General features: G+C 37.7%; 1 long non-coding RNA gene across 1 annotated transcript; it reads left to right on the forward strand.

The window, feature by feature from the left end:
- The first annotated feature begins 3,258 nt into the window (after positions 1 to 3,258).
- Positions 3,259 to 96,686, forward strand: LOC128851521 (uncharacterized). Its single transcript, XR_008448888.1, has 5 exons — positions 3,259 to 3,421; positions 7,871 to 7,955; positions 93,986 to 94,155; positions 95,028 to 95,122; positions 96,278 to 96,686. It is a non-coding gene; the product is annotated as an uncharacterized LOC128851521 (long non-coding RNA).
- Positions 96,687 to 144,179: the final 47,493 nt, after the last annotated feature.

The raw sequence follows: 144,179 nt of genomic DNA on the forward strand, positions 1-144,179 counted from the left end.
CAAAAAAGCATTGAATTAAAGGAAAACTAGGAATATACTTTCTTTCCGACCATGTGCCCTGTTTCTGACATGACATCAACATGTAATTTGCAATCTTCCAGAGCTATATTCCTGACGACTGTGGACAAAATTTGAGATTATGAGCTTTTTATCAATTACCATATTACACATATGAATAGCTAGATTTAAATTAGCATACTGTCATTGAAATCACAAAGCTGTAATGATGAATATTCTTTGATGACCTTGCTCGATAGTTGAAGGAATGAAATGGTTTCAGTCCGCAAACATTTACACAAATTCTGGCATATGATACATGGAATTAATTTGTCAGTATTTAGAACAATTTTGTTTGCTAATACCATACAAAAGACGTGTTATACTTTCATTATATCCATACATGTATGTAAATTTTTCATCCACTTCGTAGCACAAAAGGACTGGGATATTGGGGCTCTATGCTACAGAAGAGGGAACGTTCTCCTGTCACTCAGTGGGGAAGTTCAGCAAGACTATCGGCCTGTTTTTTGAAGAAAATGATGCAAAATTTTAACCATGCTTTATAAACAGTAACTGAACTGAATTCAATGGATGTAAGCTATCTAGACTAAAAACACTTCCTTGAATTCTCTGGATAATAAGATTAAACTTAAGCACATTTTGATCCCAAAGACAGGAACAAAACACTTGACATTTCTTCATTGTTTCTTTTAATTTCTCTGAGCACTGTTATCTAATGTTTAAAGGCAGCATTGAGCATGAAGGTTTACACAGAGAACAAAGACCCCATTCTTGACACCAGGAACATGCATTAATGAAGTGAAAAAAAGAGACTAAATGATGAAACATCAACAAAAGTTTGGAGCAATGTGGAAGAAGGCATTGAATCAGATAAGATTTTTCATGCTCCTTTTTTTTCATGGTCCTTTTTTTTCATCTGTACAAACAGGGAATGGTGGTTGGGTGACTGGTGAACACAGAGAAGAGATGGTGTTACACTATCTTCTGCAAGTTGGTTCTTAATCATTGTTTTGAATTTTATAGTGTTCAAGAAGCAACATGCTGAGTATTTGCTGATTTATAACACCAGTATTAATCCTGTCAAGCTCATGAAGTCAGATCAATTTGACAGACATTGTATGAGTGGTTCAGAACTATAAATAATATATAGCATCTAGGTTAATAGTGTTCTGATTGTTTAATATGTTCAACTGTTATATATTCTAAAATTGGGTTTTTGAAGATTTTACTCTAAAAACTAAAGGGTTTCTGTCAGAATTTTTTATTAACAGATTCTTCTTGTCTTATTAAAATGAGAAACTAGCTTCCTCTCTCTTCTGGTTTGAGCCAAAGAAGAAACACTTTTCTAACTTTACAGCTAAGTCTTTTCTAGGTAACTTCATTTCAGAAAATTAACAAGTTTTTCAGACAACGTCTGCATCTAGAAGTGATAATGCTTAAAATGTATAGTTATCACCAAAGTAACGGGGCACTGGTATGCAGAAAGGCCATTGCTTATACTTATTTCTATAGAAGGCAAGGCCATTCTCAAGATGTAGAATGCAATAAGTCAAAAGAATGAAGAAAAGTTCGCACCTACAGGGAGGGGCAGACAGGGCAGGTAACCCCAAACTGACCATATTCTATCCCATGTATGCCAAACTCAGTATAAAACTCAGGGATCACAAGGGTCAAGCTCTCTTCTTCAATGGCTGACATCTAGTGAGGACCTCATCCATCCTTCTGCCACCTAATTCCTATCCATGCATGCATGAATCCAATTCCTGTATCCAGCTCCCATCTGCTTCTGGGTCCAGCCAGGGACCTTTCCCTGTGCCTCCCCTGTAGTGTCAGTGGTGACAAATCGGCGGGGAATTCAGTTTTGTATATTTGTATATATTTATTATTTTCTTACTATTGGTATTATTATTTTCCTTTTTATTATTTTCTTTTCATTAAAGCCATTTTAGTTTTAGTTTCCAACCCATAAGTCTGTGTCCCTCATTTCCTTTCGCTGTATGGGGCAGAATTGGGACCATGACTGCCCCCATTTAGCTGCCAACCAGGATGGGAGTGGGGGCTAAACTGTGTTACTTTTGATTTATTTTTTTTTAATATTACCTCTGTCAATTGCTTTACCCTTAACACTGCAGTGACATTCTCACGAAAGAATTCTGATTACTTCAGTTTGTTTTTTATTGCTTTGTTTAAGCCTGTTCACCAGTTTGTGGAAAATGTCAGATGTCTTTCCCAAATAGGTACATCAAGATGACTGCCACTGAGTCTGTTAGGAAGGAGTTAGTGCTGTTGCTTTCATCAATTGTATTGAGCCTTCCTAAATTCAGCTCAAAATCTTCCGCACTAAAACAGACTTTGAGAGTGCTAGAGAAAAGCGGGATGACAATACCCTGGCCACCACCTTTGGAGAGCTGGGGCTCATGTGTCAGTAGGTTTTAAATGGATGGTGTGATTTCCACAACTATGACGTGTTTTAAAGGTTAATGGTGTTAATCCCTACCAGGAGAACATTCCTGTTCCTTTGTTAATATGTTAAATTTAATTGCTTTTGTACTTGGCCATGTAATAGACAGTTTCAAAGGTACTGAACATTTGAATTTAAAAATAACGTAGTTAAACTGATTTCAAATTCTCAGCACCTAGACCAAATCAAGTAGTCAATGTTTGTATAAACATGACAAAATTCAGCCTACTGATGTACAAAGTTACTGTTTATTTCAGTAGGAGCTACATATATAAATCTGGGGGTGGAATATGTTTTACAAGGGCTTGGCTGGTGTGAATAAGACTCTTTATTACTCTTCTGGGTGTTAAATTGGAGAATTCAGTACTGTTTTTGCATGGGTATGAGATTTTGGTCAGTATTTCTCATGTGTGTGAGTCCAGGCCTCTATTTTAATTATTTCTAATTCAGTCTGGAGGTCCTGGCCCTGCAGCTTCTCAGCCCTTAGGTCCTAAGTGTTTTCTTGGAGAAGCCCAGCAGAACTGGGGCCAGCTTGGATCCTCACAGAGAAAGGTGCTAATTTAAAGCCTTTTGGGACAGACTTTAGTATTCAAGGTAGAGTTACAGAAGAGACTTAGTATAACTGCGTAAGTGAAGTAGGACAAAAGGAGAACTGTGCTGTAGAGAGTTCCTGAGAGATGTGGGAGGAGGGTTGTTATGAGAGGTGTAAGCTGGACTCTCCCCAGCTTGCAGGAAGTGTCTGGATCCCTCATGTGGGGGAACAGCTGTCACACGGCTGCTGCACCCGGCAAAATGATGAAACAGCTGTAGCCAGAGGTAACTGTAAGGATTTAGTTCAGCTGTGAGAAGGATGCAGAATTGCCCTTCTGGAGATGTGTAAGCTGCAAGCTGGCTGAATTGTGTTGCTCTGGAAACCGTCCTTTTAGTCTCTTTTCTCTAGTAAGTATAATTTCTCAATCATAGCATTACACTAATAATGTTTTGGGTTTTGATTGCCCTTTTTAAAGCCAAAAGAGGAAGGGGAAAGCAGAATTACGACTGATCACACATCCAAATAAGTCAACATACTTTTACCTGAATATATAACATGATATTAACAGTAGTAAGCACTGCACTAACCTTTATTTGAAGGACTAATTAAAATAATTGCAAATGCATGTGTATGATGGTATGGATGTCTATCCAGATTTTTAAAAATGTCTTCCATTTTGCCTTGAGGTTAAGATCCATGCAAAATCCACTCATGAGGCTTGAAAAACAGTGCAGTGAATGGTGGAACCCTGGGATATTTTAAGGGACGCTTCCAAATCCTGTTTAAGTAAAAATATGTTTATAAAACAAGCTGTTAAAAAGGGCATAAATTCTTGTTTTTAAAAGCAACTTTAAAATGTTGCTTTTAAAGTCTTTCACAGTTTCTTTTTTATTCTTACAAGAATAAAAAGCAATCTCTTTCTCTATGTCTTGTAGCTTTCACAGTGTTTTGATGTTTGAAACATGTTCTTGTAAGCAAAACGAGGCTAGTGGGTTGTCCTTTTTCCCACACAGAAAGCCACAGCAGTAGCATTAAAATTACAAAGCAATAATTATCAAAAACTGCATGTTTGTTTGGGTTTTTTACATTTGTTAAAGGGGATAAAGCTTTTGTTGAAAGCAAAGCAAAGAAATATTCTAGAATGGATAAATATCCACCAGAACATCTGTCCCTGAAGTGAATGAAGGTGGAAGACAAAGACAGTGGACTTGTACTGTTGGTAAAAATGGTTTATTGGTATTTAGAAGGGATGATATCTGGGTTTGCAGAGGGGAGAATCTTAGACAAAAGGAAAGCTCATATTGCTGGGTCAGAATCTCCAATTTTGGTGACAGATTGTGTGTGCGACAGATTAGTTCGAAGAGTCAGAAAGGCTTTATAGTACCTAGTAAAGAGGATACATTGGAGCAATCGCCAAATCACAGCATCAGATGTCTAATAGATCCAAGCACTGAGAGCCATGTAAGGTACAGCTGCCTTTGTAGCATTTTTTATTGCTGATGCCAAAAGTGTACAGAGTAATCAAGGTGTTTTGAAGATGTCCAGGAAGTGATAAAATGTGGTGAGATTGGTGTTAGTGAACTTGAGTGATAATTTTTTTCTGACTGGGGTTTATGGATAGTGATTGCAGCTTATTCTGTAAGAGTGAAACTGGAGGAAAGGCAGTTACTGATTCAGATCCACAGGCAGTTCAGGGTTACAGGATCCAGATTCTTGTGCACTACACCTCTGGCTAGTGAAAACTAAAGACGAGGGAGCTGTAGGCAGCTGTTATAGATTACTGAACCTCAGGGCAGAACCGGACAAAACAGCCCTTCAACATTGTTACCTAACACTTGAGACAAGAAATGTATGTTCTTGTAGATGACTCCTTTAGCATACTCCTTATGATGGTGGAGTTCCAGGCTGGCCCAAAGGGCCATGACTATCTCCATTTGTGGACAGAACTCCTAGACTTTACGTGCTGACTGCCTCCTTACTTATATAGAATTCACTGCACCTGATGGGGAAGGCCAAAACACGGGGAATCCCAACAGGAGATATTCATTTTGTTCAAGAAACTGAGGGGAATCTCTGGTAACACACTTATTAGAAAGACATTTTAGTATGCTGAAGTTTTACAACTCTTTTGACATTCAACTCTTTTATCTAAATATGTATGGGGTGATATCCTGAATGACATATTTGGCCACTGTAAATGATATGAGCACACAGTTCTTTGCAATGTGCATGCAGAGCTGATAAGTTGCATTTCTAGTTTCCTCTTCCTCCCTATTTTTTGTCTTTATAGATGTGGTACTGTAGAGATGATTTAACAAGAGGTCTTTTTTCAACTCAGACACTTCAAATTGTGTTTAACGATAAAAGAAAAGGAGAAGGCTGCTTTGTGTTTTCATGGCACACTGCAGTGTGCTGGAACATAGTCATTTCAAGGACAGGTAAACATGAAGGAATAAAGTGATTCTACTGATGCTTTGCCTCTGGTAACAGAGGTTTGCTTTTCCTGGTGTGCCTGGACCCAATATTTTGACTTTTTTTTTTTTTTCAATGCTTGAAATCTTAGGCAATTTAAAGCATAGATTTAACACTGATGTTTATTTATTTGTTTAGCTAAGTAAACCTTGTCATAAAATCTCTAGACTTCAAAAGACTATGTAGTAGTACTACTGTGTATATATATATCACTTAAAGCAATTCAGTTAAGGCAAATTATTGTGTCTAATCGCTATTTAGAAAGATATTACATGTTTTCATTGTTTAGGAAAAAATGCAATTTTTTTTGCATGGATCTACTATATCTATAATCTTATCAGATCTTCATTTTACTGGATATATACCTCTTGCCTTTTTTACTTGGATCATTGTGTCCCATAAATGACCTTGTCAACAGCTCTCCCTGTCATAACCTCAGCACTGTGCCTCACCCTGGAGCTTTCACGAAGTTCAAGAGAACTTGAATCCTAATAAAAAATTTATGACTTTGCAGCTGTGAGCATGCAGCACAGTTTGCAGTGGCACATGGCAGTTTTTCAAAGCCCAGGTCCTTGTTAGAAAAGCAGACTTTTCATCTTTGCCTCAGAACAAAAAATTACACATATATTTGTATACACACAGAAAGTATTCTCTGTTTCTTTGAGAGTCTCTTCTCCCACTGCAGGTGTCAAAGTTCTTATGCCAGGACCCCAGTGTTGCTGTTCTAGAAAGGCTGGGTGGGGTTCATTTAATCTAACAATAAAATCTTAAAGACATTCTAAATGTTTGTCTAAGATAAGTTGCACTGAAAGTACACATTTCTTTCCATTTCTCTATTGCAAAACATGAGATGATTAGTTTAAATTGATTCCTGACTTGTAGCTAAATGGAGAGGAATCCCAGGCTGTTTTCACAGTCCATTTTCTGAGCAGCTGCTTGTTTTAGTCAGTGTGGTGTTGTTTACCTTTCACTGCACCATTTGTGTTTTTCTGGCTCTTAATTATGGTTACACCAACCTGGGAAGCCTATGGGCATATATACCATAGGATAGGATAGGATAGGATAGGATAGGATAGGATAGGATAGGATAGGATAGGATAGGATAGGATAGGATAGGATAGGATAGGACAGGACCTTGAAGGTCATCTAGTTCCAACTCCCCATATATTTATGAAGCATTCTAGAGCTTACACCACCATAGAGCTTCATGCTGCTCTGTGTAGTGACACCTCACGTGACAAAAGCAGCACTGTTGCCTTAAAGCAGTCTTGCATCCAAGAGGGAAGGAAGTGAGCTGTGCCCAGATTTGGATTGCTACTGAGGATGCATTGCTTCCGATTTTGAAGCAGACTCTGCTGCCACCACCTCTGAGCTTTGTGCCCCAGGCACCATTACGCATTGTAGACCAGACCTGTATGCCCAGAAGCTATATTATTCTCCTGTTCCTTTGATCTTAACAAATCACAACTCAAAAGTAATTGGAAGCATTGAATCACACGTGATCTTAGAAAAATAACTCTGCAGTTCCTCATGTAGCATATTGCCACTGATTCCTCTGGACTTATTCCTGACATATGCTTTTGAAAACAGAATCTGTCTGCAGATGAGTCGGGGTGTAAATGAGGGCACTGCTATTGATCATATTTCTACTTCTCTTGCATATGCTGATTGATATTTTCTGGAAAAGTTTTTCTACCAAAACAAAATGTATTTGTGGCTTATTAGGCAACTACTGAAGAATCTGTTTGCCTTGTTGTTTTTTCCTTTTATAGGTCACATACCAGGCAGAAATATGTCTTCTAAAACATAACTGTCTGCTGTATATACGGTTACATTGTGGTTTCTTTGCTAAATAAAACTTCTTTGTTACTCTAGGATGGGGGTTTATTTGGGGGTAGGAATGGAAGGTGAACCTTGTTTTCACTGACTTTTAATATTGTACTTTAGTATATTTGTTATACATTGTATATACATTCTACTACTGCTGGAATTTGTTATCCTAATAGAATATTGACGATGTAGTCTAGAAAATTAATTGTGATTTTGCTTCTTTTCTTGTAATCTTGGATGCAAAGCATCATTCTAACTTCTGAAAAACACATCTCGTGCAAGCCATGGACATGGAAATTAAATTAGAATTGGAAATGAAAATGGAAATGGAAAGCATGTATGCCTCTGTTTTCATGGAACAATACTTTTTTTTCACAGACCACAATATTGGATCCTATCTGAGTAGAACAGGAAAGATCATTGACTTGATGAGCAACACTGGAATGTAGGGGTAAAAAAAAGCAGATGACAGCTTCCTATTAATCCACTGTGACAGAAGACTTATAACAAAGTAAACATTTAGAGCACCACTGAGAGACTAATCTTTCTTGTAGGATTGAAAACAAAATATGTGTCCTCTCTCTCTTCCCAATGACTGAAGAACCCCAAGGCGGATTTCTGAAATAAGGCATGATGAAGGTGAGTGTAATGGCTGAATGCTTCTAGGTTTTACACTTTTTGTTATGAAATATCCTTATTAATTACAAATTGGTATGGAAGTACATGAGTAACAATTCTTTCTTTTTTTATTTCGGAGGAGTGACATATTAATTCCCAAGGCTACCATGTTGTGATGGGAAACAAACATGAAAATTCATCTATAGATTACACAATTGGAAATGGCTAGCAGAAAGCAAAACATGTCTTGACCCAAACCGAAGCATATCAACTAGATATGTGACTGAATGTCAGAACATGAATTGTAAAACTACCATTTTCCTTTAATTTTGCAAGAAAATGTGAACTATTTAGAATTGAAAGAAGGGGGACCATCCTCAAAATTCCTAAGATCTTAAGTGTAGTGCAGTAAACAAAGGATTTGTTTCTTTGTCTCTTCCTGGAAGGCTCATTTTGGAATAAGTATGTCTGATACAATGCAGTAAAGTATATGAAAAAAAAATCAGGGTTTTTTTTTTTTCCCTTTTGCTAGAGCTTAGGCAGTTCTAAATTAATAAGCCTGATATCTTGGCTTTGAAGCAGACCGCATAATCATATAAAATATGATTCTACAGGACTCTGAAAATGAACATGAAAAAGTGATTACTTGTTTTTTACTGAAGGTATTTACAGTTGTTTTTCTTCCCTAGAGGCTGCAGGGGCAGTAGATGCAACACACTCCATGGGGAAACAGGATAAGACATCTATGCAAAGAGGTTTAGAGAACATCAGTTTCTGCACTGAAGCTTAGTGTATCCCCAGCAAGGAAAAGTAAGAGAAATGTGCACAGCACAATAGCACCTGCGCACCTTCACAACGCATAGGAGGTGTGGAAGACCACTCACTTTGGGTTGATTTGTATCTCCCATGCAGTGCCAGCATACACTGCTGGGAGAGACTTATCCAGCTCCATAACTTCACTCTGTGCCAAACAGATAAGTGACCAGTTAACCTTTCCATGGTGATGTGACAAGGTGCATTTTATTTCTCACCTGAAGAAAATTTGCTTGATACGGAATATCATATGGAGAGTTTGAGTATTTTTATAGACTAAGAGGCCTTTTAAACTCTTCAATTGGGTTTTGGGGTAGATCTTAGAAGCACAGAATCGTAGAATGGTATTGGTTGCAAGGGACATTTAAAGGTCATCTAGTCCAACAACCCTGCAATGAACAGAGACGACTTTGATTAGATTAGGTTGCTCAGAGTCCCATCCAACCTGACCTTGAATGTTTCCAGAGGAGGGGCATCTAACACCTTTTTAATATTATTTACTTAGAATTAAAAATTTCTGCTCACAGAGGCACCTCTTTCAAGAAGACATTAGAGCAAATATAAATGAGCATATTATTAGAGTAATTAAAGATTAAATTCAGTTTATATAAAAACTTAAGTTACTGAGCCAGTCCTTCTTTTCTAATAAAAAGGTTCTGAAGTATAAGGGGATTAAAAGAGAAAAGGCAGGAAAGCGGCATACCTGGATTATAAATTTCAGAGCAAGGTTTCTTTACTTTTCTCTCAGCTGATGCTAGAATTTCTCTCCAGCTTCTTAAATGTGTGGCATTTTTCTTTTATTTAGTTAAAATAAAAAATTCAGTGCCTGAATTATAGCTGCTGCTCTTTTTGATAGTGCATGAAGAGCAGAATATTATTCTCTGTTCCATAGTTTTGTTGACTCTGCAGTGCTGACAGTAGTAATAGGCTTTCTGTCTATCAGTAAAGCCAGGAAATGTGACAATGACTCTGAGGAAGAAGAAATGCTGAGCGTCAAATGTAATTCTTTTCAAAAGGTTATTTCCGCTGATGTGCCCTAAGGAATCTTTGGTTTATTTTTCATAGTTCTTTTTTTGGTCTGGAAGATAAACCTTAAAATTTGGATTTTAAACCAGAATGTATAGAAATTATATTATCTATATTATGATATATAGCAAACAGAAAGTATAGAAATCTAGGAACAATGTACTTGGGACATAAGAAGAGCCTCCATCAAGTTCCAAAGAGGATCAAAGTTAATCAGAGTAGCTTAGAAGCACTTGGTGAACCTCTACAATATTAGAGCACTACACATCCGTATCTAAGATTAACTGCCAGTAAAGATTATGTCTTCTATGGAATATGTGTTCTATACAGATTACGTATTTTATGTTGAAAGGTTCTTAGAAGGATATGATGGAATTGCTTTGGAAGATTACAAATATTTCATCCTGCTTTCACGTTGGAATTCATACATTAGTATTCCTGGTTTTCATTGAGTCTTTTCTTTTTTTCCTTTCTTATTTTTTTGAGTTTATAACCATGAGATCAGATGCAGGAGTAATACAGAAATGGATAACCCTGTGAAACCGAGAAAGAGGGTGAGTGAAAGCGTGCAAGGGACATGAGGCAGCGCTTGGATAGCAGAGGAAGAGTGGAGCTTTCCCAGGCGGTGAACCTGAAGAGGCAAGATTATAATCAACAAAGATTATAGAAAAAATAATATTTTCCATCCTTTCTTAAAAGAACTTTAAAAATGCAAATTATTGTAGTTGGATACAGATAAGCTTACACAAAAGGACAACAAGACAGGATGGATCAGTGTGGCAGGTTTAAACATGTGCTTTGGCTTGTGGGCAGCTCATTAAAGGGGAGCTGTAAAATAGGCCTGGAAGTGAATAAACACCCTCTCATGTGGTTCCATTCTGAGAAGCATCCTTGAAACCTGAGTGACCAGAGGAGGGTGTGTTCAAGAACACACCAGGGAACTGGAGTGCAGACAGGTTGTGGTGCCCCATTACATCTCCTGCATGAAGGCAGTGAAGGGTGGAATGGCCTACCAAAATATTGTGGAGAAAGGTGACAGGTTCATGTTGGTAGAACAAAATTTTTACATTACAGCAGCATTGCAAAGGAACACCAGAATGATGAGTCTACCCCATGGCTTGACAGAGAAAACTCATTGCCAGTTTTCAGGGTCTTGGCACACTATTAAGGTAGTGAGCTCAACTCTTCTGCACGGGGGATAGTCTCATGGTGTATTGGAAATAATACATCCGTTCAATGACACTGAAGAGATCTGAGGGGAGGGCATCCAGTTGTTCCCAGCTGGCAAGATTTCATTAGGGAGCTGTGAGGAGGCTCAAGCTGGGAAGTTTTATAGCAAATGGATGGCTCCAAAAAAATACAAATGAACAGGTGAAAAGCTATCGTGTTGAGCACAGTGATTGTCATCATCATAATGAGGTTTTAAATCTTTTTATATTGTGATCACTCTTCTATTTGCTGGTAAAACTCCAATAACAACATGACAATTCATGTTGTGTTTGCTGTTAAAGTATTAGATGACAATACTCTTCATCTGCTGATATGAAAGTCTGGAATAAAAGAAAAAAAACTCAGAGGAAATCTACCTTTCATGGTTTATGAGAACAAAAGTAGATTGATTTTTGTAGAGTCAAAGTCTCATATATTACTTAGCAAGGGTGATGCCTGCCATCTGTGCTGGGACAGAGTCAAAGGCTGTGGGGTTGGCAGAGCTAGCCTGGTCTAAATACCCTGTGATGGATGGTGGAAAGCACCCAATAATGGACCTGTGCTTGGACCATAGCATCCGTGAGCTACATATGTTTTGTGGGGCAGCCACCTGATGCTGCTTCCTTCTAGAAATTTCTGACAGAAAAGAGACAAACCTATCATTGTCACTTATAAAACTGCCTCACATCTTTTAGGGATCTCCAGATGAGAAACAGAGCAGTGAATTTACTTCACTTCATGAGTTCGTATTTACTCTTTCAGACTCATGCAAGGATTACCAGTTTATGGAGAGGATGCAATAGAACTAAAAAAATAACCCACAGAAAGCTTTAAAGTAGAGTTGGACTTCTGAAAATTAGGAATCAACAAACTGAAATGTCTTCCAAATGCTTTCTTTATGATACAGGTACATTTCTGATGAATTAGTACAGGGAAGTGCAGAGGCTCGTAAACCAAGCTACAATTACCATGTAGATTATCCAAACATATGGGAGGTATAAAACATCCCCCTAATAATATAAACAAAGAAAAGAATAGCAGGGTTTTCAGAGTGAAAAAAATTAATTTTCCACTATGAGTCACAACTCCAGAATTAATCTAGAGTTGTGAAGATGAAAACACTAACAAAAACTGTGACTTCTGTATGCTAAAGCTGTATTGTTATCACTAAATTTATGACAACAGAATTTTGAAAATAAGATTGTTGTGAAACTGAGTAGTGAATTTAAATGAGAGTATGACAGTTATGACTATGCAATGGGAATGGGATGGAAGAGACAAAAGGCAGTGTGAAGCTATCCAATTAGCAGCGTCTTTAGAACAGCAAGTCAGTGATAAGCTGACATTCCCCATGGTCTCAAAAAGAGTGATTGTTCATATCAGGAGTTATTTCTACATGATAAGCAACAAGCTCATTGCATCTATAGTTAAGAGGATCTGAAATTCATCAGCTGGGGGAGAGAAGGTAAATATTTTAAGGAGAACAATGCACATCTTTTTAACAATGTGTGGGTACTGGAAAAGGAGATTAAGTCATACTAAGGTACTTTTTTGTTAATGACAAAAGTGCAGGATTTTTTCTCATCAGAATTTCATCTGCCAATGGAAACAAGGAACTAAAGATGATGTTCTGAGCCTACTGAACTAAACTGAAACACTTCTAGTTATTTAATGGAAGTAAATTTTTTTCTTATTATTAATTTTATCATCAGAGAAGTATATTGAGAGAGAGGACAAGGCAGCGGTGGAAATAGTCCTGATCTGACCTGAAGCATGCAGTAATATGAAATGACACTACTTAGTGTGTATATTACGAGATGAGAAACCTTACTATATGGTTCATATAGTATTGCTTGCTAAGGTACATGGGTAGGTAGTAATAGCACTGCAAGCAATTTCAAGCAAAAAAAGGTAAAAAATAGCTTTTGGAGGGATTTTTTGAATACCTTTTTGGTGGGACAAATGGATAAATACAAAGAAAATTGAAATGTCTCATTCTAATGCCTCTGAGAGAGCTGTTTCTTACAATAATAGGCGATGAAAACTCATATAATTTAGGAGGTAGTAGGATTTGTTCTAATTTTACTTTCCTGCACTGAAATCCTCATTGTGGGCACAGTTCTACAGAAAGTCCTGACTCCAGCGTTAACCACGAACAAAAGTATTCTTTTATTCCTAAGTTCCAGGGTGAGGAGAGCAGCAGAAATCCTTGCCTGAATAAGATTACTTATTTACCATTCGAGGCCCAGATCATGGTAACTTTGGGTAATAATGACTGTGTCTAATATTTAAGTTGTTTTCTACATTAAACCAGTAAATCAACAGAGCACATGACTGTTTTGGAGTCCCTCGTCTGAGCTGCCCTTGTCTCCTATGCAACTTGGAGCTTTTGGAATGGAGTTTTCAAACCCAAAGAAAAAATGCTGCTACAGGGTGTAGCCTTGAGAGTTAATACAAGCCAGTCTCTCCTAATACATTTTTCATTATGCTACACAGTTTCACAACAGTGTGCTCTCTCTTTAGGCAATATTTAATGTAGAATGAGAAAAGTTTAAAGCCAATGGGAAGTCCGGACAGGATTACACTGTGGTTGTCAACATTACTCAACAGTCATCATCAGGCAGCCTTCACCCTTTCTCTTTCCATGTCAGTAGCAGGAAGAATTATATCCACGTAATGCTGTTTCAAAGGGAGATTTTCAAAGGGAAGCTCTGTCAGGAACAGACCCTGCTTCTTCCATTTGACCCAGATAAGAAATTTTTCTTTCTTTTATAAGTGCTGGGGAAAAAAAGCCCATAGCTGTTTCATTCCCCAGAGGCTGGTATAGGACTGTCCTGCTGTGATGTAACCTCTGCCTGTGAACCACGATAATTTTACTGGGTGTTTACGTCCTGGTATTGAGATTAAATACCCAATTCTTTCCCAGTCATTCCTCTTCCTAATTAGCTGAGGAAAAACTGATTACTCACAGATTCTGCACTACTCAAGCTAAATTCTGTTTATGCAAAGTAATGTAAAAGTAAGGTATAAGTAGCAGATCTAAGTAGGCAAAGAAAAGACTGCTGAAAAAACATAGCTTAGAGAAACTGTGTACTCTTAAGGCTGCTATAAATAACAGAGGCTGTAAAGGTCTTCTGCCAGGTCAGCTCTCTTTAGCTTGCATTTCAGCAAAGCCATTTCCACTGCTGCTCAGTTTAAACCTGTGAAGCTCCTCCAAAGGAGCCAGAGGTAGTGGATACAAAGCCCAAGGACAAATAAGAGCAATCTTTGTTTCCATTTTGTATTGAACTGGACCGAGCAGTCTGACATATTATGTGGTACAAAACAGTTCTGGGATGATTCATTCTGAAATTAAATTGGTTGAAGACAATCTTTTCCAGTATCTCCTAAAGGCAGAGAATGAACTTTTCCCTTAGCACACCCAGCACAGAAGTAAAGGTACTCTTTCCTTCAGATCATGCTGCTTCTTCTGAACTTTCTTTTTTTTCTTGCTGTTTCTTTTCCTTGTTTCTTTGATTTAAAAAATGTATATTATACATTGCATCTGACACAAATGGTTTATCTGTACCAGTGCCTGCATTCTGCCAATGAGTGTTGCTTTTATGCTGAAGGTATACAACAAAGTAAAGCTCTCAATATTGAATTCAGTAGCTGAACTCTTGTAATGATACAGAACTTCTCCTCTTGTCAGGGTGTAGTCTAGGGTCCCTTCAGATAAAAAAAATACCAGAGTCTGTCTTTAAAAAAAATGCAGATCAAATTTGGCATTTGAGGACACCAACGCCTGTCTCTGATATGTGCCTCTGTCTTTCAGTAGCAGAAACATTTATCACTGCTTGCTTTGCACTTCATGTTTTCTCACTGACAAGGATGTCCTATATTTCTACATCTACAGTGATTATTATGCAAGGCAGTATTATAAAATGACATGATTTTTTTGTGGAGGTGATTAGGGAAAGGATACACAGTCTGGTCCAGAGTCAATCTTGACTTCAATTCCACAAATTTTAAAACCAGTCTGGGTTATGGTCCAGAAGGCAGCCATAACAGGTATAAATATAATTTTTATTAACTCTTTTAGAACATGATGCAATTTAGCTACCATACTTATGTAGCTATCCATATTGAGAAAGATATTGAACATATTCTATCAATATTTAAGAAATATTTTTTTATTAAAATTAGGTATGATTCACAACCCACTGACATAATACTATGTTTAACAACCAGTTAGGCTTGGGGCTAGACTCTTCTCAGTGGTGCCCAGTGACAGGACAAGGGGCAACTGGTACAAACTAGAACACAGGAAGTTCAACCAAAACATGAGGAATAACTTCATTACTGTGAGGGTGACAGAGCACTGGAACAGGCTGCCTGGAGAGGTTGTGGATTTTCCTTCTCTGGAGATATTCAAAACCCACCTAGATACATTCCTGTGCAACGTACTCTGATTAAGTAAGGAGGAGTGGACTAGATGATCTGCAGAGGTCTCTCCCAAACCCTACCATTCTGTGATTCTGTGATTCAGCCAGCACTGTCTTCAGATTCACTTGAAATATCATATTAGATTTCTGTACAAAATGATAGTCACTTGGAGAGTCTCCCTAGAGTCCTTAACAGTGCTCTGACTTAGCCAATTAATATGGTGCAAATAACAAATTTTGTTAACTTCCCCCTGTCATCTGTTAAGGGGAACCCAGAAAAGAAAGATATTAAATCTGACGGTTTGTTTTCTTCTATCTGCCTCTTTCTAGTTCCAAGACAAAGTAAAACCAATTGCTATTTAAAGACTCACTGAAAGCATTCAATAAATTTCAAGATTAATTAATTTTGAAAATTTCATTTTAAAAATCAAAAATTCATTGATTTGTTCGTAACTTCTTATATCAAAGAAATCTTTCAAGTGATGATTGTTCTCATTCCTCATTTATAGCTCACTAACTAACATTAAAAACAAGATCTGGTTTTGGGTGGATGACCTATACAGTCCCTTCTAGCTTTTGGTATTTATACCTTTACTTCCCTAGAGAGTGCAAGTAGCTTTGTTTCTAATCTGTTTTTGAAATCAGACTTAGTAGTGAAAACTATTACAATACAACTGTCTTGGCAAAAGAATTTAAATAAGAATAAATAGCAGAAGTGAGCAAAATATTAAGACGTAAGTAGGTGTTTCCTTCAAATAAAAGAGAATAAGAAACAGAATAAATATTTCTGCAGCATGACCATATCACACAGCGGCAACTCAAATAAGACTGTCATGTTCCTCAGTCTTTACAGTGAAATGGAGATTTCAGTTCCCTCTTTCATAGTGTAACATCCTTGTATATTATTTGAAAATCAGCCCACTGCCTGAAATTCATAGCTTATCCACAAATAAGACATTATGAGTACAAAGAGCAGTGAATGTAAAAAACAGACTTTCAAGAAACATCAGACATTAACATTTTTCTTATTATTAACTCTGTTTCCGTTACCTCTGTTTCCTGTTTAATTTTTAGCTTCAGGTACTGCTAGGATTAAATTAAACCTCATACAACCTTTTTCTGGTCTTTATTTACTGGGTTACCAGTTTTGCAAATGGCTGTTTTAAAGTGGACTATTTCTCTGCTTGAGTCACCAGCAAAATTTAACCATAAAAATTTGGAAGAAATCTATGGTTTGTGCTAAAATTCTAGTGGGAGTAATGACAGGGTAATCAAGATAAGCTGCTGTATATATACATGTTTGTGTTTGTGGCCACCAACTTAAAAATATTTGAGCATCACAAAAATATCAACTACTATGGCTAATTCTCTTGAGAGACAAGAAAGATTTATATCCATCACTGCAGAAATAAGAAGTATGTGTATAAGAAGGGAAAATGGATAGTTGCCAAGGACTCCAATGAGGATCCATAGACAATTGGTAATTCACCTTATAACTTCTCAAGTGCCAGTCCAGAGTCTTTACCATAAGATGGTTAATCAAGTTCTTTCCATTCTCTTCAGTCTCACCATATTAGTGCTGTAGAGTAATAAACGACTTCTCAGTCGAGCAGTGGAATAGCTTATTCACTTTCCATTCTGCAGGCGAAAAATAAAAAGTCTGTAACATTTTTTCTCAAAGAATAGTATCAGAAAACTTCAAACAGTAAAATGACTATTCAGGATTCAACATCTCTATTCAACACATTCATGAATCATAGAATCACTGTGATGATCCCAAAGACCTTTGGGATATTCAAGTCTAACCAAACTTGCCCATTACTAAATCATATCCCTAAGGTCTTCATCTACCTGTCTTTTAAATACCTCCAGGGATGGTGACTCAACCAGCTCTCTGGGCAGCCTCTTACAGTGCCCGATAACCCTTTGGTGAAGAAATTTTTCCTAATGTCCAAAATAAACCTCTCCTGGCACAGCTTGAAGCCATTCACCTTGTCCTATCACCTATCACTTGGGAGAAGAGACCAACGCCCACCTTGTTACAACCTCCTTTCAGACACTTGTAGACCGTACCTCCTCAGCCTTCTTTTCTCTCAGCTAAACAACCCTAGTCCCCTCAGTCACTCCTCACAAGACTTGTTCTCCAGCGCCTTCACTAGGCTCTTTGCTCTTCTCTGGACACGCTCCAGCACCTCAACATCTTTCTTGTTGTGAGGGGCCCAAAACTGAATGCGGTATTCAAGGGATGGTCTCACCAATATCAAGTATAGGGGCAAAATCACTTCCCATGTCCTGCTGACCATGCAGCTTCTGATACAGGGAAAACAGAGTAGCTCTCCTTTCAGAAAAAAACGAACCACTGCTGCCATCTTATCTGTAATGGTTAAAATTATTCTAGACTCAAAGCAGCATAAAAAAAAATTAAAAAGAGGTTGAAAGTACCAGTATGAAATCAGAGAAGAAAAGTTAGGCAGACTTCAAGAATCTCGCAAAAGAAGATTTAGTTTTTAGTCAAACCAGAAAATCAATTAGAAACACTACTACAGAGCATGATTAAATACCTCAAAATCAGTGTTAGTGTTTGACTTATGGTTAGGCTAAAGATGCATAAAAATAGAGGAATAATTTGCCAAAATATCCTTTTGTGATTTCTAAGCATTGAGTTATTTATTTATAAGAGAAAATATGATACACCAGAAATATTATTAGAAGAGTTATTTGAAATTTGTCTAACCACATATTAAAAAGTTAACTGGCTTAACTAAACATCTTATCTAGAGTCTACAGAGAAATAGTAATCTCCAATGGATAATATGATTTAGTAATCTATTTCAAAACAGTATGAGTTCCTATGTGGAATTATTTCTTTCTCCCTGCATTTGTTGTAGAGGGATTCTTGCTAGACAATACTTACTGGACTACAATCCCATGAAAGAGGTTTGCTGTTTTTTCTCGGGAGAATATCAGTGTCTGAATGGGGATTTCTGTTTGGTCCAGGGTATCTTCTGATTTTCTAGCTTTTGACTTTTTGAGATGAGCTGTTAAGCAGAAGTGTAAGTTGGTAACCTATATAAGATTTTTTATGTCAAAAACTAAAAAATCTACAATCCATTTTATATGGCATTTTACATACTGAGAGCCACTGCAAAATTTCTCCTGTTACATCTCATTTGAATTGAAAGAAGAAAAAAAGTCAGAAATGTATGCTCAGAAATCCCTGATAATCTTCAGCTTTCACTTTTGCTATGGACATCCAATTTGTTAGAGTTGGGAAAGTAAGAGGGAAAAAAAAGGCTTTTTTGCATGTTTTTCTTGATAGTACCAAATATCACCTACCTACTAGAAGCTCACATCAGTTCATTTAAGTGATTAAATCATTATGTGACAATGAATATTTACAAAATGGTTGAAAAACATGGAAATTATTTAATTATTTAAGAAAAGTGTACAAAAGTAGAAGACTGATTTTATTGCTCTTACTATTGATTTTTTATTATTTACTTGAGTACACAACATTAAGTATAAGCACCTAGCCCAGTATCTGTAAAAACATATATTAAGAGACAATCCTTGCCACAAAAAAAATTAGTACTCAACAACACAGGAAAGGAACATTTACTAGCTTGCTTTGCGTAGTTTGTTATAGATGTATTTAATACACTTTAAGAAGATGCCTGATCCACCCATTTCAAAAGCACTGCCTTATTTTAGGAAATGCATACATAAATTTCATCACAAACTAGGTTGTCAGTAATCGTCTTTACGTGAGCTCTATTTCTGCTAATAGTTAAGATCCTATAGTATCCACATGTATGTCTGATAATGCTTTAATTTTATAATGTAATACTGCATAATATGGCGTAGATATAATCTAAATCTAAATCTCCCACAACATTCTTCTCTCTAAATTGGAGAGATATGGATTTGATGGGCAGACTGCTTGGCGGATAAGAAATTGGTTGGATGGTTGTATTCAGAGAATAGTGGTCAATGCCTCAAAGTCCAGATGGAGATCCGTGACAAGTGGTGTCCCTAAGGGGTCCGTACTGGGACCGGTGCTGTTTAATATCTTCACCAATGATATTGACAGCGAAATTGAGTGCACCCTCAGCAAGTTTTCAGATGACACCAAGCTGAGTGGTGCGGTTGCCACATTGGAAGGTTGGAATGTCATCCAGAAGGATCTGGACAAGCTGGAGAAGTGGGCCTCTGAGAACCTCATGAGGTTCAACAAGGCCAAGTGCAAGGTCCTATACCTGGGTCAGGGTAATCCCCGGTACCAATAGGGAATGGAGGATGCATTGTGTCGAGTTCTGGAATCCTCAACATAAGAAACACATGGAACTGTTGGGACGGGTCCAGAGGAAGGCTACAAAGATGATCAGAGGGCTGGAACACCTTCCATGTGAGGACAGGCTGAGAGAGTTAGGCATGTTCAGCCCGGAGAAGAGAAAGCTCAGAGGAAATCTTATAGTGACCTTCCAGTACCTGAAGGGGGCTACAAGAAAGCTGGGAGGGACTGTTTCAGAAGATTTGTAGTGATAGGACTAAGGGCAATGGGTATAATCTGGAAAGGGGTAGATTTAGACTAGACATAAGGAAGAATTTCTTCACCATGAAAGTGGTGAGGCACTGGCAGAGGTTGCCCAGGGAAGATGTGGATGCCCCATCCCTGGAGGTGTTCAAGGCCAGGTTGGATGGGACCTTGAGCAACCTCATCTAGTGGCAGGGATGTTGGAACTAGATGATCTTTAAGGCCTTTCCAACCCATGAAATTGAGCAGATCCATGTATTCATATGTAATACACTTTCAGTGTTCCTCAAATGTTCATGCACACATGCATAAATAGCTGTGAAGTATATATTCCATTTTATGGTATGGGAGTTAAATGACTGTGAAAAAGGTGACATGAATCTCCATCTTTTAAAGAAAATCTATGTTATTTCTGGGAGGAGAAGTTGAGGGTAATAATGATTAAAATCTAATAAACTCAATAGAAAGAAATGGAAATTTTACTTTTGAAAGAACATGGAATTATATACAGGTTGTTACAGAAAAACATGCTTGAACTAAATAAAATATTTCATGCTCCATTAAATGCACCAATATTTTACATGGGATCAGAGACATTTTCCTTGGTTGAAGGCAATCCAGAATGATTATGGTCTGTAAATACTAAGTTTGATCCAAAAGTTCTCTTCACAGCCTTGCATGTGGATCATTTCTGAAATACTTTATAAGCAAAATTACAGCTTCCCAATAAAAAAAATTTAAAATTAAAACTTATAATTTAAACTTTACAAAAACATTCCTTAGAAATATAGCAATTTTTCTTCATTAAAGTGGAGCAAATTTTTAGCAAATGCACAATTTGAAGATTTACTAGATGCCACATTTCATACAAAATGTTGTTTTAAACATTAATTCTTACAGCTAGATTTTGGCAAAGTTCAAGAAAACTAAAAACTGTTAGATAGTATATACATTTCTACCAAAAGAAAGTCAAAAGCAAAACTAATTTTTTGGTAGACTATGTACAAATACAATTTGGCAGGTAAGCTATTTGAGTTTTAATCGGCCAGTAATTATGCATTTACCTGGCTTGGTGGTTTTGGGAAAAGTTAAAAGCTTCCTAAGCAGGTATTTTTTCTTGATGAACCATTATACTCTACCAAGTGTGTAGTTAGGGAGTTGTAACACAAGTGAATTCTGGGCCCAGTTTTCAGTTTAAATCCCTGTCGTGTACAGATGCTAGATTCTTAATTGCTCTTCTGTTGTCCTCCTTCGTTCATTTTAGTTCACAGTGGGAAACAATTGTTCCCCAGCTCTAATCTTAGACACTGTGAGATGGTATCTTCTGTAAACAGAGAGATGACTTATCTAGTCTTCACCAAAACCATGCAGAAGCAGATAGTCCACTTGTTCTGGAAGAAGACAGGAAATAGACTAACCTCACCAATCTCCATATCATTATTTATTGCAAGGGGCTTAGGGTTATTTTTCTGCTCAATGTGTTTCTGCATAAGGATAGCTTCTCTAATTATGCAAAAGTTAATATTAATATTTACCAAAAAACCCAAAAGCAAAACAGATTGGCAAAGCCACTAAAATGTAGCACACTTCTGTTACATGGGGCTGACTTAGTGGACAACATTAGTAAACATGTGCAATGCAACTGGATAAAGGATCATATTTGCACACAATTTTTCTAGAAAGCCATTTAAAAGCACTCAAAGAAAAGATGTATCTTGTATTATTTATCAATATTATCCTAGCTTAGATGTCCTGCTGTATGTTATTTATAGCATATTTTCTAGGGTGTTTCAGCACATGCTGCTGACCATACTTGCAATGACCCTTGCATTCACTCCCAGCCAAGCATATTACCTTTTCTGTAATGAAATTTTTTATGAATTTGAACCTTTATGATTTCTGGAACTACAGCAGGGGTTTTGATTTGTTGTTTTTGTGGGGTTTTTTTCTCTTTTGCTTTCATCCAGTTACTCCATGTACCATCTTTCTTTCCATTAAGTACATTTAAGGGTCTGTTATCTGAAGGTTTAAAGAGGATTTCACTCATAACTGATAGGAAAAAGCCTCATTCTAGTCTAACTTACTGGCCTTTTCTTGTATTCATTGCAAGAATCAATTAATGCAAAAATAACAGAGAACAGTCTTAAATTTCATGGAGTAACAGAAGCATTATCAGGAAAGGACCCATGGAGGTCATATAGTCCAGGCTCCGGTTCAGAGAAGGACTAGCTGAAAGTTGCCTAAGGAAAGCAATTTTTTTTTCATGTATGACATTATGTACCTAAAGTTATTGTATAGAAATATAAATTAAAATGAAAAGTTTAGAACACTCTTAAAAGATGTGTCAAAATACTGAATGTTATATTTAGGTTAAGAGCAAAACTACTTCCTTCATCTGTGAAACTTCTTTTAAGAGCATAATCTTCTTTTAAGTTTTCTGAAAGAAAAAGTGGTCCTGAGAATAAAGTATTTCTCATTTCAGTATTATTAGAAGGCAATCTCAACTATTTAATATAAAATGCTAAATGTAATATAAAGCTACATATTACAATCTAGAATTTCTATTACAGGAAGAAAGTTTTGAAAGTGGAATTCAAACAAATGTTTTGAAAGAAATCAATTTCTATGGCAAAACTTTTAAAATCAATTTTTATTTTAAAAATGCAACTCTTCTTGAAGAAAAATTCTTCATTTTATAGTTTGTCTTGTCTAACAGACTTTCACTGACTGTCATTGACTGCTTGTGGAACAGAATTCATAGATAAGGAAAATCTGCCTCAAAACTGGGAACTCTACATTTAATGAGAAGCTATTTTAGTGCATGGGTGGCTCCTTTTTTAATTTTGTTCTTGATTTTTTTCAACAGCTTTCTACATAGATAGTCAGAAAAGGTAGAATATCTGCTTCCTTTCCCCGCATACACAGATATATTTGTCGTTCTTATTATAATATATTGTTCTTATACCAGGTGAATTCTTCCTACAATTTACTCAAGAATATATCAGCAATATACCAGAAGCAGTTAGTGAATTAATTCCTATTAATTGCCATAAGCATGGAATCTAGCCCTCGGGTAGGAATATGCTGAACCAAATCCTGGCTATAGAAGAACACAAATTTGAAAGACTCAAATCTTAAGTATGATACAGTTGATATTGATGCAGCTGGCCAAATATTTAGCCGTACTACTGTTTCAGTAAAGTTATGCATTCAGTGTTTTTGAAGTTCTCTTTTTATTTTATATACTGTAGATAATGGAGAATGTGTCTTGCAGAACTCATAATAGCGTACTGTGCACACCAAATGTAAAATAATGGTATCCATCCATTCATGCAGGTTTTACAGTACTAATCCTTTGCTGATTCAGTAGGGTAGTATAGGTGTAAAAATGAAAGGATATTTGAAGTCCCCGGTTGAATGTATGGAGTTCAAAAGGTAAGCACCATGTTTTCTAATCTATCGGAAACTTGGGTTGATGTGAGTTGATATTATGTCTGTCAAAACAAAGGTATTTTTTGCACAATGCATCTGCTACTCTTTGACAATTTTTAAAAATTTTAATGTAATTTTTTACATCTTTTTCTACTTTTGCTTTTACATGTGATGAAATAACAAGAAAGTTATTTACAGAGATAGTTGCACCAAAAATGAGACAAAAAAAGATGATATTTTACTTTCTAAAAGTTTTTAGAAATCCATATCTAATTATATTTGTTACCTGTCTATAAGATAAGGTTAAATATTTTCTGGTAATATAACCATAAATTTGTTTTCTGGTGTTTTTTTTTTTTAATCAAGAACTGAGAAGACGATATTACAGTCAATTGCAGTAAAATATGAGTATAGTCAAATTAATCTACAGAATAACAAAGCCAGCATTATGTAACTAAAACTATTATTCCTTTATATAGTATATGTCAAAAAAAGTACAAACCAAGATGCTTGGTGGAAAACTACACTGTGCTATTAATAACTAGGCAAAATTCCCAAAAGCTAAATGTGGAACAATGCATTCCCTTTATTGAAAATGAACTATAGTCCCAATTGCTAATTTTTACTGTATATATAAATATTTGCAGAATTTTATGGTTTTTTTTTTTTCTTTTTCCTTTGACTAAAAAGCTCCATCACTCTCCTGCAGGGTTTTCCTTCTGCTGCAGCTACAGATGTTCTTGCTTTCTAATGTGTGTATGGAAGGAAGGGAGGAAATAGTCTGCTAATGGTTATAGGAATGAAAAAAATACCACCTATCCCATACATTGCATGATAACATGAATCTCGACTAAAACATAGATGCACATTCTACTTTGTGAGAGCTTGGTATAATGCTGTCTAGCAACTGACCTTAAAGAACTCCATCAAAATGTTGTTGGTCATTTTCTGTCAGTATTTCTCTTTACCCTTATTGCGTAAGATGATAATTCTTGTGTGAATGTTCAAATCCTTCAGAATTACCTGATCATGAGAAAATATCATGAGAAGAGATGTTCCCCCGCAGTTTGTAGGTGTCAATGGCAATCCTGTGCTAAGGCTATTTCCATAGCCTACCTCTCCAGAGCCTTTCTTGGTCCAAGAGCTACTGCATCACCTTTAGGGTTTGTGTACTTCACCACCCAGAGAGTCGTCATGGCTGTCAGTGTCATTCTCAGCAGCAACCTAGCAGCTTACAGTTAATTTTACCTAAATGGAGCATGTAATTAGAAATGTTAATATACCCACAGTGTTAACACACTAATAATAAAATTAGAAATTCAGAGTTTCCAAGCTGTATTTATTTAAGATTTGCTTTGCCTTATAATTATTTTTTGTTAATCAGCAGCAAAAGATCCACACATTGTGAGTATTATGGCTGCCCTTTGTAGTCAGGAGTCATCTCAGCCAAAAGTCCACTCAAACCCCTGTGTTTCCCTCAAGATTATTTCCCTGCTTTTGTAAACTAGAACTTTCGTGAATCAGTACCTTAGCAATTAGCAGAAAAAAAATTGGCCTGGTTATCAGTGGGTCTTTATTATTTGATTCTCTATTAATAAAGCCATGTTTGAATCTTTTCCTTTGATTAGAGTCACTATAAGGGTGCTGTCTCCGGCCTCAAATTAGGCTTGAGCCAAGACTCTTCTAGGATAGAAACGCTGATAGAGTCTATTTTCCTTTTGTAGGATACCCTGTATGATATCTTTGACACAGTTTAGCGGGAAATGTGATGAAAACTAAGCAACAAATTTGAAGTTATAGCTGAGAAGGAAGAGAGAGAGACAAATGCCTATGGGATTATTTGATTAATCCTCATTTTAGGCAAACTGCATATAAAAGAGAATGTAGATTAAAAGTGAAAGAATATGTCTCTTCAGTGATCATCAATTAATGGATGCAATTGCAAACAGAAGCTATGAAATACGGGGGCAAAAAGAGCTCTACCTAATGTGTAAGGTTCTGTCAAGATGTCTGGAGGAGTTACTGTTCCTAGCCTTAACTTTGTGGGGCCTTTGCCTTTATGAAGACTTTGGAGTGCATTTCAGAGAGCTTATTCTCAAATGTATATCAAAGAAAGCATACAAAGCACAACCAATTTTGCAATCCAGAGAATTGTGTCAGCTTGCAGTTTGGGTTTTAATTTCAGTGTTCCCCTAAAATACCTCACAATCCTGTATTCACCCAGATCTTCATTAGGGAGATACTATCTGTGTCATGACCAGCTTCTTCACCAGGCTCAGAGACCTGAAGGATATTTATGTCACTGTTGCCTTATTAGCAAGGAGCAATTTAAAACCTAAGATTTAGGGATATATCAGGTAAAAGTGCCTGACAGTTGAGCTCAAATGGGTCTCAGTTGACTGGCAGTTACTAATAACATCCAGAAATGCTTTTTAATGGAGGCTGCAGGACAGCTGGGTCTTGGTCCACCAGCAGCCAGACCACTAGCTCTTTCCAAGCACCCACTGATTTTTGCCTGGTTTTCTTTTGCACAGAAATTATGGGTATATGAGTGGAAATGGTCAGTGTGATAGGAAACTGCTAAGGGACCTGCGCATTAACGTAGATGTAGCTGCCAAGCTATAGCTTTCCAGGGAATGGATGAGACCATCACCATCACTGTCTTGTAGAGCATTGCTCTAACCCACACGAAGCACAGCTCTTCTTTAAGGTACATGTGTACCTATGTAGCTGCATGGAGAGGATCTGGGTTAATCTATGGGGTCACCAGAAGGGTTACTACTATGATGCTTCATATTTGAAGCTTAATTGTGACTTTGCTGTCACGATGATTTTGAAAGATTACAGAATAACTTTATGTACATGAGCAGCTTTAGGATGCTATGAGAGCAGAAAATGTCCTGTGGTTTGAAGATATGATATATAAACATATCTGTGTGTACGTACATCTGTCACTAGATAACATTTATGTATTTAAGTATGACACAGATAGATGTTATATCATCACAGCTATTTACCTACAACAAAATAACATGGTCTTATGAATTCAATTATCTTATGTAATTGTTTTCTAGATCAAATATCGTTGGGCACTTCTGCTTGATCACTCTGAGAAGACCAGAAATTGTTCTTGCATGCATATCTATAGTTCCCACTGCTTTCTGTTAATGATACCACACACGGAAAGAGGGAGTCTCTGTTTACAGATTATTAGACTATCAGATTCAGCATTATTTTTTCAATAAAAAATAAACACTGAATTATAAAAGCTGAAAGTGAATTTAGATTTTTTGGTCTTTTAAGGAATTTAGAATCAGACTGCTTCCAGAAGGGAAGAATCTAAATATTTCCATTCCCATGTTTTGTGCTTGGGACTGTTTTGATCATGGACTGTCCTAAATGCTTATCACCTGCCGTTTCTTGAGCTACTGCTGCTGAAACTGTTTTGCATGAGAAAATATATAATGACATATCATTATCAATGCATCATCAATAAAAGGGTATTTCCAAAGTAGATATCAGAAAAAGAATCATAACTCAAACTTTTTAGCGATTCTTGCAAATACAGTGGTAATATCAATAGGAATAAAATGTAACCTAGGATGCACTGAATTGGTATGTAGGTTCCATATGACTTGGTTTGTAAAGTGTGTGTGGCCTAACACAAAGTTAATATAATTAACTCTTGATGTGCACAACAAGACATGAAAACATGGTTCTGTAACAAGCGACCATCCTCTCCTGTGCTGTGCATGTGTAAGGAGATGGGGGTAATAATATAATAATAATATATACACCTTTGTATTGTTTCTTTTTCTAGCTAGAGTCCCTTGATCTGTATTTGTTTTGCTTCTTCTGTGCCACACTTCTTGAGGACATAAAGTATATTTACCATCTGATAGACTATTATTTTATTGTCAGTTTTTTCATGGAAGGTTGTTAAAAGCTTATATGACCTTTATTATTCTTTGTATCTTTAAGAAGCTCAGAGAAGAATTGATATCTGAGCAAAGGGGAGGCAAGATTTGACATGGTAAATAATTTATTTTATGAGATCATCAGTTGTAACTAAAGAAAAGCCTGGCCACTTTCTGGTTCATAAAACCTCCCACTGTGCTGCTGGTCTGAAAGAGTAACTCTCATAAAAGATTTTTTTTCCTCTCTGCAGACATCGACTTATTCAATTAAGCAGCCCATCATGGCTACACCGCTATACTTTGAACACTGGCTAATTAAAAAGCTGAAAATTCAAACCTTTGTACCAGGCTTTTGAGGGTTATAAAGGTGAAAAAAGAAGCAAGTTTGGCTCACCCTTTCCCCTTCCCCTGATTTAGCTATGCAGTCTCCTAGGGCAGGAAGCATGAAGATGAGTACAATTAGTCTTTGAGCATTTGTGGCAGGTTAGATGCAGGTCAGGAATTACTGGGTGGAATTTCATGGCAAAAACGCTAGCTGTGCTGCTTTCCACAGGAAAGCAGATCATCATAAGATGCAAAAGCTACTGCAAATTTTGTGGTGGAAACTGTGGTACCCCTTCTCAAGACCAGAGTGATGAGAAACTTCTTCAGCTGTCCTTTCCCTCCCTTCCTCTTGTAACACTCAGCCCACACATTCATTTCTAATTTTAAATCTCAGCTGATGAAGGCTGTATAAATTTACAGTTATTGAATAGCATTTACAGATATTCAATAGTTTAGTCAGAAAATGTTTAACTGCCTTTCTCCCACTGCTGGCAAACAGTGACCTTTCAATTTTAAATTCAAATGATGCACAAAGAAGTGACTGCACAAGCAGGAACACTGTCAAAAAGCTACAGCTAACCCAGAGCTCAGTGTCTGAACAATTTAGTACCAATCAGTGGAGCCCAGTCCTGACATGGCAGGGTGCATATTTCTAAAATACAATGAATAATGAATGCTGGGTAGGGGTAGCAGAACATGGAAAGAACGCATTGATTTTTCTTGTAACTGAAATTTTTGCAACAAAACATTGCATTGTTAGCATAATTGCAAAGTTTTCTGAATGAAAGAAAAATGTTTAAGGCTTGTATTCTGGTTTATGAAAGGCAAGAACTGAATCTCTTTGGTCCCAACAGCAGTTTTATTGTAGGAAACAATTCCACCACCTTGTGCATGTGTGACGAAAAGTAATAAATGTATTCGTTGCTGAGAAGTAGGATGTCTTACTGCTCCCATCTTGCTGTCAAATGTCATTGTTTACATACTTATTTCTTCCTTAGGGATATGCCTCAGTAGCATGTCTTTTGGCTAATTAAGGCCTGAAATTCAACTTTGTAATCTGCAGCTTAAATCCATAAATGATAATCAGGGTGAAAATTGATGCCCCTTTGAATATCTCTCTGTCCCTCACAATGAGACCCATGCATTAACCTTCAAAGAGTTCTACAGTAAGTATCAGAGTGCCTTAAACACTTATGAGTGATCTCTCCTAACTTCATTAATGACTCTACTAATTACATAGTTAATAATGTCATCTTGAAAGCTGAAAAAAATAGATAATAAACCATAGTTCCTCTTTTCATAGTTTCATTGCTCTTTTTAGTTTCAATGTTAAGACATAGTAAGATAAAAAAAAATCTACTATATTCAAGTATATTTTGACCTTTGTGGAAGAAAGTGCTTTTATGGAAAATGAAAAAAAGATATTTGTGTTTCAGGCCATAATGCTGAGATTTATGCCTGTTCAGAAGCTCTTGTATAGGTTTATTTTCAGGATGTGTCATTAAAAATCACGGCAATGCCATCATCATCTTGGGAGAAGTATAATGCAAATGAAGAAGTGGCATTGAATTAAGCTTAGTACAGAATGGGCCAGACAAAGAACCCTAGTGATGGCAAAGAGGGAGGACAAAGCAGAAAAGATGATCTTTCTTCTCATATTAATGAAATTGTGCTCATTGACCTGCTACTATCTTGAGGTTAGCTGAAGATGTGCCTATAAATAAGATCAGATCAGCAGATATTTCACTGATGGGAAGGGCCTTAAACTGTAAATGCCTTACCAACCTTCAGCAAAAGGAGTGAAAAGCACCAAAGGAGTATAATCTTTAGCTTACACTGTCTCCTTCCTTTTATTAAAGCAGTTGTAATGAAACCTGTTTTTCTGCAACAGGCCTAGTGTTTGATGTATTGTCAAGATCTGAGCATGGCATGCCTAGCTAGACCATGCTTAGAAAATATCCTAAGTGTGGGGGCAATTTCTAGCTAGCAAAACACAAAACAGAAGGCACAAAATGAAGCATTTGTACCTTGATCTTACTATAACAGGTGTTGTGCAAGCAAAAACGCCCATTTGTCACACTTTTCAGACCAAATCTGCTGTTGAACAGACTCATGAAAACAAAGCAGAGGGGAAAGATCCCACCAATTAACTCATATTAAGACCCCAGTCTTAGGCACTTATGCTACAAAACACTGAGCACACTTTATGACTTTCCTCATGCCTGCCTGTCAAGAACATGGAGCTTATCTGTTCTTCTCATGTTGACAGGACAGTATCCAAAGAGTATCTGCATTGCTGCCAAGATCATGGTCATCTCTTTAATCAAAGGAAGAATCATTGATATGCCCAATGCCTCTATCTTCTGGACCACTCATGATATTCATGATGGAAAAATAACAGTGGTCCTCTGAGCAGGGGACTGCTTCAGGCTCAGATTTCTTGAAAGGTCAAAACAAAATCAAGAAATACTAGTTCTGTACCAGATAAGTTCCGCTTGAACCTTACTCAGGCAGAGATAATAGAAGTAGCAGACAATTAATGTGTATAAAACAAGGAGACTGGTTTTCAGCAGTGATGTTTCAGTCTTAAAAATGCTTCTTTTCACGCAACAGAAAAGTGCTTAGAGCAAGTATTAAATAGGCATAAAGACCAATGCAGTTGCTCCTCAGGGTTTATCCTGAACATGGGTTTGTCTCAAGTATTACATTTTGGTGTATATTAGTCTCCTCTCAGATTGGTGGTTGTCGAACCACAGCCCATTAAAAAGCATGAGAAAACCTTTTCATTTAGTAGCAATTCAAGCTCCAGGTTCTAGGTGGAAAAGAATAGCCTGGTTAGATAACAGAATCATAGATTCATAGAGTATCTTGAGTTGGAAGGGACTCATAAAGATCAAGTCCAAATCCCTACTCCTCACAGGACTACCTAAAAATAAACGACATGACTAAAAGCATCATCCAGACACTCCTTGAAGTCTGATAGGCTTGGTGCCATGATGACTTCCCTAGGTAGACTGTTCCAAAGACCAACCATTCTCTGAGAGAAGAACCTTTTCCTAACGTCCAATCTAAACTTCACCTGACATAGCTTGATTCCTATCATCCATTACCAGTGAGAGATCAATATCCTCCTCTCTGCTGCACCTTTTGGAGAAGCTGTAGACTGTGATGAAGTCACCTCTCAACCTTCTTTTCTCCAAACAGAACAAAACAAGTGACCTCAGTTGCTCTTCATAAGTTTTGCACTCAACACTTTTTAGTGTCTTGGTCAAGGTCCTCTGGACCCACTCTAATAGTTTGATGTAGTTCTTTCACTGAAGCACCCAAAACTGCACACAGTGCTTGAAGTGGGGCTGCACCAGTGCGGTGCAGAGTGGGACAGGCACCTCCCTTAACCAGCTATGCTGTGCTTGATGCACTCCATGAAGCGATTGGCCCTTTGGACTGCCAGGGCACACTGTTATCATATATTCAAGTTATCATCAATCCAAACCCCCAGATACCTTTCTGTGGGGCTGCTCTCCAGCCTCTCATCCTGTGATCTGTTGGTATAATCAGGATCACCTGTCCCGGGTACAGAATATGACACTTCTTCAATTTCATATTTTCGGTATTTCTTTTTTTATTTGTTTGGGGTGTTTTTTGTTTAGTATTAACTTTAAATATTAAAATCAAGCCAGTGACAGGAAAAAAGATTTTAATTTAAAAAAAAAAAAACAAACCCTGAATTTGTTTTAAAAGCACAGGATTTTCAAGACAGGAAACATATGTAATACAGTTCACTATGTGTTGAAATTACTTGTCCAGATAATTCCCTAGGAATTCATTGTTTTGATAAAAGCACCTTAATTTCTACTTTCTCAGATGTCAGATACCCTTGGTACACCTGGCCCTTAGGAGATAAAAAAAATTAAGGAACAACAGATCAAATGAATTATAGTGGTTTTACAAGGTGGTCTGATTACTTTTGGAAGTCCTGATGATACTTTCCTAAAAGCTCTACTTATCTGGAAATACTTGTGAAAATCTTTTCAGCTACATCAGTGTTTGTGCTGCATTTTATATACTTTTCGGTACTTCAGATTTGTGACTTTCACTAATCAACTGCATCTGATGATAACTGAAATAAGAATGATTTTTTTTTTTTTTTGGTTTATAGAGTTTGTCTCAGTGAAATCAGTTGGTGTTAATACCTTCTAGGTATATATTTCCATCTGCTATAGGTGAAAAATAACACTTATTACCTCACAGACTTCAGAATAATTCATTCAAAAGGAAAAAGAGAAGCCTTCCTTGTGCATCCAAAGTTGCTTCTCATTTTGGTTGTCCTCCACAGGGAGCATGTCAACACTATGGAGTAAAAATCAGATATAACAACCAGTTATTCTTAATTCCTATAGCTTAGAAAACACTACACGTCTCAGAAATTTTAACTGTGCCTCTAACAGTATTAAAATGCCTGAATGTACATACACATAATCAGAATGAATAAGAAAAAAATATGAAAAAAGTAACGTATAAACCTTTACTGACGACAAGCTTGTACATAAGGACTATTTCCAGTTTCCCACCCATCAAACTGTATATTTGAAATATAACTGGAAGTAATTTTCACTTGATTGTTTTGGCATCATATCACAAAATCATCACATATATACTTGACAGTAAAAGCAAAGAAATTCAACTCTATGCTTTCAAGATTCATTTAAAATTGTGAACAAGCAGTTAACAATTGTAAAATCAGAACACCTGAGAAAAATTACCTTGATTTTACTGTTACGTGGTTGCTATATAACAGATGTATTCGTTTTCATGAAGCAGAGTCTGATTCTTTCCTTTTATTGTCTTTTCAATGTAATTGTGGGCGTCCATCCTGATGGGAACATTTGAGCTTTAAGGAATAGACTGTCAAAATAGATACAAAGATATTTTCAGAGACAATTTAGAACAGTGAATAGTTGAATCTTGCTCTATTTGAATCAAAACAAAGTAAGCAAAATCTTCAGAGTTTATTGACACTATCAGTTAATCTGAAATATGTTTATACTAATTATTTGCTTAGAGCTAGTTTAGTTTGCATTATGCTTGATAAAATGAAACACATCTCTAGGGATGAAGAGAGGTTGATGCTACCTCCAAAGAAATAAATAATCCTGAAAGATAATGTTTGGTTTTCTATGCTTCAGCCTTCACAATTGCCAGCGATAGGAAGAGAATAGTTGCTAGTCCTCGATGCCAAGTCTGTCCATGGTGTATGGGCAAGCTGCAAGAAGACCCTGTGTATGCTCTTTGCTTTCCAAATGCAAAAGAGAGGAAGTGAAACCATGGTATTTGTAAAGTGCTCTGAGACATGTGGATGAAGGTCCTGGTTATGATTAGTGCTTCTACTCTTCGAGAGGTTCCACCCTTTCTTTGTATGAGTAATGGGTATATAGGTGAAGAAACAAGTGAAATTATACTGCTTTTTGAATACACTATCTCCTCCTTTTATACTTTTATATTATAAGTATTCTATATTAGTGATTACATATGCAGTGTGCTGAGTTGCGAAGTATTTCTAAGAATGCAAAGCCATGGTTCTAAAATTGCTTTACCTCAGCTGAAAATACTCTTAATTCGATAGGATACTGAGAATAAATTATTATAATGGAATGAATTGTGCCAGGAAAGGAGACTACATCAAGCTACGAATATTGATGTGGGAAAAATGAGACTGTCATTCTTCCTGCCATAAACTTTATTTCTCTTGAGAAGAAACATCTATCAGTATACTTTAACACTTGCTGCCTCTAGCAAATAATCATGTTATTGTCTGAACACAATAGGAAGATATAAAAGACAACATTCTCTGTTTCACAAATTCAGTCAAGATTCTAGTAGAGCTTCTGAATAGCCTCAGTTTATTTTAATCCCCAAAACTTATTTTGTCTCTTACACATCAATTCTTACTTTTTACGTGGCTCTTATTCTTTAAGTTTTAGTCATTCTTTGTTTTCCTTCAGTTGCCTCTTTTCTTAACATTCCTCATATTTACAAGGGGAAAATAGTTTATATGCTAAGTTCCACCTCTCTTTAATATTTTGATAATAGAAATTCCCAGGTAAATTTCATTTAATTATTTTCAAATTCTACCCAATAATGCTTGAAATTTGCTTCTTTGTTCTTGGACTTTAAATTTACCTGTGTCTCCTTTTTGTCTTCTGCATGTCCCATTCCATTTTTCTATATTCTCCTTTATCTTTCACAAACTCTTCTTACTGCAGTGCAGTGAGTCTACTGCCACCAAAACTAGAGCAGAGACTGAGCTGTGATTCATTTATCTCAAAGGTGGAGTCCTGTATAGCCTATAGCTTCACTTGATTGTAATGCTGTTCTGAATCTAGCCAAAACGCTGGCTTCTTTTCCTCCAGATAGTCCCTCAAGGGAATGAAAAGCATCCTAGATATGCATCTTCAGCTGTTAGGAAAGGCCAAGGGAGATACTACAACTATAGACATCAAAGAGCCATTGTGTTCATGGAAAGTGTGTTATTAGTCAGTCGTTCTACAGATCCTAGAACATATTTTGTAGCTGACAGAAGACCCAGCAGTCTCATCAAAGGAAAGGATCAAAGGAAGATAAGTGTGCTCATAATTTGGGCGAGGAGTGATCAAATAGGGGAAGCTTACTCATGAAAAAAAATCGGGATTAGGCTATCAAGCTTACTTTCTCTAAATGCCACAGAAAATATTTGGCTGGCTTCCTGTGGGGCAGCTGGGAGAATGTACATTGTTTTAAAAAATTCCATCTTTGATGAGAAAAATGCTATACATTGCAAAGTATTGTTTTTGTTCTCCATTCTTAAGGATTCCCTAGAGGCACTGCAGGCTTAAGTGGCAACTTATTTGAATGAGTGATGCTGCAAGGACTAAAAGAAGCATCAAAACTCCTTTGAACCATTGAGTTACCTGGCTATTACAAAGGATATTTATGAAATAGAACAGCATTTGAACATTGACTCAGTATTTGAACATTCACTGTGTTCATACACTTCCTTTTTTCCAACAGAAAATTAAAACTAAAAGAGCAAAGAAACACACCTCTTTCTTCTAACCAGAATAAATAGTATTAAAACAGCAGCTACCAGCTTGTGTCATAAGCGATCACAGTCCTTGGTAGCATAAAGCCTCAGAGGTGTATGAACTCATTCAAGTGGAGGTTTCCTCAAACTTCTTCAAAAATGAAAGGATGAATTCTGCTCTTACTGATCAAAAAAGATGCAACACTTTAGATTTTTTTGTATGGCATTTTTTAATCAATAGTTAAAAAAAAACATTCTTAGAGGCATACTGGTATAACTTATCTCTAATTGCATTTCTGCTCCAGAAGCCTTGATAATTTTAGGTAAATGCAGCATGTTGTTGAAAACATATGTGCCTTATCCACCAGGAACACTTTGTTTCTGAGACAAACTCTTATCTCAGGGATTGTAATTATCTACTAATACATCAACTAACATAGCAGCAGAAAGTGTGGTTGCAGCTCATCACTGATTATAATAATGATACTGGTCAATCCATTTGCAAAGTAGTTAGAAAAATGTATTTCATAGGGGAAAATTCGTCATTGGTATTTCCGGTTTAGTAAACGATATGTTAGTCTTGAAAATTCTTGTATGAGAGAGTGCGGAACATACGCTCAAGTTAAAGTCTGAGAGGCATAAAGAATAATCAATTTGCTTCCTGCCATCAGAAACCTTCCCCATTGCTTTGCCTGTCTCATTAAATATTGACATCTTCTGCTGAGCAGTAGAAATATTGGGAGCTCTCTGCCTCTGTCTGCTTGAAGAGACATTATTTATACAGAATGTGCAGCAACTTTTCTTTGTGTAATTTATGGGTTTGATTTTTCTCATACACAAGTATTTGTACAGAGGCAAGGAGGTCAAACAGTATTGTCAGCCGTCTCCTAAGCTGTAGCTTTAGGTGTAAAGAGGGCTAAAATGGTTTGGAAAAGGTCTTTTTGACCAAAGAATCAATTGAAGTTGCAGAGATTACAGAAGATTTCAAGACAAAAAAAGCTTTGACAGAAAATGTATGCAAGAGTATGAAATTCTACCAACCAGATATTGGTTTACCATTATATTGATTTTTATCCACTTCCTTTGAGAGAAATCTGGGAGAAAAAGGTCAGTCAACATAGAAATATCCCTTCCTGACACTTCCGGAAGAAAACATTGATTATTTATTTTTAACGTAAAGCTAAGATGAAAAACACAGTCAAATGCTCTTTTTGAGGAATATTTTGACATATTCTGGATTTTGTTGTGCTTCAGGATAAGGCATACCTATTTTACCTTCTTTACAGTAGTAGTCTAGCAGATATAGGTCAAGCCAATGCCTTTGTTACTTGCAAAATTTTCTCACATAAGCAGTTGTGTCACCTAGTTAATGAAAATGCAGGACTTCTGGTCACATACTAGGAGCAAGTACTTACAATATTGCATGTATTACTCTTATTGCTCAGATTTCCTGTGCCATTGCTTGGATGAATTTGCTTACGCAGCTTGACTTATATAGGGACCTTTTAAAGTGACAGAAAGCTTTGTAGAGGAGATTTTATCCATATTTAACCTTAGGCTTTGTCTCATGCACTAACAAGCCATACAAAATCATACACAATTTGAAGAATGAAAATCTAGGATCCCTTTTAACTACCTTTCTTTTTTAAAAATAAGAAGTCTAACAAAGTTGGTGAACAAATGGTAACAGATTTTGTTGATTCCCCATGGTACTGGGGAATATATTTTTAGGATAAATACATATTTTTAGGATAAATGCATAACAATTAGATGAAAAATTATCATCCATCTAAACTTTGGCTGAATTAGGATAAAGGATTTGGTATCCTATTTAACAGAAGCATGAAATTTTGAATTGGAAATATGATACCAAAAGAGTCCCCATTGATGACTACAAGGTTCAGATGAGCATTTTATTCAAAGCCACAGACACTAACTTAAAATATTTATTCAGCATTTTCACAAGTGCAATTCTATGTGAAGTCAAGAAAAAATATCTGAGTACTTTAGGAAAGTCAAGCATTACATGTTTAAAACCCGTTTTTGAAAATGTATTGGCATACGAAACAGAAGCAATATAAGGAAAGTTTTAAAAATTCTAAAAGCAGAATCTTGGTGATGCTCAGGGCAACTATGAATACTGGTAAGATAAATGAGGCTATATTAAAATGGCACAACTTACTCAGTTGATTGAGTTATGGTACAAGTGTGAATTAGAACTTTAGCAATGTATTAAGACACATACACAAGTATAAAGGCTTTCGGAAGAGATTCGGTTCTGTAGCGATTTCGCCTAAACTTTATTTGAAGAGTTAAATAGTGGAACTTCATTTACATAAAAAAAAAACTATAAAGGAAGAAGTAAAGTGTCAGAACTATGAAACCAGTCAATTGTTAAATCTTTTTTCTCCCTCTCAATGTGCGCAGTGATGGTTCATTAGTTTATATGAAATTTCTCTGAATCCAGAGCCTGATAGCAGATGTTGTGCTTGGCCTTTGTGATTGCTGTTATAAAAGGATTTACTCTTATCTTTTCAAGCTAGTCACAGTTACATCTTGAAATACCATTTCTGCCTTGAGAAAAAGCAGTCTTGAGGAAAGCAGTGCCTTCTTCCCAAAAACTTCATGCCAGCCTTCCCTTCCTCTTCTGGCTTTGCTGCCACGTATTTGTATCTGTAACTATTCAGTTATGTTAATCTCATGTGAGAGATTGCATTGAAAAACATCACACATCCTCAGAGAGAGTATTAAATGATCCTAAGCGTCACTCCATTCTTGCTGGTAGGTACTGCATGGAGCCTTTTGTATCAAATTTCCAATTTGTTTAAGAATAGGAGATCAGACCTGGTTGGAATTTTACTGTGTCATAAACAGCATCTCCAGAACACAAAAAAATTAATTTACCAAGAAAGGGTTATTTTATTTTGTCTAGCAATGCCAGTGCTGATAGCCATGTTCAAGAAGCAGTCAGATTTTCCTTTATTATCTCTCTGTGTGCCAGACAACACATTAGTAAAAAGCACCTTTGAGCCATGTTGTGCCATCAACCTTCTGAAGTGTTTTGAAAGTGAATTAAAATCAACAGGGAGTCCTATTTAATAGGCAATTGTACTGCCTCAGGATATTTGCTAAAAGCCACACTATTTTCTCGGATGAGATAAGCAAGAGAAAAGAAATTGGCACATAATAAGAAAATACAGTTCTTTCCATACCGTTTGTTCAATGTAAAGCACTCCTGGAGTTTAGTTGGGTATGCAGAGAGGAAGAATCTGGAAAAGAGGGGGACCTTGGATGGCACTGCTCATAGCACGTGAATAGCTTCCAGCATTTTTCTTCTTTTTATTTTAATCAGGAAGTGAAGGGCTGGCAGCTGGTTGCCGTGGGCTACAATTCAGCAGAGCACTTCAGCATGTAAGCAAATGAGACTTAAACAAGTCCTCAAGGTGCTGATTCAGCAAAATCTGCCCCATCCCCTCTGCAAAGCTCTTCCTCAGGACTGCAGATAGATGGTCTCTGTTACCACAGTGGCTGCACCCCTCGTACTCTCCAGTCTACTGTCTCTCAGGAAATGACTGAAAGGTAGGGTCTCCTTTTGCAGCCTGGTAATGGAAGTGGATAGAAAGGCAGAGCAGAGAGAGATCTAAGCCTCTTGCCAAGTTCTCACAAAGCCACATTGAAAAGCAAGCTTGTCATCATGCCAAGCGGCAGCACAAATGCTACACCTCCTCTCCCTCACTTTGTTTGACCTGAACAAGGGCTCGTTTTTTCATGTCCTTAAGTCTCCAGCCAAGCAGGGTGGACAGAAGTATTTGCCAAAGAGCTTTATGTTGACCAGTATGTTCTCTGTGTTACCAAAGAGCAAAGAGTGGTGAAATTGTATTTCCTTCTGTGCCTTATGAAGCTTCTCAGAGCCTTCTGCAACTTCAGCAGAGGCGCAATGTTTTGTACAGAGATGAAGATGTCAATAGGACTTTCCTGCATGGGAAGACAGGCATAAAGAGAAAAAGCTTTATTAAGTGCTCTCATAAGATCAAAGTACTTATTAACAAAGTAATTTGTACATCTGACTAGAGAACCTTGTGTGGTATTAAAGAGCACAACCAAAAATTTATATAAAAATCCATATAGGATTTATAAAAAATATGGAAAGTAAAAGTTTCTAGCATGACTAGGAACAGTCTGTGTCAGCTCAAAAGTATGTTGGGGCATCAGTTTGGTGTTTCAGAAGATGAAACCACCGAACTTAGGGACTTTAACGCAAAGAGACTTGCCCCTGGTATTGCACATCTAAGTGCCGGATGTCAGTACAGTTCACAGTGCTGAGTTAGGCACTTTCTGGGTGAGTAGAAGCTTTAGAGTTCAATGCAAGCTTGCAACAGTTTAGTGGGGAAACCTCATCAGCCTTAGAGAGCAAAACCTGCAGTTCACTCTCTGCATCCTTTCAGTTGAAGATGAACAGCCCTGCAGAGCCAAAGGCCAAGACAGCAAGAAAAGTGACTTCTTTCCCTTCAGTTTTGTAGCTACAGACTGGATGCCATCCGGCTAATCAGATGTCTACACATTGAAACAGTCATTTTACTTAATGTATACCTACTGTGTAGTACTTTTATCCAGCTCTGTCCATGAATCAGGACAATTATCAAGTGGTACAATGACCCTTACAGTTACTGATATTTGGAACTTTTTAGAAGGATCAATTTTGAAGAATGATTTTGAAAACATCACATCAAGTTTTGAGGCTGTTCACATCATACAAATGCAATTCTGAGCAACTGGCTTACCAGAGCCAGAATCTAACAGGATGTGATGCTCTATGAATGCATGTTAACATATCAATATTATCTGCAGACAAGGTTAACAAGCATCTTTCATGAGATTGTTGCTTTTATTATCTAAAGAGTCTTCTAGACCCTGCATATTTAAGATTTATGAACATTCATTTTATATCTTTCAGTCTGATTGTTAATACTACTATACCAACAGATTAATAGAATGCCAAATGGAAATGAACTATGACCCCTTATGGATGTGTTTGTAATATGACCAGTAACATACATGACAAGCTTGAGGAATGAATGAGTAAAGGGATTGTGAAACGCACTTTATAGAAGTTCCTACATAGTATGTCTTCTCTTTAATTCTGACACATTCTGTGATAATATTGTAATGGATAACAAACCTAGATCTGTCATGATCTCCAGATTAAATCTGACTCAATTATTTACTCACCGGAAATAAGAAAAAACATAGTAAAAAACAAGATGGAATGCTATTTCTCAGAAGTCTTAGCTGTCAAAACTAATTGACTCTTTATAATATTTAAAAACTAAAAAGCCGAACAATCAATAACTGATTTTGAAGATTTAAAATAATAATGATCTCATGCATGATAAATTACTTGTAAGAAGTGAAAGTACATTTGTCCTTATAAAAAGAATTTCAGACAGTACATCTTGGACTAAGGGCCAAAATTTTAAGCTCCATCTCACAGTTAAGCATATTTATATGAATAATTCATGCCAGATCTCACCAGTACTTACTAAACGTCATTCCCTACGTGACTTTCACTTCAAAATGAGAGCTTTTATGGTCTTACTGCATGGTTCTATGGAAAATATTTCAAAACCCTAAAAAGTTGTTAATATTGATTGTTTATATTATTTGTCCTACCTTTAAGAATAACAGCAGTGCCTAGTGACTGTAAAAAAAACCTTTAACTAGACTCTGAGGGTAATCTTCTTCCTGCTATGAACCTAGCAAATCATCGTCTGTAGCACACTGTTCCTGTCCTGCCAGCAGAAAGAATATGATCAAAGATGAGTCTTGGTCAATACTCTCATCTGAGTTTTAGCTATTGGTAACTACAACAGGCATTTACTTTAAGAAAGTAATTGAAATCTGGACCAGAAGTCACTCATTGCAAACATCCAAATTCCACCTCCACCTGCCCTCTGTCTCACATTTTGCCTAGACAAAAGAACTTAGGTTAACTGAGACAGACTCTCACAGAAGATAGAGAAGTGAACAAGAGAAGAACCAAACATTCATCAAAAAAAGTCAAGGAGGTTTAGAGATGAAAATTGAAGAATGAACTAAATATATAAATGTTGGGTTCTTAGTTTTAACTTATTGGACAACTGTTGCTACTGGAAACTGTATTAAAAGTCTTTCATCATCATCCATGGTTACTACTGTACACTGACATACACAAATGTAATCAGCCTTCTAAGTTTTTATTCTTTTACTAGTTCTTCAATTCCACCCTGCCAAAAACAATGTCATCAAGGTACTTTATAATTAGGTAGCAATCTTGTTGGAAAATTAATTGGAGAACTCTATTAGGCAGTCAGAATGATTGTCTCTGATCAGTTTTATCATCTTCCTCTCCACTGAAGTGATTCACAGTCATTAACTATTAGAATACAAAACTTCTGCAGGCACGTGATTAATTCTGTCTTGTTGATAGGAGAAAAAGCAGGAAAGACACTAGGAATAGGAATAGGAATAGGAATAGGAATAGGAATAGGAATAGGAATAGGAATAGGAATAGGAATCGGAATCATCTTATCTTATTTTGCTGCCTAGAAAAAAAAAATCAGGTGTATAGTTTAAGCTGGTCATCTAAAGTCACTCTCATGAGCAGTTATTTTAGATGGTTATATGATGGAGGTCTCTGGGGAGGCCCGATTCTGTCCATTGACTCTAGGCAGAGTTTATAAAAGGGTGTACTATGCTAAGTAGTTTGTCTGAAATACAGACTGGCGGATGAACTCAGCTGCACTGCATACATAATGCTTGTGTGGCCATCTATCAGGCATCGTCTCAGTTTTCAGTGTTTTTGTGGCGGTTACCACACAGGCTGCATTTCAGATAGTGTAGTTAGGAGGTTTGTTTTGTAGTTCCGGAGTAGAAGAAGCTTTAGGGGAATTAAAATAGTTGTTAATTCCCACTGCGATTAGACTGCAAGAACCGACCCAGAACCGGATGCGTTCTCTTCAAGGAGATCCAAACAGTAAATGCGTGAGTGTGGGTGGCAGAAAGACGGAAATACGTTCCTACAGTATAACAAACTCAACTAGGTTGTGCCTTAGAGACAGGTAAAGTCAAAAGTTGCCCAAAGCAGTAGGTAGCTAGGTGGAAGCAATGAAGTGATCATAGCTCCTTTGCCAAGTAAGAGCTCTGGGAAGCCCGACTGGCCACTGCTTTTGGTGCATGGGAAGGAACTGTTGTGTTTGGTGCAATGATAGCTCCAGAAGAGAGTGACCCTCCCCAAAGCAGGAAGATTCTCTCCATCCCTCCTGCCCTCTCAAAGAGACAGGAGAAGAAAAAGCTAACTGAATTCTCCACTGCTCTCTTCCCCTCTGGTTTCTCCCCTTTCTCTACCCATGATCACCCAGAGCTTCTCATTTCCCCTTTCCATTCAGTTTTGTCCATGTTTTCCTTGGGGCTACTCTGTAATCAGTGAAAAATATGTCTGCAAATAGTCAGTGAGGAAAGGGCAACCTTTTATTCACCATAGAAACACAGGAAAATCACCACTGAGGAGCAGAGAAAACTCCCAGTTAGGAACAGTTTTGCTATCTTCTCTGAAAAAGAAAAATAAAATTAAGATCCATGTATTAATCACTTATTCAGTATAATTTGGCAGCTCTTTTGGATGGCCATTTTTCAGTCCATAACCCATGAAGTATATTTGCTCTCAGGACTGGTGGTTGGTTAGGCTGTAGCATTACTATTTCATGAACAGACACTTAAATGACAGGGGTTTGTTTTATTCAGTGACTGGATGATTGAAGTTTTATGATCAGGAGAAGAACTCCATTAAATTGATAGAACATTTGACTCTCGCAAGGAGTGTAGCTTGCAAAAAAGAAAAAGGCAACATGATAAAAAAATTTAAAGCAATTCAAACTTTCTCATTTATCTTTCATGCATATTATAATTACTAGAAGTATTGTATTGGTTTCATATTTATGGGTAAGGTGAGATTCAACGTTTCTCTGCAGTCACAGACAGGTAAAAGATTGCTCTTGGTGGGCAGCATTCATGTTGCCTTTAAAGGTCAGGACTAAATGTTTCTATGGGAGTTGTTTTAGAATTATATCCATGTTGCATTACAAGGGATAAAATATATCCATCCTCCTAAAGAAAGCAGTTTCTTTTCTTCATTGAACTGCATGAATGTGGTTATTAATCTGCTGGATCTAGAACACTTTTCCAGTGACATATGCCCCATTCAGCACATTGTCTTAAAATATTTTAAAGACATTTTCTTTTTTCCCACGTGCTGGAGGTGTACTCAGTCTCCTCCGCTAATGATCACACACACGCCAGTGCAAAGTGCAAAGCTCAATTCCAGCTATGAAGAGTGGAGCCAAGTAATTTCTTTCTCTTTCCGTCAATTGTCTGCATGCCAATTCCTACAGCTGTGGACTGCAGCAAGGCTTCTCACTGATGGGTTACATTACTTGTTAAATAGAGAATAATATTCTTCCCATTTAACGTCTTTCAGCACAGGCAGCAGCATGCATGTGCACATTTTCCTTCTATTGAGCTTTAAAGCACATCTGGGATGCCTGTGTACGTTCTTAAATGTGAATGTATTGTAACAAACGTTTGTGGACCTTTGGCACTCCAATGTGCTCATCAGTTTTGATCTGCACGTCAGTGTCTTCCTGCTTATCTCTGGTTATCAAAAGATGTTTTATCACTCTTTTGGGCTGTGCCAAGAGCTCTTACCCTAGCATGACTATAATCTGCGAGGACACATTTGGAAGAAATAATGATCGTTTCGGAAGAAATACAAATTTCCCTTAAAAATATTTTTCATGAGAAGTTGTTCATGACACGAATGCTCACAGCTGTGAGGGTGGAAACAAGGTTAAACCAAGTTCAGCCTATAATTTTCATGATATAGATTTTTTTTCACACTTCTTTCAATATTGATCACATGACAGAATAATGAAAATACATGTTCAAACGCTTATAGTCTTAAAAAAAAAAAGAAAAATAGAATTTCTGTTCTACAGTCCTGTAAGTGGTTCTATTCAGCTGTTATCACTGTGTAAATATTCCAGGCACGGTAAATCACTCTTTGCTAATCATTGTTTTGTTCCTATTTTTTAAACTTGGGAGGGGGGGGGCTGCAACAAAATAATGTTGTTGATTACTTTAGTAAAAGGACTGAGCAGAAGAGCGGTAGCGAATGGAATTCTGCAGCAATGTACAAACTATGGAAGGCAAAATTTAGAGGGGAAGGTTTTGGTGGAAGGGTAGGAAGCTATCATTTCCCAAGGAAAGAAGATAATTTGGAGATAGTCCAATGATAATAATTACAAATTATAACATTAAAAATAATAGAATGCTTATTAAAAACTCAGAAGTGGAATGAAAGGGGAACTGATATTATTTAGAGTGCATTAAATGCAATACAGAAAGAAGTGTAGCTAAATACAGACAAAAATCCATGTCAGGAGACTTAAGGATAATGATTTATGAAAGTATATTATGAATAAAGTACAGTACAGTTATTCATAAATTATGAAAAAAGTATGTCTATTCAATAAATGTTTCTGGTCTATTTGCAAAATAGCAGGGTTGTATGATTTTTTTTTCAGGGGAAGACTATAAACTTTCCAGTTTTCTGGTACCCAGGAGAGATGTGAGTCACATTTAGTCAAGACAGATATCTTAAATATCAGCAAGTTTTGATAAATTGGATCCAATCTGTTTGAGATAATCTTTGGTCTTTTAATATATCATGGAAACTGAAACAGAAACAGAATAATTTACTTAAATTTGAAAAGAGCAAGGACCTCAAGAACTGTTACCTAATTGGAATGAAATTAAAGGGAGAAGGTTGGAGGTTGGTAGAAGCATTGGCTAACAGTAAAATGAAAACAGCAGACTTAAGTCCTTCAACAAGATTTTGCGAAGAGTAAGTCCTATTTCTTTTCTTTGAGGTTAGAAAATTGGTTAGTAGCAGCAACGTAATAAACTTTAATAAGTTCGGTATTACAATTAAAACGTTAGCACCATGGAATAGTATTAAAATTCATGCCATATGGCTAATGAAGGAGCCAGTAGAGAGATATTGACAATGGGTAGTTGTCTTGAAATAGGGGTCCTGGGAGGATTAGGACCAGTCTGACACAGCATTTTCATCATTGAAGGTGTCAGTGATAAACATTGCCTAAAATGTGCCCTTAAATGGTGCAAGGACTAGTAGAAGAGGAGTGTGAGATCCATCACGTGGAAGGATCTCTATTACATGGTAATTCAGGTTCCATTCAAATAAAAATGGAGGTTTTAAACACAGAGAAATGTGAAAACCTCCATCTAGGATTAGTAGGTACCTGCAGAAGTGGGGATGGCACACTTCCAAGGAATGACTTGAAATTTATCTGAGCCCGAGGGATAATCCAGCCCAGTTCCTGATAGAGGGTGTTCCAGAAGGGTTGAACGGAGCTCCTGAATGAATACACAAGGGACTAATGAGTAGGAGAAGGTAGATGATGCTTTTTTGGAGTCTGCCACAGTGACAGCATTAGTAAGATTTCCCCATACAATTCTGATATATGCATTTAGAAAATGCTTTGAAGAAAGAAGATTGGGAAGAAATTTTGTGATTTGAATGAGGTAAAGAAAAAAGTTGGACTGCAAATTCACCACAGCAGATATAAGTTAAGAGGCAACATAAACTATTGCTGAATGCAGAGCACCAAATTGTTGCTTGTATTGCTTGATTTATAAAACTTGACAAAAATTCCCTGTGAAATGCAGCGAGGTGGTTCTCAGCTTTGCAAACACATTTTCTACAACATAAAACAGTCAGTGTATATTCCCCAGACACAGAATGGAGAAAGGCTAACATTCTCTGTTATTTATTTTTAACTGCAGCATTATTAAACAGAATTGAAACAGCTACAGTGCTGATGTGAGTGAATGCAGAATTCAGCATTTGTTGATACCAACACAAATATTGCTACTTCTCACTTGTCTCTACTTATTAATGTGGTGCAGAATTAAGACATATAGCAATGAGTGAGACTCAGGGCCATAATTAAAGCTCCTAGACTCTATTATAATGCACATAACATCTAGTGAAAATAATGAAGTATGATCCCTGGACTATTTTTTTTAAATTAACTGTCATTTGCCTGTCTCAAATATTTTAAATTCCTGCTTAATTTCATCTAGGGGAATGGGACAGTTATGAAACCAAGTTTTTTTCCTAGTCTCATAACTAGCCAAGTTTCCACAGTAAATAAGCACATAGCATCGCATAATTCAGTGTAATTGGGAAGGTTTTCTTTTAATAGCTTTTGTAGGGAAAGGAAAAAAAAGGCCCAAAGAGGACAGTTTAGACTGTCCTTGGTCACAGAGAATTGAGTTCGAGATCATCTAAGACAAACTAGACACTCACAAATCGATGGTCTGTGATAGGATACACCTGCAAATGCTTAGGGAATTGGCAGATATTATTACTAAACATCTCTCCACCATCTTTGAGGATCATGAGAAAAGGTTATGTGCCTGAGGACCAGAGAAAAGCTAATATCACTCCAGTCTTCAAAAAGGGCAAGAAGGTGGACCTGAGACACTACAGGTCAGTCAGTCTCACCTCTATCCCCAGAAAAGTGACAGAAGACCTCATCCTGGATGTCATTTCCATACATCTGGAAGACAACAAGGGTACCATGAGTGGTCAACATGAGTTTACCAAGGGGAAATCATGCTTGACCAATCTGATAGCCTTCTATGGTGGCATGAGTGTCTGTGTAGGGGAAAGGAGAACAGTGGGTGCTGTCTACCTGGACTTCAGCAAGGCTTTTGACAGTGTCTTCCATAACATCCTCATAGGTAAGCTTAGGAAATGTTGCTTAGATGAGCGGACAGTAAGATGGATTGAGAACCGGCTGGATGGCAGAGCTCAGAGGGCTGTCATCAGTGGTGCAGAGTCTAGTTGGAAGCCTGTGGCCAGTGGTGTTCCCTAGCAGCCTGTACTGAGTCTTGTTCAACAAATTCATCAGTTACCTGGATGAGAGGACAGATTGTACCCTCGGCAAATTTGCTGATGATACTAAACTGGAAGGAGCACGTGATACACCAGAAGGCTGTGCTGCCTTTCAGTGAGATCTGGACGGGCAGGAAAGTTGGGCAGAAAGGAACTTAATGGATACAAAAAAAAGCAAATGTGGGATTCTGCACCTTCATAAAAATAACCTCCTGTATCAATACAGTTTAGGTAGTTGACCAGCTGTGAAGCAACTCTACAGAGGACCTGAGAGTCCTGGTAAAGAGCACATTTGCAATAAGCCAGAAATGTGGCCCAATGGCCAAGAAGGCCAATAATATACTGTAGTGCATCAAGAAAAATGCAGCAAGCAGGTCGAGGGTGGTTATGCTCTCCCTCTCTCCTGCCCTAGTGAGGCCACATCTAGAATATTGTGTCCAGTTCTGGGCTCCCCAGTTTAAGAAAGAACTACTGGAGAGAGTCCAGTGGAAGGCCACAAAGATGATAAGGGGGGTGGGAACATCTACCTTATGAGGAAAGGCTGAGCGAGGTCCGTCTGTTGAGCCTGGAGAAGAGAAGACTGAGAAGGGATCTTATCAATGCTTATAAATATCGAAGGGGCAGGTGTCAAGAAGATGGGGCCAGACTTCTTTGATGGTGTCCAGCAGCAGGATGAGGGGCAATAGGCACAAACCGGAACACAGGCAGTTGCACCTTAACATGAGAAAAAAAATCTTTACTGTGAGTGTGACAGAGCACTGGAACAGGCTGCCCAGGGAGGTTGTGGATTCATCTTCTCCGGAGATATTCAAAACCTACCTGGACACATTCCTGTGCAACCTGCTCTAGGTGAACCTATATTAGGAGGGGGGCTGGACTAGGTGATCTCCAGAGTTCCCTTCCAAACCCTACAAGTTTGTAATACTTCTCCACCTTTTTCTTTTTTTTTTTCACTAGCACCTATAGAATCTCCCCTTAGGAGTGCACCCTTTCAACAGTGACAGTAATGTAGTCCTTGCAATCCAGACACCGAAATCTAAAAACCAATCGCTATAGAAGTGGCTTTCTGTAGTGCATTTCTTTACGAGTTATACATAAGTTTGTTTCTAAGTTAAGAAAAAAATGAATAAAGAAGTTTAATATTTCTTTAATGAAGAGACTATTTTCTGAATTTAGTCTTTCTTAAATTCTACAACACGCCTCTGATTTAGATGTACTATCTTGTGTCTGCCAGTTTATCTAGATGCATTTAACTAGATGGCACAAACGGTGATTGTGTAATGAGCTATATAATTGATTTAGGATATGGACATAATAACAGGCAGGTGGTTGAGGTAACCTATTATTACTGCAGAATTAGATTTCAGTAATGTGTTCTCTGTCCTGTTTTTTCCAAGAACAATGGCTTAAGTAGCTGGTTTAGCAACTGTTATCACAGGTGTTTTACGTGTATCTAGTGGAACTGGCCTCAGATAATACTTAGGGTATGTCCAATGACAAAGTTTGTGTAAATAATAAGTCTAAGCATCATGCCTTAGCATTTGTGAATTACCCCAACTGAATAATTCAAAATAGGTCATCTCTAAAGGTAACATGTGAATTACCGGATTGTAGCAGGTGCTTTCTTTGAGAAATATAGTTGCAATTGAAATTGTTTCTTGGTCTACAGTGGACCTGTTTCTATAATCATGTGCATAAGGCTACTTGCAGCAGGGAAGTTCTTAAACTGTATCTATCAGTCACCTACAACAGTAGAAATTACACTGGGTTTTTTTCTGCTTCAGCTCTGTCTATTTTTTTCAAAACCTCTGCACCGCTGCGTTGCCTGATATCCCAAATTCATACCTCTGAGTCCACCCACACAGGATTTTGTGTTCAGAAGACTGCTGAGTATCAGATTATCTATAAAATTCAAAGTAGAAGATTCATTCCATGCTCTTCTACTTCAAACGAAAAAAAAATTAAGTCTGGACCTTTAGCAAAATAATAAGATGCAAATATTTTCATATGCATTATACCACTTATTTTCCAATAGCATGTACTACTGAAATAAACATGTATGTCTTTCTCTCTGTTATTCCACTACAGTTGAGCTGATTTGATTATGCAGACATGTGCTTTTGTTCTGCAGTTTTCCAGGAAACCATGTTAAAAGTGCTGGAAGTTAGAAGTGCTCCAGCTAGAAGCTAAAGCTTTGAAACAATGTGATCTGTAGAAGAATTTACACCTTAAGAAAGATTTAATGTTTTCTTTTCGGACCTAAGTGCAGCATGTTCCTGTCATAGTGATTTGAACTGCAAATTAATAATTAATGGAGCAATATAAAATTAGAAATAGTAGATAAGAGGCTATAATAATACTATGGATGGCATTAGTGTCCAATATGAGCTCACAAAGGGTGACAAATATCCAATTTTGAACACAGATCATTCTCCAAGTAAAAGAGTGCAGTTTAATGGATCCTTTTGACAACTTTTTCACAAATGAGATGAAGAGCTTTGGTAAGTAGATACCTGATATACAGCATTATTGTCCCACAACCATCCCAATGCCTATAGTGTTGTACCTCCTTGCCCCATCAGACATCTTATTAGCGGTTTGGTCTGACCATTGCCATGGTAACAGGGAAAAAAAAACCATTTCTCCAGCAGTGCTTGCTGCCCAACAGCGTTAGGTAACACATATCTTATTGGATTCAGTGTGAGAACTGCAACAGCCAGCATAAAATGCTCATCACCCTTCATGGGTCCTGCTTCTTCCTCTGCGGCTCTGGGAGCAGCAGCAGGTATTCCCAGAAAAAGCTTCTGATGACAACTCCTTCAAGGAACACAGACACGATGTCTCAAAATACTGTGGGCATGTCTATATAATAACCACAACTTTTCTGTCTGTTTGCTCTGTTTCTCTGTGCTCCTCTTAGAGAGCTTACACTTCAGCTCCAGCCCACTGAGATGCGCTTAGGTGTCTGCTGTGAGTGGCAGGCTGAGAACTCTACCAGCACGCTGCCTGTTAGCAGAACTGTGCTGGACCAGAGAACATCCTCTTGAGCTAAGACGTCTTCAGTCCTTGGGCAGTGCTTCCTCTTCACTTCATCCTAATGGCGACCGAGAACTGTGGCCAAATGTGTTATTTTCACTGAGAAGATTTTAACATCCTCTGCAGCTTTCCAGATCAAGTACAAGTATTTTCCTCTACTACATCCAATTAGCTGGATTGCTTTGAAGAAAATTTATCTTCATATTTTGGACCTGCTAGCCTACTATTTCTAAACCGTACAGGAATTTACTTTAGCAACCCTACTGCATATGTTGGAATATTGTATATGTTTATTGTAATTTACCAAAAATATTTTTGCAAAGTAGTTTTCACAATTACAGTTCTTAAACTGTGTATATTCAATAAAAACATTGCAAGCAATTCAGAAGTTTTACTAAAAATAACCTTTCGTAGTTACATAGTATCATAGTATAGTTAGGGTTGGAAGGGACCTTAAAGATTACCTAGTTCCAATCCCCCTGCCGTGGGCAGGGACACGTCCCACTGGTCAGGCTGCCCAAGGCCCCATCCAACCTCACCTTGAACACCTCCAGGGACGGGGCATCCACAACATCCCTGGGCAACCTGTGCCAGTGTCTCACCACTATCATGGTGAAGAAATTCTTCCTTATGTCCAGTCTAAGTCTGTCCCTCTCCAGTTTATACTGGTTCCTCCTGGTCCTATCACCACAAGCCCTTAAGAATAGCCCCTCCCCAGCTTTCCTGTAGCCCCTTCAGGTACTGGAAGTTCACTATAAGATCTCCTCTGAGCCTTCTCTTCTCCAGGCTGAACAAGCCCGACTCTCTCAGCCTGTCCTCATAGGGAAGGTGCTCCAGCCTTCCAATCATCTTTGTAACCCTCCTCTGGACCTGTTCCAACAGCTCCATATCCTTCTTAAGTTGAGGATTCCAGAACTGGCCATGGGATTCCAGATGAGGTCTCACAAGAGAGGAATAGAGGGGCAGAATCACTTCCCTTGACCTGCTGGCCAAGCTTCTTTGGATGCAGCCCAGGATACGGTTGGCCTTCTGGGCTGCGAGCACACATTGCAGGCTCATGTCGAGCTTCTCATCGACCAGGACCCCCAAGTCCCTCTCTGCAGGGCTGCTCTCAAGCATGTCATCCCCCATCCTGCACTGGAAATGGGGATTGCCCTGACCCAGGTGCAGGACCTTACACTTGGCCTTGTTGAACCTCATGAGGTTCTCAGAGGCCTATTTCTCCAGTCTGTCCAGGTCCCTGTGGATGACATTCCGTCCTTCTGATGTGGCAACTACACCAGCTCTCCTTGGTGTCATGACACCACTCAGCTTGGTGTCATCAAACCCTTGTTTGCAACTGAAATCATGCCATTGTTTACTAATACTCTACTGTCTTAATTATGTGATGTCTTGAGTAGGCTAACTAAGTCTGCAATTAACTAATTAGATCTGAAAACCTTCATCTCCTCCTCCAAGCAAAGTAACAAAATATAGGTATGACATTCCAACTCTACATGAAAAAATGAGTTGGTCTGGATGTACTTTGTATAAGGCCTTTAACTGAAATTCAGCAACATTGATAGACTATACTTTTATAAAAGCCAGTCACAGATTTTGCCTTTACTTATCTGCTATTTCCAACCTCCTTTCTGCAGATGCACATGCACATGTGCACATCTATACAAATTAGTAATAACCATAGAAGCAGAACACCATTACTCTACACATCTAGCTATAATAATTGGATATGTTGTATTGGTTCCATACAAACACATTCAGTTCAGAGGTAAAGGAGTTTTGGCATGTGTCTATTGGTTTACTTGTTTTTTATGACCCTTCATGGACATTAAGAGCTCATTTGTACCCTAGCTGTGGTATCTGCAGCTCCCATAAATAAGACTTGCACTCCTTTGGATCTTGGGAGCTGTAACACCCAACAACTTGTTGAAACTCAGAATATGGTTGTTTATCTAATAGCTAGAATATGAAAATACTTAAATCCCTATTACACTAGAAAGAGAGATTCAAAATACTTCTATTTATCTATTCTTATTATCTAAACTGAATCTTCCTTTCAGCAATTTATCCTTTTACTACTTCTGTATTGGAAGTTTCGCTCTTCACAGAAGACTTGTATGCTTATGAATATTATCAGTGGTTTTTGTTGTTTAGGGTTTGGGTTTATTTCCCCCTCCCATGTATAAAGAACTGCACATTATTCATTTTTTTCCATGTAAGTCAGGCTTTATAACTTCTGGGGTATTCCCACCAATTTCACTGGGCACTGCCCTGTAGCTCTGCAGCATTTCTAATGCTGAGGTACCTATGGTAGTGCCAGTCAGTTTCTTTCAGTTTCTTACATTCTTTCCTCACTTGATGACATTTTCAGATTAATTGATATATTTAGTTTTAAAAACCCAGGATGGATAGTATCTTTACTTTGTATACGCTCTATACCTTGTTACAGTGATCATCACTACTCTAAATCCAGACTTCTATCTGGATTTGTCTTCCATAAAACAACTAAAAATTTTCCCTTCCACACAAGATTATGTCAGAAATGTCTGGTTTTTTCACTTTAATGAGTGTTCATTAGGAACCATAAAATAAGATACAACTCACTATTTTTAATACTTTTAAGAACATTAATATTTGCACTGCCTATGATGTCAATTTTTTGACACTGTTCACTCATTATAGTACCTACTGAAAAAGTAACTATTCATTCGTGCCTCCAATTGTGTCAATGTTATTCTGTCCTCTGCTTTTCTTTAGATAAGGGATCTGTAATAAGGCTGTAAAAGGCAACCTGAAAATAGATATATTTTAATCCAAAATACAGGTAAGTATGAATTAGACATCCAGTCATCCAGACGTAAAAGGATTTTAATCTCATTCGCTTAAGCCTTCCTCTTGCCTACATCACCGTGATGTCTTTGTCCTACAACTCTGCCCTATGCTGCCAGATGCCTACCTACAATCCTCTTACAACTCATCCAAATTCTATAAAAAATCAGAGATTCAGCTGAGTGGAAATTCTATCACACTCTATGCTAAATAACTGATTTCTGGTGATACCCACGGGACAGCAGAACATGCTGAAGAGTTGGCAGGGTATTGATGACTTCCTGAGCTGAAGCTCCCACTTTGCCTCCTCCTCTGCTCTCCTTGTGATCAGTCCTCTCCCAGAAAACTTCCAAAATCTGCTCTGACCCTCTGGATGGGGAAGGAGGGGTGCTGGGAGATGCAGTTTCAGTTTATGCCAGCCTCATATATTTCATGTGTGATCATTGTCAACAGCCAGTACTAATTGGGAGCAGGGGGAAAGGATGGTTGAGATCTTCATGCCTATTGCATACACTTTCAGTTGAGGCTTTGCATGAATCATAATTTTAGGGAATCCTAAAGCATTTCAGGGGCTTAATAGTGCAAGTTTTAGGTAAATTATGTTAATGTTTTCTTAGTTCTTTGCATGCTGGGCAAATCTATGAGAGCATCCCACAATATTTTATATCAACTGATATGGACTGTTTGAAGCATATCTCAGAACTGATTGCTTGCAAGGTTCCGACCCTGCTGAATGGGATAGAAAAGCTCCCATTCATCCCAGGCTGGATTTTACACTTAAGCGAAGGGAAAAGAGCTTGGTACTTCTCAGGTTCAGGCACCAATTGAAGATCTTTTTCCACTCAGTCTTCAGTTAATATTTATCATGTCAAAGAGCCTGAATGTGACCATGCTTTGAAGCTTACACATACTAAAAAAATGTTATCAGTGTTGGGACATCCAGCAACAGTTATAGCTTTTGGTGAAGTATCTTGACATTTGTTGTACATTAGGAAGTAGTAAAAGAGAAGAATATGCAGGTTTGCGTGACTTGGGTTATTAGCATAGTGGGGCTATAATACACAACAAGCGTTATAACAATGCTATGATACACTGTGCCAGTGAACAACACACCCTGGAGTTATGCATAGTGAAATTATATACCATTTTAATTATATGTCAGCATTTTAAGACAGGCATTTTTTTTTTTCTTGCATTTACAGAGTATACTAGTCACAGGTCGGTTGAGGTTGAAAGGCACCTCTGGTGATCATCTAGTTCAGCTGGCCTGCTCAGAACATGGTCACTTAGAGCAGATGTCTCAGACCCATATATGACTAAGTTTTTAATATCTCCAAGGATGAAGGCTCCACAGCCTTTTTCATTTTGTGCCCATCGTTCCTTGTCTGGACACAGAACACCACTGAGAAGAGCCCAGCTCCATCTTCTTTACTCCCTTCACTAGGTATTGGTACACATGGGTAAGACCCTCCTGAGTCTTCTCCTCAATCAACAAGTTGAACAGCCTGAGTTCCTTCAGCTTCTCTGTGTATGAGGGATACTTCTGTCCTTCAGTCATTTTTCTGGCCCTTTGCCTGACTCTTTTGGGTAGCTTCATGTCTGCATTATACTGCGGAGCATGCACCTGGACATGGAACTCCAAATGGAATATCAAGGTGATATTAGCAAGTCATGCCTGGTAGACATCTACTTAACTTTCAGATACAACAACATGTGTACAGTAGTGCTGCTGGTCTCAACACTCGTGATCTAACCCAGGATCAAGGGAGGCTTACCAAGAAACTGCAAACAGCCAAAATACAATTTCTTGTGATAAAAAAAACCAGATCCTAGATAACAACTAAGATAGGTGCTGCTTATGGGAGTGACATAGCAGACTGAGTTGGCAGGGACTTCTTGTCATGTTTATCCCTTGGCATCTGCCTGGATTGAGTTAATCTTAGCCATCTCACATAGACTAATATCTCCCAAGATGGCAGTTCAACAACTTGCCTTGCCAGCTTTCTCTAGTTCCTTTTTTATTAGTTTGTTTGTTTCAGTGTAAATTTCTTAATGATTGTTTTCTTTCCATTATGCCTCCTCATCTTCTCTGCATTATTTTTGTACTTTATTACTATACAACAGCAAATGTCACCTTCATTCCTGACTTGATATCATTATTCTTCCCCTTTTTCAAGCTCTCAGATGGCAACATTGCTTTCCTCTTTAATATATTTTTCCAACCTCTACCTTCATTATTTGCATCTTTAAACAAATTCCCCAAAGTCCTACACATTCTTGCAAGAGACTTTCTCTACTGGGCTGCTAGATTTGCAGCTGCCAGCTGGGACACTGTGTAAGGTTGGTGCTTGATGGTAACACAAAGAAAAATGTTCTTTTATGAACAAGTTGCTGCCAGGTTCTGCTACAGCAAGTGGGAAAAACCCACCATCGGTCTTGGTTACGTAGGATGTAGTGGTTAAAACGCCAGCTCTCTTCTAAACACAATTTGCGTTCTTAACCCTGAGTAAACTTGCAGAGTCGTTTATACCTGGGGTGATGGTGAAAATCACCAGCCTTAGAAAAATCTGTTGGAAGCACATTTCCTTTTTATCTCCACTCTCTGATGGGTAAGGAGTGGCAAGTGAGAAAATTTGCTTTTGCCTGAAAATATTACTGCCATTGGAGGAGCATCAAAGTAGAGTATTTGTTTTGCACACCCACATGCTGCCTTAAACTGGCAGAGGGGTGGATTTCAATCAAGTTATCAGACTGCATCTGAGGTATAGATGGTTTCCCCTGCTAGAAAACTGCAATTTCCCTCTCTCCCAAGGAACTGTATTCTCTGGCATAGGGCCAATCAGGTTAGGCCAGCACTAAGGAATGGTAGTATCTTAATCCAGCATGGCTAAATCCTTGATGGTTCATTTCTCATAGTCCTGAGGAAAATAAAATAGAAGAGTTTTCACACAAGATCCTTTCCTTCATATCAAAATATAACTAGGAAGATGGTATTGACTTCTCACTTTCTTTGTTACAAGAAAGGCTTTGCTGCACTTTACTCATGTTATCTCCAGCTGTCAGGCTATATTTTTCCTACAACCTGGGGGAGAACATACGGATTTTGAAATTAGTCTTTGTTCACAAATAATTGTGTTTGTATCTATGTGATGCTCCTTAGAGAAGATAACAGCATGACTTTTCCCTCTCCGTTCTCCAACAACTAAAATAAGAGAAGAACAGTTGTGTTTTCTGTCAGAGAAAAAATGATATTTGTGTGTGTTAGAGTACTAGTTAGGTCTTGAGGGCTCAGAGATTGGAGTGGGCAGGGAGAAGGTAGAAGGGATGGAGGGAATATACATCCTCTAAAACTGGCCACTTTGGACCTGGGTTTAACACAGTCTGCAGAAAGCAGGTGCCAACTTGCAGGATAAGTAACGTGAGTATATTAAGCAATAACCTACTCAATAGTTTGCTTCAGAACGTTGCTAGTAAACTGCAGAACCATTTACACCAATTTAGACCAGCCCTGGTCAAACAGTAGGATGAGAAATTGTCTTCAGTTTTCCTTTGCTGTTGCTCTGACCTAGCAATGTTCTCAATAAGAGAAAACCCAAACCAACATTTCATGGGACCTAATGACTTAAGATTAGGAATGAAAAATTGAATTCTATGTTTTCACTTGTTCGAGAGAATTCAAAACTTCAGGGGGTGAGGGGGAGGATTGAAAGAGGAAAATCTTTTTTTCTTCTAAATATTTTTCCGGTTAAAAAGTGATGTTGAAGAGACATGAAGTTTGCATTAGATTCTGTTACAGATAGTAAAACGTGGAATGCAGTATTCATTTTCTTCTCAAACCATTAGTTTAAGCTTTCTTTAGAATAGAAGTGAAAACAATTTGTTCTTCTGTCTATGAATATACGCCGATTGGGAACCCCAAAATAGATTGTGCTCAAAGGCATGCGTTCTGCGTAAGTGCTTACCTCAACAATGGCAGGGAAACCTACAGTATCAGTACTGCAGCTGATCAGAGGCAGTAAAGATCTTAAGGGTTTGGAAGCTTTATTGAAATCTGAAGCTCAAATGAATCTGTGTGAATTTGAGTGATGTTTGCAAACTATATTTATAGCATATGTCCAGAGTGTTTAATTAAAATTCTATTGCAAGAGAGCTACGTAATGAATGAGAAGCATCTATTGCAAACAAATATTACTAACACTTGGATACAGTGATTTATGAAGTAATCATAATGAAATTATCAAATCAATGTAAGGAATTGTATACCACTAGAACTTTACTAAATGATAACTATATTTTAGTCACACTGCTGAGAAATGAATTATTCATATTAAGCCTCTCACAAATTTCAGCTAGAGTTACTAGTGGAGGTCTGATACATCATATGCCATGTTATGTATGCATCCGGATCAGCTGAGAGGACCCCAGAGTTCTGCTCTTAGGGACACTCATCTTCCAGACGTCTTAATGTTTGGGAGAATATGCAATGTCTCCTGTGCTTCTGTGCTTGGGAAGATTAGCTTTATAGGAATGTGCCAGTACACTGACAAGAGAACTTTGCAAAGCTAATGATACCAAACACTGTGTACATCTGAAATCTCAGTCACTGTTAACATCCACATGCCCTTTTCTGGCCTGCTGGGAAGATTCTCCTCTGCTTTAGAGAAATAACACTCAACTCTCCTGTGGTCCTGGGCTCTTCTGCGCTGTATTAAAAAAATGTTTCAAGTTCAGGACTGAGAATGGAAAACTGAGCTGCTGTTTTTCCACAGTTTCTGCATGACTCATTGGCGAGGAGGCAGGGAGTTTTTTCATTCACAGTTAAGTCCTGCTGCCTCGTATTAATATAAGCTGAAACGATATAAGGGTCTGGCATCACAGTAGGACCTGTTAACTCTTCAAAGTATCAGACCAAGAGGTACTTCATGCGCTTCATTTTGCAGCCTAGATCAGGCCATTTGAACAGATCATAATCTTGTTACTGATAACCACAGCATAAATATACTTTCCAGACAAATGGGTAATGCAGCAAAATAAACAGGCAGAGTGCTGCTAATAATAAATGTTAATCCATGTCCCACACATACCGAGTATCTGGTATACATTAGTAATATTAAACTTTACAACAAAAAAATGTAAATTTAATAGTGCAAAGTCATCCAGAGGACCTGTATTACAAACGCTTTCTGGCTTTTACAGCACAGAATTGCCAATAGGATGCAAAAAAAGTGAACCATAATTTTAATTTAAATGAAAAAGCATTTAATTTTTATTTTAGTGCCTGCTTATATATTTTCTGTCTTTTGAACATGAAATAACTTGTACTTATTAATGCACACTGCTTGTTGTCTTGCTGCCTCAAGAAAGGTAGACAACAAATGCCAGTGCTTTTCAGCTCATGAAAACATTTATGTTTACTCCTGGTTCAACACTGTTATTGATTTATCTAATCCATGCCTGTTACATGGACCACAGCCTCCATCCCTTCTCGTGGCCACTCTGTCCCCATGAAGGGCTTTGCAATCCTGAATGCTGCTCTTTACGAGCACTCTATATTGCAATAGTGACATACAATTAAATTTCAACCTTGTAGGTGCCTCGGCTTGTCCCCAGTCAGGCACCGAATCAACCATTTGTGCTATACACATTAAGGGGGTCTAGATAGGTTTTGCTAAGCATTCTTCAGGAGCAGCAGAAGGCATAGGCAAGCTAGGAAGGTGTGAGGGAGAAACCTGCAAGAGCCTCCTTAGTGGACATCCATGAGTGATAAATTGCCAAAATATCTGCTCTCAGCTAGGTAACCTCAGCCATGACTATATGCCAAGCCTTCTCGCAGGTTTACCTTGAAGTAAAAATTCAAGAAAACACTGCTCCTCCAGTCCAATAATTCATATATGTTTATCATTAGGAGCCAGATTGTCTATAGCCTTAGTTCAATCTATAAAGAGGTGCATAAAATAATCCTTTTGCAACCCACTTGCAGAATCCTGGCAGAAGGGCTCACAAGAGGAGACCAGAACTATGCTGGGAGATGTGCCCTCTGATCCTTCTTAAGGCCAGGGAAGGGAAAAAGACAGGCAAGCAGGTAAGCAGGATTAACATTTTCCTGTCTGTGCTAGGGAAAAAGCCCATCACTACTTTTTAAAGGCTTCTTCAAATGTTTACTCTGCATAACAAAGGAGCGTTGGAGAACAAGTGGTTCAGATTTTAAGCCTTTGCTTGAAAATAGGATGAGTAGAGTTTTATTTAAGGTTCTTCGTAAAGGCACAGTTTATCCATAATTAGTTCTATGTATGACCTAAAATATTTGTTTTTCCTTTCATCCAAACCCTGAGTAATTTTCCTCTTGAATCTCATTCTTTGTTCTTTTAAGAAATGCAATAAATCCTCCAATTTAATGCATTAATTATGAAAGGACTTACTGATGGGGCCCAACTTATGAATTATTCAAAAGACCCTATGCTGGAAAGCATCTATTTGAAAACATTTATTATTAATTTCACAATTTAGAATAAATTCCTATAGGGCAGCCATTCATTAAATATTGACTTCTGTTAAGTCCACCAAATATGTTTATCTATATCACATATAAACAAATAGAAGCAAAATACCAAAATGTTCCAATCTCTGATTTAGACAATGAATAGAAAGTGCTTATTTTGCTAAGGTACCAAATGTAACCGAAGCATTTAGTTGAGACAACAAACATTGTGTCACTAAAGTGAAGAGTGACTTTGGAACTAGAACAAGTAACATTAAATTGAATACAGGAAAAAAATTATTGGGCATAATGTTATAAATATTAATTGAACTAAAATAAGTATGTTAATTAAGGATGTGTCACCTTCAAGAGAAGAAAATTGCTTTGAAGACAAAGATATGAAACCAAAAAATCTGAACCAGAACTACTACTGACTTACAGAGAAACACAAGAGAGGCAGCCAACTGAAAGAAACAAGGAAACACATCCAAAATATTAGTCTAGCTCTGATTCAACATTGTACAAAAACTACTTAGGAAATCAGTGTCAGAACTATTTTAAGACTTACTACTCCACAAGCATCCTGCAGTTTTGAGCATTAATGTGCTTCTTGATATTACTTTAAATTTTAATTTAACCCCTCCTTTAGAGTCTGTGCTGACAATGTCTTTCATTTTTAAAGTGCTTTCTCTTTTCACTGTGCTAGAAAACTGCAAGTGTGATTAGATGTGATGTCCTGAACACTGCAGTGGACTACTCAGATAGTCAAGCATAAGATATAAAGTATTTGATATAGAGTAAAAAAATATACTTAATAATTTCCTTTTAGCTTTTCTACTTAGTTAGGAGTAAAGCTTAGTCATGAGGATGAAAAATCAAATACCTAAATATTCATGCTGAAATAATAGACTCTGATGCCATTTGCATTCGCGGGAATTAAAGACACTTTATCCTGCTATTGCACATTACAAGTCCAGATAATTCTGGAGAAACCTTTAAGGATTTACAGCAGCCTAAATGAAATCACAAGCTGAACAGCTTACATTTCCTCTCAGCACTCATTGTCCACATGCATATTTCATGACCATCACTATTAGTTCATTGGCTACTCCGCCATTTGCAATGAGCACTGTATATTTCTAACCCAAAAAGCTTCTCAGTTGTTTATTGAAGACTGATTAAAGACAAGACTGTGACTCTATGAATAAGTGCCAAGTGACAAAAGAGCTGTGTGCTCAGCTTGAAGATATTCTTCTAATGAAAAGATATAAGTATGATCACCATGTGAACAGCAGCGGCACACCTTTAGATGGTTGTCTGTGTCAGTAAAGGCACAGCCTCAGTTTTCAGTATCTCATATCCTTCCATCTTCTGGGGGAGAGTAATATTTGCAATGGAATGAGGACCTAATTCAACAAAATGAGAGGCATCAAGAGGAGTTGCTTTGTCTTAAGTGACAAACCTATTGCTAATGATCAAACAACTTCCACTGTTAGAGGAGTGCTCGACCCTACCTTATTAAAAGGTTTAGCACTTACCTCATGTTGGGCTCTTCAGTACTGAGCATGTGATGTTATAAGTGACAGAGAACTAAGAGGATTGTAAAATTGATCCGGCTAAAGGTGATAACACATCTTTCTCTATTAACAGCTCCTTTTTTTAGGTTTAACTAAAACTAACTTTTGATGCTTGTGTGTAATGCAGGATGGAGTTATGATCTGGAGACTTGGAAGCTGTAAAATGTAGGAAGCTGTAGAAAAGGCAGAAGCTTGGTTTAAGAAGCTTAAATCCCATGGGTAGATGCTGTTATTCATGGTTAGGACTTGCTAATTGAGATGTCAGCAGATCTGCTAAAGAAACTGTCCAGCTGTGAAATTCATTATTAACAGTGTTGGAACAAAGGCATCTTCAAGACCCGCTAGCTGAGGTAGCATTCACCTGGCTCAGGCGTCCAGAGGAGATGTTGGCAGTGGGAACAACTCCTTTGAAAATGCTTCCAGTGCTGCACTTTCCTCATCTTCTTTCCTTAGAGATCAAATTAAGTCCTTGGTATTATTGCAAATATTTGAAGGACAAAATGCATTTTTCAGTGACTTAGGTTTTGTGAAATATTTACCAGATTTTGCAGGCAATTTTGTTTTTAAAAGGTTCTTCTCAGTTTTTGTGAGCAAGATCTCAGTCAAACGTGGAAGGAACCTATCCTTTTACCTCAGTTGTCTTTACAGGAAAGATTTTTAAAAGAATATCAAATAAGCAAGTTGGAGAGGGTGATCCATGAATGTGTTTCAGAATTTACCTCATTTGGAACAAGAAAACAGAGATGATATTATGGCTCCACAGACTTGCAAAAGCTCTGTTTGGCAAAGGACAGTCTGAGGCAGACTAACAAAAATAAATCATGAAGTGGGATGTGAGAGGAAGAACAGATGCTGGATAGATGCTTACCTAGAAACAAGAAGAAAATGCACTAGCCTTCCATCCTTCCCAACATGTAGAGAAAGCAGATGCTGACATTATTTTCCATGATCACTTCTTCTACTAAGGTGATAAAGTTGAGGGGCAGAGTAAGCTTATGTCCTTTGCTGTAATAACTTATTGAACTTTGCAGTCATTGTAGTTGACTTTGTACTTGGAGACAGTGGAAATATACTCACATGTAAATGTGTGGCTGTGTGACTATGAAAGTGTTTGTGTGATTTTTTGAGAGGAGACTTTCTGCAGGATTCCTCAGGGTTCTGCTTTTACCTTCCTAAACTCATGCTGGCAAAGTCATCCCACTGCTCTGGTGGAAAAGAAATTAAAGTGAGTCATTACAGTAGTGATGAGCGTATGAAGCACTTTTCAAAAGCAAAACAAGTCTGAGGAAAAGTAAGGGAGCTACCAGAGACCAGACAAAGGTGAGCACACTGCAGCTCTGAAGGGCTCTGCAGACACTCAGATCCAGTTGAAGGGAAATGTCATTCAGGATGACAGCACACCTTTGCTCCAGTGCAGCTTTCTGCCTGCAAGAAAGAATTGTACAGCCTTCCTTCTGGAAGGCTCAAGGGGACTAAAAGACCCCTGGCTTCTTGACCATGCCAGATGTTTGAAGTGTGTGTGGTTGCCTCAAAGCTAAAGCACCTATATCAGTGTTTTCTGTATGACAGTTTGCAAGAGTCTTAACAGCTTAACTAGTAAGGAAGAATAAAGCAGTCTCAGTCACAAAGTAAGATTTAGAAGGAGTTCGGGAGAATTCTGTATTCAAAACTGGGTTTTGTCACATACTTCTTTGTAAATTGTGTGTGGTATTTGTAATGTGTTATTTCAATTTCTCAAGGGTTGCTCCACAGGAGTATTAAAGACTTAAGCCTTTTAAAAAGGGATGCATATACCAATGTTTGTGAAACATTTATACAAGATAGATGGGTTGTTTTTAAAATTTTTCCCATATTAACATTTGATCAATCCAAGCAGTTACTTGACATTATTTTCCCTTAGTTTAGGAGGTTTGGGGCTTCCTGTTAAGTCAATATTTCCATATTGTAAGTGGCGTATTCTGTTGGAGTGTGGAACGACAGCAATTAGGGAACAGTTGCTTCATAATGCTTAGCATTTAAAATGAAAACTCAGTTCATGTCAGTAAAACCTGTCCCGAAAGGTGAAAGCATCTCATTCAGTGTCTGTCTCAATCCTCAATAACTCTCATCTACCAATTATTTACTCTATCAAGAAACTTTGCAGAAAGTAAGTTATAGAAAGGAAAGATCATTATCATTTTTGATTAAGAGTATATAAAATTATACTTGAAATCTTGCCTTATCTTTTTTGAATTTTGTATGCACACCGCTATGAAATAAAATAAAACATGGTGTGCCTATGCTTCTATGAAAGGATTCCCTTCAAAATTGTCTAAAGCCAATTAGCTGTCACTTTGCCTGCAGTGAGAATATCAACACATATTATAAATCTTCCCATTTCTCTCCTTTCTTTTGGCTGTTTAAATTGCTTTGAGGCAAAGTATCAAAAAGAAAATGTGTTACTGAATTCTGTATGGTTCTGTAATTATGATGCTTTTCTAAGTGAAAAAGGTTATACTTTTCCACTCTTCTTGCTTTGCCCCCTTTCTCAACAATTGCTTATTCTGTGAGGCAACTTCATGCCAGTTAAAGCAGTCACATATTCTTCCACCTGAAAACACTTCCATTAGTAAAAAATGATGCATCAGCCCTGCCAGTCCCATCTGTAGCTCCTCTCATGGATGCCACGGTGGGGTTGCTGGGTCCAACTGTTGTGGTGCCCTTTTCCAACAGCTGGCGCTTCCTCACTACCTCCCTCATTTACAGAACAAAGTTAATCTCACCCACAGTGCTTACTTTTCTCCATAGGCAATGAAGAGGAAACTATTCAGCTGTAGGTAGCCATCTTCTGGATTTTCACACTTGGGTGGTAAAACGCATCCAAAAATAATAAATGTTGCTTTCATAACTAGAGTGGCAAAACTGAGTTTACTGTACACCGATGAGTAGTCCTAACCTGGCTCTGGCTACTCCTAGTTTTACTCTGAACACCACAAAGACAATCTGGCATTAGTTCTGCAGTTTGTTCGTGCGTCCTGTCCTGGTCCTGTGTGTTGCTGATATTCATTAACTCACAAGTTCTTCACACCTGTGACCTATGGAATTGTCTCCAAAAATAGGATAGTGTGATTTAAAGGACTACAGGACCTTTCCCAAATGACAATATTGAGCCTAGTGAACGTCAAGTGAAAATTGCTTCAGGTTTTTCTTCTGCTGCTCTAGCTGGTTCTCCAGCACCACCGCATCAAGCATTTAATTCTCTGTCATCCTCACATGTCCACATGCCATATTTCCACAGCATGCAATATATATCTTGAATTTCATACCTTGAAAATACTACTTCACAACAAAACCACAAAACATATTGCATTATGAAAAAAAAAAATAAGGAGAAATCATAATATTGCCTTAGGGTCACAGAAACCCCAGGCTAAGTCCCTGATATCATGTAACAGTCCAATCTGTTCTAGAGGAGGCTAACCACAACAGCTGTGTGCGGTGAGCACCCTGCATTGCCTGCAGTCCAGGAGCTGGCCCTGGAGGCGATACATATGTCAGTGATTCTGTAGCAAATAAGTCCAAGTTACGTCATGTTAACATTCACAAGTGCAATTAGAAAACTTACGGGACATGGATCTTGAAGTGTTCGTGTTTATTCTCAGGATGCTGCTGGAGATTTGATACCGGACACATCAAATTTAGATCTTATCTATCCCGTTCACTTCTTGTCTCTAATGTATTTTGATTTTCTTCAATGGTTTCCATCAATATTGTGTTCGATCCTTACAGTCCTATGAATACAAGCAGTGTTGCCCCCCAGAACAGCAATTGTATGTTCAGGACCTTTACTGCAAATTTAAAATGATCTTGCTTGTATTGAGCACTTCCATCTAAAGCAGAATGCCAATATTACCTCATGTATGGACACCATACGAGACTAACAACTTCAATGAGAAAAAATTCAAAGACTGAAAAATGGTTGTTGGGAAGCTACGTGAAGGATGGGAGGCAAAGAAATCACTCTCACCATCTACAGTAGTTTTCTATGGAAGACCTCTAACTAAGGGGGTAGCTGGGAAAGAAGAGGAACACATGAGTTGTCATGTTTCTGTAGCATCTGTTGCAGGCTGTACTTGTCTTTCTCTCCATCGGATGCTTCTGTGCTGGGGATGATGCTGTGTGGCCAAGTGGCTCTGTACCCCTGCATGCAAGGACAGGCTGAGGCAAGCTTCCAGACCCTATACACCACGGCTGTGAGCTACCCTTTCACAAGCGCTGAAAAAATAAATTGCCAACAAATCCAGTGTTTATCTAGATGTCAAGATTATCTCTAGCTATCAGGTTTTGAGAGCCTGCTAAATATTAATTTAGCATAGGGGACTGTGAATGTATAAATACAGTGTCATGACCGCAGAGGCCTATCCCGGCACCCTTTAAGTTAGAGGCCAATCTGGACTTCAATCTCCAGACTAAGTACCATGTTGAATAAATAGATTTATCGACACCAGTTTGTCAAATTATAGTATCAAGTGAGCTGTCAGTGTGCAACAGCACTGAATCAAGCTATGTCAGGACAATTCTGTCTGTTGAAACTAATGGAAGATTGATTATGTGTTTAGATGGAATGAAACCAGAAGTTCAGGGGCTGTCATTGACACATTTATAGACCATTTTACCTCTCCTGAATCACAAAGTATTAATAGATTTGAGTTAGGAAAAAAAAAAAAAGACAAAGGGAAATTATGCATATTTAATTGTTCTTTATAACAACCAATTTTAATTAGAGAAAGCACTCATCAAGTATTAGCAATCAAATGTAGACAATACATAGCACAACAAAACAGAATGAATATTCTGAAGCCTTTCCAGGCTAATAAGAATAACTAATCTATAAATCAAAAGATAATTGAATATTCTCCAGTATCTTCCCTGCTTTCAACTATTTATTCCAAGTACCACCTTCAAATGAGAAAACGTATTTTAGCTGAAAAAAAGCTCATGTTTATTCACACAAAAAAACAGAGCACAAAGCAACTCGTGGACAGGAATTTGCATAACTGAAAACTATGATAGTTCCATAATTTTCTTTGCTGGAAGATCAACATTGTTTTTATATGTATCTTTTTTTTTCCCTGGACATTTTTCCTTTTCATTGCAATCCCCAAAAATTTAACATAACTCATTGGGGACAGCTGCCTTTTCTCAGCCCATGCTATACTACTTTCAAGTGTTTAATAGGCCTCAGAAGAGCAATTAGCTATATGTACTGCCTTTTTATCTATATGTTTTTCTGGAAACTATGTAATTGGTGCAATATACAAAATATACAAATTTGTGGGAGGTATCTGTAAGATGAGATAGATACTGACAAACATCTTGTGTTTAAGAAAACATTGTTTCTGATGAATCTAAGTGAGGAATATATACATATTTGTTAACCAAGAGATGTCTGATTTTATACATTATTGCATTCAAATGAGTAAACATAGCAACTAGAACGACAAGTAGTTTTTAAAAATATATTTGTTAAATGTTTTACCATCAAAAATAAAATTTCCATTATTTTGAAATAGTATTAGCCCTAGTGATAGGGATATCATCTTGTGAAATATATGTATAATCTTTATATAGTCATCATAAAATGTGTTTCTCAAAAGTGTCCCCTCTCAGGGAACATAATTCATCTTAGTCTCGGTGTTTCACACAAAATTCACATGATTTCGCTTTTATTTTTGAAAGCCCTCCAGTACAGACATAATGATGATGAGAAAAAAAACTTATGTATGCCACAGCTCTTATACCATTTTCATCTCATATTTTGGATATTTTTTTTAATTTGGGCTAAATGTTCAGTTTGCATGAAACAAATCACCTCAATAGTAAAATCTTCAAATAATCCAATTAGCAATCAAATATTACAGATCGCATCTGAGCTTCGTGACCTCAGGTATATTTATGTGAAACAATGTCATACTGCTAGTGTTCATGTCTCTCTGCCACACTTCTCTTTCTTCTCCTAAGCGTGAATGCTTTATACTCTTTCAGTTTTAAGAGAATAGTTCTCTATGGATGACTTACAGTGCAGTTGTATACGTGTTTATCTGCTTTTCATGACTTTTAGTACTTTTCTGTTATGAAGTGTGTTTGTTGTCAGTCACGAGGACAGTTTGATCCATTTAAAACAAAGAACATTTTTTTTTATTACAGATACCCGCTGCATGAATAGATCATTACAGCAGCACAAACAATGTTAGTACTGTAAACTAAAGGTTAAAAATGCTCAACTTTAACTTTCAAAATAAGGCACTGAAATATTTACTATTTCCCAAAATCAGTAATGATCTGCACACCTAATCTGAATCTTTGTTAAATCTTTTGCATTCAAGAAGGGAATAATTTCATAACATAAAGATCACAAAGGCATAAAAGGTAGTGTAATACACTCCCTCTGCAGGGTATCAAGAGGTTTTCCATGCTTTCCATACACCAACCTGCAGGATGAGCAGCAAATTATGGGCAAGTCTTGTTGCCACACTTTTAAACAACACAATGCATCTAAATCACTGGAGGTGAGACTTCTCCACACAAAAATCAATAGAATCTTAAAGGAAATCAGAATATCTGCCGTAACAAAGAGAAATAATCCATAGGGACTACAGAGTAGTCTTCACAAAAGCTAACCATTGAAATCAAACTGAGAAGGTGACTTCATGGTAAAACAAATTCTATTTAGATTTAAAAAATAAAGAATTATACTCTTTCTACATAACTGTCCTATAACTAGAAAAAAGTTTAAAATCTCCTCTAGAATCTAGTACAGATGCAGACAGGCAGTGTATGGCTGCAGATTTCAGGCTACTGCTTCAGCCTATTTATTCCACCCTCAGCCAAAGGAAGAGACCTATGGCTGTGAAAAATGCATTGCATTTCTGGTTTCCTGCACTCAAAGAGGCAGGTGAGAGTAGGACATGGCCGCAGCAAAATCAGAAACATTTAATTTTTTTCTGGGAATCTAAAGTGAGTTCCAAAAGACTACCATTTAAACTGGATTTCAGTGCTTGTAGTCCTCAGAATTCCCTCAATTTAAATTAAATGTGACACCCATAATAAAATGCTATTGCACTATAAGTGGAAAAATTTGTTTGGAAAACATTGATATGAGTGGCTTTTAATATCTTATGCAGTCATTAATAATCTAATTCAAACTGACTGAAGTTGTATTTATTAACTACACTTTAAAGAAATCATAGCTAATTAATTGTTTTACACTTTTTCTTCACATTATATTTGCGATAAACCTGCGTACTTACCTCTGACTACAATTAAACAGTGGTGGGCTTTGCGTACCTCAAAGTTTCTCCCATTTTCCTTTTTCCTTTTACACAGTTTTATTTTCACAAATGTTCAGAAAAAGAAATATGAAATGCTCAAGTCTCTCTGTTATGCAATACTGATTGCCCCTGCTGTCACTTCCTGTCTACAACAACCTTACTATAATGGGACCAGAAACACTCACAGCATATTAAATACGATCTCATTAAGGGGTATAAATGCTCAACTGCTAGTGCTTTACTTGTATCTCACACTATGGGTCAAATCAACTCTTGGCTGTGTGCATGAACTTCTCTGACCCGGTACTTGCAAGAGCATAATTTGGCTGACTCTTTCCAGCGAGCACTTAGTATTTTTCTGTTTGTTTGCTATATGGAAATCAGGGTGGGAAAGGGCGTAGAGCAATATGCCTTCTCTTGTGGAAGCATTTTTGGCCCTTACTGTGATACAAATGCAAAATCGTGCTGCAGGGCTTATTACTGCAGTTCTAAGGATGGTCTGGAGCTGAGTGGAAGAGCTGCTACAGGCTCCCTGAGAAATAATGCCAAGAATTTCATTCTTAGCATTCAATATGAAACACTCAATTTAAAAACAATCCAATATGCTGTTCCTAGTGGTCATCCACCCCCTCCCTTTTTAACCTCCTTCAGACACAGGTAGCCTCCTATAATTTCTTTCTCTCAACAACTCTTCTTTTAAGCCACCTATCCAGCTTCACAACAGTTCCTGTTGCTCTTTCCTATACTTCTGATATGTTGACATCTTTCTGATATAGGGATGCCATGAACTGACCAAAATTGTCCCAGATGATGTCACAGCAAGGCTTCAGAGAGAAAAATTATTATTACCACTTCCCTGCTTCATGATGAGATCCTTCACAGACTGCAGTTTTAATCTTTAGTGGCCATTTCAGCTGTTCTATCAGCTTTTATTTCAGAGATTATGTGCAGACTTCACGATATCAAAATTACCCATCTGTTGTGGAAGCAGGGTTGTTGTGCACTGCAGAAAATTGTGTGTTAGACTGTAGAACCAGAGCAAAACCTAATTGGATGCCTGTGGATACACCTAGCGTACGTACTAGCATATAACTTACTTAACTCCACAGTTTTCTCCTAGATGCTTAGCCATCCACACTGCACAGTCATGAGCAAGCAGTACAGCTTTTTGTTTTCTAAGTGAATGAACTAACTTCCTTTAAAGTAAAACTCTGCATGGTTTTGTGGATCATTCACTGCAAGATCCCATCTGAGAGACAGGATAAAGAGGACAACCAGGTTTGGCTCCCTTTGCCCCCTTTCTCTGCAGGCTTTGCTCCCTCAGTTGCCCTCTGCTGGCACACTGTGCTCCAGGGTATGTCTGACATATCTTCAGGTTTCTGTCTTTCAGTTAAGCTCTTCTCCTGTGCCACTGACCTGATCACCCCGAACTCACATGCTTGACTAGTTTCTTCTCTTGTGTACACTTGCATTTTCCATCCTGGATGTGACTCTGGTGTATACCCAAGTAGTAAATTAGATATAGTTTTAGTCTATACATAGGTATCTTCATCATCACTTTAATTCTTTTTTTTTTTTTTTGTATTCTGAAAGGGAATAAAAGTACACTGCAAAAATCAAATGGTTAAGAATACAGCAAGCAGTAAGCAGCATTCATCCAAGTGTTCCGTTCCCTGCTTGCAGCCCTGTTCTTTTAAGGTCTGATAGTCTACAAGGAACTGTCACAAATACATGTGAAACAAACAAAGTGCATTTGAGCTCTCCCGCCATATGTGCTGTGTGATTATCATCTAGTCTTTCAATATAAGTTATGCACAAAGCTGAATGGAATATTATATCTTCATAAATTGAAAATGGTTGCTAAACACTGACTGTAAAGGATAAATTACCCGACCACCTGTCATACACAATTCAACTCACTGGCTCTGTTACCTTACTAATATCAATACTAAACATCCTAAAGAAGTTTTTCAAAACACAAACCTGAAGCATTTACCTAAAACATATAATCACTTTAAAAATTATGAAATGAAATGCAAAGCAATATAAATCTTGTAGTGCAATTTCTACCTACAGAGACATCAAAAGTATGTCTTAGTTTCCCAACAGTCACAAGCATTCCTTTGCTAACCCAGCAGACTGGATTTTAAAGGATTTTTGTGGTCACCACTGCTTTCCCTGCTTTAAAATTGTACTCTGTCATGTCTTGGTAAGCATGATTTGAAGAACTGAGAGAGCAGCAAATCAAAATAGTGATGACAAAAAAAAATAACAACACATGGCATAGAAATGTGTTACTGAAGAAATCACAGCAAATAAATTTCAGCAGGAACAATGTCAGGTATCAAATAAGAGAAGAAAACATCCTTCTTCCAGGCAGTCATATGTATATTGTCTCTATCCCAAAACAGCAATAACAGTTCTGTAGCTGCATATCAGCCATTCAAATTCAACAGCACAAATCAAAACATATTCTTCTAATATCATTCATACAAATGATGCAGACTCAAAATGTGTATCAAGGACATAATTCGGGTGGCAAGTCAGGGTGAATCATAGATTATCCAATATATGTGGATTCACATTGAGGATGAACTCTGCTTTCTAAGAGGTTGTAAAATCTCCTTTCTTGCTGCCTGTTTTCCCTAGGCACTGCAGAGAAAGGCAAGCAGTAAACTCCATTCAGTTTCCAGGCTTGGGGCTTGTCTGCTGCTGGCCTTTGTGGGGCCTTTGTGGGGAGAGGAGCAAGACACGGACAGTGGGCTCAGAAAATGAATTCATTTTAAAAGCACCTAAAAAGCACTTAAAAGCACCTTAAAAGGATCTAGAAAGGTCCAGGATCTTTCCCTTCTCCTCTTTCTCCTTGTACCAAGTCATGTACCAGATGCAAATCTGATCTAACAGATAATGAAATATATCTCAAAGTGGATGTTTGGAACAATGCACTGAAATGTTCTTCTTACTGTCAACGGGCTTTAGTTGTAAATAAATGAATTTCAGAAATAGGACAAGTAGCTTCTCACTTTTTACATGGAGTCACGGAATCACAGAATGACCTGAGTTGGAAGGGACCCACAAAGGTCATTGAGTTCAACTCCTAACCCCACACAGGACAACTCCAAAATTTACACCACGTGTCTGAGTGCTTTGTCCAAATGCTTCTTGAATATTTTTAGGCTTGGCACCATGATACTTCTCTGGGAGCCTGTTCCAGTGTTCTACCACCCTCTGAGTAAAGACACTTTTCCTAATGTCCAACCTAAACCTCCCCTGGCACACCTTCCTTCCGTTGCCTTGGGTCGTATCATTGGTCACCACAGAGAAGATACTAGCCCTTTCTCCTTCCCTTGTGAGGAAGCAATAAACTGCTATGAGATCCCCCCATCAGTTTCCTCTTCTCCAGGCTGAACAGACCAAGTGACTTCAGTCACTCCTCATATGATTTCCCCTCTAGACCCTTCACCAACTTTGCAGTTCTCCTCTGGACACTCTGCAGTAGCTTGATATCCTTTTTTATACTGTGGCACCCAAAAGCACATGCAGTACTTGAGCTGGTGCCTCACCATCGTGGAGTAGAGTGGGACATTCACCTCCCTCAACCAGCTGGCAATGCCATGCTTGGTGCACCCCAGGACACAGTTGGCCCTCTTGGCTGCCAGGTCACACTGCTGGCTCATGTTGACTCGTTGTCAACCAGAACCCCCAGATCCTTTTCCACAGGGCTGCTCTGCACCCTCATTCTCCCCAGTGTGTACGAATATCCAGGGTTGTCATGTCCCAAGTGCAAAACTTGACACTTTTGAAGAAGAATGTGTTGGAAAAGCAACACTTAATGGTTACTATGTAGCTTGGATGCAGCTCACAAAAAAAATAGCAAGTAAAAAATGAAATTTGTAATAAAATCTATGAAACATTGCCACTCATTTAAGTTGATCAAGTACATGACTTTGCATATAAATTAATTTCATTTCTAATCTAAAAGAAGATACGATGATATGGAAGAACTAAAAAAATTATGTAAATAATATGATTAGTGAGCCTGTTATTTTCATCTAATTAGAGATTTTTCAGAGAGCATACAGTACTTGTTTTAAATTTACTTAGGTTTTTATATGTTAAAAAATTCCCGCATTGTGGATTATTTAGTCACCTAAAATTCTTTATCATGGCTCTGATTTTATACCTAAGCATAGTGACTAGCATTGTTTCTTTCTTGTAGGTAACCTTTATAAACTGTAATTGGCTTTCAGTCAAATTAATTTTGTTTAGTCACCAAAAAATATCTTTCTGTGATTAAGTGAATCTTGGGGGTTAGCCAACACAAATCTTGATTTGCTTAAACACTTCCAAAAAAAACTTTAGAAAGGGATGCAAACATAGTCAAGAAAGATTTTAATTAGAAATTGTTTTCTTATCTATTCATCTTTTGTTCCTTTTCACTCAGTTCTAATATATGACTACTCAATGTTTATACCTTGTAATTTGCCAGTTCGGAAAAGTTGTACAATACAGATTATTTCCCCTTTTCTGCAGCTTACTTAAAAGGTAGGAACCACTGCAATGACACCTTAACCTTTGTAACTTCACATTTTCTCCTTGTTTCTAAGCATCTCTAATCTTTGTCACAAAAATTCAGGCAGTCATGTAAAATAGATAGCACCTGAGTAGTTTCGAGCTTGCATGAGATGAGTTTCACTTTATTTAGACTTTCTGTAGAAAATGGTTAATCAGACTCAGAGTTGTACAGCCTAGGTAGACAGCACAGAAAACTTGTCTTATCTTAAAACTTTGCCCCAGAAAAAACACTGGCATCCTAAAATATGTGTGTAATGATCACAAGCCAGATTTTACATTTCACATTTGTCTGTTCTCTTCTATCCTAATGGCTTGTAAACTTGAAAATGAAGGACTAAACCGATTTATGTGCTCCAGCAAAAGGCACTAAGTAATAGCTCTTGGCCACTGGAAACTATGGTAGAAAGTGCTGCAATTTTCAGAACATTAGAGACTAGGAGAGTGTTATGCTTTCCAATAAAATAAAAATCATATCTGTATACAGATTGACTGGTACTGGAAAGATTTAACAGTTTCTGGAAACTGATAAGAGTAGCTAACCACAGCCTACTAGTGCAGACATATTTTACTCCTTGTTGTGTCTTTCTTTGGCTGTTCTCCATTGCTGTTATTTAATATACCTATTTGTGACATTCTGCACATTTATCTGCCAAGTGGAAGATTATTTCACTAGTCATTTGGCATAGCATGAAGGACAGCTGATCCTTAATAAGACTCTCTTAAAACATTCTGTTGATAGGTAAATTCTGCTTAATATGAATTTTATGGGATAGCAGGATTGTGTTCCACGTGTCCTTTTATTGCTAAGAGCATTTATACAAAGCACAATAATATTACTAATATTTTATGTTTCTACGGTATTTTCCATCTGAGATGTTTCAAAGCATTTCTGTAAAATACTTAGCACACAGTACATCTGCGAGGAGAATTTTAGACTTCTGGTTTCCAGTCTTATCTCTGCACAGCTGGACCTATCTTTCTCATCTGTCCTGTAAGCTGTTGGAGTTCATTATCTCCAGTTAAAAATAGCTCATCACACAGCTCATTTCATGTAAACAGATGAAATTATGCCAAACACATATCATTTAGGTTAATTTATGCCAACAGTTTAGCTGATATAATAATTTTCCAGGCTGATTTTTTATAATCCAAAGAGCCTATTACCGCTTATGGATGTCTCCAAGAGGAAAGTGATTCTTTTCTTCCATCATCCTCCTGCTTCCTTGTTCAGTATTCACTTCATTGTTAGAAAATTTCCTGATCTGTGAGATGGAGCAATGAACAAGGTCCCTTGCCTGGATAGAGCTCTACCTTTAGGAGCACTGAGGCATAATCTACATTTTTCTTCTTTAACTTAGGAACACAGAATAATTTAGACAGTAAAAGTCCTTGGATCCATGGTCCTGCTCAAAGCAGATCTAGCTCCAAAGTTACCCTGTGTTGCCCATGACCTTGGCCAGCTGAGTTTTTAATATCTTCAAGGACACATGTTCCACAGCTTCTCTGGGAAACCTGCTCCTGGGCTTAACCATTCTCGTTGTGAGTACATTTTTCTTCATGTCTAATTTGAACTGACTATACATGTCCTAGCACTGTCCTGATGAGGGTTCAGTTTTGTTGCTACCAGGATGTGTTGCTGACTCCTGCTCATCACGCATCTGTTAGGCCACTCTGTCCTCTCCTTCCCAGCTGTTTCCCAGCCAGCCAGCCTTAGTCAACACAGGGGCCACATGGGGTATTCCCCCACAGATGGAAAGCTCTGCATTTGCTCTTGTTGAACTGCATGATGTTTCTGTTACCCTATCTCTCGAGACTTTTGGGGCCCCTCTGAATGGCAACTATGCACCAGAGCTCCCTCCAATTTGATGGGGCTCACAAACTTGCTGGGGGTACACAACATCTCTTTTCCACATTGCTAATGAACATAATGAATGAGACAGGCTCCAGCAGTGACCTCTGAAGAAGCTGCTTGTAAGTAGCATCTGGTGGAATGGGGGAATATACTCAGCAGATCAGTCAGTTTTTCACTGATTTTATAGTTCACCCATCCAGTTCACTTTTTCTCTTCAGGAAAAGTTTTGCAAGGAAATTTCATTCCTTATACGTTTAGAACTGGATTTTAATTTTTTATTCTTTTACTAGCCCTGCCGTTATTAAACCTGACAGATTTAAGAAATCAGGTAAAGCAGATAAAGAAAATTAAAATTAACAACAATAACTGTTTTCATTTTCTTCTCCCCTGTAAATTTTTTAATGAATGAGTGTTCTAACTACAGGAAACTATGGACAAAACATAAGTCACTGTCACTGCTTGTGAGGAAAATGCTGCTTCTGTGCTGTCAGAGCTTAAAAGCTCCCTCAAATCCAGCTCTGGCAGAGATGTTCTTTAGGAAGGAAACAGAAAAGCCAACGGGCTGCCTACAGGTATTGCCACCCAGAGCTTGAGGTTTACCTTCTGCCTGCTTGTTTCTCACCCTTCTGTAGTTACAACACACATCTGCTCAGCTATCCGTGGGGACAAGTGATTAGGTGAAGTAATCCTCTTCTGAAGAGCTGTAGGTATTTCATTTTTAGTTAGACTTTGAAGGGGGAAGATGACAAATCAAACCCATTATCTCTCTCAGATATGATATCCCCTTGCTCTTCACAGAGAGCAATTCCAATCCTGATTACAGGGTGAGGTTTTTTTTTTTTTAGATTAAGTATAAATGACTCTGCTCCTTCCACTGGAACAAAATGTTTTTTCTCCATTTTTATTCCTCCCTAAAGAAAAAGCCTGTTTCAGTTGGATTTGGTATCAAAATTACCATCAAAACATAATCTGAAATAGTATGTAATTATTTTTTTCATTTGCAGATCAGTCTTTGACAGATATGCCTGAAGGCAAAATAGATTCATATCCCTAACAACCTTCTAGCCGCTGAAATCTATAAACAGATTATACAATGTGCAAATTGCTATTTCAACAAACCAGGAAGGCTTGAAATAAATCTCTGAAAAGTAAAGTAACTAAATTAAATTCCAAACAGTGAACACATTTAGCAGCAGAGAAAACTGGACAGTTATTTAATACATCTCTTCTTAATTGCATTTATTTTTTTAAATAGATATTTCAAAATTAACAAAATATGGGTTGTTTCTTCACAACTCTGGGCAGTCTGTTCCAGTGCTCTGTCATCCTGAAAGTAAAGAAATTTTTCTTCATGTTCAGGTGGAACTTCCTGTGTTCCAGTTTGTACCTATTGCCCCTCATTCTGTCGCTGGGCACCATTGAGAAGAGTCTGGCCCCATCCACTTGACACCTGCCCGTTAGATATTTATAAGCACCAGTAAGATACGCTCTCATTCTTCTCTCCAGGCTAAACAGACCCACATCTTTCAGCTTTTCCTCATAAGAGAAATGCTCCAGCTCCCTAATTATCTTTGAGGCCCTCCACTGGACTGTCTCCAGGAGTTCCTCATCTTTCTTGAGCTGGGGAGCCCAGAACTGGACACTTCACTCCAGGTGCAGCCTCATGAGAAATCACTTTTGAAAAAGGAAATTAAAAAAGGCTGAGTCCAAAGGGAGACAGGTGCTCTCTCCATCACCTGAACTTGAACTGCACAGCACCGTGCTGCATTTTCTAGGGAGGACATCATTCAGCCAGGAGATGTGAGCCTCCCCTACACTTCCCAGCACACAGGGTAGGGCCTTCACCAGCCTATACCCCCCTTGCCGGGTTGTTTCACAAAGCTGGCCTGATGTTGTTGTGTTAGAAAAGCAAAGGGTCTGACATGTGGCTAAGGAAGCCCTCCCACAGGTGTCATGAGGGTTCAGTAATGAACCCTCGGCATTTTAAATCTCCTCTTGCAGAGATGTCATGTCTAGGTGCAGCTGGATCCAAACTTAGCCCTGGACCTGCATAATGGTTTATCTCTAAATATTCTTACAGATGTCTACCCAGAAGACAGTAAAGCTTCTTTGCTCCATGAACTGATAAGATCCCTATTTTTTTTGGCAAAAAGGAAGATTCCTGCATCCTTCTTGTTGTTAAACAATGCAAATATGTATGTCAGATTTGTAGCCTATTCATCAAATATTTCTGCAACCGTGGAAAGACCATACACGTACTTAGCAAAGGGAAGATAAAACTCAAAGTTGTAGACTGATGTCATTACATTCAGAAATGCTTTTTGTCCAATGAAAAGTAATATTTGCTGAACTAATGAAGTATGAAAGAAAGTTACCAGATTATTATCACAATGGTTAAATCGCTACATCTGCTGTTCATCAATGGATGAGACACCAGGTATTAATACTTCTCTCGGTGTGTGATTATCTTATTTCTGGATTTTGCAATGGAAGTTGGATGCTATAGAAAAGCACTGTAGAAACACAGCATTATCTAATTTGGGAGTTTTCTATTATAAACAGTATCTATGTCTTAACTACAGCTGTATAACAGCAAATCAAAATGATCATTCACATGATCGAAGTTAAATCTAAGGATGTACCTGTACAAAATGAAGCACAAGCAGATGCTCTCTCATGTGTTATGAATATATATATGTGTCATGAATATATATACTTAAATATTTTTGCAGTCTTTTGTGTTCTCCATTAAGTAGAAATACTCTCTGCCAGTTCTGCAAGCAAATTTAATGCATTTAAAGCTGTAGCATTGCTTCAAGATTTAGCATTCATGACTCGCAGTTAATACTCCCTAGGTATTTTAAAAACTGAATTATCTATTTATGTTTAAATTCTGAAACGTGTTTCATTTAGGTTGCTAGTACAAGTTCTTACTGAAGCTTTTTAATCCATTTCAGCTTTAGCAAACATTCTCCACAGTATTTCTGCTGAAGGCCTTCTTGTTTGTCTTAATTTGCTGTGAATAAATTTGCTTCTACGATTAGCACACAGGCCCCTAAGCCAGAAATATCCTAAATTATTGCTACGGTGGATTTTCGAATGTAACTTAATTATTAAATCTAAGCACTAGAACTATGAACAAGCAGCTTATTTTAAGTACCAGGCAACTTGCAAGGCAGAGTTGAAACTTCCCAATGGAAATATGATGATCCTTACATGTTTAACTAATGAAACCTACTTCAAGCAATGTGAGGCATTATGCAACGTTCAAAAATACAGGGGATAAAATAGCTTCCTTTTTAGAAGAGGAACTTTTATATAAGTCCGTTGAAGCATATTTGTCAATTAAAAGTACTAGGCTTTTTATTTTAAACTCTTCCAGACAAGCACGGAACATTTTGTCACTACTGTTGTGACTATCTGTGGGAGCAAGCAAGAAATATTGCGTGGGATTAGAGCTTTCCTCAGGCTGCTGATGTGCAAATCAACAAAGTCAATTCCTCTTTCCATAGCTGTTCAATGTTAAAGACATGAACAGCATCAGTAGCAGGGAAAGCACACGTTTTGCTGGTGTTAGCTGGAGGAAATCTGGCTATAGTACTGAAAGACAGAGGTCTTCCACCAACCTGTGGAGAGAGGTCTGCGAAGCTAGATGTACAACAGCAATTTAGACTGCAGAATTCAAGATGTGCATCGCATCATGCTCTGTCACGCGTAGAAACCAGAGCTATTGCAAAACTCTGTCAGATTAATAGCAAAGTTAGGTATGACAGTATTATCTTGATGTCTCCCTAGAAAATATGACTATCCTTAAAATTCTTCGAAAGTGAAAAATTAGTAAGTGGTTGTTATGGTTTAAGCTGATTAGAGTCAGTCAGTTCTGTGACTACCTCAGTTGCTCTAAGTAACTTCATTCTCTGAAAGCTAGCTGCATGTTTTTGAGACAGTGTTCCTTGCTAAAAGTGATAACACAGGGCACTGGTATGCAATAAGGCCAATGCCTATACATAACTCTGTAGTAACTAAGGCCATCCTTAATCTGGTGGGAAAAGGCCACACCCGCTAGGAAGGGCAGACAGGAGAAGTGATCCTAAAATGACCAACAGAGTATTCTATCCCCTATACGTCATACTTAGTATAAAATCGAGAGACCATGAGGTTCTCATCCCTCTTCTGCGATGGCTGACGTTCGGTGAGGACCTCATCTGTCTGATTGCTCCTGAGCCCGGATCCATGCATTTCTGAACCCAGTTCCTGAGTCCAGGTGCTTCTTAGCAGTGGACTCATTCCCTCAAGTCTGCTCTATGGCATTTGTGGTGACATATAGTCATTGAGGGGTGGGGGCACGGTTTTATATATTTGTATGCATTTTATTATTTTCTAATTACCTTCATCATTTATTTAATGCTGTAGTTTTTGTTTCCAACTCTCAAGTCTTTTTCTTTCCATTTTCCTTTCCCCTGTCCTGGGGGGAATCAGGGAGAAGGGGTCTGGGAATTCAACTGCAAGGTTTTAGCTGCTGAATCTAGCCAGTTTATCTAAACCGTGACAGTGGTAAAGTTGTCAGAGACAGGCAAACCATAATGGACTTCTCTTCACTAACCATGGCAAAAATGTCCTCATCAGAGCTAGGCAGAAATTTGCAGTGTTGTTCTGTAAGAGGCTGAACATTTCAACTTATGCTTATTTTAAGTGTCACAAGACATTGACAACAAATGAAAGACATTTGTTTAAGCGTCTTGCTCTCTAGGTATTTGGGGAAATGCAAAATTTGTAGTGATAAATGAACTCCTTCTCTGAAAAATCACAGGGTGGTTCCTGCTACTAGTTTGTGGGAGAAGAGTAAAGCTGTTTCTGAAAACCTTATCACAGCATTCCCTTGCTTTTACAGTTTTGTCAATATATCAGCATTTTAACATCACATGAAACTTTTTTTCTGCAATTGTGCAATCTAAATTGACAGTTTCATTTCTTAAGTTATAATGAAATTTCCATACATGATTCCACCTCCAAGCACAGCACCATCTCCAACACTGATTGTTAAGCAAATGTTGCCACAGTAGTCACGAGATGTGACTAAAATCATTAGATTTTAACATATGAAAATATATTAAAAAAAAATAGACAACACTTTGGTGGGAAAACAGCTCTCTGAAGTTCATACTTCTTAGACATTTAGAACAGCTATTCTTGCCATTCTACTAATCTGACTTCATTTAGATTTTTCATAATACATTAGAAAAATTACCCCTTTGCTAATATCTATGTTTCTTACAATGGTCTAGTACAAAGAGGCTAAAGAACTGTTCACTCATGTGGACTTGTTAGCTTCTACCGAAACAGTATAGATATTTCCTGAACTTCTGTTACATGTATGTATTAGCCAGCTATAAATATGTCACATAACAAATCACTTCCTTTCCAAAGCATGCAAAATTACACAAAGCAGGATGAGATATGTTAAACATAACACTTATTTCTGAAAAGAAGCATGTGGCAGTGCAATATTATTTAGAATGATTGGAATAGATATGTGGTTAGATAGTAACGCATGTATAATTTCTGGTGCAATTTCAAGTTTTTCTTGAAGAGTCATAAAAATGAAAATGGCAAAGGATCAAAACTGGAAAAAATCTTAAATATGAGAGTGTTTTGCTTAAATCTGAAAATATCATAAATATTAGTTCCATATTCAACCCTGAGTACATTTCAAAGCCCTGCTGACACACCCATGGGATTTATTTTAGATAATCTAAACTTTTGGTCAAAATATATTTCAACAGTTAAATTAGTCATTCCTTTTTGAATGGAAGAATGACCATTTCTTCATTTTCTGTTTGTCTTTTCAGACAGTTGAAGTTAACCTTACTACCAGCAAGGGTTTAGCTGGAGGAACTGGTCCAGGTTCAGGAACTATATGTTAGAAAAGATGTGGATCAATCACAGCATACTGAGAAAGATGAGAATAACAAAGCCTAGAAATAATGACCTTTGAAAAATAACAGGGTGAATAGAGGCTATTTAGCCTGATGAAGAAAATACCACAGGGAACATGTTAATAGTTTTGAAATCTGCTTTCTCTGTGAAGCGTACATGATGTGCATAGAGAAAAAGAAACGAGCTTAAACAGCTGCTGATATATTCAGTTTAGATAGTAGCAGAAATGATTGAAATAGTGAAGTTCTGGAGTTGCCTGTCTGTGGAGATTATGCAGCCTCTGCTAATATGTCTTTAAGAAGCATCAAGACAAATATCTGTTATTTCAAGTCATGAAGTTGGGATCAAAAGATTTTTTAAATACTTGCCAATTCTGTGATCTCCTACTTCTAAGTTCTTCTTCTTATTAACGGTGACGTTTTTTATGTCTCATTACATGACCACTCATTTCTTCAGTCAAGGCTTGCAAGAGATGTTATCTTCCTCTGTTCTTTGTTTTAACTATCTAACATTTCTTCTGATTCTTGATGTACTAAGTAATGTACTGTCATTTGGTTTTCCATCTTAGCCTCTAATGCTATTCAAAAGTCACACTTAGAGTTCCTAATTTGCTATTCATTTTATTTTACTGTGAATACAATACTGAAATAATAACACTGCCAGAATATAGTGTAGTATCCCATAATGTATAATGATTCCTCTAATGGTTGAGGTTTGAAATAGAATAATTTTCCCAGACTAATCACCTCATCAAACTATCATAATGGAACACTCAAGTGGTCTCTGTAGCCTTGAATTCAAAGCATTACACCAATCTAAATCTCACAATTGACCTTCTAATGCCTCTGTGGCAGAAGCCTCAACAGCCTCCCATTGAAATAATGTTGCCAATGCATCTTCATACAGCTCACATTATAGCACTAATATAGCGAGATCTCCACAAAGTTCCACTGATGCTCTCCTGAGACTATTGCTGTCATATGAACACTACTCTCATGTGAGCAAAAAGTGCATGAAAGTGATAAGTGTAACCATTCTCCAAGACTGCACATCAAAATGGGTGTCTTTGTAATGTTTCTTACAAAATGTGAATATTAACACACAAAGAATAGACTTTTCAAAAGTGGCAAAGACAAATAGAAGGTCTAAGAAAATGTCTTACATTTCTTGATTTGCTAAATGGTCTTAACTCTTTTCATTATGTGTATCTATCGCCTAGTAAGATCTCAAGTCTCGACTCAAAGTATCAGCAGAGTTTCTGTTACAAAAAAAAAATATCTGTTTCATAATTTCATTTAAGGATTTTTGAGCACAAACCTGGTTGCAAGGTCAGGGTGGAGGGTTTATAATGCAAGGCAGAGCAATATTTTTTTGGTAGTCTCAGAAGACCAGACATATCCTACCTGTTATACAAATAAAGAATAATGAAACCCTATGTTTACAAAAAAAGTATAGTAATCTATTATATATAGTAAAATATCATCATTTAAATACAGAATTTGATTAGTCCATTTCCATTTAATTTACTAATGATCTTGCACCTCTACCCTTAAAAAGTGCAATCATTTTCTTCTCCATAATCCCAAACTGTATTATCCTTTGTCATGAGTAACGGTCTTCCTTCCTCTCCTCTACCACATGACCAGATGACAATTAAACATTTATTTTCTGAACTTAAAAATCCCCACAGTTCTTTGGTGTTTAGTATTAAAGTCCAGATGTGGCTCAGGCAGAATATTTTGCATTCTGTTTTTTCTTTCAAATCTTCAGTTGTGGGATCTGAGATATCCAAATTTATTTTGAATTTCCTTGTGGAGAAGGACATGCCCTTCTTTGATCATATCTTTGAGAACATTCACAAGATTCTGGGTAACATCTCCAACTCATAGAAAAGTCTCCTAATCCATGTTTTCTCAAAAAACACAGAAACAATGTTTCTTATAAAACAAATACTTCACTTAATCCTCCTTTAAATGCCCAGCCCCACAATCTAGTCTAGACCTCTGGCCCATTTTACCTGCAATTCTGCTTTTCAGCTCTTAGCATCTAATTTCTATATTATTTCAACACTTATTCTTTTGTCCCCTGCTGCATGTTGACAATAGTGAGTGAATATGAACCTGAGGAGCTCTCTGGACAGTGGCTATGTTATCTTGTATTTACCAATAAAAAGCATAGCAAACCTTTGCTTCCTGGAAATTGTTGCTGCAGTATAAATAATCTAATATCACCAGGAACATTTGTGTTCGCTTATTATCAGGAGAAAGGAGAAAAGCTACAAAGAGATGACAACAAAGGAATTGTGTTGAATAATTCATTGACATTTCAGTAAAGCAATTTACCACATCGGCAGTCAGTCCAGTTGCTTATTTAATAAAGAATAGGTAGGTTCTTTGACCTACTCTATTTCTAGGCATTCGTAGAGTTCTTGTAATTACTACAGTCACCTCTCTGCAAATTGTTAAGTTTGTGAAGAGACTAGATTCCTTACAAAAAAAATGTATTCTTGATTAGTATACTAATTACTGTTCTTGAATTACTGTTCTCCTGGTCCTTAACCCTACTTCAATGAGCAACTTCACCTGAGAGATCTCTTAAGGTCTGCTGATACAGTTTTAGTTAATGAAATTAAGATAGCATGGATGCCTTTTGATCCAAATACTTCTATGACTTTGCAGGCATCCATGTTAAAAGAAAACGCACTCTTGTCAAGATTATTATGAAAGGATTGTTCTAATAAATGTAAGTCTTTTAACATTTTAGCTCTGCTAGGGTATCACTGTCTATCTGATATCATTTGGCTAACATAATTTAAACATTGCTTTGGTTTGAAAATCTGCAAAAATTTTCAAACAGGCAGGAAATTTCCTTCTTTGAAAACTATTGACATCAGACTTTTAGGTCAAGAACATTATGAAAAGTACCTATTCTACCAAACAAAATAAAAAAAAAACCCTATATAAAATAAAAACAACGAACTGACTGAACAAAAAATCCTCATAAATATTCTTATCTTTTAAAAATTTTATCTTGTGGCATTTCCCATTAAAAAAAAAAGAAAAGCTATAATAAAGTTTTGTATCACCAAACTTCAAACACGAAAATTTCAGGTGATATTATTGTGTATTTATAGTTCAAGCTATTATAGCTCTCTAGTCACAATATTACTTGTTCGAAGAGAGATAAAACGCATCAAAGAAAATGCAACACTTGGAAAACATATAACAGGTCCTGCTGTTATCGCAGAGGGATAAATGACAGTAAAATTGCAGCTAATATAGACTTCTGGGAAATAAAGCGCAGTGTAATGTAAATCTAATAGAATTTCTGAATTTATTTGAGCAAGGTGATAAGGTGACTTGGTGACACTGCATATAAACTAAAGCACTAAATCTGTTAGTGATGGTGAAGTGTATACATGAGAGACATACACTTTCCAACTTCCGTTTTAAAGCACTTCATTCCCAAGCCAATGCATCCAACCATGACTTTGGCAGTTTGCTTGTAATTGAACTACTCCACATCACAACTTCTGAAAAAAAAGAGCTTGTGCTCCATAAAGAAACACATTTTTCATTTCTCATGCTCTGCTCATTAAAATGGTTCAACCTGCTGAATAAAAAATTTAATTTTTCTACTGTACAGATGAGCCAAAGGAAGCTTTTCTTCCTTCCCCTGACAATTCAATCACTTACCCAGTGGAAAGCCTGAAACAAAAAGTTACATAACACATATTTGAATAATTAATATTAAATTTATAGCTCATCATAGGATTCCTAAGTACGCCTTGTAGGGACATATTAATGAAAGAAAACATCGTATTTGTAAGTTGAGTTGGGAGAAGATGCGGCTAAGAGTCAAGTAAGGGTTTTGGAAGTCTCTGCTTAGATCTTCACAGTTTGCCATCTGCATAAATTACTTATCCAGGGAGATCATTCATGAACAAATCATCATGAATATGATAAAAATTGCTATTGTGATATTAGGGAATGTTCAAAAGTGGACAGCTTAGTTCAAAGGGCAAACAGCCTTTCTTTTTTCTTTCCTAACCAAGACTACTTATGCAAGTGAACTAAGCTGGCACATCTAACACGCTTTTGAAAGGAAACGGAAAAACTTGCTCTATACAAATGTACATAGAGTGAAAAATGTGTGATGAAGAGCTTGAAGATGCTTTTCCAGTAGTGACCCACTCCAAAAAACCTGTATCAGTTCTGTGAGAAATTTAATAGGGATGGCAAACTAGTTAGATCAAGTGTCTGACCCCTTCGGGAGGCAGTTGCCACTTCTGACATTCAGCATGAAGGCTCTAAGTAGTGATCCCAAGCAGTTTTATAGTTTGCCCATAGAGGTGTTGCCTTTAGCAATGCTCAAGCAAGTCCCTGAGCTGCCTCCAAACTGTAGCAGCCCCTAGGCAGGCTACCAAGGTGCTGTACCACCAAGGGGGCTGCCAGGCTCACGATGCTTTACTTGTCCAGCAGGCCTGGCCCAACCTTGTTACTCAGGGACTGCGACACACATAATAAAGAAAGAAACCAGACTGTAACTTGCAGGTGTCAAAAGGCCAGATCCTTTGAGAGCTGCGATATCAGACCTTTAGCAGAGGACCTGGTCGACACACTTAGAAGCTGTTCTAAAAATTAAGAGGGGAAAGGTTTTGGGATAGGTTTAGGCATAATTAAGGAGTCAGATTAAAAATTAAACATTCATAATGAAGCAATGAGACAGATGTCAATGAAGCAAAATCTTACACAACAAAAATGTCAACCACAGTCACTATTCTGTCTCACTGAGTGTAGGATAAGGCAAACATGCTACATGTAAAGGTCATAAGGAGGCATTTTCACAAAAGGTCTCATTTCAAGAATAATCTATTAAAGTAAGTTGCTGAGCCAAAAAAAAAAAAAAAAGGTGATATTTGTTTGCAAAGGAAGTAGTAATGGATTAAGCCTGGATTTTCAAACAACCAGTTGGTGGGAATTCTCTTAATTTACAGCAGAAATCTCCTGTTACCTTCCTCTCATTAGTACTCTTAGATGCGGTGCAATTCTGCTGAGCTTATTGGTACCTCCAGATCTAGGAAAAAAAAAAAAAAAAGCTGCAGCACAAAGGCAATTGCTGGAGAATCAGCTCTGAGATATTCAGATTGACTAATGATTGACTTCACAGTTCAAGAGGAAGAGACTTGTTTAATGAAGGCAATTGCTAAGTAGTTTCTGTAACCATGCCCTTTAACATCTTGAAGTCTGGGCATTCAAAACATAGATCTGCAAATCTCTCTCTCTTCCTCAGAATTATTGTTGTTACTGCATGGGTTTCTAAGGATGCCTTTAGTTTGAAATAGAACATAATTTCCCTCAGGGATAAAAAAAAATACTTCCCTTTTCCTTTTTTTACAGAATAAAGCTGTTTACAGAGAGGAAACAGGTATATCACGTTTTTAAGAATAATCTGCCACGCCCATTTCACAGTTTTGTTTTAAGGAGAACATATGTCACTTCATACACAGCAAAGATACCTTTTTCCCTGCCATAAGGGTGGGAAGGTGCAGCTTTATTTCTAGGGCTTAGACAAGGCTGTTAGTCATCAATATTGATGCTTCCTCCCATCTGCTATTGGGCCTGTCATCCTCTGCCCCAGCCGCAGCAACCGATTGTGGAGCAGAAGGTCCTCTCTCAGGTATGACTGTCTGAGGCATAGGTCATTTGCAAAAAAAGTCAGCCTACACTCCCTACAATTCCCTGTGGTTTGTGTTTTTTATGGACTGTATGGCAGCTCCCTGCCCATTTCTTTATTACACTTTGTGTGTCGCTCTTCAGAGAAATTAAAAAGTGACTGTGTTTTCTCATTTTGTAGGGGCAGAAGCTTATGCACATTTGCATCACCCAAAATTGGCATCAGGCCCTTGAAAGTCTCTGAAGTTCACTCAGGCTCATTTCACTCCAATCTAAGAACATAATTCGTCTGACCTATTTTATACTTGGAGTGAGATGAATCACTGCCCAGAAATGCCTGGTTTTCTCCACTGAGTACAAAAGGTAGCTACAAAACAAGCTCAGGTCTAAATAGCTGTATTACAGAGAGCTAAATTTGTTAAATCTCATGTGGTATCAGAAGATCAGACACAATCCTGTGTGAGATTTCTCTTGATGGTTGCCCGCTTGAGGAAGAGTGTTTTGAAAGAGGAGGTATTTGTAGATGCTCTTTGTAACTAACAAACAACAAGGACCAGCTTTAGGAAAAAGACTTTAGAGTTGTGCCTAAATAATGCCAAAGGCTCAGATGGCCAGTTCAAGGAATGGAACTTGTCCCACTAATTCAGGTGACTTAAATCCTTGATATTAGGTGTATAGGACAGGTATATTGGGATTTACAGCAGCTAGCAGGCTCCAAGGTAGGACCCTTAATGACTCAGAGGAAATTCCAGACCAACCTGAACCTGAAGTGTCCTGCACAAGATTATTGGCCTATTTCATTGTTGAAATGTAGAGCCTGCTCTAAGAAGGAAAATGTACACAATTTGTGAAGGAAGAAGGCACAAGAGAGTTATCCACATTACAAAGCACTTCAGGTGTCTCTACAAACGGACCACAGGCAACACTTTCACACATAATCACTGCCGTTATTTGAAAGAGGCATAGAGAAAGAGGTTACTATGCTGGCCTTTGAAGACATAAACACTGTGGCCAAATGCTAGAGGCCGAAGGAAAATGTAAGTCAATTCACAGGCTCTGAAAGGTTAGGAATGTAAGACAGGCAGATGATGTGCTCCTTAACAGTGTAAAGGACTATGCAGCCTGATGGTGCTTGCTGCGTAGAACCAAAGTGTTACCTCAGTCTCAGGAGACATCTTGAGTTCTAATTTAGTTAGGAGGTTGTTGATGAAGGAGAGAGTTAATGTCAACATGAAACTTGAAGGAAGTTTTTTGTGCATATATATGCTAAGGCCATACATTATGCAAAGAGATACTGGGCTGCATTAGATCTCAGCTGAGCTCTCCATAAGGAATTGGTGCAAATGATGGGACTGAAGATATGGAAGTCAATGAAGGGAGGATGATGCTCAGGTATTAGTTAATGTTACTTATTTAACACTCCTATACAGCGAACATAGCTTAAATACAGAGCCTGAAACATGGGTGGACTGGCAAAGTTCTGCCACACTATGACACACTGTGTTAGTAGCCTTCAAGAGGAATCACACAGAATCACAGAATCACAAGGTTGGAAAGGACCCATTGGATCATCGAGTCCAACCGTTCCTAACACTCCCTAAACCATGTCCCTAAGTACTTCATCCACCCGTTCCTTAAACACCTCCAGGGAAGGCGACTCGACCACCTCCCTGGGCAGCCTGTTCCAGTACCCAATGACTCTTACTGTGAAGAATTTTTTTCTGATATCCAACCTGAACCTCCCCTGACGGAGCTTCAGGCCATTCCCTCTAGTCCTGTCCCCTGTCACTTGGGAGAAGAGGCCAGCTCCCTCCTCTCCACAACCTCCTTTCAGGTAGTTGTAGAGAGTAATAAGGTCTCCCTCAGCCTCCTCTTCTCAAGGCTAAACAACCCCAGCTCTCTCAGCCGCTCCTCATAAGACTTGTTCTCCAGCCCCCTCACCAGCTTTGTTGCTCTTCTCTGGACACGCTCCAGAGCCTCAACATCCTTCTTGTGGTGAGGGGCCCAGAACTGAACACAGTACTCAAGATGCGGTCTCACCAGTGCCGAGTACAGAGGGAGAATAACCTCCCTGGACCTGCTGGTGACCCCATTTCTGATACAAGCCAAGATGCCATTGGCCTTCTTGGCCACCTGGGCACACTGGCTCATGTTCAGTCGGCTGTCAACCAGCACCCCCAGGTCCTTCTCTTCTGTGCAGCTCTCCAGCCATTCTTCCCCCAGTCTGTAGCGCTGCATAGGGTTGTTGTGCCCCAAGTGCAGGACCCGGCATTTGGTCTTGTTAAACCTCATCCCATTGGTCTCGGCCCAGCAGTCCAGCCTGTTCAGATCCCTTTGCAGAGCCTCCCTACCCTCCAGCAGGTCGACACTTCCTCCCAGCTTAGTGTCATCTGCAAACTTGCTGAGGGTGCACTCAATGCCTTCATCCAGGTAAAATACATGAGAGAACTTTGCTGGTTTATCATTTCTTGGAGAGTTGCTATTCACCAGCGGGGATGACTCTTCCACCCTTGTATTACCTGTGCAGCCATCTGAGACTCAGCATGATGTTAGGCCCAGACAACTCCCACATCAGGTATGTTGTCTCCAACCAAGCCCTGTCCCAGTCCTCAGAAGTACAGTTAAGAGAAACTGATGTGAATTTGTAGGCAAAACATAAAACTATGTATGTTGGTGGTAGGCTTTATTTTAAAAAACAGCAATATCTTGTCTGGAAAAAATCACATTTCCTAAACTTTAGGCTATGTGGCTGGAAAAGCTAGAAATAACCATGTTTCACACAATGTGATAAAAAATAGTTTTAAAATAAAACCCCAAAGAGCCAGAGGCATGTTGCAGTGAAGTCTAGCAACTGTGAAGAAAACAGACTTTTTTAAACAACTCAGTCTCTGAAGTGTTGGCTGCCAAAAATACAAATAAAGCAAGAAGTACAGATGACTTAAAATACAAATGGAAATAGGCAAAAAATATTAGTAGTTATGATGGGTAATAACAGCACCCTTTCGAAAGAAAAAGGAAAAGATTAGGTGCCTAGGTAGGAGAATTAAGGTATAGATGCCAAGCATTAGCAAACGATTCCTTTTCCCATCTGGGTCAGTCTTTGATTTTCATAGAATCATAGAATGGTTTGGGTTGGAAGGGACCTTAAAGATCAACTAGTTCCAACCCACTGCTATGGGCAGGGACACCTCCCACTAGATCATGCTGCTCAAGGCCCCATTCAACCTGGCCTCGAACACTTCCTGGAAGGGGGCATTCTCAGCTTCCCTGGGCAACCTGTGCCAGTGCCTCACCACCTCATTGTGAAGAATTTCTTCTTTATATCTAGTCTAAATCTTTCTCTCTCCAATTTAAAGCCATTCTCCCTAGTCCTGTCACTACATGTCTTTGTAAGAAGTCCCTCCCCAGCTTTCTTGTATGCCCCCTTCAGGTACTGAAGGTCACTATAAGGTCTCCTCAGAGCCTTGGAGCCTTCTCTTCTCATGGCTGAACAACCAAACTCTCAGCCTGCCCTCATAGCAGAGGTGCTCCAGCTCCCTGATTGTCTTTGTAGCCCTCCTTTGGACCCATTCCAACAGCTCCATATCCTTCTTATATTGAGGATTCCAGAACTGGACACAATACTCCAGGTGGGGGCTCACAAGAGAGGAATAGAGGGGCTGAATCACCTCCCTCGACCTCTTTCTTTTGATGTAGCCCAAGATATGGTTGGCTGTCTGGGCTGTGAACATGCATTGCTGGCTCATATTGAGCTCCTCATCAATCAATACTTCCAAGTCCATCACCACAGGATTGCTCTCAATCACATCACCCCCCATCCTGTATTGAAAGCGCAGATTGTCCCAACCTAGGTGTAGGACCTTGCACTTGGCCTTGTTGAACCTCATGAGATTCACGTAGGCCAACTTTGCCATCTTGTCCAGGTCCCTCTGAATGACATCCCATCCTTTCAGTGTGGCAACTGCACCACTCAGCTTCATGTCATCTGCAAACTTGCTGAGGGTGCACTCAATTTCATTGTCTATATCATTGATAAAGATATTAAACAGCACTGGTTCCAGTACAGAATCCTGAGGGACAGCACTTGTCACAGATCTCCATCTGGACATTGAGCCATTGACCACTACTCTCTGAATATGACCATCCAACCAATTTCTTATCCACCATACAGTCCACTGATCAAATCTGTATCTCTCCAATGTAGAAAGAAGAATGTTGTGGGGGACTGTATCTAAGGCTTTACAGAGATCCTGATGGATTACATCCATTGCTTTTCCCATGTCCACTGATGGTGTTACTCCATCATAGAAAGCCACTAGGTTGGTCAGGCAGGACTCACCCTTGGTGAAGCCATGTTGGCTGCCACTAATCACCTCCTCATCCTCCACGTGCTTTAGCATAACTTCTAAGAGGATCTGTTCTATGGTCTTCCCAGGCACAGAGATGAGTCTGACAGGTCGGTACTTCCCAGGGTCATCTTTTCTACCCTTTTTTAAAAATGGTGACAATGTTAGCCTTCTTCCAGTCACCAGGGACTTCCTCTGACTGCTATGACTTCCCAAATATCATGGAGAGTGGCTCGGCAACCACATCAGCCACTCCCCTCAGGACTCTGGAAAGCATCTCATCAGGTCCCATATACTTATGTATGTTCAGGTTCCTCAGCTGGTCACTAACCTAATCCTTCCCTACAGTGAGAGGGAATTTACCCACCCTGGTCCTCATCTTGTTGCCCATTGACTCAGAAGAGGTGAGGAGAGAGTCAGTGAAGACTGAGGCAAAAAAGTTATTGAGTACCTCAACCTTCTCCTCATATGTTGATACAAGGTCACTATTTTTATTCGTCAGTTGGGGGTATGCTTTCTTTAACCTTCCTTTTCTGGTTGACATATCTATGGAAGACCTTCTTGTTAGTCTTCACTTCCCTTGCCAAGTTCAGCTCCAGCTTCACTTTGGCCTTCCTGACCATATCCCTACAAAACTGGGCAGTGTCCCTATACTCTCCCCAGGTTATCTGCCCCTGCTTGGACTGCCTGTGCAGTTCCCTCTTGCTCTTGAGTTTGACCAGCAGGTCTTGACTCAGCCACATTGGTCTCTTCTCTTTCCTGCCCGATTTCCTACGTCTGGGGACTGATCACTCTTGTGCTCTATGGAAAGAATCCTTAAAGATCTGCTAGCTCTGTTCTGCTCCCTTGTCCCTGAGGACCGTATCCCAAGAGGTCCTACTGACTAACTCCTTGAAGAGCTGGAAATCTGCTTTCCTAAAATTTTGGGTCCTGACTGTATTTCTCACCTGTCCCATATCCCTCAGGACCTTGAACTCCACGACTGCGTGATCACTGCAGCCCGAGCTGCCTCCAATCTTGATGTCACTAATGAGCTCACTCGCATTGGTGACCATCAGGTCCAGTATTGCATCCCTTCAGATAGAGTTGTCTTACTTGGGTTAAGAAATTATCTTCTATGCACTCTAGGAGTCTCCTGGATAGTCTAAATCTTGCTGTGCTACTATTCCAGCATATGTCAGGGTGGTTGGAGTCCATAATAGGATTAAAGCCTGCAAGCATGAAGCCTCCTGTAGATGGAGGAAGAAGGTTTCATTGGTGAGCTCTCCTTGATCAGGTGGCCTGTAGTATATACCACCCACAAGGCTCCTTTTGTTGCCTCAGAATTTTCTTCTGACCCACAATCTTTCAACCTGTTTGTAGCTATTCTTCAAAGACAGCTCTTCATACTCTATCAGTTTCCTGATATAGAGGGCAACGCCTCCACCCCTCCTTCCTGGTCTGTCCCTTCTGAACAGCCTGTAGCCATTGATAGCCACTCTCCAGTCCTGGGATTCGTTCTACCAATTTTCAGTAATGGCAATCAGATCATAGCTTTCTAGCAGCACGGTACCTTCCAACCTCTGTCTGTGGCCAAGCTGCATGTGTTTGTGTAGAGGCACTTCAGCTGGGCTGTTGGTCCCGTCAGCTTTTTAGTGGAACACCCTATTTTCTTTAAGATATTCTACAGAAGTCTCCTTGCTGGCTCCTACTACCTTAAGAGTCCACAGCCCATCTCCACAAGACCTCAACTACATCACAGCAGCCCCAGCACGAAGGCCCATACTAGCACTCTATCCCTCCAACCATAGTGCATCCTTCTGCAGCTTGTCACAGACAAGCCTGGTATTATCCCCTATTTTGGCAAGTTTCAGTTCTCAGAAGCCAGCTCGATTAATTAAAGGTAGTGGTAATTTTCCAAACACCATTTTCAACATGAAAAGCTACTGCTAGTAAGCAATGAATCAGAAACATGAAATCATACTGATAAATGTGTCAAATAATTGTAGAGAAAAGCAATTCCTTTGGGTTCCCTGGAGTCAGCAGATTCCTGCCATATTGTGAAACCTACTTCTGCAGGGAACTTGAGTCCAAATGCTGGTGTCAACTTTTCAATTTGCATTGGAAAGTGTAATTATTGCAATCCTTCTGGCAGTCAGAAGACTTATTTTGAAAAGAGCTGGTCGTTTCTACTTTATTATCCTAACAAAAACCTTATGGCAACACAGCATATTGGTAGTCTAGCAAACAAGTTTGTGAGGTTAAAAACGTGATTTTTCCAGGGTGCTATTGGCTCGGTCAAACTAAGCAGAGGGCAGTAGATGGTATTGTCTGTGTGTTATAGCTTTTAGAAACAGACATGAGGATGTCACAGTGGGTGACAGGCAGGGTAGGGATTTGTTACCATTACTACAGGTAACACCTTTAGCAGCTGAATGTGTGTGGAAAACCTCAAGTATCTGATCCTCAGGCACTCCAGCTCTCAATAATCCATCTCCTTCATTGGTGGCCTTGGTGCTTATCTGGCCAACCATGTGCAAGCGGCAGCCCAAGAGCCTACCTGAAATATTCATTTTGGTGACTGTTAGGATGATAAAGCTGTTAATGATGATATGATGAGGAGGTGGGTACTGGGAACTGCTAGGAGCATAGTGGTGGTGGAAGCGTTCAGATGCCATCATAAGAGCTCTTTACCTACCCAAAGAAAATTCTCTGAGAATAACTATGATATTTGAGTACTGTTAGTGCTCTCCAAAGGCATCTAGCAGAGAGAGAGAAACTTGTTCTTGCTCCACTGCAGATGTTTTAAGTATTTCATGAATCCACAGTTGCACTCTAAAATATAATCTAACCTGCAACTAAATGTGCAGAAAGCTTTTACTGAACTACAAGTTTCTTACGAATGAAATAAAGAAACATTGTCATATGTGCAGTATAATCTACCATAAACACACATAAGCTTTTTTGTCTCAGAAAAAATGTATTGTCCTAGCACAGTTCTTACTGACAAGCAGAGGGTATTGTTTATATCCAGTGTTTTCTCTCACCAAGCATCAAAATGCCCTATCTCGAGGAAACTGCTGTGCACAAAATCATTCATCTTGCAGTACATTTTTTAACCTAACCTGAGTTAAGAAATTTCCTCCTTGAAATTACTGTAATTAGCACCATGTTCTTTAGTGGGGCAGCAATATTCTGCTATGTAGCTGCTGTTCTGTACCTAAAATAGGCATCAGGCATGCTGTGATGATCTCTTTACTTTAAGATGTCAGATTTTCAACTTGCTTCTGGAACCAGCTGTTATCTATCTCTGGGAGGATGTATTTCTAGAAGAGGATCGTTAGTTGTAAAATGCAATAGCTCTGAGAGATACCCCTATGAGGATGGCCAAGCGTTGATATACCCATAAGCATGTCTGTTTCACTACATGGCTTTTTCACCTCTGCTGCAAAGGTAAGAACACTTTTCACCTGCTCTAATTGGAAAAATCAAGAGTTTTGCTCAGACCTCTTTGTGCTTATTTTTCTTCATATTTTTAGTCCACAAAATGCAACTACAGTCCTTTTATTCTAACATTTTCACAATGTGTTGTGGCTTTGCAGCTTCTAAACGAAAATATGGTGCTTTTTTTTAAAATGTCGAATTTACTCAATCAGTTGAAATGCCAGCATGTCAAACTGGCTGAGTTTTTTTGCCTTCCAGCTCATTTATACTGGCCTTGTGATGAATTTGGACTCTCAGCCTTTAAAGACATAACCTACAGCCCTTCTCCCCGGTGGCTTCAAATAAGTACAGTGATAAACCATAGTGTTACAGCTTACAGGAGCACGATCTAAGAGACACTCCTCTCATTTTATTTCAACCTTTTAAAGGTTAGTCAACACTTGTTGTCCAATCTACCTTTAATAACTGTAGAAACCTTCAGGGGATCGTTCTTTAATTTCAGGATGTGTTGTTTCTTAACCTAGCTACTTGAAGCAGCTAGGTTAAGAAAGCTGAGAGGTTTGATGGTTATTGAAACGGTCTAGATGTCTGATATTTTCTTGTATTGATCAGTTTGGATGTCTAAGTGCTAGATGGCTGAAGTTTGATTAGTCATTTATACTAATAACTACATAAAAGTTGGAACAGAACTAGCTTATATTCCCACTATTGTATTTATTCATAAATGCACACAAGACCCAGGAAAGGAATACAATACTTATTTCTGGCATTAATGAAGTTACAAGTATGAATGCATATGTTGTCTACTCAGTTGAATAAACTAGTTGTAATTTTACATAGTAATTTTTCTGAATACTCTCACACCGTCCTTACTGTAGAAGAACGGCTTTGAATTAAGTGGCATTTGCTGCTATTTGTACTGGTCTAAGTAAGCTGCATAATGTACATAATTATTATAACTGTGGAACATGCCCTTTGGTTAGCCAAAGAAGAAAATTACGGAGTGCTGTGAAACATTACAGACAGCACCGACTGGAGACCTCATCTAGACAGCAAGGACTTAATAAATAAAGCTTGATGACATGGCAATAGATCATTTTAAACAAATAAATATCACTGAGTTTATTCATGCTGTTTTTTTCTCAAATGATGGAAAACTACTTCATATTCCTCTACAGTTCACTGCTCAGTATAATTAAAATAATGGTATTTTTGAAGCAGTAAGCTGAAGATTAAAATTTGGCAGGTCATTTTTAAATTGTACTCCTAGCTCTCCATAATTTGTATTTCTCTCTCTTAGACTTCATGGCTTTGTTCCTCCTCTGGATAACTGGCTGTCCTTGAAAATGCCTTGTTTTCCATTCCATGCAGATCAACCTTTTAAGCTGTTCTGTTGTAAGTACATTTCTTCTTATATACCTTCTCCCCTCCATTGTCCCTCTGTCCAGCACATATGCTGAGCTTAGCATCGATGCTTTTATGGTTACTGAAATCAAATCAAACAGAATTATTTCTGTCTTATTTATGTGGGTACACAGATTTTGTTGAACGCAGTAAATAAGATGCTGCAAATATGTGAAAAATAACTATCAAGGGTGGGATTCATTTCTTGCCTCTATAAAAAAAATGGAATGCATACTTCTAAATTGGGATGAGATGAAAGCTGCTCTAGAAGTGCTCATTTCTCTTCTGCACCATAATAGGTGTTTAGCTGACTAGCTTGTATTTAGATGCCTACATTAATACTTGAAGTAAAGTACTGTGACATTCACCACTTGTTCTTACTTCTACATCTTTTCATCTTAGTTGTTGTTTCACTGAACAGTTTTTATTAAGAATGACAGAGAACATGCACTTAACAATTCATTACATGATATTTCACCTTTTTTTAGCTTAGACTTACATTCCTGCATTTTACTTGGTAGCAAAAGCATTTCCCGGAGAAACATTCAGCTAATGCCTCCAACAGATTATGTATAAAAATGCATAATACTGTTTGCATGACATTTGCTATTATTGGATATTCTTTTGGTAGTTTTGTATAGTTAATTTCTACAAACACTGACGTCCAGCCATTTTAGATGCTACTTACTCTAATTTAGTAAAAATTTGAAGAGAATAAGTGCCAAACACTTATCTGTTCTAATTCTTCTAGTCCTTTCTTCATCCACTGTAGTGTGAGTTTTATGTGTTAACATCTTACTGTTTTCAATTATCCATTGTTTTTTTCCTGCTTCCTGACCAATATGCTTGTTTGCTCTGAGTTTCTTTGGGGCAGTTTTGTTTTCTTTTGAAATCAAGCACTACTGTGGAGCAATATTATGGAACAATAACCGTTTTGCTGAGCATACAGCTTAATTGACTGTTTCAGGAACAGGTACAATCAGGTTATTAAAACACTGCAGCATCCTGTTTACTCTTTAACCCTCTTTGGAAAAGTTTTATAGTCGATGCTTCATGGTTTCACAGGGTATGCTCCTACAACACTGTTCCTCTCTTTGGTTTTTTTCATTCTCAAGTTATCAATTATTTTTGCTGTTTCACTAACAGGTTCAAAAGGCTCAAAGAGGAAGCCAGCTATTGTGGGTGAAAAGCACATCATGCATCCAATGGAAAAAGATGAGTAGGACATTATACAAACCCAACAGCAGAAGAGATGCATTTCATGATGTGGAGAGTTTTTGTAGAGACATGGCTTGAGGAGAAGGGACGTGAGAAAATACAGCTGGTGAAATAATAACAGCCTCGTACAAGGCCACAGTCTCCCTGAGCAAGAAGTTAGGCGATAACAGGAGATAAAAACAGGACCTAGAAAAACCACAAACATCCTAGGAATGTAGCAATAGAGGCAGGGCTGACACTCTGTATCGGACCAATGATGAGCCTTACTTTTGTAATATGTATGAGCCTTATTACTGCTATTATAAAAGCATGTCTATCGTATCAATAAATCGAGACTTGTTGATCATCATCGGATGTGCTTGTCTCCCGTCGACTCCGTCATCATGATGCCATCTGCTCGTTCCTCACATAAACCCATACTATGGTGATGGCTGATACAGAAGTATTGAAATTGTCATTAAGTCAAAAATTCCTTTTCCAGGGATAATGTTATTATCTAACAAATATTTCTAATTGTCTACCATTCGTATTGTACATAGTAATAAGGTTACAACAGTTATTTGCTGCATTGCTAACTGTGGATGGGAAGAATAAATATGCATATTTATATAATCACTGTTGTTCAAATACCTGATAATTAAGAATGATATGTCAAAGGTGTTACATTTTCTGTCAATGGTCTCTCCCATCTCTGAAACATTATTGTTGCTTACTTCTTCTTTACACATTTCAGGAAATACGTTAGCCAGCAGCAGACTCTTACACATTATTTTGTTTGTAGAAAATATTTTTAAGAAAGAAGATGACTCCTAGTTATGACTTTTTACTTCTTGCTCCTAGAAGTCACAAAGCAATCAAATAATTTATAAGATGATGGAAATGTTTTAAGAAAAAATATTTGTAGAACACACATGTTAGCAACCAGGAAAATGAAGATGAATCACTTAACAAGTTGCTTGGACAAAGATCAACCTAAAAATTCACTTGAGTGAATACAAATTCATATCAGACAGCATACAGGAGGTGTACTGTAATTTTGGACAAGCAGATAGGTATGTTATTTTCTTAGTGCACTGCAGAGAACAAATTTTCCAGCTGCAGTCCTCCACAGACTGGTTTGGGAGCAGTGACATGAATTACAGTCATTGTGGACTAATGACAGTATACTACTCCTGTGGTGAGATGACGAAGTCAAAACAAAAGATGGGTCTAGCATACCTATTGAAATGTCAGAATTTATTGAACTTTTTTTAAGTCTGAGGCTTTCTGGATGCATCTAAATTAGCCAGATCTGCCACAGCGATTTCACATTTCAGAATTCACTATATTATCATCCTCACTCCGAGTGACAAACAGAACTCAGGCAGCAAGTGTCACTGAGAGTCTTTGAAGAGAGAGGAGTGAAAGTAGCCAGGATTTTTTGGCAGGTTACCAACCTGAGATCCAAAAGGCAAATAAGCACAACGACTAAACCTCTTTTTTCCAAAAATAAGAATATACTGCAATTAACTGGGATGGTTCACATATGGCTCACCTGGCAAGAGTGTAACTGAGTTGAAAAAATTATCCTCATACACGCAAAATCTTAAAGAAAACCTGTTACTGGTTTTGGACAAGAAAGACAACTATTAAGGAGATTGTAACCATTTTATTTTGCAATTCATAATGTACTTAGCACTTTAGTAGATACATTTAAGACTATAATGAAAGAAAGTGATGATTTGTGCAGAAAAACGTAGATTGGGGCTGAAAAAAGAGCAGAATTATTTTGGAAAAAAAACACCATATTTACAAAAATATTGTCTAGAAAACAGAGTCTCTCAACTTCTTGCATAAAAGATCTGATTCCTTTTGAAGAACAATGCGTACTTCTGGAGGTCAATAGCAAGAAATTTCTGCTGCATTAACCAAAGCACAGTAATATTCATGAGATGTCTTCTGACCTCAGTCCAGGTGTCCTCCAAATCTACAAGAATCCTTCTTTACATAACCTTTCTTTCAGCTCTCCTCTTCTGAACTACAGTCTGTAGCCAGTTCTTCTGGCTTTGCTGTAGCAAAAAGCCATGTGGCATTTCCTGACTCATTTCCAAGCTCCATATATCACAGAACAATAAATCCTAGTCAGCAAAACATTTGGATGCTGGAATATCCTCAGGCTATTGACAAGGACATTAACAATTCACTGTCCCAAAGTGAGTATGTTTAGTATCTAGGATAAGCAGATCTAGGGTAATATTCACTGTCTAAGCAAGGTATTTCCTGAAATGTGGATTCAGGTTTCATGCCCTAAGTTTGACCACAATCAGATTTTTAGCTTGTAGACATATTCATAAGGGAATGTATCTCACTCTTTCCCAGCTGCCTACCACTGATGTTGCAGTATGTGGGCAGGTTCTGCTGAATTCTTTTCTGAAGTGCTCAAATCCATATTAAGGCATGTGTAGAACGTGTAGTTGCGGTAAAGTATTGCAGACCTGTGTGGTGCAATACTTAAAAGCATTATTTTGTAAACTTAGGGAAGTTTTTTCCACATTTCATAATCTGGAAAAAACTCACTCCCTTTAGTGTGCATACCTGTAGACAAATGGGAATTCTATATATAGTACAGACATGGAGACAACTTATCAGGCATCTGATCCAAGCCCTAGTGGATCAGAGTGAGCTGTTTCTTTTCATTAAAGCAGATTTTTAATAAGAATTTTATTTCATCCACAGCAATAGCCTCAGTCTAACTCCCTTGGACATTAACATTAATTCAGCTAGGGACATAAACTAGTTCTGTTTTACAAACTATGCTTAGATAGATTAATCTCTTTTATCCTATGTCCCACTTTATGTAATTATTTATTAAAAAAAATAGCTCATTCTCTTCAAAGCCTTCTTTACACCCCTCCTTGCCTTCGCTAGACATTGCACTGCCTCCTGGAGGAACAGCCCTACCTGAAGGTATGGGAAGAAACCAAATGGGTCTTAAATTTATTCTTCATGCTCATATGGGTATTCAGGGACATGTAATACAGAAAGGAAGAAAACCAGTTCTATGAACACTCTTAACAGCGTGTTCTATATTTTTTCTGACTTAAAGAGCAGAGTAACTGACACATAGATTTACTTTAAACTGAATTTAAAAAATTTGCATTCAGTGTTCCCTGGGCAAAAAGCTCTGAAAAACTTACATTCATAAACCATTTACAGAGAAAGATATCCAGTTTGGAGCTTTTCTTTTATTTTCAGATATTCCAAGAAAAAGTTGCATCTCTCTGACACAGGTCAGGTTTTCAGCTGGGGTATCTGGGTTTTGACTCAATCCATCAGGCAGTGACTATTTTTCGTTCTTTCCCACTGACTAATGAATACCACTGCTTAGCTCACAATTACCTTTTATTCAGCAAGAGAGATGTCTTTCCTTCAAACAGCCTTGCAGGGTAAGAAAAAGCATCCTCTGTCCCGTAATCCAGTGCAAAATTTCTGTGAGAGCCACAGCTGCCTCTGTACCACTCTGTGATGGGCCAGGAATGATTCTGAAAAAACACTTGCTCTGGAAGCCCTGAAAAATATTGTTTTCAGCCTTCCCTTCTTGGGTCATAGCCACAAGAAGGATTGCAAAGTGAATGCAGCAAAAAGAGAAATGCATTTTAAATAAGAAAAAACGTACACAGATGGTAATCACAATATCACATTACATAACAAGACGAATTATGGATTAAAAACTAACTGCAGTTGTTTGCATTCAGCCAAGCCAGATTTACTCATCTTTTTTCTCCTTTTTTTTCTGTCATTTTAGAGAAGGATGTGCCATAATATGGTTACAGAAACAAAATTACTAAGTATGAGAAGCATAATAACTGCAGTAAGAACGAATTTTATTTATTTATTTATGTATTTTATTTTGGGGACAGTATGATAAGAAAAAGAAGTGATAAATTGCAGATATCTTTTTTTTCACTTAAGATTGGAAATGTTTTATTAGGGTAAGGTGTTTTAAATGTAGTTTTGAAATTCCACTGTTAACATAATTAAATATTTTTCAACAGATCTGTATCTTAACTTATATAATTATGAAACATAAATGTATTTGCGTTTGCTTTTTCAGGAAGATCCCTGGCAGGTCTTTCTAGAAGAAAAATGTGGAAGCCTTTAGCTTTTTGTCTATAATGGAAAGTACACATTTTCCCCTCATTTAGTATGGGTGAGGGATCACACAACTGCCGTCCTGTGTATCCATCTCAGGAGAAAGAGAGGCAAAAAAACAGTGTCATGTGAATCAGTTTTCTAAGGTTCAGGCAGCCTCCTTCAGCAGATAAGTTACTTCTATGCTAGTCATTCTAAAATATTTAAAGCTGTACAGAGAAACTTCTAAAGCCATTCCTCCATCTTTTGGCACAATACGGTTTACTCAGCTAAAATAACAGAGTTCTGGGGCCCAAGAAAGCTAAATAATGATCCATGGTACTTAAAAGAAAAGTTGCCATATTCTATAATGTAAAGAATAAAATTCCGTCTTTCTTCGAAGCAATGGGAAGATGCATGTTGATTTCTAAGGTGTTAGGATTTCAAATACAGGTAAAAAGTAAATATCCTTTAATGTATGCTTCTACACCTTAAAAAGCATATATTACTTGATATTCATTCTGTCATGGGAAAAAGAAAGTGTATTCAGGTCTTTTCACCAGTATACCAGTCACCAAATAAGTAGAAGTCTAAAAATTTGTTGCTAACAGATGTGAAAATACTATAATAGCATAACAAAATAAATTGATGCTTCTTTGTTACATATAGCTGTTCCTTCTCATCCCTGAATATTTTCAAGAATATATGAATATAAAAACTTAAAATATTTTGGAAAATTGAAGAAAAATGGATAAAATATGTTGCTGACTTCCCACAAACTGCTACACACAGTTTCTTTTCATTTTCTAATGATTTGTATAATAGAGAAAATAAACATGGTTAAATGTTTGAAATCAGAATATTTCCTAAGACTTGTGACATATGGTGCTGTCTAACAATAACACAGTAACATTCTGTAGACAATTTTACATGGAGATATTTAACAAAGCAAAATCTGCTTTTATAGACAAGCTGATTTCCCTCAAGATTTGTAGAGATGCAAAAACACATTAAATGTTCAATCCAGGAATGACCACATCATTTTCCAAGTTCATTCCATCTTCCATAATTCCTTCTTTCTTCCATTTATACTGTAAAACACAGCAATGCAGTTTCTACAGGTTTGTTTCTGAACATCTGTATTAAAAAATTAAGTGTAGAACAGACAATGCATCTGTAGCCGTGGGCTAGAACAGAGTTGTACTCTAAAGTCTTTTATAAATGATGTGAACTTTGCAAACCTCCACTTCCTTTAATTTTTTCAGTCAGTTAAATTCATTGTAGGATACTATCCCATTTACTTTCAGAGCTGTAGTCTGCTAACTAATGTTACAGAAATATTATACTTGTAAGGTTCCAACTTTTTTAGAAGACTCAATACCATGTGTCCAATTTAGATAGGAGTTGCAAGAAGTAATTTTGGCTCAGCTTTCTTGGGGAGTTCACTAAGTTATATCACAGAATCATGGATTCACTAGGATGGAAAGGACCCACTGGATCATCGAGTCCAATCATTCCTAACAATCCCTAAACTGTGCCCCTCAGCACCTCATACACCCGTCCCTTAAACACCTTCAGGGAAGGTGACTCAACCACCTCTCTGGGCAGCCTGTTCCAGTGCCCTTTCCCTGAAAAATTTTTTCCTGATGTCCAGCCTGAACCTTCCCTAGCAGAGCTTGAGACCATTCCCTCTTGTCTTGTATATTGCAAAACATAGATGCTTTCAGTTTGTAAGATGTTGTGAAATTCTTTCTGGTCAATCTTTTGTTGTTTTAGGGTAAAGACGCAAAAATAGTCAGCAGAAACATCATTATTTAATCACCACCTCTTGCACACATAATCCATAGCATATGCAAAGGTGCCTATGTGCTCCTTCACATGCAACTCTAGAAATAAGGTAGAAAAAAGTGTTATTCCCACGGCAGAAGCCTTACTCTGTATTTGTCCACACCCAGTGGTATGTACGCTCCCCACACGAAGGACAGCAGAGATACAGGTTCCTTCGCATCCCTGAGAGGGAGGCTTGGAAACAAAGGGCTGGTGCATTGATACCTGTTGTCAGGGCAGCGCTCTTCTTCTACAGCGTGCCTTGCTTACAGCGCCCCACACTTACGGAGCGCAGTGTATCCCCATGTCCTAGCTTTTCTACACTTTGGTGGACAGGAAACCACCAGAAAAGCTATTGCTTTGTACAGAACTAGCCCAGGCTAATTTATTTTGTTCATACTGTTGTGTATATGCAGAAACAGCCAGGTGGTATGTGATAGATGGGATAGGTGTCAAGGAAGGATTATATGGGACCTATTTGCTCTAGACCCAATCACATTGCTTGGGACAACTCAACACCTCACAGATCTCTGTCTGCCATTGGATTAAGGAAAATAAGTCTAAAGGAGGTCTCACTAAGTCATTCAAACCCAAATCAGGATTCAAACTGTACCTAAGTGCTCTGTTTTGCTCTAGACATGCTGTGTAGTACAGCTGCTTCAGTATCTTTTTTTTTTCCCCCTCTCCCTCTCTTTACTTATGGTCTACTCGTGCACCAGTTCTCTTTGCAGTTATGTTGCAGAGAGCAGGCTGCCCAGCAGCAACCTATGCAGTTTGCTTTTATTTGTGCATACCATCACCTTCACACTTTATTCAAGCATCCAGCAAAGAAGAAGATGAAAGAGAACACAGGCTGCAATGGTTCACACAGATTATGTAAGATCTCCTCTATAATCACTGGAAAGTAATTTGTCTGCCTCATCAACAACATTACTCACATTTATGTAGAAAAATAAATTACATGAAAAATGAGTTTCAACCTCGGCAACAGATTCTTACTTCTACTTGCAACAGAGCAGAAACTGGAAATGGAAGAGGTGTAGCTGTCTGCACCATAAAGGCATTTCTAAAGACATGAATGTATGTTGCATTCCTGAGCACAACCTGAATTCCCTCGGCACATTGAGACCTGCTGGAGAAGGCTGTGGAGAGAGAGGCAGAGAGGTATTTTCACGACGTAAAGCACAGATCACTATGAACTAAGGACAAAGAAATTTTCCTGCAATGATAAATAAGTGATATTATATATTATATTTTAAATATCATGGTAGTTTATGACCTAATAATCAAAGTTACACAGGGAGGTATGTGCTTTATGAGGTCTTCATTTCCACTGCGTTCCCCCATGCTGAGTGCCAAAAGGCAGGCAGCAATGTGGCAGGTGGGGTCATACATTTGTTTTATGTTTTACTTGGGGACAGAGGAAATGAAAATTCTCTTTATACTCTTGAAATATTTACGTCTTAAGAAAATCACCCTAAAGGAAGTCTTTTTATGTGCAATATAAAAATAATACCTTTGTGTAGAATTCTGCCATGATCTGTAAAAAACACACAATAGGATTTTGCTATCAGGATTAAAAAGCTTTAAAAAAATTATCCTGCTCTGTTAGAAATGGAATTTGGAGCTCAAAACCTTCCTTAGATGAACATGTAAGACATTAAATATGTTGGAAGGAAACAAAATCAAGTAGGGAATCTATCCAAAGAACAACATGATCATGAGTATCTGATTTAAAAGAAATTAACAAGTACTAATATATTTTTTTAAAGCTACTTATGCTATATTACATTGGGGAATATTGCTACACTGCAAATAGGACAATCAATCTTCCTACATAGTTTTTCATACTGGGTAATATTTCCCTAGAAAACCTCAAAGCTGAAATGTACTTCTATTTTTGATCAACCTGGTTGTGGGCCTGTCCGTTTCTTCTTGTTACAGTAGGGGTAATTTGGTAGAAATAGCTAAAGTTCACTGTGTTTGCTGTAGCTTAACTACTGTATTAGCTTTCCATTCAGTTGCTGCTAGGCTTTTCAGCATATGACATTTTAGCACCTAAACATATACACCAAGAGATGCAACTTTTGCTTAAGTATTAACAGTAAAGGATTTGGTAAAATATCCTCAAAGAGATATTTACATCTTTTAAGAGATAATTACATCTTTTTTACTTATTTAAGATGTAAATAAGTAAATGTAATGTTTTATTAGGCTATTTTGAGTAATTAATCCAAACTTGTATGAATTAGCAAAAGGATTTTCTATTAATTCCAATAGCTTTTGGGTCAGGACATCTTTCAGTAAGTTCATAGTTCAGAACTCTTTTTAATTCTACACTTGTTGCTGGTTTTGCAAAAAGCTATATCTTTCCAAACACTATATAATTGCTTAAATTCAACTAAATTCTTAAACAAAATCTCTCACTTTCTCATATACAGAAGCATAACGTTTTGAAATTTCTACATACCCTTTTGATTTAATTTTGCATCTTACCAAAATCTTGTGGCAAGAAGTCTTAGACATGAAAAAAGTTCACAAAGGATAATTTTAAAATATTTTCTTCATCAATTCCAAGTATATGTAAATAAGATGTTCATCGTCTTTGCCCATTAAACAAGATTTTGAGCATAGCAATACATAGCTCCTAAACAGTGCTGGATATTCCCTCTACTCTGCTAGAAATGAGTAAATGAGAAAAAAAACGCCAACCCATAGCTTCTGACAAACTTTTGACCTGTGTTTTAATTTGTATATATTTCATCTTTTTTTTAGAAATAAGCATAGTCCCTTCCTAATGTAAGGACATCATTTCATGGTTCACATGAGCTGTCTTCTCTTAGACTGGTACGTTACAACCACAATGGAAAAAAAGTGATTCAGATTGAGAGCGAATATTTTAGACAATAGTAATACCATATTTTCAGTAACACTTTCTGTCACCGTACCTGTTCATCCTACTGCTTGGTTTCTTCAGCACCTCTGACCCGAGACCATTCAAGAGAATATCTGTAATGGACTGACAGATATTTTCATCCTATGGTGGATACCACTGAAGTGTGAGAACACCATTCCCATTACTATAATTACCAAGCTGCAATTCTCCATTGTGAGGGAGATGAATTATCAAGCATTCACTAAAAAATATGTGTGCTTATCATTAGAGGTGGCTTGCTGGCAAGGCTGACTTCCTCCTTGCTGGCAAAGACACCTTGCAAATTCAGCATGGTGTGCCACGGAGACCAGCAGGTGGGCACCCCGTGAAGCTCTGAATAAGGGACTTAGATGTCCCTGCAGCTCCAATTCTAGACATGACTTGAAAATTTCAGCTTGACAAGCCATGAAATCCTTAGACTGGTAAAGATTTTGGAGGAACAGGTGCATTTTCCTGATGAATCAGGACCCTCGTTTCCTGGAATTACTGGAGTTTTTAGTGATACATGGGCCAATTTTGCGTTTTAACAAAAGAGTTCAAAAGCCTGATGATCAAGCTCAGCAAATCTCCGTCACTGATACTCCTGTCTTTGTCTTAATCTGCCAAAAACCTGCATATTTCTGGGGTGAATTAGAACCAGCTAATATCCTATAAACTTCTTGGACGTTAATTATCAAATTTTTGCTAAAACTTACAGTATATATTTGTAGCATTTGTAACTTCTGTCCTACTTCACAATCAAAAGAGAGACACTTGATTTTGCTGATGATAGCGGCTTTAATTACTGTTCTCCATTGGTGTAGGCAATGCTGAAGAAGGCTACATTTTAAAAAAAAAAGAAACACAATACAAGCTGCTCTGTAGTTGTGCATGTTTATCTTACCTTCAAACAAAGCAAACGAAAGGGCAGAGTTCTGTCCTTTTACTATATATTCCTCCTTATTATAAAGATATCTTATATCTTTCATTTTTTAAATTATCTCATTGAACTTTCAGGGCTTTCCAATTAACTAACATATCCTTAATAACACATCGTATGGAAAGTAAAACAATAATTTGCAATGGAGGCTTTTTCTCCCTTGAAAAGAAAGAAGCAAGTGCACAAAGAATAGGTCAGGATTACTGACATAAGTGAGGATAGGTTTCATTGTAGCATAACTGATTTAGTTCCCTTGCCTCAAGGTTTCTGCTGATGAAGAAGATGCAGAAAACTCCAACTTTAATAGATACGCATGGATAAGAGTTCAGCCTAAAGATAAGTAGGACAGTTATCTAAATATTAGTGTTTCAGAAGTTTGATTAAGTTTGATTAAGTTAATGAAGAAGAATTGATCCTTAAACCACAAAATTATTTTTAATAATGTAGAAGTACTAATAATTAGCACAGGTCAATAAAGTACACAAGTGATTGCCCTTGACAAGAAAGGTAACTGAATTTACTTGACTGGGTACCTGGATAATAAACCTGCAATATGCCATCACAGGAAGTTTGATTATGTTGAGACTTAACAATAAGTTTGCTTTAACATGTACAGCTTGTATTTTATTGACTAATAGCAGTACAGTCTAAATGTGTGTCTTTGTACTAGGCTGGTAAGTACAGCCTCAATTGCATGGTAACTGTAAATGGTACTTTGTTCTAAATGCAAATGTAGCTACAATGAACGAATAAAACATAGAACCCTGACTTATTGTAAGGATCACATTTATAATAGATAATTCACTAATGGCTGTGTAAATTAGATGTCTTGAAAATATAAGTGGTGCTAAAGAAAAATGTTTAAAAGCCATTCTTAAGCTCAGATGTCTACTTTTCAACTTGCTTTTTCATGTCAAGATTTTCAACATGAAAGGACTATAAATAAGTTCTGTTATCTCCAGTCCTGACTTTTAGCAATGAAAACAACGGAACTCCCACTGGGGCCAAGAAGACACTACTGTAGCAATTAAATACTTTGTAGTAAGTTTTACGACAGTGTTCAACATGGATCGACTACGAAACCTGAAAAAGGAATTTAAAACTAGAGATATCTGTGATGGCCTAAAATCACAGACAGGAGAGTATTTCTAGGCAGAGGTAACAACTTCAGTTAGAAGGATTGGTATAGCTGGAAAATTTGATTTACAGACACATATACTGCCCAAAGGCTTACCTAACAACCGATTTCATTTTTACCAAGCAGTTGCAGCACTTTAAATCTTTATGGATTTTAAAACTGCAAACTTAATTTTCCTTGCTAGGACTTGGCCTAGTTGATGATTAACCAATACGGTACGGATATTTCACTAGGTAGGAAATTTGGATTTGTTCCTGTATATCTGTCTGGAAAATATATAGTAGAAACAATATGTATTAGAAAGTATAGATTCATCAGACTGATATATGAAGTAATTTTGTATAGATATTCAACACTATGTCATATTGTTGTCAAAAAATTTAGAATATAACCAAACAGAAAATAAGAGGAAAAAAAGATATTTTTTCCCCAACATTGTGTGACTGTCACTGAATATGCATAGGACTTATGTTTTTAATTCCCATTTGTGCTTTTTTGTATGTCTGCTATACACAGTTCTTTGCTTTTCAGGTAATACGTTCAAAATGAGTCTAGATTAATATGTACCTATGTAAACTAGTCTACAAACTTTACAAGAGATAATATGAACATGTGAAACGTGAATTAATATGAAATTGTGAAACACATCACGGTACATGTTGTTGCATTAATTATGTTAACACTATTAAAATATTTTTATCACCATTATCAGATTCTCTTTCAGAAGGTGGTGTGGCATTCTTTCCACCTCACTTTGTGCACCAAAAAGTGAGGTGTGTCGAAGGAGTCTAGTGTGACTAACTTAAAAACTTAAAGCTTCAGTACAGAAAATAAGACAAAGTTTGGATAAATTATTTCTGCAGGTGTATTTTCTCTCAACTGGATTTAGAAAGACCATGGGATAAGTCTAGAAATCTCATATTCACAGTGCTGAAGTTAGATAAGAGCATTCCCAACATGAGAGGCAAAGGGTGACATTTTGTCTTTCTATAGCTTAGGGTAGTCTTATATTGAGTGGTTTTCATTAAATCATTAAGATTTACGTGGACTGTCTCTTGGGCAAATCATTCCCATCATTGGATTGAAGGTAAATTCAGCCCAGGTATTAATGCTGGTGAGACCTTCCAAAGAAGAATACATTACTCTCCTTAGTTCTATTAAAGAGGAACTAAGATGTAAAATAAATCAAGACAAATATTGAGGGAGGATTTACAGCAGGAAAAACACTTTATGGTTATAGAACCTGCCTGCAGATAGACAATATAATTGTATCATTTGGAAACTCAACAGAATTTGTTGTTCGTTGCTGTTAGAATTTGCTTCTAATGGGAAAAAAATGTGTATATACTTATTTATTAATGAAAACCAAATTAAGTTCAATAACACAGCATATTATCAGTGCAAATTTTTTTTTACTTGTTTTGTAAAGTACGAAAGAATGAGCATCATACATCTACATAATTTGTATAATTACTTCTGTATTTACTTGATTTTACTGATTTCATGCACAAAATGTTGCCACACTGGAAGGACAGGCTATAAACCAGAGGGACCTCAACAGGCTGGAGAGGTGGGCCTGTGCGAACCTCATGAGGTTTAATAAGGCCAACTGCACAGTCCTACACGTGGGTCAGGGCAATCCCCATTTTCAATATGGGATAGGGGATGATGTGATTTAAAGTGGCCCTGTAGAGAAGGACTTGAGGGTGCTGGTTGAAGCCCAACATGAGCCGGCAATGTCTACTTCCAGTCCAGAAGGCCAAATGCATCCTGGGCTGTATCAAAAGAAGCGAGGCCAGCAGGTCGATGGAGGTGATTCTGCCCTTCTATTCATCTCTTGTGAGACCCCACCGGGAGTAGTGAGTCCAGTTCTGGAATCTTCAACATACGAAGGATATGGAACTGTTGGAATGAGTCTAGAGGAGGGCTACAAAGATGATCAGAGGACTGGAGCACTTCCCATACAAGAACAAGCTGAGACAGTTGGGCTTGTTCAGCCTGGAGAAGAGAAGGCTCAGAGGAGAACTTATAATGACATTCCAGTACCTGAAGGCGTTACAGAAAAGCTGGAGAGGGACTGTTTACAAAGGCTTGTAGTCATAGGACTAGGGGCAATGGGTATAAACTGGAGAGGGGCAGATTTAGACTGGACATAAGGAAGAATTTCTTCTCTAGGAGAGTGTTTAGACACTAGCACAGGTTGCCCAGGGAGGTTGTGGCTGCCCCATCCTTGGAGGTGTTCAAGGCCAGGTTGGATGTGGCCTTGGGCAGCCTAATCCAGTGGGACTTGTCCCTGCCCATGTCAGGGGGGTTGGAACTAGATGATCTTTAAGATCTCTTCCAAACCAAACTATTCTATGTTTCTAAAATAAATTTTTTCCTACATTCCTAGGAAATATGTAATATGTAATATGTAATATGTAATATGTAATTCTTACAATATATCAAGTTTTATGTTTAAATTTCAGTGTTCAGAGACACTAAATCAAGATTGACTACACAGTTGTAATTCATGCCCCCTGCTACTGCACACTTTGACAGCCTTTACCTATTGAACACATTGGTGTTTTTTCCAGAGGTCCTTTGCCTCATCCAAGGAACTGAATGGATAGTAATTCCAATTAGCAAGCAGTACCCTATTTTTTGTTTGATTTTATTGGCAGTGGTTTTGTTATTATTGTTCAGTGTGTGTATCCCATGCAAATGATTAGAAAGTTTGGCTGAAGAAGATCACTACTCAAATTTTGATTCAAGCTCAAAACTACCATAAGAGATTTGTTGTTTACTTCACAAATCATTTATCTTACCAGTTTTCATTTCATAGTTCTATTGTATGTTGATTTTAAGGATTAAATAATTTTTTAGAATATATCCAGTTAAGAGACTAGATGACTATCTTACAATTTCATCTCAGGTGTCTTCATAAACTCTTTGTCTTTCTTTTACATTTTGTTACTGAACAGAAATCTCAGCAAATTCCTTGTGAACAGGGTAGCTCTTGAAGAAAATACCACAACTATCTGTTAAAGTTCAGGAGAGAATAAATACATTAATAATGCTACTTGGTGTTTGTATTGCCAAATACAATGTACAGCTTCAGAGAACAAACATTGAGAATTAGCATTTGATTTTAGGCCAAGAAAAACACAATAAGGACTTAAAAGATGTATTAACTGCCCTCTCTTTCCTTTAGTTTTTTTGATGTTAGTGGTCAGAATAATCCCAAAATTAGTCACACTGACAAACGATGCAAAAAACTGTTGTTAGTCCAAAAAAGATAATATAAGAGAGATCCCAGTCCAAAGACACTACCTTTGATTTTTGGGTACGTTTGTATTCTTTATCTTAAATCGTTACATTCAATAACTCCCTCCTTGTTGAAACTGGGAGACAAAGGCTGAACAAATTCAATATAATAACAGAAGATTACTTTCATGCTGTCTAAATAAGATTTATCAATCCAGACCTTCTCTGTAAGTGAACAACTTAAAACGCATGCCTGTAGCACACAACTGCCAACCCTGGGCCATGTGTCTCAAATGCATGTCTTGATTCTTGCTTTGCTTTCAGTAATTAATGATGGCTCACAACTTGTCACACTAAAATGAGACTGGTTTTTTTTTTCTCCTGCTTGCTCTTTCTGCTTATTCAGGACATGCTAGAAATATTTAGGATTCCGAAAGGGCGTTGTGGCAAACAAGAAACAAATTTATAAGACTCAATGCTGCAGAAGATACAGGAGTTTCACTGATAACACTACCAAAAAAATACGAAACTGCTGCACGGTCATGCTTTCAGGCCTCTAAGTATAAAGATAGAAACTAAAAAATAACTAGTTTGCCACCCTTTTAGGGTAGTGTTCCTCCTGTAGAGTGATCAGATAGGATTAGCTACTAGCAAAAAAAGAGAGAAAACTATCATCTTATAAATCCTTGCATAAGTCTATAATACACTCTTTCCTTTGTCTTTAGACATTAATGTGTTCAACACAAATCACATTTTTGACTTTTCCACCTCTTACCCAGCCTCCCAGCAGCACAGCTAGGGTCCCTCAGCTAAAGCAATACCAGACTAGCATGGTAGGGTGACAATGGAGCTTGTCTAGATCTAACCATGGTCAGCACCAAATAATGAGCTCATTAAATGAATGTTTTGCCGAATGCTAGTCTGATTAATGCAACAGAGATAAGTAATTTTGCTGGAGTCCTCTAAAGATGACCAAGGAAAAAGTGGTTAACAGCCAACAGAAGGTGGAGAGACATTATGAAGAGCAAGATAAAGCATCATTGCAGGTCTGTCAGAACAGATCACTTTCTGAAGCTATCAATCATAAACTGATATCAGTAATTTTAGTCATATGTACAGAAGATGGCTGTGGCCCCGACTAGTGTCACAAACTGCGGACTAATGCAGGAGTTGCCACGTGAAAGTATTTAAGAGGCAAAGGCCACGTTTTTGCACAAAACACAGTATCACACAAGAAACATGATAAAAGTAATCAGGTAAGAGTTACTTTTACAAAGAATTTAAGCACAGCTACTAATGCAAATGAATCCTCCCTCTCTCACCATGTGACAGCCTCTCTCTGATGACATGAAATAATCGGAGCAGAGATCCATTTAAACCAAGTAAAGGGTATGCCTGATTTACTGGGAAGTGTGAAATGTCCGTCAAATACTAGTGCTGTGTGGGTTTATAAGAACTGATATAAAGAAAAATTTTTCCTTAATAAACTCAATATCATTTTATTGGTTTTTTTGCCATGAGATCTCAGGTTTCTGGTAGACTTGGCTCCATATTAGGCAGTAAGACCATTTTTAAGACATATTGCTACCAAAGAAGGTACTAATGTGCACTTTGAGACAGAGTTCCCAAAGGTGTTGCTGTGAAGGAGCTCAGAAATCATTTGTACTGGTTTGGATGGCAGACTATCAAATTGCTCTGAGGACCTGTACTAAGTGGAGATCAGGCTGAGAATAATGTTCATAGACTTAATAATTAAAGGAGAAATGCTGTGTTCCATATGCAGCGTGCTGGGTTACAACTTTTTATACTCTTTTGCTTGGGTTTTATGATGCAGATATACATGCTCACTAACTCCTTGATGCACATTATTCTTTCCAGTGCTTCCTATTATTTATACAACTGAACCTATGTCTACATTAGCCCTGTAGAAATAAAGCAGTAGCATCTCCTGGTAAGGATTATCTTGAGGGCACAGTCACTGCTGCTGAGGCACTCTCATCCATGTTATACGCACCTCAGGGATTTTGCTCCACGTTAACTCTAGCCCAGCCCCTTGGAGTGAAGACCCTGGGCAACGGCATGCCTTACGCATGCTCTTAGGTTATGTCTTTTTTTCACACTGACAGATCCTAGGTCTCCTACACAACTTAAAGTGCTGGGAATTGTGACAACAGGGATATTCACTTCAAAAATATATGCATTCTCTGAATTGAAATACTGATGGGAGCACAACTGATGGGGCTGCTTCTTCAGATTTTTTGAGATGGTGTGTTTCTAAACATGTGAGACAAGCAGTTACTTATCTTTCTACCCACATAGATATTATGATTATGACTAAACCTTACATGCAATGTGTGGAACAGGGCAGAAATCTTCCCTATGTCTTCCCCATTTTACATGCTTGCTCAGAAAGAGTCACTATTTAGCTGTAAAGACAGTTACTGGTGGAAACCTAAATAAATACTATTATATGAATAGTCTCCAATATTCTTTAGTTATATAAAGCAGAATATATTATTATTAGACTGAAGAATAACAATTTCTGTTCCCAGTACCTCTTCATCAAAAAAAATGATAGAAATGACAGAATATTTTAAGATCATAAACATATTAGCTGATACGCTCCCTACAAGGTAAACAGTATTTTACTCGACACCCACAGAAAGTAATATGCCAAAGTAGCATATTATGAGGCTGTGTGGGAGGCAGAATAGTATTGCTATAAACCTAAGAAGGGGCTCTCACCACAGGCTTGTCCTCCTCAGATATATTTCTCTGAGTCTTCACAGCTTTCACACAAATAATCACTGTCAGGAAACTCAGTCTTCTCAAGTCCTCCCAAAGAAATCTAGAATTATCTGGCAACTTCTTGCTCCTTGATGAATCAATATGTTGCAGACACTGGAAGAGCTCTCCAGGCACAGTGGGGAAGTAAGGGCAACAAGAAGGAACACCAGCCTCATTGGCTAGTGACAGTTCTATGATTGAGATGGAAATGGACGTGCCTCAGCTAGGTTAGTTTATGAGGAAATCATTTTCTTGCAGCTTTTAACCCTTTTTTCCCAGGATGCTAGGAACCCCTTTCAGACCAACACAATAAAGATGAAGAAATAATGAGTGCTGGCACTCTGAAGACAAGGACAGTGCTTATTTGATTAAGTAGAGCATTTCTATAATTTATACCAAGTTCTTCTATTTACTTCAATGCATGTGCAGAAAGCAATGCCTGTCCTACCTCTAGATATAGCACTTTTTGTTTTGTTATCTGGGGGACAATCTCTACAGGTTATATAACTGTAACAGTATGATCATTTAGTTCAAAATCCTCCTATGACAAAAATGTTAGAGCAGTATATTCAGAATGGTCACCAAAATGACCCGAGTAGAAAGTTTGAATTTTATGCAAGCAAAAAGGAATAAAGTACTGTAAAACAGCAACTGAACTTTTGTCTTAAGTTCATCATAACAGAAAATAAATATGGGAAATGGATGGAAAGTCTAGACTTCATATTTAAGGGAAAGAAATCATCTTTGATGGCATACAGACTGATCTGTGAGATGCAATTATTTAAGTAATACCCTTGAGTCTTAAAGGTTGCTGTTAATAACTCGTAAGGGCCTTTATATACCCAGTGAGTTACACTTTGGAAAGAAGACTGAAAACAAACTTAGGTCTGTTATTTTTAGATGAACACAGAAAAGAAGTTTGAAAGCAAAGATGACTATGTTATGCTCCGTTTCATAGACAAATGCAATTAGAGAATGAAGCCAGGATAAATTCACAGCAGAAAGTGCCCGATATGCAGATATGTTAATTTAATATGGTGATAAGAAATTTTGAGGTTTTGCATGGTCATTGCAAGGACTCTGTTTTCAACTTCGTCTCTGTCCTGGAGCACAGGAGAGCACCCAGGTGAGGAAAGCCTGTCTGCAACCTGCCCATCTTTCTCCATTTCAATTAAAAGTCTTGCGGAACACAGTCCACTGACTGTAGGGTGTGGGTTGGAAACATGGAACAAAGGAGGATCTTAAAATGCTATAGGAAAATTAAGATAAAATAGAGAGATTTTAGCATCTTTTTAAGTAAATACAATGTGATGAAATGATGTGACAAAGTAATTAAATTACAACCTACGGTAAGACACTGAAGTTAATAGTGCGTAGAATAACAGGATTTTAGGCAAAAGATATTTTAATTTATGATAGAGATGGCAAATTTCAAACCTGACTTGATTTCTGAATATCCGTGAAAAACTTATGTGTTAACTGTTAGAAAAAAAAAATTAAAAATAAATTAGCTATTATCACCTTAGCACTGACAAAGAAAATGTAACTTTTTCATTTTCATATTCAGTCATTGATACTGATATATTTAGGTAAATATATCAGACTGTTAACTTTTTTGCAGCTTTTATGGCATATTTATTTAAGCTGTCCAGAGACGGTAATAATTTTTCATGGATTCATTGTCTTCATGGTTACACTCAACATTGGAATACGCAACATGCAGTCTGGGGAAGATTTGCAACTTGATTATAACTTTCACATATAACTACTAAACAGTGCTTTTGCCTTTCATATCAAAAAATTACCTTGGAAAGAAGTCTTGCAATATATGCAGCAACCAGTGGACTTGACACTGTGTCTATTTTTAGCAGAACTCACTTTAAAATCTGAAAGTGAATGTAAAATAATAAAAACCATATGAATTTGTCAAAAAGAGTGATAGACCGTAGGGAGAAAATGGTATATTTTCTACATATTTATCAATTTCATTATGTCTGTTGCCTATTTTAATACAATAAGTGTCACTGGTGCATTTATAAGTAGGAAAACATTTCAATAAGCTGGCAAAGAAGCAGCCTCCTCTTGCAGCTCTGAATAATTCAAGCACCAGTAACTCAAATGTTTAGAGGAGCATCTTATTCTTTCTTCGTATATATAAAGATGGGACATTCCAGAAGTTGGTGTCCATGTTTGTCTTTTTAAGAAAATTCAGTTCAATCTCTTCATCATCCAGACTAAAGACCCATTTCTATAGTGAGGAAGATCTACTTACAGTTTGTTATGTGATAGCCAGGAGGTTAAGAGGATTATCACTATCTTTACCAGCAGTACATCCTTTTGAATGAAGTCACATGGGCTGCTCTGTAATAAAATGGGAAGAAAACAGAACTAGTTTGGCCAAAGGAGTTTTAATATTTGCTGTCATAATAAGAGAATAAAGGATGGTTGGAATCAGATTTCTCCTCACTCCTCTAAATGGAAATTAGAAAAATAGTTCATGTTCTCCAATAACTCACAGAAAAAGATTTACTTATTCGTTAAAGCACAAGACAGATTGTATCAACCTAAGGTATTCATTCAAAAATATTGGTGGATTACATTAAGAAACTTCCTAGGTCTTATTATTATGTGAGATATCAACATTTTTTACAACTGTACCAACTCTGCACATGGATAATCAATTTACAGCCAGTGCTGTTTCCTAATTATAGCAGCTCTGAGTAACTTATTAGTCTTTTCCCTGGTCTATCCATTATGACTACTCTATCCCACTTTAATGAAGCTCAGAACTCCCTGAAAGAGCTCGTTTTAACTTGCTTCAAATAATCTTCAAAGCATATTTTTATCTGGACAGAGGAAGATCACATTATTTTACAAACTGTCTCATTAAGTTGATATCTGGACAGGGTGGAGGGTGAGAGGACTACTGAGGTGAGTATAAATTTAGGCAGTTTAGCTCTTGCTCTGCACACCTGCACTTCCTCATCTCTAATTTAATTTGAGTCTGAATCTGCCCTCAATAGCATCTCTGAATAACAGGTGACATTAGCTCACAAGCATCAGTCTCCTCCACAAAACCACTTTCTTTCTATGGCTGTGCTGCTAACCCTGCTAAGACAAAACTAAAATCCTCTGTCTGACTCAAAACCACTGGCACCAGTCAACATTTCTTCAATGGGTTCAGCCGGTACTGGATTCCATCTGAAAAGACTGGTATTGTGAAAGTTGTAGCCATGAACCTGATTGCCTGCATTCAAACTGTGCTGTTGAAATAAGACATACTATTCACAGGCTTAGAGATACATGTTTCTTTAGATTAGTTGCTGGGAAGTGTCACAATAAAGTGTGTGTATGTGCACACACATGTTCATTAAAAGGAAATCTTCCGAATGGAATTCTCTATGCATACATATCCATGTAATATATATAACTTTAAAAACTGCAGCTTCTGTAGAACCAAAAAAAATATCATTTACCTCTTGCCATCACATTTTTTCTCCCACCTGAGATCAAACACCTAGAAATCACTGTATTTATTATTTTAGAGAGTGTGGAAATAGACCATTCCCTTACTGACAAAATTCAGAGTTGCAAATACTACTCAGAAACTAGTAAAGATCATTCTGTACTCTATGTAGGTCAAAATATATGTGGGTGTGTGTAGGTGGGTGGGAGTAGGTAAGTGGAACAGGGAGTAGGGGTATGTTAGTGCGCGCCTGTGTTTGTATTTCAGCTTTTTACTGAAGCAGACACAAAGTCCAAACAACTGAGTGACCAAAGCACCTGCTAAAGTTCTTGGCATTTGGATATATTGGACAAAATTTCCTCTAGTACAACATTATTAATTTTTCTGGTACCACAACATCAGCAGAATCCAAATATCAGCCCAGACCTGGAACATATGAGATGGCACTACATCAATACTCATTTAGCTACTGCCTCTTGGGGCTTTCACTTTCTCAGCTCTCCCTGTAGGCATCAATGGGAAGGAACTACCACAAAAAAATTATGGAAAATTTAAAAGGTACCAAATGATAAATGCATTAGATTTTGGGTTTACTGTCTCAAGTGTCAAGCTGAGGTTACAAACACAGTACCTATGCATTAATATGTGTAGCCTTTTTACTGTGCTGCCAGAAATGTGCAGAAAATCCAAACATATCAAAGTAAATGATAAATATTTCTGCCAAGTCTCAGTGCAACTGAATCTTTTCAGCTTCATTTAACTTCTTCTATGAACCAGGAGCAATTTTCAGAGGAGGTAAATAATTTTTACTGTGGGAATGCCAAAGTTTCTCAGATAAAGCAAGCAACTTTTCCTGGGAACATAGTTATAAAAAATATGCTGTTTATTCCACAAAAAAAATTACCAAAATTACCAATTTGAATGCCTTTGCACTGATTTAATTGGCAATTTTTTCATACATTTATGAGAAAAAAATGTGAAAGTTATGTTTGTTATGGTGTGTGCTGTGTTTTGCTGAGGTAGAATTAATTTTATTCATAGTAGCTAGTATGGGTCTATGTTTTGAATTTGTGCTGAAAAGAGTGTGGATAATACAGAGGTGTTTTAGTTATTGCAGGGCAGTTATTACACAGAGTCAAAGCATCTTCTGCCTCCTACACCAGCCCAACAGTGAGGGGGCTGGGAGTGCACAAGAAGTTGGGAGGGGATACAGCTGAGACAGCTGACTCCATCTGTCCTAAGGGATGTTCCATACCATATAACATCATGCTCAGCATTTAAAGTCCGGAGAAGACAAAGGAAGGGGGTGACTTCCAGAGTTATGGCATTTTGTCTTCCCAAGTATCTGTTAAGCATGACAGAACCCTCTTTCCTGGAGATGGTTGAACACCTGCCTGATGATGGGAAGTAGCAAGTGAATTCCTTGGTTTTGTTTTACTGGGAAGTGCAGCTTTCGCTTTATCTATCTCATCTCAGCCCATGAGTTTTCTCACTTTTACTTTTCCAATTCTGTCCCTCATTGCACTAGGGGAGAGTGGGTGAGCAGCCATGTAGTGCTCAGTTGCCAGCTCAGATTAAACCATGACACAGTGTTGATACAATAACATCACCATTTCTGAGTGTTGAAGGTATGTAAAAGACATAGTAGGTATATGGCAAAACCGTCTTTTCACTTACACATCATTAGTAGATGAAAAGATGACTGAACAGTGTCATGCCCCAAATGCGGTAAGGAGAAGGAAGTCTGAATAGTGTTGTGCCCCAAATCGTCTCTTTGTCTGAAGCTTCTCAGCGAGCAAGGGCAGGTGTTTCACAGACAGTGTGATGGGTGCCTGGTGTGTCCAGCACATCAGAACCTGTGTGAAAAGACATGTGCTTTGTACATTATTTTGACCTAGAATTAGTAAGGATGGAGGACAGAAGTACGTAAGTCCCTGTTCTATTTTAAAACTGCAAAACTAAATGCTGCTCTTTATTTAAATCAGCATAGAGATGCAAAATATAGCCCATAAAAACATACATTTTAAAAAAAATTTAAACCATGTACTCAACATTTATATTGTCATTTTTTGTTCAAAGATCTTTCTTTGGCCCCAGTAAACACACCAGTTAACTATTACTTTAAATGCAATTCATATTCTTGGTGTTTGTATGTTTGGAAAAATTCAATCTGTTCATTTAATCTTACTACGTCACTAGATGCAGTACCAATTAGACTGTACTATAGTAGTAGAGATCGGCCCCTTTCTGAAAAAATACTTATAAGTGTTTTTTCACTCTCAGAAGCAGAGAGATCTCTTTAGTACAGAAGCTTAAAAAATCTTTGATAACTACAAGCATGCTTTTGAACAGGAGAAGTATAACTGCTGAAAGTAGTGCCGCTGACTTATCTTTTCACATTAAAATAAAAGTAGATCGTAACTGCTTTTTGCTTTATTGAACAATTACGGGACCTCAGACTTCAAAGAACAGAAATTACAACTGTGAAGACAGATACAGCTTTTGTTTGATGATAAAAACACATTTATCATTTCCTTTTAAGGGTTACATATACCATGATCATTCAGTGAAATGCTCAGTAAGGAAAAAGCCATTTGCCTTTTCCTAATAAAATATGGCACAGAGAAAGCACTATGAATTTCAGAAAATAAAGAGAACAGTACTTTGAACTATAGATCAATTCCTTAGTGCACCTTTCTTAAAAAAACCCTGTGATTTCTCATTTCCTCCGGCATAACCGCAGTTTCTTAGTTCATACCCAGATCAGATCAAATACTTTCAAAATTAGCCTAACAGAACTGTTATTATCCTATAGAGGACATATGTGATACTAAGAGAATGTTACAGGAGTTATTATTATTATTAATAATCACATCCTGCAATACACACTGGGTGTCCTAGTAATTATTGGATTCTATTGTGTTCTCTAATATGGAGACATAATCATCCCATCATACTCAGATAAAGCAGCTCTCAAAGTTTTTATTTTGCTATGGTCATTCACCAAGTGCAAATTCCTGCACCTGGGACAACAAAGAGTCCAGTACAGGCTTGGGTCTGTGTAGCTAGGGAGAAATATTCCTGAAACGTACCAGGGGGTCCTGGTAGACAACAAGCTGAACAGGACTGAGCAGAGCACCTCTGCAGCGGCAAAGGTTAAATGGATCCTTGACAGCATCTGCAGGGGCATTACTAGCAGGGACAGAGATGTGATCATCACAGTCTACTCAGCACTTGTCAAGCCTCATCTTGAGAGCCATGTTCAGTTCTGGTGTCCACAATTCAGCAACAACTCAGACAAACTGGAAAGGATCCAAAGAAGGGCAGCAAAAATGACCAGATAGATGGATCCTCTGCCACGTGAAGAAAGCCTGAGAGAGTTAGATCTTTTGTTCCTGAAGAAAAGTTTAGAGGGGACCTCATTCCAGTACTTAAAATATTCCAGTACTTAAAAGGGATCTACAAAGAGCACTACAAAATTCTCTATCCATAGGGAGTCATTTAGAAAAGACAAAGGTTAACAGGCATAAGTTGCACTGAGAGAGGCTTCATCTTGATGTAAGAAAGAATCTTGTTGCAGTGAGAGCTATCAGTCTCTGGAATGACCTCCCAGATGTGTGGTACAGTCCCTACCACTGGCAGTTTTAAGATGCAATCGGACAGAATGCTAAATGTTTTCATCTAAACTCCTTTTCCTATGAAAAATTGGACCAGATGATCTTCTGAGGTCCCTTTCAGCCTGGGCTGCTCTATGATTCTATAAGACATTTCTTCCCCTAAGGTCAAATGGTAACTATAGTGCATAATAAGCTGTTGCATCAGAATTACAGGATGGTTTCAGTTGGAAGGCAGCAACAGGTTGTCATGGCCAATCTTGTACTGAAGGCAGGACTAACATCAGATTTCACAGGACTTCTTCCAGTTAAGATTCAAAAATATAAAAAAAGTAAATTTCACTGCCTCACCATGTTGATCTTGGCCACTTTATGATTTTTTTCTTTATATCTAGTAGTGATTTCTTTTGCCGTAGATTGTGACCATTGCCTCATTCTTTCAGTGTGCTTTTCTGGGGAGATCCTGGCTTCGTCTTCTCTACAACTCCTTTCTCAGTACTCAAAGACAATAATTAGACATTCCCTGAATCTATTTTCTTCAGGATGAGTAAATATATTCTCTATGCCCCTAAATACCCCGGTGGGTGCCTGCTGGACAGACTCTTGTTCTGATTTCCCACTTGTGCTGGAAGAGGGGAGATTGAAAACAGGCTGCAGTGTTGAATATATAGACTCACCATAGTGCCAGGCAAAAGGGAATAATCACTTTAAACAAACTGCTGCTTATACTCCATCCAGTGCAGTTCACTGTGCTTTTAGCTTTCATTGCAAGAGTACACTGCTGGCTTCTGTCCTGTAGCCCAAAAAAGTTTAACCCTGCTGCCTTGCATTTCAGGGAAAGCACAGTGCAGCTGTAGTCATATTCATGTTTGGGACCTACTAGCAGGGCCTAAACAACCTGATTTAGAGCTAGCTTAGCTATGTTTGCTTAGGGACATGGTTTAGGGAGTGTTAGGAATGGTTGGACTCGATGATCCAGTGGGTCCTTTCCAACCTGGTGATTCTGTGATTCTGTTTTCAAAAGCAGAAGTCATACAGTATGCATTTGCCCCAAGTCTCAGCTACCACAGCAAAAGGCAGCAACGTACTGGCTTAAAGGCAATGTCACTTCATTTGTAAAAATGCGGCACAAATGAACCAGATGATGCACAGCCACTTGGGGAAAAAGGCACGCTGTGTGTTACACAATACTGAAAGCGCTGAGAGCTGCTGAGTGAAAAGAGATGGCACAAACTCAGACAATACTTGTTTCCTCTTTTGACAAGTTCACCCAATTCCTCTCCTTGCCCTAGGGCAGGCTCAGCCTGTCGCTGAATCTGTCACTCTTGGCTAATACTTGTTTCACCTGCAGCTAAAAACTCCCTTTCGCATGTTCTCCAGGGAGCTGGGTCCTTAATGCACTACCCTTATGATTATAAACAAATTCTTAATGTCTAACCTGATACACACCCATCATTTTAGGCTTCCAGGAAAAAAGAATATCTATGAAGACAACAGAGACATATCTGTGTGATGTGATTTAGGAGTATCTGGCCCTGCTCTGGACCACCTTCCATAGACTGAACAACATCTTCTGGGATTTTCCAGCCCCATGCACCACGCTTTCTCTTGTTATCATGCTTCTTTCAGAAAAATTATTTGACAGCTAAATTACCTGGAAGTTGTCTTTTTGCATGAGGCTGAAGGGAGTACTAAAAGATAACAGGGAGGCAAATGCCATATTGATGCAAAAAAAGGTTAAAAACCTGCTATAATAATGACCTTCTTAGGATGTGGTTTTATATCTCCCTAGATACTACATCAGCTCAGGTGGGGCTGATCTGCTTTTTTTTTGAAAAAGAATGGTAATTTTTACTTATATATCAATTTTTACATAAAAAATTAATAATTCTAGCAAGTCAACATTTGTTTTTCTAATCTAAAATCAACTCTGCAATTAAAAGAGTAAGATTTCATTAGTCATAGAAACTTTTTGGAGGAAAGAATGTAGTCGTGTCTCTAGTCCAACACAGGAAAGTTTGTTTGAAATAGAGTATTATTGGAGTCTTATTTTCATTTCTGAGCAAAGTCCACTGAATTGAGTTTAACTCAACATAAAGTTCTTCTGCATCATATGAACAGTAATTATTGCTGTTGTACTAGTGGAAAAGGTACACTGCTTCAAAGAGATTAAAAGAAGAACAACAAGTTGCTTAAACTATACCTTTTCCAAGGTTCTGAGAGGCAGAATTGCTCTATGCTTTTTACTTGTATGGTCAGTCTCCCACACTCCGAATCCAACAGGAACTTCCTAGGCTTGACTGAACTCCTTTGTATTCTGCACTAATTTGGTTTCTGTTAGCTCAGATATATCCTAAAATCCAAAAGAATATGGTACAATGGAGAAAATGAAGATGACAGCAACTCAAGGCCACAGTTAGATAACATCTATGGGCTGATGCAATTTGCAAAGGTCATTTAAATTGCTTATTTCAAAGAAAGTGTAAAAAGCATGTAAAGACATACTACACATATATTTATTATTTTTCTTTTGATTGACTGTTTTTCCACTTAGAACTTATCAGAAAAACGGGTCAAAATATAAACTATTTCCATAAATTTAATATGCTTGATAAAAAGTTAGTAATGAGACTACCTTTAATTAATCTGATGAAGAAGAGATATGTATTAAAATACTAACATCAGCTCTTGAGTGACTGAAGTTATATAAAAGTGCAGTGGTAACTGTTGGCAATGAAAAAAAATCAGTTGAGTTAAATTCTCACTGAGTTTTCAACTAAACTCGGACAAACACATGGACTTACTCCTTTAGAAGGAATTTGAATCAAATACTATATTCTTCTTACTCTTAATTCCCTACTATAAACATAAAATATTTATTTTGCTTCACATAATCAATGTTACATACACAATAACACACACGTTTAGTTTTTCAAGCTTGGAATGGGTGGTGTAACAGAGTGCAGAAATAGATACTGGTGTTTTACAAAAGTTATTTCATTACATCCTGACCATCTAAGAGGTGGAGATGGTGGATGAGCTGTGAGTTTGCATGCTGTTCTGTATTTAAGTTGCCTCATATCATCAGGCAGGCAGGACACACAGAGACACCAAACAGCCACAAGTGGGACTGCTGAACCTGAATAAGATGTGCAATACCCTTTGATGATATGAGATTTAGGGCTTTATTGAGACCTCACTGCCACATTAGCAGAATGCTAGTATTTTCTTTTTCCTCACTGTTTGCTTCCTTCAATTGCTGAAATGACTTAAGCCTTGTGAATGTAAACCAGCTTTAGGTTCAATCTTTTTCTCATCTATATTAACGTATATTAAATAGGAAACCTTCCTTATATAGGAAGCCACAGCCCTTTTAGGCAGTGATTCACTTGTGCTCCACAGTTTACACACTCTGGGTTAATGTTGCTGTGTGTCAACTGGGCCACCTTCCCTTTGCTGATGGCCATCGAGATGACTGTAATATTGTACCAAAAATCCCAATGAGAGCCACTACCAGGATTGCCTGGAAGCAGAGCAGCAGACTGAAGCCATTACCCTGCTCAGGAATATGAGGCAGGTCAAAAGGCTTTCAATTAAAACAAAACGTCACACCTTGTATGATGTGGGTCTACTGATATCTGTTGCTTTAAATGCATTTCCAAATGACCCTACAGTGTTGCAGTGAACATGGAGACGGAGGCACCAGCACACTACTTCTTGATCACAGTTCCCATTTCACAGTCTTAATTGCTACTTATGAGGCCCTCGCCAGCTCAGTCCACACTGAATGCCTTAGCAAGCTAATGGTTGGTATAATTTAAATTAATTAAACAACATTAAACATTCATAGTAAAGATTTTTGATATGGTAGTCTTAATACAGGGATTATACTATGATATTTTTAGACTGCTAGTAAGAAGCCAATGCAGGATGCAAAATCTTAGCAGTGACTCTCTTGCTTAGCTACCAGACTCTTCTTACTGCCGTCTGTCACAGCAGATTGTCAGTGCCAAACAGAGACTGAAAGTTTTACTTGATTTATAGATTTCTTTTAAGCAGCAAAAGAAGCCCCTGTATCTTCAGTGCTTAGGCATGCAGATCATGAGGACAAGACTTGAAGCATGTATAATTTTTGCCAGCCTCTGTTTCTTCCTCTGTTTAATAATTGCTTAACAAGAATTTGATATTTCACAACTGGTATATGACATACTAATAACAAGTTGGCAAGTAACAAACTAATGCTCTGTCATGTAAATGTAATACTTAATGCAAAACCAGATTTTTCTAAAACAAGTAACTTTGAGGGCTACATATTTAAGTGAGCAACTAGCTAATTCTTAGGGCACAGGTTCTGTTGGAAATTATAATAGTTTGTATAATCTTCATGCTCTTTACAAATACAAAGTGAACTGTAAATACCTTATCAAGACAGTCAAATGATAATTAGATCCATTTAAACAATATATAAACCAAAAGACTGAGAGAATTAACCTAACTTCCTGTTTAGGTTCAAGGGCAAAAGTTAAGGCAAAGGGAGGGATTGGTCAGATAGAAAATTGAAGGAAACATATCAGTCTGCAGACCACTGTTGGGTTTCACTGACCAGACCAACAAAAAAATGAATACATACCTGTGGTTTTCTTAAGGCAGGTCTACCCTATCTAGTATAAGGTTTTCTAGGTTACTTGAGCCTTGCTTAAAATGAAGAGTGACATATTATTTTGAAAAACCCCCACACATTTCAGTGGAAGGAGGCCATAGAACATGTAACCAGTGGATAGAAGCCGCAAAATAAGTGGTTGGAGGAAGCACAAAAAAAAAACCCAGGCATTCTGGTAAAGGGAAGAACTTCAAACTGCAGAGAGGTGAAACGGGAAGAATCAAATAATACAAAGAAATAAAGGAGACCAGTGAAGGGAATTGAAAATTATGCTAAACCAGGAAAAAAAGACTAAAAAGAACTTTTCTTCCCTGAAATAAATAATGATTTAGAAACACAGGAGCAGACGTGAAATAATAAAGACGTAAAGGAAAATCAAACAAAGCAAAGAACTAATGGGAAAGACAATGGAAGCAAAGCAAAAGAAAGGAATGAGATATGAATTGAAAAGAGGTAGGAAGGAGAAAAATCAATGGAAAAATGTCCACACTTTGTGTTTATATAGTGATATATATTTTTGGCACAATTTTAATCTTTTGTGGTACCTGCAATTGCACAACATAATAATCTGCATCCTAAATATCTAGTAAAAGCAGAAGTACTGGTTTACAGTGTTTCAGACAACACATAGCGTGTGTCATAAAGTATGACATTTTTCATTATGATAGCTGTCATCATGAGTATGTTCAGAAATCTAGTGATTAAGATTTAGCTAAAGCCTATGTAATTTTTATAGTATTTATATGGCATTGCTTTTGTTCATACATGGTGATATTAAATGAATGGTTGACACTTGATGAAATCAATGAGCTGAAATATCAGCCAGGAAGAACAGAAGAGTAGAAAAATAATTGGTTTTCTCTGTAGTGGATTGCAATCATTGCCACATCCTCTCAAACAATACTTTAAGCATCATGCTATCTCTGTAAGTAGGAAACTACAGTGTAAATGAAACTGGCGTCCTAAAAGTCTTTGAGGTCTAAAGTAGTAGGTTTAAAACCAGCCATATTCATTGTGTGAGGAGCTTGACTAAGAGCAAGCCATAGATTCTCTGCTGCTGTCACAGTACTTTTCCTCTCACATATGTGGTTTATTTGTTGTTACACTAATGAATCATCACAAACACCTCATTGAAAACTACTTTAAAACACTGTATATTGGACTAGTAACTCCAGAAGATATAAACTTAACACTTTACTACCCTGAAGTGCTTAACCCTATGACACCTGTGGGAATGAAATTAGGTAGGATATTTCCCTCAATACCAAAACTGAAAAGGTCTTGAAAGTAGCAGTAGCTCTTAACAGCTTGCAGACTCAATATTAAGGAAGAAAAATCCCGAAGTTCAACACAGCCTCAAAAGCTGGAATAGAAAAAACTATATGGAATAAAAGATTTGTATCTTAGCTACAAGAACTGGGTGAAATCAAGGAAACAACACAGGAAACCAACAACTTTTTCTTAGAAAGGGGATCTTGATTCTCGTTCTGTGTTGGTTGTTGTAAGTTGGCTTGATTAAATAATTTTTGGTATGTGGATTTCTCAACATCAGATGTAGAACAAATCTTGTGCCAAAAAGTAACCTATCATCAATAATGACATCAAAACATGTATGTTTTCTATAAAACAGATTTTAGATAAACATCTTCTAAAATTCAGCTAATATTATATTAAACCAAATTACGCTGACATTCTTCCTCAAGAATAATAAATACCATGGTAATCTATTTAGAAAGCATCCATTCCTTTTTAATTATCTGCAGATGAATATAAAAAAAATTTGGTTTGTTGAGATGTGCTAAACATTTCCCAAATGTTTAAGTTAAAGAGCTTCATTCATGATTGGTTAAGTTGGGCACATGAGCATTGCTAAAATGGTAACACTATAGATTTTTGTCTGCACAAAGCTTCCCAATTCTCTCTTCAAACATTTGAATACTGTGATTAGCATCCTCATTTGGCAAGGGAAAATGTTAAAATTCAGATGGAATCTAATTTTAAGCATTATGGAAATTAATATGCAGCTTCCTATAGAATGGAGTTAATCAAGCTCTTATTATTGTGATATCTGCATATATTTAATTATAGTTAGCTACACTGCACATTTCATAAAGAAGTTTTAAGGGTATGCAGTGTGGCCATTGTCATTAATTGGAGACCTTTTTCTGAACATTGTAAGGTCTTTTTCTTGTACACAACTCTGAAATCAGGAATCAATTTGAAGTTCAAATAGAGAATCCTTCCAAAAAAAATTAAAAATATCCAGCACTTCCAAATAAAAATATTGTTTATACTGCTAATTAATTTTATAGCTTTTTTTCCTAGCCTGATATCTAACTTCTGTCTTATTGTTGCTACCTTATTATCAGGTTGTTTGCACCAAGTTTGGATGCATTTTCTGTTGTGGGGATGGGGTTCTTCCCATATGGTGGGCCTGACAGATGTTGTTTTGTGGAAAGTTTAGTCTTTCAAAATTACTGTTAGCATTGTGCTGTGTGTCTGCTGCAGATTCAGTGAAATGGAAATGAAGGAAAGGTGCTATGCAAAACAAACAGAGAGTTGATATAATTGCTTGCTCATGAGCTTCCACTAAAAAACGAAAGAGGTGATTTCAATCCAGTGGTGCCGTTATCATCTATGTCCTGCAATGAATTCAGAGCCTCAGAACAACTGGCCAGATTGTGCTCTCAGGGAGGTAAAGAACTAGATTTTCTTTCGGTTCAACCGGAGATTTGGGACCAGTACCTGTTTTTTTCCTAAGAGGTTAATGTGTTAAAAAGGAAAGTGGTTTAATTTGAAAGGTTTCAGTTAATTCTGTCACACTCAAATACTAAAAAAAAAAAAAAAAAATGTGGTTTAAGTGAGACTTTTCTCCTCACAGATTTTGATAATCTTTTTTTTTTTTTTTGGGTTGTTTTTTCTTTATTTTTGAGGAAAAAAAGACATTATAACAGAAGTCCAGGAGATCATATTTAATGAAAAAAAATAAAAAAAAGAAAAATATATTGCCTTTGAAAAAGAATGAGTGACTATGCATCTCACATACTCCTTTAGAAGAAAAACATACGGAAGCAGAGGGATTCAGGTCATAGAAACAATTTTAAACCTCTGCCTTGAGGTAGGGTCGTTGGCGGGGAACAGAGGCAGAGGCATGCCTTTCCAGCTCTTAGAGTAATTCCCGCATCACTTTGAGGAGTCAGTAGAAGATTAAGTTAAGCGTGGATGGTTTCATGGCTTCAGATGAGCTTACAGTGCTCTTTGAGGGAGATCTCTAGAAAATAAAGACATTTTCTCCATTGAAGAATGTATACATTCCTCTTCATCTACACCACATAAATCTGAAATTAAAGATGTCAAAATGTATGTAATGTAAAGCCTGCATTCTTGTTGATGTTAAAGTGAACAGCTAAACTATTGAAAAAATAATAACCCCAAATTTAAAACTCAGCTGTCACATTGATGAATTGCCTTAATTTATGTGCATACAGATCTCAAGAAACAGCAACAGAATCAGACAAGAACAGAACAGAACAGTAATTATGTAGGACCTCAGAATATATTGAGAACTATCCACCACAGACCTCAGGTTTATTTGATTAATAAATTGCTGCATTTTACTTAATATTTCAACTTCTTTATATGGTATGCTTCATACAGGCATAAGGAATAACTTCTTAAGGCACAGTGGGACATTGAAACTCTGTGAATAAAGGAAAAAACAGACCTGTATACATGCTATACACATTACACCACATTCAGCAGCATTACAGATATAGTAGTATTTACAGACAGATTAAAATGCAATTGTGATAGTATTGATATTCATATCTTTTCTTCACATTTGTTGTAATTTCTTTTTTGCTTTGCTATCCAACAGTTATTTAGGAAATACTTCTGCATTAAACAGTATATGATATATACTAATATATACTCTATTCAATGTAAATACTAATTCTGGAGCTAGAAAGACTGGAAACCCATTTCAAATGCTATAGTATTCCCTACCTGACACTTTGAAACTGAGTATTTAGCTGAGTATTTCAGGGGAAAGATTTGGGTTTATCATATTCACTTAATCATAAAAAAAATTTAATATCTCTTCTGAAGAAAAATGTTCAGTAGTTTCATTATAAGTTATTAATAAGGGTTCTCCAAATAAATATTATTGAAGATGAGAACTTCTTTTTTTACCTTCCCAAGGCACATACATTCCCTACACATTTTCCTGTACTTGAAACAGTAAGTCCAAACATATTTAACTTATGGAGTGAGTCCCCTTTCACTGTTTTATTAAGATACAGTTGTGTTGAGGAGAAAAGTAAGCTTAGTCAGCAGATGTTACCAAACAAGTTGAGGAGCTCCATAAATTCCTTGCCATAGAGCTATTGTTAGTGTCTCGGAGTTTAAGAGATTACTTGAAAACAAATTTTGGGATCACTGCCTGTTAAGCCCGAGCAGATGTTGCCTTTGAATAAGGAAAAATACCCAACTTTTACTGTAAATCTCTGCCTTCTTCCAGGTTTTCTAACAGAAATTGCCACAGTCATCCTCAGAAAAAGATGTCTTGCAGAACTATGAGCAGTCTGGGTTGCTTTTTTAATTTTGCTTTTAGCTTTTCTTTTTTTACACAGTAAACCCTTACTACGAAAGATAAAATCTAGTCAACAGCTTCAACACTTACAAAGATTTGGTTAAATTCTCTGAGAAATTCTCTCTAGTGAAGTTATATATGCATAGAGAGTGACAGAAGATTTAATTAAAAAATAGCATCAGCTGCATAACATAGTAGGTCTCTTGCATTACCTGGTGTTTACTCTCAAAGATGAAATATTAGAGTAGCAAAACATTCTTCATGATCTTTGCTAACTTGTAGTACATTAATTGCTGGTAACTTCTCAAGTTCATATAGTCTTTAATAACACTATATTGTCTATTAGAGAACAGAAGAAACCTTTGTGGAAAACATTGGGCTAGATGCACACTCAGATATCACAGTAAAGCCAAGTTTCATAGGTTTTTTATCTCACACTTAAAAAATAACGTGAAATTATATATCAGAATAAACTATACCCAAAATGGTAGCTTTCCAGAAAGGTGCAAAGAATTACTCAGTAGAGCAGTTTTATTGCATTATGATACTGTAAACTTGTATGGAGTGGAAAAGACGACTGCCAAGGCTAAGCAAGTATTTAGATTGATGATCTATATCAGGCAACCTTACTAGAATTGTTGTGGAAAAACAGTTTAGAAATTACGAAGCATCGTTGTTTTCAACAGGCTTAGTCTAGCACGTTCATGAGACTTGCCGGTAACACATAATCTGAAGTTCAGGCCTAATTAGAGAAGTCCAGGAACAACTCTTGAAGTGGTGTCACTGTTGTGACTGTCTAGAAAATAAAAAAAAAGGATTGTGCTGACTACTACTTACTTTTTGGGTGGGGATGTAAGACATTGCACCAGGCTGTAATGTAGAAAATATGGGGCAGAGCTCCAGAGTAGCAAATTTTAGCATTTGCTGAATTCAACTTGTGTTACAAATACTGCGATAAGACCACCGTGCTTTAGGAAAGACAATATTTTCTCAACCTTCTTCACCAGCTACTTCAACCATATTTTTGTTGTGACAAAACTGACATGGACTGTGTTTTGACTACTTCTTTGTTCAGTGCCAAAGGGTCATTAGTGGCTGACTATCCCCGTCTTCACAAAAACCAATTTGGGCACAATGAAACAATTTATAAAGTAATTTGAAACAATAATAGTGAATACAATGAGAATTTTAAGTGTTGTTGAAATAACATAAGATGGTTGTTGATTTTGTAACTATAGTTTATGTTAAATACTATGGATTCTGATATTTGCATTAACATTTCTTTGAAACATATTATATCCACAGAGGTTCTCATATTCTAGTTACAATGGGAGTCAGTTTATCTTCTTGGCATAGTTGACAGCCTAGTTCCTAATCATGCCCAAATTGGTCATTTCAGAGCAAAAATTTGAGTTTTGCATCTCAAAATTCTTTCAGTGGGGATGCTGCAAGTTAAGGGAATGAAGGGCACAGTGGTATGTGCAGAGCACCTGGAGAGGATGGAAATCTTGCCCTCAAGCATTTCTCCAAGCTCAAAAATACCCACAGTAATTGTAGCACATTATAAAAGGCGATAGACAAAGACAGTAGGAAGCACATGTCAGCTTCAAAGGGAAAAGAAGGGAATAATTACAGACCCGTGAGACAGTCTGATGTTTGTCCAGTTCCTTTTCATAGGGAAACCTTAATGAGAAAGGGTTTTACTTTTTTTGGCGTTTCTGAAGCTCGATACTCCAAAGGTTTAAAAGCTTCAATAAGAAAAAGGAAACAGTGCCACCTAACTGTGGAAACCATATTCTTTTAGTCATTAAGGTTGAACGAACTGATATTTTATATTTCAAAGCTTGGAAGCTTGTTCTTATGTGAAGAACACTTACCTGTAATTATAATATTACTGGTGTATGTCTTTACTCAAATCAGTATTGGGACAACTTCAGTTTTCAGTAAAAAGTTCTTGATCATACCGCATGTGTTGAAAAATTCGGGCTTTTTGTTTGACAATCACTAATCTGAACAGGATTCATAGTCAATTGAGGAGACAAAGTACAGTGCAGATCATCTATGATGATGCTTTTCTTTAAGGGCACTAACTACTCACTTTTAAACTGAATACCTTTATTATACATGCATTGCATGCTTGCATTTTTTTGTAGCTTTTTTCCATCAATATTTGTTTTCAATATCATCACGTCTATATTGCAAAAAAGCAAAGCATGTTGTGACTAATTATCATGACAGTCCCTGAATTGAGAACAGATCAAGACATTTATGAAACTCTCTACCATAAGGTGGCTGAATGTGATTTGCAGTGCTAGGTTAATGTGAATCTATGCATAGGTAAGTATTGGCAATGCAAATTCCCATCCAGACTCAAGTTCTATTGCGTAGGCTCATAGCCCAGTTTCCGAAACCATTATCACCACAGGTACCTGTGCAAAACTGTGTACAGAATTTATGAGCCTACTGCAATTGTCCAAGTGTCTGGAAAACAACAAAGAGGAAATATTTTTAAAAAATAATCAGAACATTAACAGTAAATTTCGGTGCACATCACAAATACTAAGCTAGCATCATATAAGACTGCTTATTTTCAATGAAAAGAATGCTTATGCTCATTTTTTAAAGTATCTACTATGAATTCAAATTGTATAAACATGTTTTGAGTCACTTTTCTGATTGCAACAAAGTGACAATGTGACAAGGTGAGCCCTGGGGTTTACATACATGTGTTGTCCTGAAGAGGAAGTAAAAATCATTTCTTTCTTAGTGTCTTATTCTTGCACATCTGAACCTACCACTTATTTTCCTACCTTTCTATATTTACATTTTTTCGTGCCATAAAATCTCTTACAAAGAGAAGGGTGAAAATGTGCAGCAAAGTGTCCATCAGCTAAAATCATAACTTCATTTTTTTTAATAAAAACAGCTAATAGGATGCTCTCAGGCATGGGACTTCTAGCTACTTGCTTTGATGTTTTCTTTGTAAACAAAACTTAATCTCAGTGTTGTTTTGCATGATTTTGCCTAATAATGAGTTTTGCTGACTAACGGTGTTATAGACAAGAATCTCTTTACTTCAAAGGCTAGGATCCACCCGACATTTTTGAATATCATTAAAGTATTCAGGAAAGCAAAGTGGTGCGTATTCCACCACAGTAAAAATAATTATTCCTGAGTCCAGTGCTAAGCATGATATAAGTTATCACTCCTACCTTTGGCATTTTATGCATGCTTTTCATTCAGTACAGAAATTTGCAAGTGTTTCCTTTCAGCTTGACATGAAAACACCAGTAAAATATTTCTATTAGTTGTAATATTTCCATATAATCCTTTCTGAATTTTCTCTTACATAAAATCTGAGGCTTAATCCTTGAATGATTGCATGCGTCTGAATATCTAAAGCAATGTCTGATTCATTCCTGCAACACAAATGCCATCAATAAAAACTTGCCTGATTCAGAGCTATGTGTACTTTGAGTATGAAATAGCCACATGTAAGAAAAAAGCAAATTGTGGCTGTGGGAACAGAAGGCTCAATGCACAAAACTGCCTGTGAAAGGCATTTTATTCTCTCCCAGTAAAACTATGCAGTTTGTTTTGCTTGTACTTTGATATTCTATGCTACTTCAAAAGTGAAAAAAAATGATACACCATGTGATAATTTTATCATTAAAATAAAAGGAAAAGAAAATTGTAATATTTTACTCAGTTTCTGTATTAGGCATTATTATTAATAACTACCCTATTAATGTACACATGGAAAGGTCTTCTCTTGGGCTGGAATTTATTTTATTGCTTTTCTTTCTTTGGCTAATAAGTTGGAAAAATGCACTTAAAAGCAGTTTATGTTGAAGTAAGCGCAGCAAATAGTGAATCAAGCGATATTTAAAGAAAAAACTTTACCAGTTCTCAAAGGTAGCACACATCAGACAAAAGTTTTAGAATGTCACTCTGCTCTTGTCCTGCTCTCATACTCTCTCATTTAATTCACCCCCTTCCCTATGCACACTCGCACACACAGATAGTCAATTGCTGGGTAACAAAAGCAACAACAAGAGATAGAAGTGACTGTCACACTCCTTCAAAAGGATTTTAGAAGAAGGTAATATGTGTGTATATGTATATGTCACTTATGTACATACACACAGAGACATATATATACAAATACTGAAATATATAACATATATAAAATGGAATATTTCCTAGCACTGGGGAAAATAAGAGGTGAGTGCTATCCACAGCAGAAAACGGAATCAGCTAGGCTTTAGCACCATGATCTGGAAGTGATGCTATGTTATGTTATGTTATATGTTATGCTATATGTTATATGTTAGTGTTCTATGAGAAAAGGACACCTAAGAAGAAATGCCAGCTTGTGGTGCCCTCCCTCTCATTCTGGCTCACTTCTCCTCGTCTAGCACGAAGGCTAGCACAAGCTGGCATCCTGACACAGTCTGAACGTGGCTACTTCAAAAAACCTTCCATGAAAACAAAACCAATCCAGCTCATGGCTTCTCCACTACTGACCTGCTTTACTTTATCCTCTGTAATATTCCACCATTCAAGATGTGCTCACTCTTAACACAGTCTTTTTTGCCTCATCAATACTCTTGCATGAAGTTTCATCAATAGCTAATTAACATAAACCACCTGTATATAATCCAAGGGATAGGCAAGACAGATGGTTGCAAAAGCTTTAGATCAGTCTCTTCTGTTTTTAAAAAAATCAAAGTCACCTACCTCTAGCATTTGTATGGAGATACAAATTAGTCACCTCTTATTTTCCCTCAATATAGATTTTCCAAATAGGCATAGAAATCTGCACAGATATTTATTCAGTAATATAATAACAGGTAAATTTACACCCTGAAAAATTACAATTTGAAGACCGCAAGCCAAAGTTAATTGATTAAAGAAAAGTTATTCAAGGTTCCTATACTTCCAAAAGCATCCACATGATTTCCATCTGAAGTAGGCTTGAGTTTGAAAACACAGTACAGAAAAGAAGTCCCCACATTAGGTACAGTGCCTGTCGTCTTTGCAACCACCTGAACCAATTTAGCACTAAACAAAAACCATTGCTTGTACCCATAAAGTCCATGGTCTGCCCAAATCTCTGTCCAAAAAGAAGTTCAAAATCACCGGACATGTCACATTTACCTTGATGAACAGAACAGAGGGCTGCTTTTGTCATGCAATGGAGAACAGACCTGCTGTTTAGTGATGGATATTAACAGCCCAAAACAAACAAACAAACAAACAAATCAACTTTGACATTGTTTATTTCAATGTAATTACCTTGATAAATTTTCTTGTTATTCAAAATAAAACTTTCCTAGTTGTTTTATTTTAAAAGTACCACTCAGGCTCAGAATCTCCTGTATGCAAGATTTCAGCATGTAGTGGCAGCTAGGCTAAGGCTTGGGTGTTGGAATTGCACAGTGCTTTTGTTTATCCTATTATTTTCTACTGACAACTCTATAGAAGTTCCCAATTACAAATGTTGCTGTTGGGAAGAGAACACTCTGCCAGCCAAATCCCAAAGGATTCATGTAGCTCAGTATATTTTAATGGCAGTCAGTGGGTTGCAGGTATACTGCAAATGCTTATTATCACTCAGGCTGTGGACCAAATTGAAGACAAGATACAACAAGAAATGCTGACTAATGCTGGCAAAAAGGAAGACAAGAAGTACAACAAAATATTTCCCTGGAGGTAGTAAAATAGATACGGGAAAATCTATGTTGGTGTATAGGGTTGCAGCCTGCTGTTTGTCCAGTGAAGCAATCAGAGAGCAACTAGACTTTATATTAGAGGACTTCCTGTGTGCAAATGGAATCAGTGGGTGTCATATCACATAGCAAGACTGAGCTGGAAAAAGTAAAGTCAAAGTGTCTCATGCTATATCTGTTCTTGGCTGCCAAAGTTGTCCTAGTGTGTGATGGCTACCTGGAGGTGAGTTATAGCAGCCTGAAACTATTCTCACTCATTATCTAGAACTCAGAGCTGTGAAGGTAGGAGTTAAGCTGCACTATCTTTTCTCACCCTCCAAGCACCTACTATGATTTTAGCTTTGCTAGTCCCAAGAGTGGTGACCAGTGACCATGTCTGGCCTCAAAAGGAGAAACAGGCTGGCACTGTGTCCCCAGTCAAAGAAGTCACCACTGAGATCAAGTGACTAAGTTTGGGAAACAGAACTGAATAGGAAATATGAGGGTTGGTGGAAGGTGTCTCATATCACCCAAGAGCATTATGCCAAGGCTTTTGGAAAGGTGATCTTATTCAAAAAAAGCAGTCAAGAGAAGATCTACTCTTGTCCTTGTTACGGTTATCATTGAAATCATTAGGAATGTTGAGAATTTTTATCTTTCCTAACCTTTCCTTGTACTTTTTTCTCATATTTCTAGATTTTATTAATGAGAGCTTGTCTTCCTACCTGATTTTCTATTTCATCATGGGTTTTCACATTTCTGTATTTCCAGGACGCGTGAACGACAGCTGAAGTAACACGCATTTACCTAGGTATCTGTCATGTCACCTTATCTGCGTGCTAGTTCAAAATTACATGGTGCTCATGTTTAGCTCATCTTTTTATGTGAAGAAGCTCTACAGCTGTAATTTTTCTGTCAGAGCTGCTGGACTACTTCTGTTTCTTTTGGGTTATTTTTGATGCATTGAGCAAAACTCTGTATAGCCTATTCATTTTGAAATTATGCCGATGACTTACGTAATGACATAGCCTTTACTCTTTTCTGTGCTTCTCTTTACACATCTCCCTAAGAATTCGATACTACAGCCTAATATTCTCTCCACTAAATATCTGAAAATATAAATATAGGCTGTTAGAGCTTTTCAGCACTTTTTAAAAAACATTTTCAAATTAATTTCATCAAGTTTAAAACAACCCCCACTGATTTACACATGTTAAAACAGAGTTTCACTGGCTATTTAGTAAAGTTTCATTTATTAATTTGGTAGAGCCAGCTGACAGAATGTTCCCATCCTTGCTGGCTGATTTTTATTCTCAAGTCTACAGGAGGAGTGAGGAGTCAGAAGTTACAGCTTGGCAACTAAGATGTGGAAATCCTGCTTAATTTGGTGTGCTCTCCTATAAGGACATTTTTTTGCCTTTTGTTAGAAGTTCTTGCCATTAATTGCAAAGAATAACATGATTGGTAAAAAAGACTAACTGTTGTGCTGTGATATTCAACATGTAAACACACTTATAAAAATATATACTCTAAAATGCCATTAACTATCAAAGTATATTTCTGATTAAAATTCAATTTCTTTTAGGTAAGAAAACAACATGTATTTGTAATAATGGTTTGCACTAATACTGCCCTATTAACTGTTTTGATGTGAGGCTCTTGGAGAATACTTTTGAATAAGCTATGAAATCCTTCAGCTTTTGTTGCAAAAGGATGTCTACATCACATTTCATAACCCTTAGGTCTTTTCTTCGATATCTTTTGGGAACCTCTCCAACAAACCCACAACATAAACAAGGGTGAAATCCTGATCCTTTTGAAATAAATGAGCTTTGTCATGGTCTTCAGTCAATTCAGGATTCATTTCTTATGTAAATGCAGTTTAAAAAATGGAAAGTAAATTCCTTAGGGAGTTTCATTACGTGAAAACAAGAAAATGTGAAGCTAGTAATATGCTTTCATTTCATTTATTGTTATAGATTTGGCTAGCTTTTAATATGGCTAAAATCCATCAATTGCTCATAATACCTTATTTTTTAGTTAATTCGTTAAAAGTTGAATATGCACTTACAGATGCTTATGTGCAAAATTATATAGCAGGGTTAATTTTGTTAAAGAATAGTGCATGTAGAAATGTTCTCCACTACATGAATTTGTATTTCAAAACCTCATTCAAATCAAAATTAGCCTTGCTGCTCAGCTCGTCAGGCATCTCCTTCATGTTTACCCTAAGGTCCTTTTTACCATCCTGGAACAATGATAAACAATGTTCAAATGCCTACGGTTCTACATACACAGTCACATTTCAGTTTTATATCATCAAAAAGGGACTTTGAATGCAAACTAGGTTTTTGTGAAGCACCCATCTTTAATTCAGTATTTAATATCCCATTTCGTTCAGTGTTTTTATGTTAACAGAATCTTAAAGTATTAATGTTACTCTTGGAGGATGGCTTAGCTGTTATTCGTGACAGTTCTCCTGTATGCTATACAAAAACAAAATTAGCACAGCTACAGCTTGTTAATGTATCTGGCACTAAACATGAGGACTTGGGATTACTGGGCCTTTTGGCAGCAATGTACCAGCAATGCTGTATGACTGGTTTGGTAGCCTTGTGATTATCACCCCATGATAACCTCAGAGCTCAATTTATTACTTAGCAGGTCAGAAACTAGTGAAAATACTGCAGACTTCATATTTCTCAATAATGCTGTTCCCAAACAAGATTGGTTTATTGAGCTAAAAGCTCTTAACTATCCTTTCTTGGCCAAAAACAATTAGTACTATATAAAGGCTTGGGAAAAAAAAAAAAAGGAGAGCAACAGAGAACTATGCGGCCTGTGCTTTTTCCAGAGGCAATTAGTGCGGAAGATTAAGAGTCAGCTCTGGTCCATATTTTATAATGCCACAGTAGTATTGCCAGGAGCACATGCTTCTTGCCATAGCACAGTTATTCACAAAGTTTTATTTGAGGAGATAGACATGTCTGACTCTCAATGACTTAACGCAAGCCCACTGCATACAGACTAGTGCATTTTTCCAAGGCTCACACACTGAATCCAAATACCCTGTTCCCATTTACTCTTATGTTCTCACAAATACCGACAAGACTGACAGTATTTCAGCTAACAGCGTGTCTGCCCCACATGTGCAGAAACCAGCAGTACACACAGCACCTGTCATGTGCACCTGTGGTTGAAAAGTCATAGAAAGACCTCTTAAGTTCCTTATAAGAAAGATGCTTCAGTCCCATAATCATCTTCACGGCCTTCTGCTGGGCTCTTTCCAGTAGTTCCTTGTCTTTCTTGAACTGAGGAGCCCAGAGCTGGACACAGGTGTGTTTCCCCCAAATCCTTCTCCTTAGGGCTGCTCTCAATCAACTAATCTCCCAAATGATATTAGAGATTGCCCTTACCTAGGTGCAGGACCTTGCACTTGACCTTGCTGAACTTCATGAGGTTTGCATGGGCCTCCTCCTCAAGCCTGCCATGGTCCCTCTGAATGGCATACAAATAGGATGTCCAGATAGATCACACCTCTAGTTCTTCCCTTGACCACTGATGCCGCCTCTCTATCATAGAAGGCCACTAGATTAGTCAGGCACAATTTGCCCATGGTGAAGTCATGTTGATTATCTCTGATCACCTCCTTATCATCCTTATGTTTCAATATATGGATCCATATGTTTCAACCTTTTGATTGGTGTATACTCACTGATCAAGGAGAGACAACTGATGAAGCCTTCTTCCTCCAGCTACAGAAGGCTTTGCGCTCACAAGCTCTCATCCTACTCAGGGACTTCAACCACCCCAACATATGCTGGAGAAGTAGTACAGCAAGCTGTAGGCAATCCAGGAGACTTCCGGAGTGCATTGAAGATAATTTCTTAGTCCAGTTGATAGAGATCCCACACGAGGAGAAGCAATACTGGACCTTATGGTCACCAATACAAGTGAACTCATCGGTGACATTAGGATCAGTGGCAGCCTGGGCTGCAGTGATCATGTACTGGTGGAGTTCAAGGTCCAGAGAGATATGCGACAGGTGAGGAATATAGTCAGGACACTAAATTTCAGGGAAGTGGACTTCTAGCTCTTCAAGGAATTACTTGCTAGGACCCCTAGGATGTGGTCCTCCAAGACAAGGGAGCGGAGCGGAGCTGGAAAATATTTAAGGAAGCTTTCCACAGAGCACAAGAGTGCTCAGTCCCCTTATGCAGAAAATCAGGCAGGAAAGGGAAGACACCAGCATGGCTGAGTCGAGATCTGCTGGTTAAACTAAAAAAAGAAGAAGGAATTGCACAGTCAGTGTAAGCAGGGACAGGGAACCTGGGACGTGTATAGAATCACTGCCCGGTTGTGTAGGGATGAAGTCAGGAAGGCCAAGGTGCAGCTGGAACTGAACTTGGCAAGGGAAGTAAAGACTAACAAGAATGGCTTTTACAGGTACATTAATCAAAATAGGAAGATCATCAAGTCCAATCATATAGGCTGAGGTATTCAACAATTTTTTGCCTCAGTCTTCACCAATAACTGCTCTCATCACCCCTTTTGGGTCATGGGACAGCAAGATGGTGACCATGGGGTAAACCCCCTCCCACAGTAGAGGAAGATCAGGTTTGCGAACACCTGAGAAGCTTCAACATATATAAGTCCATGGGACCTGATGAGATGCGTCCCAGAGTCCTGAGGGAATTGGCAGATGTGGTTTCCAAGTCACTCTCCGTGATATTTGAAAAGTCATGGCAGTCAGGAGAAGTCCCTGGTGACTGGAACAAGGGTAACGTTGTGCCCATTTTTAAAAAGGGTAGAGAAGATGACTCTGAGAACTACCAACCTGTCAACCTCACCTCTGTGCCTGGGAAGATCATGGAACAGATCTTTCTAGAAGCTATGCTAAAGCACATGGAGGGTAGGGAGGTGATTAATGGCAGCCAGCATGGCTTCACCAGGGGCAAGTCCTGCCTGACCAGCTTGGTGGCTTTGTATGATGGGGTAACCGCAGCAGTGGACACGGGTAAATCGACGGATGTGATTTATCTAGACTTCTGTAAGGCCTTCGACACAGTCCCACACAATATCTTTCTCTCTAAATTGGAGAGATACAGATTTGATGGGTGGACAATACAGTGGATAAGAAACTGGTTGGATGGTCATCTTCAGAGAGTAGTGATCAATGGCTCAAAGTCCAGATGGAGATCCATGACAAGTGGTGTCCCTCAGGGATCCATACTGGGACTGGTGCTGTTCAATATCTTTATCAGTGATATTGACAGTGAGATTGAGTGCACCCTCAGCAAATTTGCAGATTACACCAAGCTGAGTGGTGTAGTTGCCACACCGGAAGGATGGGATGTCATCCAGAGGGACCTATACAGGCTGGAGAAGTGGGCCTCTGAGAACCTCATGGGATTCAACGAGGCCAAGTGCAAGGTACTGCACCTGGGTCGGGACAATCCCCATTTTCAGTACTTGATGGGGGATGACGTGCTTGAGAGCAGCCCTGCAGAGAAGGGCTTGGGGGTGCTGGTCAATAAGAAGCTCAACATGTGCTGGCACTGTGCGCTCGCAGCCCAGAAGCCCAACCGTGTCCTGGGCTGCATCCAAAGAATCGTGGCCAGCAGGTTGAGGGAAGTGATTCTACCCCTCTGTTCCTCTCTTGTGGGACCTCATGTGGAATACTGTGTCCAGTTCTGGAACCCTCAACTTAAGAAGGATATGGAGCTGTTGGAACGGGTCCAGAGGAGGGCTACAAAGATGATCGGAGGGCTGGAGCACCTTCCATATGAGGACAGGCTGAGAGAGTTGGGCTTGTTTAGCCTGGAGAAGAGAAGGCTCCCAGGAGATCTTATAAGTGACCTTCCAGTACCTGAAGGGGCTACAGGAAAGCTGGAGATGGGCTATTCATAAAGGCTTGTGGGGATAGGATGTGGGGAAATGAGTATAAACTGGAGAGGGGCAGATTTAGACTGGACATTAGGAAGAATTTCTTCACCACGAGAGTGGTGAGACACAGGCACAGGTTGCCGAGGCAGGTTGTGGCTGCCCCATCCTTGGAAGTGTTCAAGGCCAGGCTGGATGGGGCCTCGGGCAGCCTGATCGAGTGAGAGATGTCTCTGCCCATGGCAGGAGGGTTGGAACTAGATGATCTTTAAGGTCCCTTCCAACACTGACTATACTATGATACTATGATATATCTTCCAGGAGGATATGTCCCACGATCTTACCAGGCACAGAGGAGAAGCTGACTGTTCAGTAGTTCCCAGAGTACTCTTTTTACCCTTTTTAAAAGTGGATGTGATGTTTCCCTGTTCCCTTTTTTAAAAATATTTTTAAGAACATTCTTTAATAGGCCTCATTTATTATTGTGTATTAGGCCTCTTTTATTATTATTTATTTTATTTATTATTATTTATTATTGCTTCTGCCAACTTTCATGAAAACTAAAAAATTAGCAAGTTGTTAGAAAATTTTATTCAACATTTTTGCTAGGAAAATTAATTAAATACAGCGCACTCTGCATGCAGAGCTATTTAAATATTTTTCATTAAATAAAACCTCTAAAAATGGGTATTCTCTGAAGGAAGAGATTATAATTCATATAGATCCTGTTAGAGGAAGAATTCATGTAAAATTAGAAATGGATTAACCATATCGTTTGCAACAGTTCTTTCCTAGTTTGAAAATCCACTCCCTATTTCAGCATAATAAAGCTTTATTTATTATGCTTATCAGTATTATGCTCCAGAAACACATGCTGAAGGTGAAATATAATCTTAATTCTGTACAACTTTGATGTAGATATTACGTGAGTTGATTACAGTTTTAATAATTTATGCAAAGTAATCTATACAAAAGGATTGAGTTAAATAAATCTATTTTAGGTAAGACATTTAGTAACAATAGTAGTAACAACACAATGTAATACATGTGAAAACCAGCAAGAGTTTTCACGCATATATTTTCTTGCATTTCTGACCTCAGTTATTCTTAATGCTAATGTGCTATGCTGTGCGCATTTAGATGTAGTTTAGAAATTGCATACATTTTTGGCCCAGAACAACTTCATCAGAAAGCTGTAAGTACAGGAAATCTTTTATTTTCAAAATTGCACAGAAAAGCAATATTCACAACAGTGTATTATTCAAATGTATCATCAATTGATGCATGCTTTCATAATTCTCATTGCTTCTCCTGGCTATGAATTTCTTTTCTTGCCTTTCATCATACGTCACTGTCACCTTTTACACAGTTCTCACACAAAGAGGCTAAATTTTCTAAGTTTTCAGAGTAGTTAAAATTATTTTCCAATGTATGCCCTTTTCCTTCCCAGTTGCTTTTCATGTCCTGACTCATAATGAGCTTCACTGAGGACATGAGTATGCTATCCCGCTTATCCACGTTCAGAAAAGCAAATAGTCAGTCAGCCAAAGTTCATTGCAAATTATAATATGACTAGTAGGAGGAGAAGAGCTGCTTTGATTGAAAAAAAAATCCATCAAATTGGGAACAAAAAATATCTCCAAGGATTTTCCCACACAATAAGTAGGCTTCAAAAAGAACACGGAAGAGACTACCAGCAGTAGAAAGGACCTGATGTTACATTAAAGTACTTAAATGAAGGCTTAGTTGCAGAAGTAACTGAAACCCATGTTTTCCCTTTCCTACGTGACTGCTCTTCACAACAAGCTATAACCTCACTCTGACTACAGTCATGTTTGTAGTCATGATCTAGTGAACCCACTCTGATTACTAGAGCAACTGTCTCAGTAAGTGAAGGTTTATATCTTCTTAAGTAGACTTCTCTTGTCCATATTTTCTTAACATTCTGAATAATCAAGATTCAGCTTTGCTTATGGTTATAGCTGCTGCTAATCCGGTTAGCTATTTATCTTTCGAAGTTCAGCTGGAATGATAAAGAGGAAGTAATCTATTGAAATAGAGAAACTAAATAAAATTACGATGATTAAATATTTTCAGTCTACATAATGTTTATCTTGTGCAAATAGCATAAGGAGTAACAAATATGATTCTATTGTAGGCTCTTCAGTAAAATGTATCATATCTACGTAGAAACATTTAACCAGCATAACAACTTCTTGTTACAATAAATTACCTCCAATAAATCTTAGATTTGGTGTGTATTTACAAAGAATGATCATGGTTAGTTAAAAAATAACCGTATAGGTGCTATATAAAATTGAAGTGCTTTAAATTAGCTGTCAAATGTGGAAAAGATGAAGAAGCTGAGAAATTTTTCATCATACACAATGTGATAAAGCTTGTGTGTATCAAAGACATCATATTGTTCGCTACTGCTTTTACTGGGTGTATTAATAAAGTTCTAGCTATAATAATTGCTGCAATGAACAGGACACTTTCTAAACTGAACTCAGTAACTATGTATTTCTATATGTATATCAATATCTATGACCTACAACTATAGGGATACAGTCTTCAAACCTATGGACTAAAAATTAGGTATTGAATTGAATTTGTAACTGGGAATAGCTGCCTACATCCTTTTATTAAGTTATGGAGAAATCATTATCACCTAGAAGTAAATGTAAATGTATCATATTTTTTGTCACATTTTATTAACACAGCTTTAGAAATGAGCCTAGTTATTTCATCAAGTTCTTCATGATACTCAGTATAAAACAGTGCAGACTTTAGAATAAGATTAGATGTTCAGGGAGATTATTTCCCTCTCAAGCCATATAATTCCCAAATGAGTATGCAATTTGAGAAAATCAACTATGCAAGGATGAGAGTATAAAATCAAATCATTTATACGTGTCATCTTTCAACAATCTTTTTCTTGCT

Source organism: Cuculus canorus, chromosome 2 (genome assembly GCF_017976375.1).
Source record: "Cuculus canorus isolate bCucCan1 chromosome 2, bCucCan1.pri, whole genome shotgun sequence".
NCBI lineage: Eukaryota > Metazoa > Chordata > Aves > Cuculiformes > Cuculidae > Cuculus > Cuculus canorus.